The following is a 101683-nucleotide window of genomic DNA, read 5'->3' as shown; positions in this document are numbered from 1 at the left end:
TATCAAAAGTTTACTGATAATTCCCAGGTGTGTTGAAGTATGTGCTAACTTTTCAAAACCACACAGTTATCAATCTATATACTTACCTTTCAGCGATCCCATCAACCACTAATACAACTCAATACACATTAGCATAATTAGGCACATCTTCATGGTGAATGATTTGTCCGAGTAGTAACTTATCATGCTTACTGTGTCTACAAGGAAAGTACAACTGCCTTTCCTAAACAATTCCCACACATCATTTGTATACAAACTTTTATTTTTAAGTGTTCATGTATATATTCAAAAACAGACATGTCACCGTTCCAAACCCTTGCTCCTAAAGAAAGGGATAACCAGTTTGTCTGTGAGTATCGGTTGTTGACTGGTACCTACAATTATAATTGGGAAGTGTTCGTGAAGTGCAAACACTGCAACTGAGCTTGAGTTCTGGCATCTTATCAAGAATTTCTGCTCAAAAGTTGCATGTTTTTCCTATCCTAATGGTCATATGAATATCCCCATGTCACATATTTTTTTAGCTTAACCTCTTTTCAAGCCTCTAAGCAATAGATAATCACATGCTTAAAAGTGTAATCAAGGTAGATGTTTCAAAACCCACTGAAGACATCAAAGTGTTTGCTACTTATCGCTGAAGTTATGTTAGGAATTAAGCTACACGAGGTAAGATATTCAATAAGTAGTGAAACATATCTCACCACTTGCTTTTTCACGAATGCACATTCTAATGAAACTTTGATCTGATGATAATTTTGCTTCGGAAAATTTGTATGTACTGATTATGTATCGGATATCGTACACTTTCTGTCTGTAATGTCATGTGACATATCATGTTGTGCAGCTATTTTTAACTTCACTGTAATGGAGGGGCTCGAAATGATGTGATTGTAGCAAGATGGCACCTGATGGACTCGTCTCGCTTAGCATTATCAAGATAAAATTAACAAGACATGGTCATTTGACCATCCAGGTGTTAACAGAAACAAATGTCTCAAGGTTAGACATAATTTTAGTGTATTGATATTGCTATTAGACACGTAATCAGAAATTACTTCTCACGACACGAGGACATTCCATTTTGAGACATTATTTCATTACAAACAGTTGTCAATGGATTTCTCATTGATTAAAAAACATTTCTAATGATGCAGATGACAGGAGCAGATTTGGCCAAAATATGATGTCACCGCAACAAGTTGGTGATTGCCTCCTTATTCCTCCTCTTCTCTTAGAACATGTAAAATTTAGATGGCACTGGGAAATTTCATTTCTAGATTTACTTAACCATGGGAGGACTAATCGTGTTAAAATACCATGAAATTCTTAGTCACTGACTGCATTCACCAGCAAATATATAAAATGTATAAACATTTTCTACCCAGTCCTGGACAGGTTAAGTACTGCTTTACTTCCCACTTCTCGTATATAGTATAGGCCTATTTCTTTGTTTCTTTCTTTTCATCCTGTCATTCGGCTGAACAAATGGCACGATATTACTGAGCTTCATGCGTTAACATGAATTCGTTTGAAATACTAGTTAGTTGTGTAATGTGCCTAAACCGATCACCAAATCAGAGATACGAGAAATAGCTGGCCAGTTATTTTCTTTGCGAGAGTGAAATCTGAGGCAAGTGAACGCTTTGCAAGGAACGGATGCGCCGATAAATGTCGAAGAATGAAAACAAACGTTTGTCGATTGGATATATTATTCTTAATCTACAACATTATACGAATTTGTCTACGTGCTTATAATGACTGGTACTTCCTGAAATAACGTGTTATTCCATTATGATCTTACCCAAAATTATCTTCATGATTAGGTCAACGTGAAGCCATGCGTCAAAGCGCCCTCTACACGGAAGAAAGTTCGACAACTCTTCTCCCACAACCTATCACATCTTTGCCCATGCAGTCTCACCAGCGTGTTGCAACAATTGTTCGAATTCACAGGTTAGCTGAATACTCCCCGGAGATGCATGTAAACAAATGTGATTGACCAACAAATATATTGAAAAGATATTCTATCGTTCAGAAATCGTAGAGCTGTATAAATAAAATACATGAGTACACGATGATTAATACTAAAACGTTTAGCGGCACACTTCATATGTATTTTGTTCCGAAGTATACCAGTTAACACAGACAGATTCAATTGTCCATATGATTAACCAACAAAACTCTAAACTTGTGTGCAGTAATGTACAACCAAATTCAGTTACACATGAGAAGATATAATTTTCAATTTCCCATGTTGTTGATTGTTCGAACAATATGCACAAAACATTTCTGAGACCAGTATCAAACAATATATACTACTCAAAATTTGATAAGGATCACTAGGTGATATGTGTGTAAGTTACCACAAACATAACAAAAGACATGACTCTGACTCAGAAACGTGTTTAATCATGTTATGAATGAAAATTCATGAACGGCATGAACTTGTATCAATATGGAATGTTTGAAATCTGCAAACACCAAAAGGCATTTCATTAAAAAATGTTAACAGCAAACAAGATTTTGTTTTTTTATTAAGAAAAATATCTACGATCCTTATCAAATTTTAAGTAGTATATATTACACAATTTTAGCAGGAAAGGATAACAAGTAGCACAAAATTCATTTGACAAGAGCAGTGACGGCGCCAACAGTTCACAAGGAAACATAACCTCATATGACTTTCAACAACGGGATAGGAGCCTCACTTGATTAAACAGTATGTCTCCCTCGTTTACATATACACATGGAAAATAGTTAAGCAACACCCGTATATTCTCAACTTTAATGAACCAGTGCATGAAATGTGTAAAATATTTCCATACCAAATAAATTATCTAGTGAAAAGAAAGGATTGAGGAGGAACATAGCCAAGACTACCATGAAATAATGGGTTTTTTAAGATGTTACAGATTTGGAAAATGACTTAATTTCATCCAAAAATTTACGAATGTCGCTTTTTTTGCAGACTTAACTGTCAGTACCATGCACACTTCTGGTTCATGGAATTGAAGACTAATGTCCTGCAAGTCCAAATATTGACTTTCCATCAGTATCTTGTACCGAACAACTGCTTCAAGACGCCTCCACATTCTTTGGATCAATCTCTGGATTTGATTCTGAGGAATTCTGTCCCATTCTGTCCCATTTGTAGGCCGTCGTGTTCGACAAAGACACCCACCTGTCCATACGCTCAATGAATTGACTGCTGCTCTGCATGAGAAATGGGATAGGATTCCTCAGAATCAAATGTCTGGTTCGGAGTCACATTTAGATCCAAGCAGATTAGAATTTGTTTGTTTGTTTGTTGTTTTACGTCGCACTCAGCCATATGCCAGCTATATGACAGCGGTCTGTAAATAATTGAGTCTGGACCAGGCAATCCAGTGATTGACATCATGAGCATCGATCCACACAATTGGGATACAGTGACATGCATCAAGTCAGCGAGCCTGACCACCCGATCCCGTTAGCGTATCTTCAGACACAATTTTTCTGCTGATAGAGTGGGACGGCCTCCGTGGTCCAGTAGTAGAGCGTCTCCCCGGAGAGTGGGACACCCTCCGTGGCCTAGTGGTAGAGCGTCTGCCCGGAGAGTGGGACCGCCTCCGTGGTCTAGTGGTAGAGCGTCTGCCCGGAGAGTGGGACCGCCTCCGTGACCTAGTGGTTGAGCGTCTGCCCGCGGAGTGGGACCTCCTCCGTGGTCTAGTGGTAGAGCGTTTGCCCGGAGAGTGGGACCGCCTCCGTGACCTAGTGGTTGAGCGTCTGCCCGGAGAGTGGGACCGCCTCCGTGACCTAGTGGTAGAGCGTCTGCCCAGAGAGTGGAACCGCCTCCGTGGTCTGGTGGTAGAGCGTCTGCCTGAAGAGTGGGACCGCCTCCGTGGTCTGGTGGTAGAGCGTCCGCCCGGAGAGTGGGACCGTCTCCGTGATCTCGTACACGAGAACAATACATATTATCGAACATTTCCAAACTCTCTTACAATATGCAGCGCTTTTCTCACAGAGAGCATTTTCGATTGTCTAGCACTACGCAATATACGTGCAAGAATCTCAACACGACGTTAAACCCAATTTCATCATACCTCCTTCTGTCTAAGCACCCGCGATTATCCAGTGTATTTTATCTTCTTTCGATTATGATCATTATCCAGGACCCATTCTGTAGAATGGTGATATGACACACTGACAACCGAAAATGCTCTCTGTGAGAAAAGCGCTTTATATTGTGAGTGAGTTGGGTTGGTGCTGACAAACCTAGAAACACAATCGGGGCGAACCGGGATTCGAACCCAAAATCATAGGTCTCTGCACAGCGACGACTTGGCCACCCGTGCCCCCTTCATACTGTGAGAGAATTGGCAATGTTCGATTACTTGTGTTGTGTTGTCCAGGAGTAAATCAGTTCCATTCTATCACGATATGTATGTTTTTTTTGTTGTTTTTTTTAACACCACATTCAACAATATTCCAGTTATACGACGGCGGTCAGTAAATAATCGAGTCTGGACCAGGCAGTCCAGTGATTCACATCATGAGCATTGATTCACGTAGTTCGGGAACGATGACATGCATCAACCGTTTCAGCGAGTCTGATCCCGCCTCTTACGACAAGCGGGGCGGTCGGGTAGCCTAGAGGTTAAAGCGTTCGCTCATCACGCCGAAGACCCGGGTTCGATTCCCGATTTGTGTACAATGTGTGAAGCCCATTTCTGGTCTCCCCGGCCGTGATATTGCTGGAATATTGCTAAAAGCGGCGTAAAATCATACTCACTCACTCACTCTTACGACAAGCATGGGTTGCTGGAGACTTATTATATCCCGGATCTTCATGGGTTCTATCCTGATAAAGACAGACCCTGGACGCATTCACTCCCATTGCTTCGTTTTGATTCGGTGGCACAAAGCTGAAACTAGCTGTTTGTTTGTTTGTTTGTTTGTTTATCGCTGTACTCATCACTATTCTGGATGTGAATAATCAAAACTTAACCGGACAATTGTGTGACTGACATGGTGAGCATCGATCTACGCAACCGGGACACAAGGACATATAGCCAAGTCAGCCAGCCTGATCACCTGCTGGTCCTCTCTTACAAGAAAAGGATGCTGAATTAACTCGGATATTCAGGGGAAAAATTGAGTGAGTGAGTGAGTTGGATTTAACGCCGCTTTTAACATTATTCCAGTTATATCACGGTGTGTCAGCTTAATGTGGGAGGAAAGCCCGAAGTGATGCAGGTCTAAGACGTTTACCACTTCGGTGAAACCCACGAGCACGGGTGCTGACAAACCTAGAAACATAATTGGGGCGAACCGGGATTCGAACCCACAATCATAGGTTTCTGGTGTGCCCAAGGGACGCAACTCTGCACAGCGAATCGCGGCGCCTTAGACGACTGGGCCACCTGGGGTAAAAACATTAATAGCTGTCCAATCAAATTACTGAGCGAGAGAAATTCTGTGCTAAGTGAGAGATAGGAACAAGGAAGACGACTGTGACGTCACATGCGAAATAAAGGTATTGTGGAGAATGGGTCCAGGGCATTAATCGTAATAGAACTGTGATATCATACCATTGATAAACGAGGATGGTCATGCATACGACTCTACGTGACTGGTCATTCCTTTCATTTCAAAGCAGACATATTCAGAGATGTCTACCTGCTACCAGTCAGATGGGATTGGCATCTAAGTTTAGTAATTATCATTGTCATCTATGATTTTGATGAAAATAAGTGATCTTTTGCATTATATTTCATAAACCAACCTCCTCAAAATATGTAAAACCCAACGAAAGCTAAAATAAATTATTAGTAACCAATTATTAATTGGTTGTTCATGTAGCAAAGTCAATATCTAGTTGAAACAGCAGGTGATGTTTTAAAGACAAAATGTGTAAAATATTTCACCTAATTTTATTTCAGATTTCAAAATATTGTAAAACGATTCTGCCCAAATAGTAATGGTAGTCATCTCTGCATATTGCTGGTGTACAAAAGAAACACTGCAGAAACAACAGCACACTGACCAGTGGTCGAAGGTGTGAACAACAACCCGGGCTGTTGGCATGGCGACACGATTAGCTAGGTCAGGACTGCCAGCTGTTTGTTGTCCAGCAGTGTGAAGGCAATCTGTAAGTAATTGAGTACAATAGCTCGATTATCCCGTGTATTGCATCTCCCTCATTGCATCTTCTATGATGATCCATACCCTGAGACCATCCTCTAGAATGGAGGTCAGGTGAAATTGGGAATAACTTCGCGTTCAAGATTATTGTACTTATATAGCGGTGTGTGTGTGTGTGTGTGTGTGTGTGTGTGTGTGTGTGTGTGTGTGTGCCTTGTACCTGTCTGGACTAACGCTGAGTTTATTGTGCTAGCCCACTGAGATACCATGCCGCAGTTTAACATGAATACCCCACTCAGACACAGTATACTGACTCCGAGCTGACCAGTCCTTGTTTAAGCCCCTTAATGCAGAGCAACATAGGAGGGGGGGGGGGGGTTGGGTTAATAAAACATGACATCATCAATTCAAATTATTTGAGTGTTTGTTGTTAAACGCCAATCTCAGCAATATTCCATTATTTCAGCCAAAGTAAACAACCAACGATGCAGTGTCTAAAACATGAAGTTTTACTCAACAAAAATGCAGAAAGGACGATTACATTAAAGATTTTATTTCAGATTAAAGTTAATGTGATCATAAATTCATGACTAACGAGAATGTGTCTTCTGTACAACAACTGGAGCACAACAGCTAATACAATTCAAGAAGAAGTTACTCACAAAATAGGAAACAATATCAATGTAGAGATACACACAGAGACTCCATGCTCAGGTGAAACAGCTGTTGATGGTCCTTGCAAGATGGAATCCACTGCCAGCTCAAATCTGGATCAGCCATTGTATTATAGTTCCTTGTTTTTTCAGATATTTTTTCCACAAACCATAGTTTGGTTATATGAAATGTAAAACTTCGCAAACACATATTTTAAAGTGGTCAGCTGGTCGGTACAAAGAAATGTCAAAAGTAACATTTTAAGTTTAATCCCCTTCTAATTTTGGGGTCGGTGGTGTGACCTGTCCATCGGTGCCTAACTAGCTGGGCCTCACAATATCACAAGCATGAAGTACATGTACTCACAACTAGAACCAATTCTAACTTTGGATCCCGGCATAGCGAGGGAAGCAGTAAGATGATGAGAAGCTGCCACAGTTTCTTTAGGAACCAATTCTGTTAGCCGGCCCAATGGAGGTTTCAAATGTTAAATCTCCTGTCACATTCTTCAATTTCCATTATTAGCAGTCGTTATTGAGTATTTGATGACTGCAAATTTCATTGGAAGGATGTTATCCAGAGGTTTCAAATGTACAAATTTTGAAAAGCATGTACACAATAACCAAATCTGAAACAAAAGTATCTAGCCATATTGTGAATACAAAATGTTAGCAGCATCCTCGGTCTGCAAGACAGACACTGTGGAATGCTATGACGTCATGACACGATGGACAATATGATTGACGTCACAGGCTTCATGACTTTAACTGCTTGGTTATGCTGAGGGAAAACGACAAAAGCACAGATTTGTTTATAAATATGAATAGTATTATTCATGTCACCATACCAAATTACACATTTAAAAAGAAAGCGATTTATCAAGAAAGGTACTCTCACGCAGTACTTTGAATCCCAATTATGATCTCTTTTCAACCAGATCACAGCTCGCACTCATTCATTTCACAATAATCAGTAATCATGGTAACCAAGAAAAGACAATACACGTATAAAACTCGTCACCATGCTGCACAACACAACACAACCCAATGACAGGACATGGTGGCATTCTAGTCCTCCCAATCATACACTGTGAACCTAGCCATGTTGGCCGCCAACCATGCTAGCCCAGCGTTCTGGTCTGGAATCATTCAGGCTGGAAGTGTACTGGACTATGACAAGAAACAGCACTATGTACCCAGCAACAGAAACTAACTGTTTTAGTCCACTAGTCCTTATGATGATAACATACAGCAAAACCCTTGAAAGGATACCTTAACTAGTGGGCAGTTCGGCAAGGACTATAGGACGTGTGCCAATTTCTAACGCTTATATACCTACTGTAAGGCCAGACGTCTTACAATCTTGGTCTACATACTTAAAATTAAATGTCAGCCTGTAGCAGGGGATAAAATCAAATACACACGACATAGTTTTGTGTTCTTCAAACATTACTGAATATATTGTGGTTTTAAAGCTTGGCTTGTAGGCCTTGTAGTCTAAAGTAAAGATGTGATAGTCAGATTTTGTAAGCAGAAAGTACAAACCAGTCATTAAAAGGAACCGCCTTTCTGTAAAAACAGGTCATTGAAATATAGGGAACGCTAACTACATATGGAAAACAGTGTTCATCATGAACGAGGTTCTGGGGTCCTTGTTGAGCTATTACAGAATCTTGGAACGCCCAATACGTTCACCTTAAATATTAGGGTTACGACAAGAAACCCCAGACTTTCATGCCTCATGTTGAACACTGGTGAAAGAAGAACACGATCCCTCATCATGGGGTTTCTTCAGAAAATGAAAAAACAAAGCTGCCAAAGGTCTTGCGGTGCGCAGACATCAATGTAAAGAGCAGTCTACTCTTGTGATATCTCCAAAGGCCTTTATCAGATGTGCATTGGGCATTCTGACAACACAACGATGTCCACTGAAACTGGTTAGCATATGCATGAATTTGGTGATCATGATGTGTCAATCTCATCAAAATCAGATCTTATTTCTGGGTACTGTTAAACCGAGGACATCCTATTATGGGTCATGTCAGAACGACCTTTCATCCAACCGATCAGAACGTTGCTCACCCGATCAGCAGTGGGATAATCTTTAGAATGGGAGAGTGAGTATGGTTTTACCCCACTATTAGCAATATTCCAGCAATATCATGGCGGGAGACACCAGAAATGGGTTTCAAACATGGCACCCATTGAACCCAGGTCTTTGGCATGACGACCACTAGGCTACCACACCGCCACTTTAACGGACGAGGCTTTTCATAGCCCGTGGGAAGTACTGCCAAACAATCTAGGCCATCTATTAGATACTCTAGAACGTTCTTTAGTTTAGTTTTCAAATTGTGAATAGAGAACTTTGTCAAAATATATTTTTGAGCATAGTCTGGAATGAAAGTTGCCAGTTTGAAACTAGTGCTGTATAAGTCAAGAAAACTGCTTTCTGATTGGCTAATGTCATCTTCTTGTCAGTCATGTAATTGGTAGGTCCAAGATCACGGGACCTGTCATTGGATGTCCTCAGATATTTGTTTAGCGGTAGCGAAAACTCAGATCTGATGTTGATGAGATTGATGATGTGGCTGTATGGTAGGCATCTGTAATTGAATGCAAATAGGAGATGAATATTTGGAAAATATACAAAGTCATTTCTCATTTTTCAAGTAAGGTTGATTTTCCTGTTGTCACTTAAAATCAATGTTTAGTTCAAACTGCAACACTATCTGTGCAGTCGGGGACAAACAAGCCAATATGGAAACCAATGACACATGATGATTGAGTCTAAATGATGGCCTTTAAGCCTTTCCTAACACCAGCACACTCTCAATGTCGGCATGGGTTGGCAGCCCTTCCCGGGGCACAAGTTCGTATCTACCACTGGGCTCGCCCAGCTTGACAAGGATATCCACCATCTGATCTGGGGTGTTCTTCCTGTACAGCTTCAGGAACCGATCCTTGATCTTCTTCTGCATAATTTTCAGGCCAATTTTCTTAGCCAAATACTTGATCTGATCCCAGTCGCCCTGCTCAAACCCATACACAAAGCGCAGATCCCGAAGGGTGTCCATCTGCTTGTATTCCTGCATGACCTTCTCAATGGCGTCCCTATGCCACTTGTTGATACGGCATCTGTTAGGAAGCTCATCCTCTCCCTCCGCGCCACCATCTTCATCCTTGGCTTCTTCCTCCCCCTTACCAGCCTCTCCATCCTTACCGGCCTCCTCACCCTTACTTCCATCCCCATTGCTTTCTTTCTCCCCCTCCTTGCCTTCACCGCCATCTGAAGCAGCAGCACCACCAGCAGCTCCTGACACAGAAGCACCAGCAGCAGGATCTGACGAAGTCGATGACTTGACCTCACTCTCCTCCTTGACCTCACTTTCTTCCTTGACCACTTTCGGTGCAGCCTTTCGTGCAGCTTTTGGTGGAGGAGCGGGGACCTCCTCCTCCTCGTCATCTTCATCCGCATCGGGATCATCCCGGAAGTACCTCTTGCGGGTGATGATGATAAAGTCGTCTGTGCCAGTTTCTCCACTCTCAGCCTTCAGTTTGTCACCCTTCTCGGTGATCTCCTCCGCTGTCACCACAATGTCGTTGCACTCCTTGGTTGATCTCACCTTAAAGTGAAGAGGATACATTTATGTTGCATTTGCTGACTCCAGTGTTTCTGAGTGAGTGAGGGAGTATGTTTTTATGCCGCATTTAGCAATATTCCAGCAATATCACAGCGGGGGACACCAGAAATGGGCTTCACACATTGTACCCATGTCGGGAATCGAACCCGGGTCTTCGGCGTGACAAGCAAACGCTTTAACCACTAGGCTACCCGACCGCCCCTTCCAGTGTTTCTGATGCTACATCAGGGCTCAAAGGTCACTTTTTGACTTACTTGTTGATAGCTAAGTAAATATTAATCAGTAGCCAAAATGAAACGTTAGTCGCCATGCAACCTTACTCAAAACAATTGTGATAAATAGAATATTATGTTTATTTGAAGTTGTTTGTTATTTATTATAACTGATTACAGTATTAGACATCAAATTTGAACACAAGGTTGCACGTGTAACAATGTTAAATGTTTGAGCATTAATATATCTTTGCTACTACAAGTAATACACCATTTAAAAGGTCAAATCCAACTGTTCATACATATGAAAGCTATGTTTATTACGTTATTTAAATAATGCATAAATGATTTCTAGTCAGGTGATCATGTCATGAGAGATTCCAACAAACAGGATTAGAGTGAACCATTTGTATGGGTGGTGACCATGGTGATGCTGGGATGTCTTCGGGTGAATTGTTTAAAGAAGCTGGAAACCGTGTTCCACATAAGGATCGAAAGAAGACGGAAGAAAAGCATAGAGTGAGATAGGATGGGTTAAAAATTTATTTTTTCAAGAATCATCAGGGACAAATCCAAATATTAAGAATCTAGTAACTAAAATACATTTCACAGATACTTCAATTTTGACAGTTTCTGACATCTAAATATATAAAATCGAAGATCTCTGATGACATGATTTTACATAGATTTATGACATCTTGTCGAGAAACGTAACAGGAACATGTGCACATAATCTTGAAGTACCCACAGTTTGATGATGTCAAACCCAAGAGAGCATGACAAATTACACATAACAAGGGTTCAGTGATGTAGTATGGTACGCAAAGCCTAGAGGTAGTGACTGTGTTCCATGATTGTTGGTTTGAAAAGTAAGTCAATCAAACACAAACTGAATTTTATTTTACAATTTTTACATGCACTTGGAGCAAGAAGAGATATATATATTAGGTTGCACTTTTTAATAACGGTGTGCACTCGTGCAAGTCTTATACAGTTAAATCGAGCCTGAAATATTATGCCTTAACAATTACAAGCCTGTAACCTTTTGCAGATCACAACTTCATTACAATTAATACTAAGGAAAACGACAGCACACAAACCTTGAGAACTGTCTGAGACTCGTAGAACTTGAAGAGTGCATCTGCCGCTGCCAGCGTGCGAACTGTGTGTTGGTCCCCGGCAACAGCCTCTCCCACCTTCGTCTGCTGCAGGATCATCTCACATCTGGAACAAACATCGCCTACATTAACACACCAGCACACACCTCAGCATGTAATGATAAGCATATCTATATCAGTCTTGTTCCAGAGAGAATTTCATGTTGACATAGAATCGTCAAACAAAAACAAATATGACTTTTAACGAGTCAAAGTATGTCATTTATGATATATGTATCCATTCTCTGTCAACTAAAGTTCGTTTCAAGGCGTCAATAGCGGTATTCTGACCGTGGTTGCTGTTAATAACGGTGAGTTGTGCGATCTTCCGATCGCTTCACACACGATTTCGCAGAAATTAATAAAAACAATATTATAAGGAATTTTGAATAAAATTAATGAAGTAAGTTACAAACATAAGTCCAGAAATACAAAGAACACTTTTTATAGACAGACAGTGTAATTACATAAATATTTTGCGTACTTCAGTATGGATTTGTTGACATGGTATTTCCGGTGTTTCGTGCTCACGGTAATGTCTTTCCATGGGGGAAAAAAACACCCAAACTCATAATTCGTGTATAATGCGCACCCCCTTCTACACAGCTGTGTTTTTTCGAAAAAAAGTGCGCACTATACTCAAGAAAATACGGTACGTGTTGCTAGGACAAGCGACAAGCAAAATGTGACTTAGTTTGTTTGTGGAAGTCGTAGACACGGTATTGTGGCGACATACAACATTATTTGGGAATCTTGTACAGAGTTGTAGCACCTTCAAGAAGGACTACAATCTCATTAAAATCAGATCTTAGTTCTCGCTACCGTAAACAAAGATCTGAGGACATCCCATTACGGGTCACGTCAGACCGACCTTGCGCGAACTTTGACCGACCAATAGAATGACCAATCAGAAGGCAGCTTTCTCGTGCTTTGTGGCACTAATTTCAAATTGGCGACTACGCTTCGAAACATATTTTGACAAATTCTCGATTACACATTTGAAACCTGAACAAAAGAACATTCTGGAATGGCTAATAGATGGTCTAGATTGTATGGATACAGTTGTTAAACCCGTAACTATCGTTCAGAGTTAAAGTTTTCGAGGCTGCATGATCAGAAATCACATTCCTACTGTCACTTTCATAATCTGGTAAGCGATGCTCTGATTGTTTGATGAAAGGTCGTTCTGACGTGACCCGTAATGGGATGTCCTCAGATCTTTGTTTAGTGGTAGCGAGAATTGAGGTCTGATTTTAATGAGACTGAGAAGGACTAATGCTTCGCATTTTCAGGAATATATCAGGAATCAAAACTTGCAAGGACTGCCAGTTTGCCCGAATAAAATTTCCTTTCTGAGTTTGATCTAAGATTCCAAACAAAGTACCCTTGTCCACAGGAAACTGGGAAAAAATGTTATTTTGTTCAAAATGGGACTTTCAAATTTCATTTAATATCAATTTATTCTACCATTGCACGTCATTATATGACATCTATTTTGGAGTAATATCAATATGCTGATATCCAATATTCACTTATCAATTGCTTTGGATATTCAATTTTGAGGTTTAATTATATACAACATACAAATGCAAGTGGGGCATTTTTCTGCTTATTTTGAGCTTTATTGCCCCATTTTACACATAGTAACGCTTTAGCATACTGCCATATTACTTTAAAAGTAGCATCAAACAAACTCGGCGGATAGGTATCTGGTGTTCTGCAGGCAGTGCTCAAGATGGATGGTGTATCGCATTTTTGTACACGTGCAAACAAGCCAAAACCACAGAAAGGATTTCAAATTACAACAGTATCAACTCTGTGGGCAAACAAACCTACACGCTCTCATGATTGTTACCGTACGTAGTTGATATAATTATTGTCTGAAACGTTCTTCAAAACATTGCTTACCCTCTGCTTACAGTATTGGGCATTCCCTCCATTTAAACATGAATACATGTATGTTATTAATGTCAGCAGCAAATGGATTTCCTCCCAATCCTGCACTGTTATTGGCTAATAATAGCGCACTCAAATTTGACAACAAAAATCTGAATGGACAACACAAGGTTTTTGAAAGATGGCAGTGCAATATCAACATGATCATACCAATACCAGTCAATTCTAGAAATGAGCAGTATGGTACTTACTGGTTGGAAAAAATATGTCTGGTATTTGTCAGTTCTGAAACCGCCTCCCACAACCCATCCTTACAACCACGTCTCCTCCCACAACCCATCCATACAACCACGTCTCCTCCCACAACCCATCCTTACAACCACGTCTCCTCCCACAACCCATCCTTACAACCACGTCTCCTCCCACAACCCATCCATACAACCACGTCTCCTCCCACAACCCATCCTTACAACCACGTCGCCTCCCACAACCCATCCTTACAACCACGTCTCCTCCCACAACCCATCCACGTCTCCTCCCACAACCCATCCTCACAACGACGTCTCCTCCCACAACCCATCCTCACAACCACGTCTCCTCCCACAACAACGTCTCTTCCCACAACCCATCCTCACATCCAAGTCGCCTCCCACAACCCATCCTTACAACCATGTCGCCTCCCACAACCCATCCTTACAACCACGTCTCCTCCCACAACCCATCCTCACAACTACGTCTCCTCCCACAACCCATCCTTACAACAACGTCGCCTCCCACAACCCATCCTCACATCCACGTCGCCTCCCACAACCACGTCGCCTCCCACAACCCATCCTCACAACCACATCTCCTCCCACAACTTGTCACTACAACCACGTCTCCTCCCACAACCCATCCGACACAACCATATCTCCTCCCACAACCCATCCTCACAACCACGTCTCCTCCCACAACCCATCCTTACAACCACGTCTCCTCCCACAACCCATCACTACAACCAAGTCTCCTCCCACAACCCATCACTACAACCACGTCACCTCCCACAACCCATCCTCACATCCACGTCTCCTCCCACAACCCATCACTACAACCAAGTCTCCTCCCACAACCCATCCTCACAACCAAGTCTCCTCCCACAACCCATCTTCACAACCATGTCTCCTCCCACAACCCATCCTTACAACCACGTCTCCTCCCACAACCCATCTTCACAACCATGTCTCCTCCCACAACCCATCCTTACAACCACGTCTCCAACAACCCTTCCTCACAACCACGTCTCCTCCCACAACCCATCCTCACAACCACGTCTCCAACAACCCATCCTCACAACCACGTCTCCTCCCACAACCCATCCTTACAACCACGTCTCCTCCCACAACCCATCCTCACAACCATGTCTCCTCCCACAACCCATCCTCACAACCATGTCTCCCACAACCCATCCTTACAACCACGTCTCCTCCCACAACCCATCCTTACAACCACGTCTCCCACAACCCTTCCTCACAACCACGTCTCCTCCCACAACCCATCCTTACAACCACATCTCCTCCCACAACCCATCCTCACAACCACGTCTCCTCCCACAACCCATCCTTACAACCACGTCTCCTCCCACAACCCATCCTCACAACCACGTCTCCTCCCACAACCATGTCTCCTCCCACAACCCATCCTCACAACCACATCTCCTCCCACAACCATGTCTCCTCCCACAACCCTTCCTTACAACCACATCTCCTCCCACAACCCATCCTTACAACCACGTCTCCTCCCACAACCCATCCTCACAACCACATCTCCTCCCACAACCCGTCCTTACAACCACGTCTCCTCTCACACAACCACCTCTCCTCCCACAACCACGTCTCCTCCCACAACCCATCCTCACAACCACATCTCCCACAACCCATCCTTACAACCACGTCTCCTCCCACAACCCATCCTTACAACCACGTCTCCTCCCACAACCCGTCCTTCCAACCACGTCTCCTCGAACACAACCACATCTCCTCCCTCAACCCATCCTTACAACCGTGTCTCCTCCCACAACCCTTCCTTACAACCACATCTCCTCCCTCAACCCATCCCTACAACCGCGTCTCCTCCCACAACCCATCTGCACACATGGATGTAATGATCAATGTACCACACACTCTCCATCATCAGTACTTGCCTGTATCCCTTCTCATCTGGCTCAATCTTCCACTCCAGGAGCATCCCATTCCACATAGCGCTCATCATCAAGATACTGTATGCATTTTTTCTTCGATTGAACGACCAATCATGCGTCTCCACAATGACCATCTCATTCCACTCTTTATCTCTCTGTATGGGATCTCGCCTCAGGAGTTTTAAACGGCCAATGTTCGATTCGACACCCTCCGTTCTAGACTTTGCCCAGACTTCAGTTTTGGCCACCTTCAGCTCTTCCTCCTCTGAAGCCAGCTTGCCCGCATCAAACAGTTCCTCTCCTGTCATGGTGGTAAGTTTATCGTAGGCGTTTTCGTAGGCTTCGGCATGTGCGTTTGTCCGAGTCTCCCCCTTCCCTTTTCCGATCAGGACCTTCTGCAGGAAGTACTCACAAATAACGTTCTCCTCGGCTGGTCGATTCTCATCCGCTTCCAGGAACTTAACAATACATTTGGGCTCCAGGCCAATCCGGAACACGTTCCGATCCAGCAAGTGCATCAGTGAGGCATTAGGGTGGCGTGTCGTCTCCTTGCAGTACGCAACTACCGCTGCTAGCTTCTCCTTCACCTCGTCATCCGTCAGCTCCACTTTGAGCACCTGGTCTAAGGATGCTCCTTCGGGGATCTCGACCTCCATCTCTCCTTTCTCGATTGAAATGAACCTCTTCAGGGCGATGGCACCAGGGTCATCGTACTCTTCGTCTCTTTTAAAGAAGGCTTTGGCATCAAATTTCAGAATCTGTATGCCAACATCTTTCAGCCCCAGTATGTGCCTGATGGACTTGTTTCGGATGATGTTGATGGCCTTCCTGTAAGTCGACTGTTTGGTCCTCTGCTTGTCTCCCCCTACACTGCGGGCTATGAACACTTTATTGAGTTTGAGACATCCGGTGAATATGTACTTCTTGCCCACCTTGTGCACCACTTCGTGGCTGTAATCTGCTCGGAGGCCTGACTGGCTGGCAAGGACTCCCTTCTCGATCACCTGAACGTCGTTATTGCTGTGATATCTTCGGAGATATTCACCAAGCCTTTCCAGTCTTTCAGCCACTGTTAAAATAGCTGGTTCAGTTTCCTCGTTGTAGTTGGGCTGATAGGACTGGGAGCTGCCTGGGTGACTCCAGTAGCCGCCGTCCTGCTGGTACCCCTGCTGCCCCCCCCATCCCTCGCAGTGGTCGGGCCCGTACCCTGGGGGGCCACCTGCCGATCCCACCCACTGCATCCAGCCCTGGACTTGCTCTGTCAATTGGTCTTCAAAGAAAAATACAATTCAATGAACAAATCACATCAACCTCCCAGGGGAAAGGAAAACATCATTATGTCTAATAAGGCTCCGAAGCATTTTATTATGATTCACTTTTTAATCACATTCTTGATACTGAATAAATAGCTTATGTATCATTCAAGTAGTCAGTGCTAGAGATTCAGGTAAGTGCCATAGTTTGTTTGTTGTTTAACACTGCATTCAGGAATATTCCAGCTATATGACGTTTGTCTTAATAATCGAGTTCAGTGATTGACATCATTAGCATCCATGTACGCAATTGGGATACACGGACATGCATCAGTCAAGTCTGCGAGTCTCTTTCGACAAGCATAGTCGCCTTTGATGGCAAGAATGGGTTGCTGAAGACCAATTGTACACCGGAAACTTCACAGGTCGTCGGTGCTATAGATGAATGTTGAGTGCTAAAAAGGGAGGTCAGTGCTATAGATCAACCTCAATTCTATTATGATTTAAACTGTGAAAATATCCATCACAGTAGCTTCATTTTGGAAGTGATGGCCACTTTCAATTACTGACAAGTATATGAATAATGAGAACATCTACCGTTCTGAGAGTAGTAATCATTCCTCCTGCCCCCGTAGTAGCCTCTCCCTCGGTTCCGGTCAAACCGTCTCTTCTTGGACCGTGAGTGGTCACCCCAACCTTCGTTTGACCGGTTAAATGACATGACTCTGCACAGAAGAAAACACATAAAGTAACTCATGACAACCATTCGCTGTTTGTCAAGACAGATCTGGAAATATCTCAAGTGAGGGAGTTAGTAGGTTATAGCCACTTTTGCAATATTCCACATTTCACGAATCAAACCTGGGTCTTTGGCGCTATGAGCAAACACTTAAATTACTGCTAGTGGGGGGTGCGCATTAAACATGGGTGCGCACTATACTCAAGAAAATCGGCAATATACCAAAGCAGTGCTGTGTGAACTTGGATTGCTTACATTGACCATATGAATTGTATTCTCTAATATCAGAATGCTACAGAAGCCACTTGTTCAAATACCATCAAGTAATATTTCTTGTGGTTGACTACTGTGACATTCTTCATGTTTACAGGCTGGTAACAAGCAACCAAGTCCCAAGGTTTGTAACAAAGTCCATTATTGCACATGTTCCGAAGCCTTGTAAAAAGCAAGTTTAGATGGGGATTTGTATGCTGGAATGAAACTTTGAATGAAGAAGACATGAATCTGTTATCATTTTGTTAGTGTAGAAACAGGAAACAAATGGTTTGGGTCCACCATCCACAAATGATTTAAAGACTAGAGTAGTAATCACTTGACAACAGGAGTTTTCACACCTGCCTTCTCCCCTATGTAATAGGCCAGGGGCAGATCTGTCTCCAAACATGCTTCGATAATTCATGTCACATAAACAAACCTATATCTCATATTTCTTCTTTAAACTTCTGAAACTTTCAGGTATTTGTTTCCGCTGAAACCAGTACAGTCGACACTGTCTGTATTCAGTGTTGAATTTCTTCCCAAATTTACTCTTTCGTAACTTTACATAGCTTCATCAACCAAAATGCTGTATCCAAATGTTATTCCAAAACAAAGATTCTTACTTCAAAGAAACAATTATAACTGCTTACAATGTAACGCTAAACACTTCATGCCAACAATACACAAAATATTTATAGTTGATTGGTTACACAGGTCAGAGATTTTTTGCAGTTTATATCTATTATGTTTTTATGGATACTCCTGCTGTAAACATGGTTAACATGGTTAAGTAGCATACATACCATCAATAGTTCCCACATAATATCTACAAACTAGGTCGATATGTGCTTGTGAAATAGTTGCAGTGAAATATATATTCAAATATTACCACCTATATTTCAATATTTGCAAGTAAAGAACGGCCTACTTTCATTTTTTTTCAAACTGTTACACTACATACTGATCAATTTGGGTCTACAGAAGCCATTTCTCCTTTACTACTACCAAGCGCATTGAATAGATTATAGTACACATATGTGGAAAAGTGTCTGGGTATAATTGAATGAGATTAGTTCGTCTGAGAAATGTGTCAAATATCAAGAACAACAATAAATCACACCAGCAAACAATGACAAACCCGCTATTCCCAGAATTTCTGATCAGGAGGTGAAAATATATTGCTTCAAATCAATACATTAGTATTCTAAAATCGGACACGACACATTCTACAGTTCCCAAATGCATAATAAAATGGAGTATTTGTTGGAACACGGGTAGAAAGGGTTTCTGATCACCATTGGGAGCAGCTTCCGGGTCATTGCGGCCAATAACAACTCTTTCATTGCCTAGCACCGTAGATTTTTCTTTGAAATAAGATTAATATACCTTATTGTTAAAGAATACAAACCGCAATACCTACGTAGGTAGTCTTATATGCAGGGATATCGCATATACAACGGACAAACCGGTAGATTATTTCGTCGAGAGAATACACACGCTTCTCTTTATGGGGAGATAACTCTAAGTCACACATCCGGTTATGATGACTCGGAATGTAGAAGTCTTGAAGGTATAAGTTCTAAACTCAATAATAAGTAGTTGTTTGTTATAATATTAAAATTGACATACCCAAATATGTTTTTTTTATTTTTCATAACTACATATCCTTGTCAGATTCCTTGAATAAATTCACTGCATTTAGCGTATTTGATATATTTGATCTCTGTGTAAAAACTATTCAGTTTAATTATTTCCCCCCAGTAGGTTAGCAAATCAATATCACCTCGTAAAAAATGTACATATCGAAATTCTTTCATCTTAGATTGGTGAATAAGTAAATAGATTTGTTGATAGAAGAAAGATTGTAAATTTGTATGAAGCAATGTATACATATTTTTTAACAGTATTCCAGTTATCTTACGATGTGTCAGCTTCATGTGGGAGGAAAGCCCGAAGTGATGCAAGTCTCAGACGTTTACCACTTCGGTGAAACCCACGGACCCGGATATGGTGCTGACAAACCTAGAAACATAATCGGGGCGAACCGGGATTCGAACCCACAATCATAGGTTTCTGGCGTGCCAAAGGGACGCAACCCCGCACAGCGAATCGCGTCGCTTTTGACGACTGGGCCACCTGTGTACCCAGCTCGCTGTTCGTAGTTATGCATGGAACCTGTATAATATATACAACTGGAATTTCTCCGTACCCAGTATTCGTTTATCTGGACATTAGTTAATCCGGACGATTTCACTCATATAACAGGGTATCATAACTGTAGTTATTAATCGAGTGAAATATATATGGTTGTCATAGCGACCGATTTCTAACAACCTTTGTCTGAATGAATATTTAATTCCACAGGCTAATTACCATGCAGCCATGACGTGTGTATGACTGGAATGATTTAATTGCCATTTCTTCTAAGATGCTAATCCCTATCGTTAATCCCCATTGTAATGTACACTGATGGCGGCCGGGTCTCCTAACCTTGTCAGCACCTATTGTTCTGGATGACTTGAGCAGACAGGCATGCTAATCCTCAGACAATAGGAGACGGCGGGGGTCGTCTCAAGACATAGATATACATTAGGTAATACAGTGGAGAATGGCCTTGACATACGACACATACAAAATCATATACAAAAATAACATAATTTTCTATAATAGATAAAATATAACTACGGTTGATTTCAACATTTCAATATACATACGGTATTGACAACATTATTGATTTTTTAATATGTACATAATTTACTTAATTGATTTTTTAATACGTACATAATTTACTTAAAAAAATGTAACCAGAGAAATTCGTTGATGTCATTATGTCAGTCAACAATACCCGATACAAACAACATTTACATAATCTGATATTCATGTACATTCATAAATTCTTCAAGTTGCACTTGGTATTTGGTATGACAAGCTCCTCACAGCGATAGTACGTTCTCGGAGCTCTCTATACTATCGCTGCCACCAGTCAAAACTCCCCACTGTGAATAGGTGGCCACAACCATGCTTGGAGTTGAACTCGCAACCGAATGACCGTTATGTTTACAAACAAGTGACGACTGTCGTGACGCCGAATACACTTATCGCTGCTTAATTACTTTCTTCATTTGTCAATTTGAATTTCATTAAAACTATCATGTTATTGATATAGTAAGAATGTAAGGGAGAAGTTGGTTGATTTTCCGTTAGTCTGCAATCTCGAACCAATCTGATTATCAAAACAACAAAGTAAATTCATCTGGAAAACATGGTCAGTCGTAAACCTTTTCAAATTGAAATATGATGGCATTTCCAAAGACATAAACAAAAGTATAAACGTTACTACATACGGGGTTGGAGGGCAAATTTCAAGATTCTTGAAATGGCCGCGCCCACACTGGTGGCAGCGATGTTACCGAGAGCGTAACGAAGGTGTCACGCGCTGGGAAGGAGCTTGTTGGTATGATATACAAGGGAGATAGCTCTGTGGATATTGCCCTCTCTCAAAACGTGAGTTATCTGTCCTTGGCGGCCGCTATAAAATAACACGATGTGCATTTGGTCAATGGGTATCTTCTTCCTAAGCTGGTTCTCGGCTCCTTATGCGCGTCGTCAACTTGCGCCAAGCTAGGAGCCTGTACAGGCCAAAATTAAAAACACTCAGCGTGTTTATTTGACGTCACATCCGGTGACTTTCAAAAATGGCTACACTAATGCCGAAACATGGGAGGGACACACCTGTGAAAAGTATGTCATCTTGCGTTTGCTGTGGTAATCCAAAATCTGATGGCGGGCAATTTTATAGGGTGGAAACTAAACCAACAAAATCTCGACAACAATCTCGCTAATCTTTTTGAGCGCTACGGCGGATTAAAGTGTTGTTGTTGTTGCATTAAGTGTTACACAGGTCGCCTTCTGCTTAGGCAATTTCGGCTGACCTGTCCCTCTTTGGGACTCCTGTGTGTGAGAAGAATACACATACTCGTATCTATTGTGAGTTCGGTGTTCACATAATTTCTGTTTTTGTATTGATGTGATTTCCATTTACTTATATTGATATGATTTCATTTTTATCCTTGGCTGCTCTGTTTATATACGTTCGAGTAGCTGTCCATCTCTCAGAAATAGAGTTAGTTTGGCCTTCGCTATTGCATCTCTTGGCTTTAGGAGATCTATGACAGATAGCGGATCTAACTGCAATTCTTGTTTTAACCTAGCCCGGGCCGGGGCATGGTCTTGACATTCTAGTAACACGTGATCAATGGTTTCAGCCTGATTGCAAGATGAACAAACCTTGTCATAGTGCTTTTTGTGACCGAGTCTGAGGCGTGAGATAGCAATTTCAATTTTCCTTTCATTTGAGTATGAGTTTGGCTTTTGTTGGACCTTGGGTTGAATTTTGTATAGCCATCTGCCGATCTTACTTCCTTCCAATTGGGCTTGCCATCTTTCTGCTATGGAGGCTTTGATTTTGCTTTTTATATCTAGTTTACTAAAGGGAATAGGATGTATATCCGCTTTGTCTAGAGCTAGCTTCGCCAGTGAGTCTGCTTTTTCATTTCCATGGATATCTTTGTGAGAGGGGATCCAACACAGCTCCACCTGTTGCCCTTGGTCCGATAGTTTTGTATATTCGTATAGAATATTGTTGACTGTGTTTGGCCTGGAGTTTGATTTCTGCCACTGATGGCCTGAAGTGCACTAAGCGAGTCTGATAGGACGACTGCCTTTGCTTCCGGAAGTTCCGGTATGAGTTTGAGTGCATGATGAATTGCCTCCAATTCAGCCGTGAATACTGACTGACTGACCATCAGGCAAGCGAACTGAATGTGCTTGGGGTTTGGAGCTGTGGATATGGATCCCGTAACCAGCACTGTTGTTGAAAGGATTCTTGGATCCATCAGTGTATATATGGGCCCAGCTGTCCCAGAGTGACAGACATGTGAAGTAGGGGGGTTATATACATGTGATAACTGATGTTCATATAAGCTTGAATGATAGATTGATGTTTACACAAGAGATAAGGATGAAGTATAAAGCCTGACGATGTAGATATAAATAAAAAGAAGGCATGCTAGTAAAAACAAACAGTGACTGATATTTTAGCAATATTCCAGCAATATCACGGCGGGGGACACCAGAAATGGGTTTCACATATTGTACCCATTTCGGGAATCGAACCCGGGTCTTCAGCGTGACGAGCGAACGCTTTAACCACTAGGCTACTTGGCGTCCGTGGTGTAGAGAGCACGGGTGGCCCAGTCGTTTAAGGCGCCTCTATCCGCTGTACAAAGTTGCGTCCCTTGGGCACTCCAGAAACTTATGATTGTGGGTTCGAATCCCGGTTCGCCACGATTATGTTTCTAGGTTTGTCAGCACTATGCCCTTGCTCGGTGGTTTCACCGAAGTTTCACTCACTCACTCACTCACAGTGGTAAACAAACACCAGCTGGACTTGCAGTAGTCTAGGAAATATGCGATGGGTCCAGTGGTCCCAAACATTAGGGGATCACAAAGTAGACACAATTTATGGATAACAACTTCTTTATTGACTTTAAAGGCGACATTTCGGTATAGATCCATAAACCGTTGTCAAGTTAATGTTATGACATAAGAAAAACCCACGAAGTACAATGACATATAAACATTCACGCTTATAATTTATCATGTAACTTAAAAAACATAAAATATCATGTCAAACTTTAGGGAATTCAGCCATATGCTTTCCTAATGTCCACCATATAGGTAGTTCTGTGAACTAGATACTCTATATGGAGGGGTGTGTGGGGGTGATATGAAAAAAAATCTTATATGAATTGGAGGTTCACCCCCCCACCAACTGTATTTTTGACATATTTTTTATTTATGTTTAAAACTGCCAATGTATATATGTAACCATGGGGAGCGGTATTATTATAAACATTAATTGTTGTTTGTTTACCAATCCCCCTTTCAATCTACATGATGTGATGAAATAAAAAATATGTTTAACGCCCCTCCCCCAATAACAGCTGACCAGTCCTTTAACTTAAAAAACGAAGTTAATTTTTAGAAAAAATAAAATTATGTTTTTCTCAAATGCACTGATATCAATTTCTCGCTTACATTGAGTTCAACACAATTTAAAACTTCATTCAGCCTACAGGGTAAATGAAGGTTTTTTTCTCAGTTAAATGGCGACCCTGTTCTTTGTGCACAAGGCGAGTCAGTAGTTCCTGTGAAGATCTGGGAGAGAATAGATCTTCATCAACCCACGTTTGCCGTAAAAGGCGACTATGCCTGTCGTAAAAGGCGACTACGTTTGCCGTAAAAGGCGACTATGCTTGTCGTAAAAGGCGACTGTGCTTGTCGTAAAAGGCGACTATGTTTGCCGTAAAAGGCGACTATGCTTGTCGTAAAAGGCGACTATGCTTGTCGTAAATGGCGACTATGCCTGTCGTAAAAGGCGACTATGTTTGCCGTAAAAGGCGACTATGTTTGCCGTAAAAGGCGACTGATGGGATCGTGTGGTAAGACTCGCTGACTTGGTTGATGCATTGCATCGTATCGTGTCCCAATTTCGAGGATCGATGCTCATGATGTCAATCACTGGATTGTATGATCCAGACTCGATTATTCACAGACCACCGTCATATGGCTGGAGTATTGCTGAGTGCGGCGTAAAACAATAAACAGTAGGAGACCGGACACACTGATTGCACACGCGTGGCGGGGCTTACCTCCCTTGTATATGCCAACACTGAAACGAAAGTAACTTCTGTGAAACAACTCTTTGCTGACGTGTACACTTCAGACGTGTTTTCTGTGGAAGGTAGGTTAATATCGTAACGTATGTTCTGACGTGATAGTTTTAGTCATTTACAGAAATTAGATTTTACACTGTTCAGTACAGAACGTATTGTATAACTGCCAAGACCTGCAAGAAGATTTTAACAACCAGATCGGATGCTTTACACCAGGTGTTATAGATTATTCTCTTTTGTGAATTGCCTGGTACAGTCATATATATCGTGTGTAATATATGTGAAAGTATATTTCTGTAATATATGTGAAAGTATATTTCTGTAATATATGTGAAAGTATATATATATATGTATTTGTAATATATGTGAAAGTATATATATATATGTATGTATTATATGTGAAAGAATATATAGATATATATGCATGTAATATATGTGAAAGTATATATATAGATATATATGCATGTAATATATGTGAAAGTATATATATGTATGTAATATATGTGAAAGTATATATGTATATATGTAATATATGTAAAAGTATATATATATATATTTGTAATATATGTGAAAGTATATATATATGTATGTACTATATGTGAAAGTATATATAGATATATATGCATGTAATATATGTGAAAGTATATATATATATGTGAAAGTATATATGTATGTATGTAATATATGTTAAAGTATATATATATAAATGTAATATATGTGTGTGTGTGTGTGTGTGTGTGTGTGTGTGTGTGTGTGTGTGTGTGTGTGTGTGTGTGTATGCATTACTTTCACATGTTACAATGTTTTTCCCAATGTTAAATAGTCTCTTATAACTTTAAAGCGTGTGGGTTGTTACTACATAAATTCTTTTATACTAAGACATTTTTAAAGAGTGTATTCCGAATGTATTATATATGTAAGAGGTGACCCTCACATACAGTATCTGTCAAGTCGAAGAGGCGACGTGACTCAATATAGAGTCACGCTCGACTGCACGCCTTTCCCCGTCACTGTCTGATACTGCTTATAATGGTGCTTCTGTTTGTGTTTAATCTAAAAATACCCCTGAATATTCGGATATGCGTCAGAAGTTAAACTTTCGATTGTTGATATAAATACTTTGGAATTAATAATGCAACATTGAAAGCGTTATTTTAAACTGTTAATGCATTAAGAAAAAAAGGTAAAATGGCGGTCCCGTCAAGCATTAAAACACTTATTTACCTCCTAGTTGTGTGTCTATAACACGTGGCTGTCATGTCTCGTCGTTTCCTGGCAGACATTTTGCACTATTATTTCTGAGGTTGGATTTCATGCGTTCTATTTCAGATAGTGCCCTAAGTTCTCCTTGATTAACACTGGTTAACGCAGGTTGAAACTTGTTAACCCTGGTTGCCAGAAATGTGGCAACCTTGGTTGACTCAGGTCACTTAAAGTTTAATAGTAAAACGCGTCTAGTAACACCGCTTTGTTTAGTTAAGGGGAGCTTATTCACGGACTGCCGTCATTGTAATAAGTGAGTGAGTGAGTTCGGTTTTACGCCGCTTTTAGCAATATTCCAGCAATATCACGGCGGGGGACACCAGAAATGGGCTTCACACATTGAACCCATGTCGGGAATAGAACCCGGGTCTTTGGCGTGACGAGCGCAGGCTTTTAACCACTAGGCTACCCGACCGCCACCATTGTAATAACAATCTTATCAGCTGTGGTAAACACACGACGAAGTTTAGCACAAAGAATGTGTTGCATATAAACTACTACATATACAGATATGGCGTAGTTGGTATTTATTTGTGAGGGAATATTATAGTCAATCAGAGCTAATAAGCCAATAAATGTTATTAAATGGACAAATTAGTCTAAACAAAGTCAAATATATGTCACATTTTGGTAATTTAAAAACATTATATTTTTTACTTCAACAACCATTTCTGTAAATATTTGCCAAAGTCTCTTGGAGGTTTAGCTTAATGAAGATGTTTTGGGGCTATTTACCAAATGTAAACAAAGACACGTGTGGCTTGAATGCATCATCGCTCCTTCAAGTAACAACCTCATTTTATGCATCAAAATACTGTTATTCATATATTTTCCGGTGTAAAACTAACAATCTCCATTTTCACCATGTTTTTAAAAGCCTCATTTTGCCATATTTAAATAACAAAGATTATATTTATCAAAGTACATAAATCATGACGTGGGGGCACGGGTGGCCCAGTCGTCTAAGGCGCCGCGATATTCGATGTGCAGAGTTGCGTCCCATTGGGCACGCCAGAAACCTATGATTGTGGGTTCGAATCCCGGTTCGCCCCGATTATGTTTCTAGGTTTGTCAGCACCATACCCGTGCTCGTGGGTTTCACCGAAGTGGTAAACGTCTTAGACCTGCATCACTTCGGGCTTTCCTCCCACATTAAGCTGACACGCCGCGATAGAACTGGAGTACTGTTAAAAGCGGCGCTAAACCCAACTCACTCACTCACTCACTCAATCATGACGCACATTCTGATTGCCTTGCACTGTTTCGACTCGAGCCTCCTTGTAGGTTACGTTGCGAGTGTTGACCAATAGTGTCACCAAATATATAACCGCGATGTTATTGTTGTTTACAACTGATATATATCGTGCATCTGATTTCAGGTTATAGGTTCGCAGCCCATTTGTGAAGAAGAATATAACAACAATCCTTGTAACACTTTGCTGTCAGACGAACAGGAATTCATCGAAGGTAAATTTACTCCAATAATGTTGGCTTTTATTGAGGTATAGACTTACAGACCGGTGTGCACACTTAGCGCAAATTTAAACCATATTGAATAAAGTAATATATCAACAATAATAAATTCACAGACTGTTTATTTAATCATTAACAAAAAACAACAACACAGAATACAACACGAAATTAGTGACATCGTTCAGCGCAATAATGCAGCAAAATACCCGCTCATTTAAATATCAAACAAAGATGAAACAGTAGTCCGTTAGTGGGCGCGGTCTATTTCTGCTAAGCCAATCAAATGCCACAGAATGTATTTACTTTGGATTGAACCGAAAATATATAGAATCTATCTACGATTGAAGAAAATATGATATCAGAAATAGTTCGTAAAGCTCATAGTAGTAAGCTCAGATTTAGCTTCTTTGACAGGCATTTAGAAGTTGGAGTTCTAAGTAAGGATACGAATTGATGGATAAAGAAGTTGTTCATCCATAAATTCTTATCTTTACTCAGATTTAGCTGTTACGTCAAGCATGTCTTCTGTCCCTGAAATACAAAGTATCTAGTTATAATTGAGTGAGTGAGTGAGTTCGGTTTTACGCCGCTTTTAGCAATATCCCAGCAATATCACGGCCGGGGATACCAGAAATGGGCCTCACACATTGTACCCATGTCAGGAATCGAACCCGGGTCTTTGGCGTGACGAGCGAACGCTTTAACCACCAGGCTACCCGACCGCCCCATGTAGTTATAAGAATTTGAAGATGTAATGTTAACCTATATGTTATCTCCACGGCATAACGTCTTGTACACATGAAGGATGGCCCAACGGTCAAAGGCGTCCCTTTGCTGCAAAGATCGAATTGTATTCGAATCCAGTATTCCTATAATGCTCCTTGGATAGGCAACACCATACCCGGTCGTTGGTTTCCCGAAAGTGGCAAGTGTCTTCTACCTCCGCCACTGTAGGTTTTCCATTTCACTAAGATGACGTGAGACAGACTGACCCCAATCCTCTGTAAATGAATACCATGTTAAACCTAGGTGACTATGACAAGGAGTGTTTCTGGTAACAACTTCCATATTATGGCTCTACATCAGGTGAATGACATGGAGGATAAATTACGAGGGAATCGATGGACATAACACTTGTTATAGGGGAGGGGTACAAGGTAAAGTGTTTATACAATAAAATGAAATGGCCCATGCACTGGGGAAGGAAACTCCCTGATCACGATTGACTGATGTCTGGGCTCGTCTGATGAACATTTCGTCTTAATGCGTGTATGCTTGTGTTTCAGACCACCGCGTCAGAAGCAATGGCCGACATGGAAGTTGGAAATGATATTTATCAGGGACTCCTGATCCTGAAGTTCATGATAATAGTTCTGTTTACATTGGTAAATGCAATGTGCTATAAGAAGGAAACTGAATACTTCGGGCTGGTGCTGGCTGGTGTCAGTTTGTCCTTTGTTGGAGATTTGTTAATGGTGTGGAATCACAGTTATGTGGGGATGGGTTTGCTCATTGTTGCGCGGGTGTTCTACATGGTGGCAATTCAGTGGAAATGGCACCGTCCCTTGTTAGCTACCTTACCTTGCATCCTGTGCTGTCTCCTTGTGTTTGGCGCTCGACTTGAATTTAAAGGGGGTCTTTTTGTTGTTCATGTGATCGTAGCTACGGTAGTGGCATGCCAAGCAATTGCAGCATCACCAAAGAAACGTAATTTCTGTAACTGTACCGGCAGCATAGTGCTGATGGTAGCTAATATTTTATACTCTCTTTCCCATGACTTTGGCATACCTAATGTTAATATAGTGTCAGAAATTGTTTCTTTGATTGGGCATGTTGCTGTAATGCTGTCTACGCTTGGTGACGGCAATGACGCCCCAATCTTGCCATTTTAACACAGGAGGGATCTAATCAAAGTAGAATGACGTGTCTGTGTCAATTGTGTATTAACCTGATGCTCTACATATTCACCGTTAGCCTTGTGCTGCTGTACAGATTAACCGTTAGTCTTGTGCTGCTGTACACATTAACCGTTGGCCGTGTGCTGCTGTACACATTAACCGTTAGCCTTGTGCTGCTGTACACATTAACCGTTAGCCTTGTGCTGCTGTACACATTAACCGTTAGCCGTGTGCTGCTGTACACATTAACCGTTAGCCTTGTGCTGCTGTACACATTAACCGTTAGCCTTGTGCTGCTGTACGCATTAACCGTTAGCCGTGTGCTGCTGTACGCATTAACCGTTAGCCTTGTGCTGCTGTACACATTAACCGTTAGCCTTGTGCTGCTGTATACATTAACCGTTAGCCTTGTGCTGCTGTACAGATTAACCGTTAGCCTTGTGCTGCTGTACACATTAACCGTTAGCCTTTGCTGCTGTACACATTAACTGTTAGCCTTGTGCTGCTGTACACATTAACCGTTAGCCTTGTGCTGCTGTACACATTAACCGTTAGCCTTGTGCTGCTGTACACATTAACCGTTAGCCTTGTGCTGCTGTATACATTAACCGTTAGCCTTGTGCTGCTGTACAGATTAACCGTTAGCCTTGTGCTGCTGTACACATTAACCGTTAGCCTTTGCTGCTGTACACATTAACTGTTAGCCTTGTGCTGCTGTACACATTAACCGTTAGCCTTGTGCTGCTGTACACATTAACCGTTAGCCTTTGCTGCTGTACACATTAACTGTTAGCCTTGTGCTGCTGTACACATTAACCGTTAGCCTTGTGCTGCTGTACAGATTAACCGTTAGCCGTGTGCTGCTGTACACATTAACCGTTAGCCTTTGCTGCTGTACACATTAACTGTTAGCCTTGTGCTGCTGTACACATTAACCGTTAGCCGTGTGCTGCTGTACACATTAACCGTTAGCCTTGTGCTGCTGTACACATTAACCGTTAGCCTTTGCTGCTGTACACATTAACTGTTAGCCTTGTGCTGCTGTACACATTAACCGTTAGCCGTGTGCTGCTGTACACATTAACCGTTAGCCTTGTGCTGCTGTATACATTAACCGTTAGCCTTGTGCTGCTGTACAGATTAACCGTTAGCCTTGTGCTGCTGTACACATTAACCGTTAGCCTTGTGCTGCTGTACACATTAACCGTTAGCCTTGTGCTGCTGTATACATTAACCGTTAGCCTTGTGCTGCTGCACATATTAACCGTTAGCCTTTTCTGCTGTACACATTAACCGTTAGCCTTAAAAGTTGTGTTTGTGTACATATTATCCATTATCGCTCTACATGTTTTGCAGGTAGATATAAACGTACATTAATATTTGTAGGGCGTATTTACTGTTAATATGGTATAAAAAAACCACAAACCTAGCAACATAAGAATTGTGTTACTGTACATATAAACATATAAACATATCAACTGGTGGGATAGTGTTCAGTGTGTGACGTGGATGTGCCTGAAATTTGGCTTGTTTGTAGTACCGTGACAATGGACTGATTCATGAACGCGTACTCATGGTAAAGTCCATCCTCCCGAGGCAAATGAGTTAACTGACTATAAAAGTTCAGTTTCCACCCTTGCCGAACTAGGCTGGTATTATGGAGTTACATTTTGGCTGGACTAACGAGTCTATGCATAGTCCAATCAAAATCGCGCACCGAAATCGAAATCCGGTTCGTAAAGTGTCGTGGAGATTTCGGTCGATTGCAGGATTCGCAAAGCATGTGCACCGCTAACTCGTTGTCAACAGATATTTTCTAAATCTTTTCATGTTTTTAATCACGTGCTCACGTGATTTGATGCACTTCGCGTTGTAAGACTCGTTTTATCACAATATAGGTCTTCATTATCGATCATACCGTCTTGACTGGGCGCCACCGTTTTGTTTGAAGCAAATGCAAGTGATACGAGAGGTTGAATCTGATTGGTCAATAGGAGATGCGTAGAAAGGACATAACTCGTAACAGCCACTGGTGGCGCTACGATCGAACCCAGGAATTCAAGCCTAGTTCGGCAAGGGTGGAAACTGGACTTCTAAGGTCAGTTAACTCTCTTGCCTCGGGAAGATGGGTAAAGTTGGAATCGGAATATCGACTCTGATTGTGCAGAGGTTTCTTACAAATATGGAAATATTTTTTGTCTCTTTTATACATTATTATGTAAGGCATATCCTAGGACTATTGTGCCCGTCCCATAACAATGGTGGATGTTGTCTTGCTACAACTCTCACCCTGCCCTGTCAACTGTACAGTTTTGCTATCAGGTCAATGTGTGAACCTGGTTTTTGAAATTGGACTTATTATGTGACAATTGACAACTTTGTAATGTTATTGTGATATAGAAAATAGTTTTCTTGGTGATTATTTTGAAACTTGTGTCGTTTATTTGGTTTTATATTATTATATTACCAACCAGAAATAAATATGTTGCTAATACTCCGTTCAGAGTTGTGTTGTGTGGAAGCTTGATGCCTTGCAGCCACAAGAAATGTACGTGTCCAATATATACTCCGGGAGGATGGCTCGCCCTCTGGTTTCAGCGCAATGCTGTTATAACAGATCCTATATTTACAGTGCATTCACCTTGCAATCTTAGAATCTCACCTCTCAACAAATCAGGTTCTAGGTTCCTGGCTTTGGACATTATTGCGGGGTGAACTTGGCTCAACGTTGTTCCACAACTGGATACTGGTCACCCTTACTAGGGACACTGACATACAGGTACAGACAGAAGGTTATGGTCACACAGTGAGGGAGGATTGTGTGCAAGTCGTTTTTCTCCATGTCACCACTAGGTCACTATTGTGCAACTCGCTTGTCTCCATGTCACCACTTGGCCCACTATTGTGCAACTCGCTTGTCTCCATGTCACCACTAGGTCACTATTGTGCAACTTGCTTGTCTCCATGTCACCACTAGGCCACTATTGTGCAACTCGCTTGTCTCCATGTCACCACTAGGTCACTATTGTGCAACTCGCTTGTCTCCATGTCACCACTTGGCCCACTATTGTGCAACTCGCTTGTCTCCATGTCACCACTAGGCCACTATTGTGCAACTCGCTTGTCTCCATGTCACCACTTGGCCCACTATTGTGCAACTTGCTTGTCTCTATGTCACCACTAGGCCACTATTGTGCAACTCGCTTGTCTCCATGTCACCACTAGGCCACTATTGTGCAACTCGCTTGTCTCCATGTCACCACTTGGCCCACTATTGTGCAACTCAGGTGGTCAGTTTTGACAGACGGTGGTCAGATACTTGATGATGGTGCAGACACTTGATACACCTGTGTTAATTCAGTACAACAAAGCTAAACGAAAGTGATCGATGTATAAAATTCTATACTGACTTGTACACTGTTCTCCACTTGATTGTCTGGATCTTCACTTTATTGTCTGGTTTGTTTCCAGGCCGCCTTCGCATGGCAAGAATACTGCTGTGCGGTGCCAGGCAATAACAAGTTACTGTTTTAGTTACTGGTGGGTGCTACCGGTAGAGTAGGACATGCTTACCCATTTCGCGAACACCTGGTGTCATCACTAATCTTCAGTGGTCTATTCACATCATGTTTAGAGCCATTTTGACCTTTACCTCAAATGGTTGGTTGGTTTGTTGTTTAACGCCGCACTCAGCGATATTACAGCTATTTGGCGGCGGTCTGTAAATAATAGAGTCTGGACCAGACAATCCAGTGATTGACATCATGAGCATCGATCCACGTAATTGGAATCAATGACATGCATCAACCAAGTCAGCGAGCCTGACCACCCGATCCCGTTAGTCGCCTTTTACGGCAAGCATGGGTTGCTGAAGACCTATTCTACCCCGGAATCTTCACGGGTCTTACGCCAAATGGAATCTGTTTCGGCAGATAATCTAGAGTGGATATTCTCTTGCATTGACAATTTATATTCTCTTTCTTGTTTTCATTCTTTCTTGTTTTTTTCCATGTAACGTAAGTGGATTAACGTTTTATAGTAGGAAATAAACTGCTATGTCCAGTTACATCACGTTTACAATCGTTATTCTACCACCGCCGCAAATGCAGGTAAATACACAGTAAGTAAAAGGCCTCCGTCAAACACGCAACAGCTGAAAGGTTTAATGTTGACAAAGAACCAACCCTTAAACCTGTAATGTTGAAACCTAACAACACCAACAGCCTACAGAGGTATGCTTATGTCAGCTGACTCCTACCTCGCAATGATTATATGAAAGTAATAGAGCGACACATCGGTTTGTAGCTGAGTTTTGGGGTATGTCAAGGTGACATTTTCACTATGCCTATTTATACCGACACTGTTTATTTCGAGCATCACAAATATGACGAAGCTGTTTGACTTGAAATCTAAATACTAGAGAATTATATTTTGTCGGGTGGAAAACCTGCAGATCTCTCTGCCTTATGGAATTCGGATTTCTAATTGCCAATTTAATTTTGAAATGCTCCCTCACCTGGTTCTGTGTGAAAGCTTTTTCAGCATCCCTACACAACCCGGGTAAATGCATACACCCATGTTTGATGGCGGCAAATAATGAAACAACCAAAATAGCTGGGCAGATATGTCAAATAGATGTTCACTTCTGGAAGAAAGCATTAAAATTTGTACATAGGGGTTATGGAGTATGCAGAATCCGATTTTAATAGGATACACGCTGGCAAACCAATGGTTCCCACTCAAAATGGCCGCCATCCGTATTACAAATTTCGATATAGGGCCATAACTTTGGATCTATTTGCATACATCCATGTTTGATGGCGGCAAATAATGTAACAACCAAGACATGGCTATTCGATGGGGATGTATCGTAGGTGAAGGTAAGGTCACAAGCCGCCCCAAAGGGACAGGGCGAACGCAGTTTCACAGTGGACAGCAATGAGCAGAGTGAAGAAGGTATTGACGTGATCAGTTCGAGTTTGTTCCAAATACAAGACATTATCAAAAGCGAAAGCGAGAGCACCAATGCACACCCATGCTCGTCGTCAAATCAATGTCATGTGCACGTTGTTATATAAGTGTAACGATGCTGAACGTGACGTTAAACCCCATTGCATCTCACCCCCACCTCTGGCTTATCAACTGCGATGTTTGCAGTCAGGGGAATGTGTCGCAAATTCATTTTCCCCCCTGTTCTTACGTCTCTTCTTACACAGACTTTTGTTCCAATCAACACATATATCTCTACAGCCAGATTCGAGACAATGTCAACGGACAGCATCGATGTGAGAAGCCAGCACGTTGAGTTTGTTACTAATCAGCGTAGTTTTATTCCTGGAATGGTTTTGTTTGTTTGTTAGTTGTTTAACGCTGCACTCAGCAATATTCCATCTATATGACGGCGGTCTGTAAAATAATAGAGTCTGGACCAGACAATCCAGTGATTGACATCATGAGCATCGATCCACGCCATTTGGATTGATGACATGCATCAACCAAGTCAGCGAGCCTGACCACCCGATCCCGTTAGTCGCCTTTTACGACAAGCATAGTCACCTTTTACGGCAAGCATGGGTTGCATCAACAAATTTACTATTGTTCTGCCATTTCACACTACACTACAATTAGGGGAATGTTGGTAGAAGCGAAATAGTCTGTGTGCAGTTGTCGAAGTTGTTGGTTTGTTGTTTAACGCCGCACTCAGCAATATTTCAGCTATATGACGGCGGCCTGTAAAAATCACGTCTGGACCAGATAATCCATTGATTGACATCATGAGCATCGATCTACGCAATTGGGATCGATGACATACATCACTGATCCCGTTAGTCGCCTGCTATGACAAGCATGGTCCTGCTTGACAAGGGTATAATAATCTATACCGAAACGTCGCCTTTACACAATTAAAGAAGTTGTTATCCATAAATTGTGTCTACTTTATATGACGGCGGTCTGTAAATAATCAAGCCTGGACCAGACAATCCAGTGATTGACATCATGGTGCCCATTTTAAGCTTTTCAAATCTTTGGTTATTGACGTGAACATACCTGAATGTTATTCTTATTTCAATAGCACTGAATTCTTTAAAGCTGCTTTGAACAGAATTCCAATCATACCAAGGCGTGTCAGGTTGATGTGCGAGAAACGCCCTATTGTCGTAGTACCATAACAAGGCTCTGTCTGGGTGATCTAGACACATCTTATATTTAAGTTACACGCCCAAAACAAAATGTTTCGTAATATTGCCCTATATTGTCCCATCTGAATGGCATACATTAGAGCATTGAGGATAGAGCAATGGCTACATTAGGACAAAGCCTGAACACAAGTTTATCCATCAGATTATTGTATTGAATATAGGGTACGTGTGTATATTTTGTTGTTGTACAGGGTGTAGGCATAACAAAGGGGTATTGATTCTTGTACTCGACTTTACTTCATCTTTACTTCAATATTCATAGATCTAGTCGGTTCAACAATCATAGACCTAGTCGGTTCAATATTCATAGATCTAGTCGGTTCAACAATCATAGATCTAGTCGGTTCAATATTCATAGATCTAGTCGGTTCTATAGTCAAAGATCTAGTCGGTTCAACAATCATAGATCTAGTCGGTTCAATATTCATAGATCTAGTCGGATCAATATCCATAGATCTAGTCGGTTCAATAGTCATAGATCTAGTCGTTTCAAGCTACAACAAATAAAAGGTTTCTACTGAGTCTAGATATTAAAATATCACATAAAATATGCAAGATACTGAAACTTTATCTTGAATGTAATTAACTTAAATAATACTAATAATTTTACCCACAGTGAAATAACTGGACGACTGTTCAAAGCGTCGATACACCCAAACCACTCCCACACTGACCATTACAACTATGTACATTGCATTTAGGACTGACTGGGGATTTTGTCGGTTCATTCGTGTATAATTAGATTGAACTTGACCTCACTGAAATTCCTGCATTCTGATTAGCTAGATCGATCACGTGTTATTGCATTCATTTCCCGATGAATGTAAAACACTAAGCCACGCCCACCGAAGCGGACTGTATAATTATAAGCATTGACTGTGTATTTTCTTCGGTTCATTGAGGCATGAACCGAAAAACCGCTGTGCAAACTATTGTAAGAATCCACTACGTTGTTTCATTACTCCTCGGCCTTCGGTCTCAAAGGGTAGTTTGGACAATGAATATGCATGAGTTTCGCTATGTGCCGTGTGTATGACGATACACGTGAGCAGAAAGGGAATTCCCTCGACTGTGATATTGGGATTCCCCGACGCTGTTTAGTAATAAAAGTAGTCCACTTCGGTGGGCGTGGTCTAATTTTTTACATTCATTGGGGAATGAATGCAATAACACGTGACCAATTCAGCTAATCTGAATGCAGGTATTACAATGAACACAACGAAAATTTAATTTTTATGTTGTGACCACGATAAGAACGGACTGTTTATAAGGTAAAATCAGTATAGCAACGTACGTTGAATATGTAATGACTATTATAACAATGTTATGTTTATATGTTAAGATCACTAAAACAATGTGCATGTGTACTGGATGTGTTGGTTGGTTTGTTGTTTAACGCCGCACTTAGCAGTATTCCAGCTATATGACGGCGGTCTGTAAATAATCGAGTCTGGACCAGACAATCCAGTGATTAATATCATGAGCATCGACCCACACAATTGGGATCGATGACATGCATCAACCAAGTCAGCGAGCCTGACCACCCGATCCCGTTAGTCGCCTTTTACGACAAGCATAGTCACCTTTTACGGCAAGCATGGGTTGCTGAAGACCTATTCTACCCAGGAATCTTCACGGGTCTACTGGATGTGTAATGACCGACGGTGCGATGGAGAAATTAGGAAGTTGATAGCCCAGTCGTGAATTGGCCAAGAGCAGAAGAAAACACCATAATATATATTTTATTAAAAGAAAACAGCACAGCGATTAACTGTCAATGCTAATGGTAGCGGTGGCAAGGCTGAAGGAACTACTGATCAGACTTCCAGGATTCCAAAAAACGGGATGTGGAAAATAAATGCGTGAGGATTTTCGGCACTCTTGCTCTTCTTCTCTGCTTATATGTGCATCATGGACGATTGAGTGAGTTAAACTTTAACGTAGCATCGTCATTATTTCAGCCATATAGCAACGACCATCATGGACGAAACGTGTTCTATAGTTGTGCCTTCAAGGTTCAACCCAGTGTTAAATATCATTACCATCGGTTAGGACGTTCACAGTGAATACCATCAGCAACAAGAACTACACATTTTGCACAACAAAATAATCATCCTAAATATCAATCTTATTAAGACCATTCACTTTGTATAAAACAGGTTATTGTTAATACCAGTCTCATCCGGAACATTACATCATGCACAATAAAGCAATTATCATGTATCGGCATTAAGGTGACATTGCATCAATATAAATAGCATTGACGTGATTTCAACTCCTTTTATTCTTTCTTACGGGCATGCTTAAACAAAGTACTAGTAACAAACGTCGCTTTGATAGAATAAGTGAGTAAATATTGCTTGACGTTGCATTAGTGATATATTGCAGCTATTCACTGCGAGCTTTGTTAAGAACTGATAAATTGAATTTCATACTCACTATATACCATTCTGAAGACCATATAATTTGGTACACTTACAATAACGATTACGGTAACTACCAATCCAATTAAGAAAATCCACTTGGTCAATTAAACGAATATTTTGAATACCACTCTCACGGACCCAGAACATCCACTTGGTAAATAAAACGACTATTGTGAATACCACTCTCACGGACCCAGAACATCCGCTTGGTCAATAAAACGATTATTGTGAATGTCACTCATACCCAGAACATACACTTTTTTAAAGAAAAAGACAATCGTGAACACGAAGAACAGCAAAAAGCTTAATGAAAAATGATTCTTGCAGAACTAGAACATCACATTTTGTACAGTAAAACGATTATTTAAAAAAAGCTCTCGAATGCACAAGGTGACATTTTGAATGAATATTTGGTGATTACAATTAGCCCCATGGACTCATCTCAAACCAAGGATCTACTAATAACAGCTGTTCTAGAACGATGTCTTCAGTTGCGCCGTTCACGCTTCAATAGCGCCCTCTCCAGGCCCATCATCGGCGCTTCGAATACAAGGGAGACAACAAAGGATACACCGTAAGTTATAACGATGAAGCCGAGAAAGTTGTACACCTGAAATGGAAATAAATGTGAATGGGTTTGTATGTGACTATGTCACGATACGTCAGACAACAAACACTTTGTTTTTATGCAAAATGTGTGAGTGGCGGGTACTACAGATGGGGCAGCATATGTCTGACCTTGAACACCTGGTGTCATCACTGATTTTCATTGACCCTTTCACAAAATTTTCACAGCTATTTTCCTTTCACGCCCAATTGAATCTGTCTCGGCAGATACTTAAGTGAGATTTACTGTATAGAAATGTACAAATATGCATGTCGATAGTTAAAGATTACTAACAATGAACCCGTGAAGATCCGGGGAAGAATAGTCTTCAGCAACCCATGTTGTAAAAGGTGACTATGCTCGTCGTAAGAGCGGCTAACGGAATCGGGTGGTCAAGATTGCTGACTTGGTTGATGCATGTCATCGTATCCCAATTGCGTGGATCGATTCTCATGATGTCAATCACTTGATTGTCTGGTCCAGACTCGATTATTTACAGACCAACGTCATATAGCTGGAATATTGCTGAGTGGGGCAAACAAACAAACAAACAAACAAACAAACAAACAAACAAACAAACACAACTTACAATGTTGACGTCGGATATGAAGAAGGGGCTCCGGTGTGTCATGTACTGGTACATTATCACCATCGGGTGAGTGAGGTAGGCGCAGTACGTCAGGCGACTCAGAGTCACAAAACCATTCCAGGACATTAACTTGTTTACAAAACCTGAAAGATGGTCAAATATGGGATAATGTACTGAATGGTTGTTCTTATAATCATTTTGTAGAAACACATTACCCTGTCTTTTAAGATTCCAAAAGCACTGGTGTTTAATTATGCTTAATCTTGCCCAAATGGCCTTCTGAGGATTTCAGTCTTCTTTATTTAAAACTTATATTGTATCTTTGCTTTTGGGTTAGGCTTCCTGTTTCAGCACCATTGACGGTGTGTTGTGTGGTCACTTTCACAAAGGCTCAAAGTGGATGGAATGTTGTACTCTGCCAGGGTATGAAACTGTCAAAAATTTCAGCCAGACCACAGGACTGGCTAGCTGAAATACTTTCCAGCCCTGACCAAAACTGCCTGCCCACTATGATCATATGTTTCTCAGGATAAGCTAACGGGATTTCTTTTTGGTTACATTTTATCATTCATCTTTACATGTGAATTAATGCTTATCATCGGGAACTATTTAGAATATGAAATGTAACCCGACCGTCGGGCAGGGGGATTTAAGAATCTGGCAGCCCGAGTTGAAATCAACCCGTCTCGGACGGTCGGCCAGGCAGGTATTTCGAACACTGACTCTACATAGAGGGCAAAGGTGTCCAAGCAATATCAGACAACACGAGACACAAATGACCTTTTAGCGTTGCCACGGGGGCAACATTTGTTCAGTTTGTAACGATGTGGGCGATCACTGGGAATAAGTACCAGTTTAGCCCTCTTACAGAAAAGTATTTGCGAGGATACAGTAACAGGTAGCAGTTAAGTAACATAGAGAACATATTCACTTACTGAAAGTTAATCTTGCCATAAGGCGTTCATTAAGGCAGGATATGCCCTTTGCAACACAGCCTATCTGTGACTTTGAAACCAAATGTTTTCCTATTGACATCTAGTGTAACTTTATACATGTATAAGACAAAATTAGTTTTCAACTGCCAATCCGGGTAGATGTGTACATAGCCTGGCCTTATAATTGCAGTAAAATCAATGTGGGTAGCTTTCCCAGTTCCATTTCTGAGTACAGGAAGCTACTAAACACACCAACCGCAGTTCTGCATCAAATGACACTTACTTGAAAATATCTGTGACCACACCTTCAGCATGAGTGATAATGCTAAAACAGGACTGAATATTGAAAAATAGTTGAAGTTTTAATTACTTGATGAAATCTTACACAATATTATCAAATCACAACTGCTAGCTTTTTCAATGCACGCTCAATCTACGAAAGCGTCTTGCCGCAGAACTAACTCTAACTGACTGTGTTGTAACTGTAGGCCTACCTCCGTTCCCTGTTGCACACGCCACCACGACCCAGCACACGGCAGCTCCCCACACCGTCCTGTGAGCAGAGTTGTAAAATGCTGCCACGTCACTCGGCATCGGCGTCCCATTGGCTGCTTCGTACGGCCCATAAAGCACCGCGAGAGCGGAAGCAGCAGCCAGAACCCAACCACACAGTACTGCTTTCTAAAGTAAGAATTACTTGTCAAGTAATAGAACATCTCACAAACATTATATTTTTTACTCATGTTATGTGTGGGAAATAACACCTGTTAAACATATGAACTGCAAACAATGATGTTCTTCACAGTTTCTTGGAAATACAGACGTTTAATTGTTTAGCTTTTTAGGTACATTTCAACCGTTTGTTAGGTGACAAGATAATGACAGCTTATGATTTCTCTATTGAAAAAGAGAAAATGTCTCAGGTTCTTTTTAGGCACTAATTATAACATCTGGACCTGGGCACCAAACCCTTCAGCACAGCCCCTTTTTAACTTCACAACTACTGTCTTAATATTAACATCACTTCGTGAAATTAGGCCCTGTTGACAAAAATAAAAAAATAGAGATTTTCCAGAAAACAGAAACAAGACATATATTGCCCTTTGGTTTTCCTCAAAGTATTCGAAGGACGTGCTAAAAACGACCTATTCTAGAAATCAGAGGTAAAAATACATTTACCCCAGAATTGTACCCCAAAAACGTTTAAGTACATGCTGAAAAGCTTTTTTTCAGAAAGCCTAGAAATATTTTTTTTGCCCAAGGATTTTATGCAAAAATGTTCGATGTACATGCCAAATAAGACATTTCTCAGAAAACACAGGAAAAACATATTTTGCCCAAAAGATTTAACAAAAAAATGTTCGCTGTACATGCTGAAAACGACCTTTTCCAGGAAAAAAACAAGAAAAACATATTTTGCCCAAAGATTTAACCAAACATTTTTCGATGTACATGCTAAAAAAGACATATTTTGCCTAAAGATTTAACCAAAAAATGTTCGCTGTACATGCTGAAAACGACCTTTTCCAGGATATAACCAAGAAAAACATCTTTTGCCCCGGGATCCTACCCAAATAATGTTCGCTGCAAATGCTGTAGACATAGATATGTTTATAGTTGTGACCGAAACAATATTCTGTCCAAAACAAAATCATTCTGGAAAGTAGTTTCTAACGTACCTTGTTTAGGTGGAGCTTACAGTTGGTTTTGTACAGAAAGTACCCGGCGACCATGCCGATTAGGTATGGGCCCATCCGACAGTAGGGAGTCATGTAGTAGGCGCCATAATCATCAGGGCCCCTGGAAATAGAACTGTTTTGTTACACTGGCAAATACCTAGAATGGTTAGGGATCGACCATTTGATATTCTAGGGAGGGGAGGGGGGTGTGGGTGGATGGTGTTGGGTTGGTATCGACATTAGATATGTTTTCAGCTATAACTACAAATCCAGGTATTTTTTTTTCATTTAGGCTTTGAGCCTGAATTATTTTAAAGAAATGTTTTGTTTGTTTGGATTTCAGCAAGATGACCTCGTGACCTTGTCGCAAATAATTGAAAAGTCAAATTAGTATATGTCGTTGTTCCAACGATTAACCACTGACTTATGTCTTTTCTTAGGGTTAGGAACACACGTTTTTCTACATTTTTAAGAAAAAGAATATGGTTGAAATACAGGATACCAACTCGGAAACCAATGGTAGATATTATGAATAACATCCTACGTTTGCACAGGGGTACACGTGCACGAACAAACACAGCTTAAAGTTCTGTTATTGTCTTGTATTCTTGCCGCATGAACAGTTTTATGGCATCCTAAACTACTACACATTTGCACAGGACCACGCCTTTGACTGAATATGACTATTTTGGTCCTCAGCAGTCTATAAATAAGAGTGAAAGTCAGCCATCTCCTACGACAGCACATGATTCCACAGACATTAGAGATTCCATCGCTTTGTCACAAAGATCAAGGGTGAAAGGGTCACAAGTCACATGAGTCATCACTCATAAGGGTCGCAAGTCACAAGGGTCGCAAGAATCTTAAGTCACAAGTGGCTCGCAAGGGTCACAAGAATCTCAAGTCACAAGTGACTCACAAGCGTCACAAGTCACAAGGGTCGCAAGAATCTCAAGTCACAAGTGGCTCGCAAGGGTCACAAGAATCTCAAGTCACAAGTGACTCACAAACGTCACAAGTCACAAGAGACACAAGAATCTCAAGTCACAAGTGGCTCGCAACGGTCACAAGTCACATGTGACTCTAGAATCTCAAGTCACAAGTGGCTCGCAAGGGTCACAAGAATCTCATGTCACAAGTGACTCACAAGCGTCACAAGTCACAAGAGACACAAGAATCTCAAGTCACAAGTGACTCACAAGCGTCACAAGTCACAAGAGACACAAGAATCTCAAGTCACAAGTGACTCACAGGCGTCACAAGTCACAAGAGTTACATGAATCTCAAGTCACAAGTGACTCATAAGCGTCACAAGTCACAAGAGTCACAAGAATTTCAAGTCACAAGTGACTCACAAGCGTCACAAGTCAAAAGAATCTCAAGTCACAAATGACTCACAAGCGACTCACAAGTCACAAAAGTCACAAGTGACTCACAAGGGTCACATGAGTCACAATTTCAAAAGATAAAAGGTTTATGAAATATGATTAACCGTGTCAATACAGAATGCATTTTCACTACTATGCATCAATACAACGACAACTAGATAGCTACTAGATAGAAATCACTTCAAGCTAAACCTACGGTGTTCCCTCCGTCTGGTATAATATACCCGTCGTCATGTTGTTCAGCCTTGATATCAAACCAGCAGTCGTGAGAGTAGCAGCCATGAAGACACCGATCACAACCATACCCAGGATCTCCGAACTGGAATTAAAGGATACAATTGGTTGGTTGGTTGGTTTGTTGTTTAACACCGCCCTCAGCAATGTTCCAGCTATATGATGGCGGTCTGTAAATAATCGAGTCTGGACCAGACAATCCAGTGATTAATATCATGAGCATCGATCCACGCAATTGGGATCGGTGACATGCATCAACCAAGTCAGCGAGCCTGACCATACGATCCAGTTAGTCGCCTCTTACGACAAGCATGGGTTGCTGAAGACCTATTCTACCCCGGATCTTAACTGATGACATACATATGTAACTGTACATTACCTAGCGTATATATATTGAAGAGATCTGAATCATTATAATACAGTCAGAAATCGTCCTCAAAGAAGTGTTCATTCACAAAATAAGAGACAATAGCGCTATTTGGAAAAAAAAATCAATCCAGAATTAAATAAAGTTGTATCTGCCACCATAATAAATAGTTGGTCCCTGAGACATGTTATACACACAACATCGCATTTTAAAAGGTATAACAAGCATATATACCTCTTAACTTTTCACAGGTATAATGGGGACTGAATTTGACTACTAACTCCAATCTGTTGTCAAACAAATAGTGTTCGATGTTGCCATGGAACGGATGCACTGTCATCTTCATTTAAAGTTCAGTGCTCGTAACAGTGTGACTCACTATCCCTAACCTTACTTACTAGAAGAGTGGAATAAGGATGAGCGGGCTCAAGACGTAGAACTGCATGTCGTTTGCCAGATACCAGGCCCATGTGAAACACTGTAAAGTTAGAGTGGTCAGCTAGCATAAACATCCATGTCGATGCCACAACAATGAGTTGAGTTTCAAGTAAGACTTACCTATTAGGCTAAATAATCATAAGATTTAACACACATATATATATATATATATATAACCACACGTGCAATTAACATGGGATTTAAATAGAGTATAGAGTATGGTCATACGCCACTTTTAGCAATATGCCAAAAATTTCACGCAGAGGACCCCTTTATCAACTTCCCGAGGCAAGAGAATTAACTGACTTTAAAAGTCCAGTTTCCACCCTTGCCGAACTAGGCTTGAATTCCTGGGCTCGACCGTAACGCCACCGGTGGTTATTAAGAGTTATGTCCCTTCTAGACGGAGGACACCCTTATGGACTTCACCCACTGTAACCAATCGGGCCTTCTGCGTGCCGAACGGACGCTTTAACCCGGTTAGGTTTTACAATATAAAACTAAAAAAATGATCACATGACGTAATGAAAACATGAACTGTAGGATCCAAAAATATGTTTGGGTGTTCCTTTCAAAGAATAAGTTGTATCACAGAAGGATAAACAAAATCTCAGGGGCAGGTCATTTCTCACAGGGGGGAGGTGGGTGTCGGGGGCATGATTCACTCCAGCCTCCAGGAATCCAGCCTGTCAATTGACCCGCGTGTTGCACCAAGCATTAACAATTAATTGGTACATTTTTTAGACTTCAAACCCTCTTAAGCGTTTATTGAGTATACATGTATGTATATCAAATACATGTACTAATCTTCGTCAATAAAGAAAACCATAAAACAGTTCTACCACATGTGACGCGAAAAATAGAAGGACAACATAAGCTTCGCTCTGGCATTAAACGGCCTCGTTCTGGCTTGGAAAAGAGCGCTCAGTACCTACCATTGAGTAAACGGGGAACATTCTAAATGATCACTTTATGGGCTATCACAGAAACATTGGCCATATTTATGCAGGCGCCTTGTGTTTTATGCTAACTACCATGTCGTTTCTGTTGACGAGGTTGTTGATGTAAAGGAGGTTGGTCCACCAGTTGTCTCTGCACTGCTGTTTCTGAACACCTGTTTGAGGCCAAATAGGTCCATCTCCGAGATAATGCAGCAGGCACGTGTAAAACATCAGCATCATCATGTAAACTGGAGTCAACCTATAATAATAACAACAACAACAACAACAACAACAACAACAACAATAATAATTAACAGGATGTCTTACAGATATTGTGTCATCATACTGCGCATCCAATGACATTATTTACATGGAGCAGAAAGGAGCCAGAAAGGAATGTTGGGGTTGTAAGGATCAACTACTAGTTCAGAAAATGATCCTTGAAGATGCTAAAACTTACCACCATAACCTCTCAATGTGTTGGATAGACTACAGAAAAGCTTATGATTCTGTACCTCACGAATGGATTTTGAGGTCACTGGAATGTATTGACTTCCCCGAGCGACTACTTGTTTTACTCAAGTCTTTAATGAATTGCTTGTCAACTCAACTTGAGATGTAATCGCAGGGGCAGGTGGTGAATTTGGAACCCATTTCTACCAGAAGAGGAATATTTCAGGGCGATTCTTTTAGTCCTTTGCTTTTCTGTGTGTCACTAAATCCTTTAAGGTTTTTTGCTCAGCAAAGAGGAAGGTTATCACCAGGGACCTCCTTAGCACAGATCCCCATCACCCCTTACTCACCTCCTTTACATGGATGACCTTGAACTTATTGCCAATGGAGGATCTACACTAAAACAGATTCTGCTTGTTGAGTCCTTTTCTAATGATATCGGCATGTCCTTGGGACTTGACAAATGCAACATTCTTCATTTGAAACGTGGCAAGGTAGAAGAGTTATTGACCATCTTGTGGAAGGTCAGGCCTATACGTACTTAGGGATGCAGATTAGGGACAAACTCCAGAATGCCCATGTCAAGGGCAAACTTCGGGCAGAGTACAAATGTAGACTACAGAAAATCTGGAGTTCAGAGCTGTACGCTCGCAACAAAGTCAAAGACACAAATACTAATGCTGTGCCCGTCCTTTCGTATTCTTTTGGTTTTGTTGATTGGACAAAACAAGAAATTCAGGGTATTGACACCCTCTCACGAAGAATCATGTCATACAATAGATCCCACCATCCTCGCTCTTCCTTCAATCACATATATTTACCAATTATGCAGGGAGGGCGATGTTTGATTAATGTGGATGCTCTTCATGAATTGTTTTGTGCACTTTTGCACACATTTATTTGTCTGATGATCCTCTTTTGAAGCATGTCAAGACTCATGATGAAAACAAGGCATTCCACAGTTTTCTAAAACGAGCCAAGGATGTGGGACATAATCTCAATGCCAGTGTTGATTTTGTTGATGGTTCTGTACTGCTGGACGGTACAGAAATGAGTGTCAACCAAGCGAAGTGCCATATCAAATCGGCCCAGACTCAGTTGTTCAAGGAGAGGTCTGAACGACCACTGCTGTCTGGGCTGCGTGTAGAGGGGGCAAGGGCCCTGAGCTGATGATGAGCCTAACCAGCCTGACTGTGACAGGACCACCCAAACCATCTTTGCTGCATTTTCTATTTTAATCTGTACATAATAATAATATTCAGAGTATATTCATAATGAGCTTGGTTTCACACATCGTGACGGGTGCTGGGTGATCAGAGGCACATTTCAAACAAAGCCACGTGCCTAAGGATGGATCAATAGTCTCAGGCGCCTGAATTCTATGTTCAGATTGCGTCCATTCGGCGTGCTATAGACTTTATGCTAGTGGCTTCGAATCCCATATTCGCCCTGATAATGTTTATAGATGTGTCAGCACTTTCTCTAAATAGGTAAACGTCTACGACTTGTATAATTTCGGTCTTTTGAAGGTTGAGTTAGGATTGAGGCTCGTTCTGGCCCCCTGGAAATGTCAAAATGGTTTGAAAATTATCAGACAGTTCAAATGGCTTCTTTGCTTTTCGAACTTGCAAATCTTATACTTCTGACCTGATCAAATGATGAATATGACTACAATGAGTTCAACAGGCCGATATTTCGAACTTCAAGTAAAAATCTAAGTATCTGTATCTTCTACGAAAATCAGCTTTGGTCAAAGACTTGCTCTTTCAAATATTTGAAACCCGCTTTCCTCTACAACCAGGCGTTTGGACACAGTTTATTCTCACCTGTGCATGTAGTGTTGTCACGAGTCACAAACATCCAACTGGTGTTAGAACACAGACTAATTCTCATTCATATGAACACATCTGATAACTTTCAAAAACAATTTCTAAAAGTTTTCTCAGCACAAATCATGTGGACCAAAATAGGACCTCATAATTATAGTGGGACTTTTTCTTAGTACGTTGATGTGATTTGAAGAAACATATGACGTTGCAGGCAACAAGACGGCTATTAATACATTCTTTTAGACGTCAGACTTATCTAAGAGCTTTCATTTAAGTCACTTACATGGGTGAGTGAGTATTGCTTTACGCCGCCTTTAGCAATATTCCACCAATATCAGAGCGGGGGACACCAGAAATGGGCATCACACATTGTACCCTTGTGGGGAATAGAACTCGGGTCTTCAGCGTAACGAGCGAACGTTTTAACCACTAGGCTACCCCACCTCTCCTCACTTAATGAAGCATACTTAAATTTTCTTTTTCTTAAACATAAACGTCAATGTCAGAGAATAACCATTATTTGACTTAACAGATTCCATTGAGCTAAAGGGTGCTGCTAATTATATACATGGGGTATTGAAAGTCAGTGATGACACGAGGTGTTTGCGAAAAGGGTAAGCATGTCCTGCCTTAACGGTAGCTGAAGTTACAGAGTAGGGCTGGGACGAGTCCAAATTAACTACCCGGGTACCCACCCCCCTATTACCCTACCCTACCCGGGTACCCACTCAAGGTCTCAGGAGATGTCTCAAAATGTCCTATTGGGAACTTTTTTTAGCATAGCCCTGACAAAACGTATTTAGATACATGTATTAAACAATCTGGTCATGCATACACTGAAGTTGACTTAAGTTATATGTTTATTCAACCATATGAAAAGTCAGAATGAATGGGAGCATGGTCAGAAAGAAAAGCGAACATTAATGACTTGTAGTGTAACCATAGAGTTCCAGACAATTTTAGTCATTAGACAATATATCACGGGTCCGGGTAGACCCGAGTTACGCACCCCAACCCTAACACACACACACATGATTATGATGAACCGAACGCGTGGGCTCATACTATTCGTCTATGAAAGTGAGCTCGGGGTTGTGGAGACCTATTGGGTTCCTCACAGGGGTGTACAACAGTTGTTTAAAGCCTACCTCCAAAATCTGTGGAAGTAGAACATGGCCCAGTTTAGTTTCCCCCGTCCTTTCTTCAGCTCCTTCATGGCCAGATAGGCAACAAGCAGTCCACTGGAAGTTCAATAAAATATTGGTGAAAAGTTCTGTTTTTAGATTATTGTTTAAAGCCGCAATCTTTCAACTCTATGACGGCGACCGCCTCAGTGGTCTAATAGTAGAGCGTCCGCCCGGCGAGCGGAAGGTCCGGGGTTCGATCCCCTACCGCGTCATACCAAAAGACGTTACAAGATGGTACTTGTTGTTACCCTGTCTGGCGCTCCGCATTAAGGGGCTAAAACAAGGACTGGTCGGCTCGGAGTCAGTAAACTGTGTCTGAATGGGGTATTCATGTTAAACTGCGGTATGGTATCTCAGTGAGCTGGCACTATAAATCGGCATCAGTCCGGACTAGTACAAGCAGCCACACAAACACACACACGTACATGCACGTCGCTATATAAGTGCAATAATCTTGGACGCGACGTTAAACCCCATTTCACCTCACCTCACCTGTAACGGTGACCTGTAAATTATTACAGTCCAGACCAAACAGTGATTGATATCTTGGTGAAATGTATGTCATGGTGGGATTACATGAGCAGATGAACATAAACTTGAACGAAGAAATGTGAAGTCGAGATCAACTTCAGTGAAAAGTGTGTTTTGTTTAAGTATACTTTTTTCCTTTACGCTGCACTTTTTCAACGCCATCGAGGTACCAAGACACACTATCATTAACCAACTCAGCGATCCTGACTACCAGCATAGGATGCTGGGGAGCAATTCTAACACGAAACCCTAGCGCCACAGTACTCTACAATATACGTCTGGCGTGTAAGTGGGCCTAGGCAAACCAATGGGTGACATCATATCGAATAACAATGACATGCAACCAGCCAAGTCACATAGTGCTTGACCACTCGACCCCCCTTTATGTTGGTTCTGAAGGACCCATGTTTATTATCCGGGCGAATTAGATCCACGTTCAGCAAAACTCACTCACTATGAACCCGTGAAGATTCGGGATAGAATAGGTCTTCAGCAACCCATGCTTGCCGTAAAAGGCGACTATGCTTGGTAAGAGGCGACTAACGGGATCGGGTGGTCAGGCTCGCTGACTTGGTTGATGCATGTCATCGTATCCTAACTGAGTAGATCGATGCTCGTGATATCAATCATGGACTGTCTGGCCCAGATTCGATTATTTACAGACCTCCGTCATAAAACTGGAATATTGCTGAGTGCGGCGTTAAACAACAAACGAACAAACACTTACTATGAAAGAAACAGCGATAATTCGAATGTTGCTAATATATGTTATTTAATGATTGCTTGAGCCGCATCACCTTAATGTGAAGAATGTGTCGACAGATACGAGAGCATTGAGGATTCCATGGAATGTCCACCTGCTGACATTCTCCTGGATGAAGGGGGCACGATTTGCTGAAAGATATCTCCGTGTTTTATAGAAACGAACAGTTAACAGAAATTCATTAAGAATATAGGACGATGCAAGTTGATACGATAAGTACAGAAATATCATCAAAACTGACGTCCGACTGAAATCGTCCGGATTACCAAAAGGACGAGGGGTGACTTGCATTTTGTTAAGCACACAAACATGTCTGAAAAAAGCTAAAAAGGCCGATTTTGCCATCTTCAAGAGAAAATTTTACGTCTCTGGGCCAAGGTAACTGTTTACCATACATTTGTTCTGTCTTTATATCCTTAGACAGTTAACTTCGGTTAACAACTTAAAAAGGAAACAAAGCCTAATCCTCTGTCACACACAATTCTTTTCCGTTTCAAGACTTTTTGACTCTGAAAAGAGGAGCCGTACAAATTGTTTTTTACAACAGTAAAAACACAAGGCACTTACAGCCCATGGTCATAAGAGTTGAGAAGGCATGTCCCAGAATGACCCAGGTCATGCTGAGGAACCGGATCCCATGGACAGCTGTCAGGCTCCCCTCTGCTTGCTTCGTATCCAGGATCTTTGCTCCATTTGTGTAGGCAGAGAATGACACCAACATTTTAATCCCCAGTCTTTGGGATGGCTCTGCAGAAAGAGAATGGGAACAACCGAGTTCACGGGAGATGGTTCTGTAGATAGATAATGTTTGTTTGTTTGTTATATTCCAGTCATATGACGGCGGTCAGTAAATAATTGAGTCTGGACCAGACAATTCAATGAGTGACGTCATTAGCATCCCAAAAGCCGCTTACACCCAAACCCACGAAGTGGTTCTGTAGACAGGGAATGCTAACAGAAGCTTACACCCAAACCCAGGGAATGCTAACAGCAGCTTACACCCAAACCCACGAGGTGGTTCTGTAGACAAGGAATGATAACAGCAGCTTACACCCAAACCCAGGGAATACTAACAGCAGCTTACACCCAAACCCAGGGAATGCTAACAGCAGCTTACACCCAAACCCACGAGGTGGTTCTGTAGACAGGGAATGCTAACAGCAGCTTACGCCCAAACCCAGGGAATACTAAAAGCAGCTTATCCCCACACCCACAAGGTGGTTCTGTAGACAGAGAATGCTAACAGCAGCTTACGACGTGGTTCTGTAGACAGGGAATGCTAACAGCAGCTTACGAAGTGGTTCTGTAGACAGAGAATGCTAACAGCAGCTTACGCCCAAACCCACGAGGTGGTTCTGTAGACAGGGAATGCTAACAGCAGCTTACGAGGCGGTTCTGTAGACAGGGAATGCTAACAGCAGCTTACGAGGTGGTTCTGTAGACAGGGAATGCTAACAGCAGCTTACGAGGCGGTTCTGTAGACAGGGAATGCTAACAGCAGCTTACGAGGTGGTTCTGTAGACAGAGAATGCTAACAGCAGCTTACGCCCAAACCCACGAGGCGGTTCTGTAGACAGGGAATGCTAACAGCAGCTTACGAGGTGGTTCTGTAGACAGAGAATGCTAACAGCAGCTTACGCCCAAACCCACGAGGCGGTTCTGTAGACAGGGAATGCTAACAGCAGCTTACGAGGCGGTTCTGTAGACAGGGAATGCTAACAGCAGCTTACGAGGTGGTTCTGTAGACAGAGAATGCTAACAGCAGCTTACGCCCAAACCCACGAGGCGGTTCTGTAGACAGGGAATGCTAACAGCAGCTTACGAGGTGGTTCTGTAGACAGAGAATGCTAACAGCAGCTTACGCCCAAACCCACGAGGCGGTTCTGAAGACAGGGAATGCTAACAGCAGCTTACGAGGTGGTTCTGTAGACAGAGAATGCTAACAGCAGCTAACACCCAAACCCACGAGGATTTTCTGTAGACAGGGAATGCTAACAGCAGCTTACGAGGTGGTTCTGTAGACAGAGAATGCTAACAGCAGCTAACACCCAAACCCACGAGGATTTTCTGTAGACAGGGAATGCTAACAGCAGCTTACGAGGTGGTTCTGTAGACAGAGAATGCGAACAGCAGCTAACACCCAAACCCACGAGGATTTTCTGTAGACAGGGAATGCTAACAACAGCTTACACCAAAAAACACAGCTGGGTATGTAGACATCCTTTTGAATATCAACACATTCAGCCACTTAACGAAAAATGCCATCAGCATTTATCTGCAAATATTTTCTGCTGATATACTGAGAACAAGGGACTAACACTACAAGCTTTATGATTTGAAGAAAAAGATCATCAAGAGAAGAAACAGACATGACAACATTTACCTTCCTCAGTCTTGCAATTTCTGAGTTAACATTGCGAAATATACATTATGAGAGAATTTAATAAAGCGTATATGTGTTGAGTCCCACTACTAAGTTTACATAAACCAAGTTTTTAACATAAATGATTTAAGACCATGATAATGTTTTTTTCAATATGGATGCCGTGGCGGCCATATTAAACCTCGGATTGAATTGAACCTTTTGAACAAATTGGTGTGTCATCATTGGAGGGAACAAATATGTGCAGTTTCAGCGTCATGGGTCCAGTGCTTTCTGACATGTTTACGACTGTGGAAAAACAGGTCATGACATAAGCACACTAAATTTCAGTCAGCTAAGCTAAACAATTAAAACGGGTCGCATTTGTCTTATTCTGTCTGTTATTTAGGCCTATGAGGGAACATACTTCCTGTACTAATTAAGAATTATCTTTCTAGAAAATCGTTCTACAACCTATGACTTCAGTACAAGTTGATCATATCACTTGCCTTGCATACTATCGCAAACGAAATCTACCTGTAGGATAGTACGCTTGTCAAAGTCCATAAATTATCATTAACACACAGTACACAGTTTGTCAACAATTTGTATATACGGTTTCCTGGGCCGTGTGTTTCTCAACTATGCACAATGTCACTTCACACTTAGAATTTTTATAATGCAGTTCTAGATTTTACTTTGTTTTGCGTATGGTGTTTTAGCGTGTCCCATTTACCTACATGTATATCTAACAGAAAATACGAAATAGTGTCAAGCTGACATGCATGCAATGTTTATTTTGCAGCATAGTCTGTTATGATGTGTTGTCGATGACACGCGAAGAAACCCAGATTCATACAAAGCACACGCGTGAAGAAGGCTCATTTGCTTATTTGATTGTGTCTTCGTATCCCGGGGGCGTTGAACGCTGCTCATACTATCAATCACTGGTTTGTCTGGTCCAGACTCTATTACGTATGTGAAATTTTGTCGAGTCAAGCAACAAACAAACCCAATGAAGAATGAAGATTTCACATGTACGGTTTAGTCTCAAAATATTACCCGATGCTTTGTCTTGTGGTTTATAGATGGTTTCTCGGCCGACGGTTTTACGACTTCTTTCATCTTCCTGTATGGCCTCAGCATCTTCAACGCTCACAGAAGTTGATTCCGACAGCAAAGGAACTTTTTCTGAGTCAACCGTTTGTCTGCGATTAGCGGTTGTCGACGCACCTGCGTGTTTATAACTTGATTTCGAAATTCCATCTTTGCGCATTTGAATGAAAATGACGTCATATCCGGTTCCAAGTACGACCAGCAACGCAAATATTGAACAGATGACACTGGAACGAACCAATATCATCGTGAAGAGATAAAGATAAGTCAAGTTTTAAATGTCTGCTATTTGATACTCATGTAAATCCTGATCCAGAATCTCCGATGTGGTCAATGAATACAATGCATGGTATGTGTATTGTTCCTTATAATGTATGGTGTGATATTGTTCTTTATAATGCAGAGTTTGGATATTGTTTCTCATAATACATGGCGTGAATATTGTTCTTTATAATACATGGCGTGAATAGTGTACACCAAAAACCTGTCTCAAAGATTAACCACAATTTTCAGTACAATGAATGAGGTACTTCTCTAAAACTCAAAGGATTTGCTGACGTTTTACATCAGAAAGAACCAAGTTCTATGTTGTCAAAACGTTTGATGTTTCAACTTTGTACACCACTATCCCACATGGCAAACTTAATGAAACACTTCATTCCTTGATCCATGACCTTATGGTTACAAAACGTGGCGAACACAGATACAGTTACATATCTTTCTTCTGACGTTCAGGGATTTGCCAAAAACAAAAGCAAATGCCATCAGAGGTTTACTGAGAAAACAATATGCGAAAAGCATCAGGTATATCTATGATCTGATATAGTTCAATAGCTATCAAATAGCCAATTCCCTTCCACTGATTTACCCACCTAAACTACAAATAAAGGAGACCAGTGAGACCGCCTCATCTGTTTCATACTTAGATCTATGCAAAAAGAATCAGAGTGACAAAACACTTTCCACAAGAATGTATGACAAGAGGGTTAACTTTAACTTTCCAAAAATCAACTTTCCCTTCATGTCGACCAATATTCCTTCAGCTCCAGCCTTTGGTGTTTAGGCTTCATAGCTTTCTACCAAGATTTCAAAGAGCGTTGATATCCGATACTATTCCCTATTTTGACTTGTACCATATCTTTATGGGTTTTTTTTTTAGGTGAACGATTTACTTGCCTTTGCATGTGTTTGTGACGGTGCCAACGATAGGGTAGGATAAGTTCACCTTTTCTCGAACACCTGGTATTATCACTATTTGATAGCCATTCATTAACACACGCTCATGATATGGTCGGATTAGTACAAACGATTCTGCTTTTGGAAGAGATTTCTTTGCATGTGTTTGTGCCACAGATGGGGCAGGATACGCTCACCTTTTCACGAAACTTAGTATCATTACTGTCTGATAGTGATTCATAAACACATGCTCATGATTAAGTCGGAATCGACTCTGCTTAATGCAGAGATTTCTATTGCATGTGAAAAGGGTTTTGTCGCATTTATTTATTGATCTTCATATTCGGGATTGTCTAGTCCAAGAGACAGCCTTCATAAACCAGTAATATAGTTGATAGCAGATTTAAACAGCATGCAAAGAAAACTTTTTTGTGAATGTTTACTAAAGAATATGCAAAAAGACAACTTGATTTTCGTAACACCTAACATCGACAATCTTGAAGAATATGTTTATGAACTACATCTTCAAATGGTAGGTTTCTTAATTTAGTTAGTATATGATGAAATATTTTGTAAACCTGCATTGAGAAACCCGAAGTATACATGGACACTTTGCTTGTTCATATTATGTATCAACTTGTCCTATGGTGGGGTTTTCTGCGTCAAGATGTGACAAATCTTCCATTGCGTCAAGTGAACCCCGGGCGAACTTTGACCGCCTGATCTGAATAAAGGATGCATTGGTTCTTGAGCCAATCATCTTCCCGAGGCAAGGGAGTCAACAGACTATAAAAGTTTTCTTTCCACCCTTGCCGAAATTTCTGTTCAGCCAAAAACTCCATAATTTCAGCCGAGTTTGGCAAGGGCCGAAACTGGACTTTAAAAGTCAGTTCTTCCTTGCCTTGGGAAGATGGAGCCAATCAACTATCAGCTTTCTAACACGATTCGGCTTTATTTCTACACCACTTCGATCTTAACAAAAGTAAAAACACACAGAAGACAAATATTACTCAGATAGTACACTCTTGTCAATGTAGGCCACAGAAATGACAGGATCCACAACAATACAGCTGCATGACTTTTAATGTATTCCATTCCTTATTCGGAACTGCCCGTATATATTTGTTTTCGAGATGCAGAAATCAGATATTTTGCTCTAAATGATTGGCTCGTTTGTGCAGAGTATATAGAATCCTCGACGCGGACTGGTTGATTAGAAAGCTCACCCGACACCACCTCCAATGTAAAGGTTGTCAGATCTTCACACAAAGGTATCGTATTGGAGTAAAATAGTTAAGTTTAAGGAGATTGAAAGATATTTGTTACTTACATGGCAACAATGGCGTCAGTGTCAAGGGGCTTGTCCTTTTCATAACAGGTAACACTTGCCAGAAGGGATATGTTCTGAGACATCAGTACTGATAACAAAGAAAGGTCCAGTTAATAAATAACCGAAACGGAGATAATTTAGGGGCCATTCGGCATATTTCATTATCATGTATTATCTTCGTTATCAAACCCTGGAAGCAATGGAAGAGGGATATTACTGTAATCCTTGGAGTGCTAGATCGGGGAGTGGGAAAGCCTAGTGGTTAAAGAGTTCGCTCGTCACACCCAAGGCAAGAGTCCGATTTCAGTGCCGTAGATTTTTTGTTATAGAAAACAGTTTTATTTGAATCAAGTTGGGGACAAATGACACTTATACAAATATTTGCCCCCCACCCCCGTCAAAAAAAGTTAACAACAGCCTTGGATTCCCATCATGGATACGATGTGTGAAGCCCTTTTCTGGTGTCCCCGCCGTGATATTGCTGGAATATTGCTAAAAGCGGCGCAAAACTAGATCCGCTAGATCCGACTGCATAAAGTTTGACAGGGGAAATTAAGAAAAAAAATGTCTTATGGTTCATAGCATAGGTATACAATTAGATACCCAGCAAGTGCTGCATGAACTTAAGGGTGACGAGTCGTTCCTGGCATGTGAACCAGCGAAAGTAGTTCCCATATGGATCCTCATAATGCTGCCCGAGTTTACCTATATGATTGCAGTGAACCAAGGTGAGAATGCATGCATGGAAGGATGAAGCAGTCTATGTTGAAGTATAGAAGAAGTTACGACAGTTTTGTAAAACAGCCTTTCGTGCCTTAAAGCATGGAGTAAGAAAAGGTGATAGTTTACGGCCGTTAGCGATGGCTGTGACGTCTTGCCCAGAGCAGGAATCTGGCATGCACATCCCGAGGGTGATGTATGTCGGGGTGGGATTCATCGGGTTCGTCTGAAGTAAAACAAAAGTCAAGAGCGTCACTGCGTGTCGAGAATTAATCACTAGAGTATCAATACATTTCTTATTGCAACTACTAAACTTTGCTCCTTGATCAAAACAGGTTTTCGGGAACGACCATTGGATATTCAGCTGTGGTGTTGGTAAGTGGGACGGAATTGTGGTTTGAGATTAGCATTTGTGTTTCTATAGTTTAGGCAATCAAATATTTAACCTGACATAAACAGGTCCTTTGTATTATACACTTCTTCTGAACAGGGTGGTCATGTCTTTTTAATTTTCTTTATTCGTTGGCATCCGTCAATCTCAGGAGGCCATAGTTCTGCACCCGGTTCGAAAGAAAGTCATTGCATTTTGGCCTCGCCTCTCTACAGTCCTCTGCTGAGCTCCTGCTTCCACCGCCTGTGATCGGCGGCGAGTCCTACCATATTTGAACGTCCAGTGACCCTGAAGTTTTTTGTAGGGTGGCCAGGCAAGTGAAATCGCCAATGTTGGAGCAGAGAGAAGAGACTCAGGTCTGCGGCGTGGGAAAGAACTCCAGCTTTTTGTGACTTGGTCACTGTAGCTAATTCCGAGGATGCGTCTCATGATGCGCACGTGGAAGGTATTGTGTATCTTTTCATATCTTGACGAGAGGGTCTAATATGCTCGGGATGCAGGATCAGCAGAAAACAACCTGGACCGGGTCTCGGACTTTACACACTTTAGATTTAGCCTACAGGCAAGCCAGATTGAAGAACTACTCATCACATTTTCGGTGGGCGGTCGAGGGTTCAAAGGCGTGTTTCAGCATCACTGAGAAGTTTACAAACAGGGTAGGGGCAAGTTCACAGCCCTCCCTTACTCCACTGTTGGTGTTGGAAGCCCGAGTGCATGAACCGTCAAATTGCATGGTGCCTTTTATTATGCAATGACTGGAACATGCTGAAGAGCCAATCACGGCTCACAAGGCTGAAAGCTATTGTGAGGTTGATGAAGGAGACTGCTCTCTGCACTTTTCCTGCAACAGTCGGAGTGTGAAGACCATGTCAGCCGTGGGTCATTCTGCCATGAATCCACACTGTGGTTTGGGATACATATTCTCAGCAAGTTTCAGTAATCTGTTCAAGGCCACACAAGCGATGAGCTTTCCGGTGATGCTCAGGACAGAGTTCCTGAGGCAGTTGTTACAATTGCTTCTATCATCCTTCTACAAGGTGACGATGTTGCATAGTCTCTCAAGTCCTGTGACACAGCTCCCTCTTCCCCAAACTGGCAGAGAAGTTCATACAGGTGGATAAGCATTAGCAGGAGCCCCTTTCTGCAGTTGAAGCAATGGAGGGATCAATTCTGAGTGCTTACTCTCAAAACAGCTACTCTTGTTCAGCTCCTCAAACGAGGAGTCTTTATCCAGCTCCTCCATTACTCTCTTCATCTGCTTGCCTGTCACTGATCGTTTCGCCTATTAGTGTCAGTTTCTGCATATTAGCTTTGCAAGACAATTTCCAAATTTAGAGATATTAAGTATATTCAGATATTTTTCTGAACCAAATTATGTGCTCAGTACGCACTCTTGCATTAAAATCGCCAAAGATTAGCAGCTATTCTTGAGTGGCGATTCTCTTCATATCAATGTGGAGCAGGACGTAGAACTGGAACTCATCCTTCACCTCGTGTTTTGAGCAGAAGTCAGGAACGTACACACTGATGAGGGTTAGAGGCATATCGGATGTGAGGAGTCGGAGGGACAATAGTCTCTCTGTTCCATTGTTGCCAAGCTCTATCGTTCTGATCAGTGAGTTGACAGCAAAGCTGACGCCATGCTCACTTGTATGTTCAGGAGAACGTGTAGTATATCTCACACAGAGTGCCAGGCGTTTCCTGAAGCATGATGTATACTTGTAGTTTTCTAAGCTTGAACCATCGAAAGCAGCCCCTGTCACCATATTCTAAGACAATCAAGACAGACTAATCACTGGTAGACTCAGTGCGAGTTCCTGTTCCAGGGCGCAGGCTGTCGAGGGCCAGCTGTTACAATATTTTGTTCAATTTCTGGGGCTCCCTAACCGTGATATACCTGGAATATTGCAGCGTAAACCAATACCCACTCACTAACCCTTTTCTGCTATGATTTTCAACCATATGGAACGAAAATATTTGTACCTAAAATAGCAAAAGAATGTATCAAACTGATTTCCTTTCTTCATTTATTTGAAATCGTTTTCCCTGTGCATTTGAAACAATAAATCAACCTTGTCATGTGGAATTAATGATTTATTGAATTTATTTCACATGTAATGTCCATGAAGTAGTGGGACATACATTAACAAAGTGTTGGTATTTTGACACGTCTCTCAAGTATTAAACAGTATATCTCCTACCTGATTCGGGGGCATCAGGAGAGCTCTACAATACGTGGCACCGAAATCCACCTCAGTCCTGTTGGTTGTGACACCAAGACATTCATCAAATGATCCCAGCCAGGTGAGCTCTCCCTTGAGAATGGCACTGCCAGGCTTACCAAAAGCATCCAACACTGTGAATATACCAGTGGTCAAATATCAGAGTGCGTTGAAGCCGGGTTTGAGTCCAATACTGCCAACATCATGAATACGAATCTTTTGTGCGTGAGAAACGTATGCATACCTTGCAGATACGATATTATTAACCAGTGCTCGAATGATTGATTGATCAATTCTTGTTTAACGCCGCACTCAGCAATATTTCAGCGATATGACGGCGGTCTGTAAATAATCGAGTCTGGACCAGACAATGCAGTGCTTAACATCATGAGAATTGATCCATGCAATTGGGATACGATGACATACATCAACCAAGTCAGCGAGCGTTGCCAGCCGATTCCGTTAGTCGCCTCTTTACGATAAGCATGGCTTGCTGATGACCAATTCTAACCTGGATCTTCACAGTCGTGTGCTGATGATATCCATCACTGACCTGCCTGGTTCAGATTCGATTTCTTCTCCATACCTGGAATATTGCTCAGTGCGGTGTTAACAGCAAACAAACTGTCAAACACAGAAATTCTTAACCAGAAGCTGCTCTGGAAAATATAACAATCAAAGTTAGCTAAGGATCACCATAAGCATCTGCTGAAATAGCCCGAGACAATACTGCGTGACATGTTTAATGAAATATCAAGATCCCTGAAACACACACTGGTGTCATCGTGCCCCGCTGTAGGACATGGACATCGGTTCTTCCAGCTCTACTGATCCAATCCCATGTCACGATTGTGCCCCTTCCATAGTGGACATGTTCGGCTACGTTGGAATCCTGAAATCTCCTTGTCTACACCACACGAGGGTAAGACGACCAGTGAAGTCTAGACAGTATCTAGTATTTCATCAGTGAAAAAGTACTGGAACCCAGACCTGGTCTTTCCAAGCGACGTGATCTTCAGCCCAATCCAAATGTGCCTGCCTGTGATGTCGCCCGGAGGTGACTGGATACCAGCTTCAATGAGATGACCTCATGGCGTTCCTCTGAGTGAGGTGGCAGTCACGAAGTGATGATGACGTGCTGCAATGAGGAGAAACCTGTCTTCCCGCTGTGTGGTTGAAGATCGCCTGCATGCCCTGCCGATCACACTTTGGCTGACACCAAAGCAGTTTGCAACATGACGTTGTGTTGACCCAGTTTCAAGCATTCCCATGCATGTGCCTAATTCTTCCATCCTCATACGTCTTTGACGCTGAGGGAGCACGGGTGGCCCAGTCATCTAAGGCGCCGCGATTCGCTGTGTAGAGTTGCGTCGCTTGGTCACGCCAGAAACCTATGATTGTGGGTTCGAATCCCGGTACGCCCCAATTATGTTTCTAGGCTTGTCAGCACCATACTGAGGTCATGGGTTTCACCGAAGTGGTAAACATCTGAGACCTGCATCTCTTCGGGCTTTCCTCTCACATTAAGCTGACACGCCGTGATATAACTGGAATACTCTTAAAAGCGGCATTAAACCCACTTTGACTCTGAGGGGACATAAATACATTCTCTTGCAATCCTCAGAAGCAAATGCTGTTGTGATCTATGATATTGAGCAACGATTCCGTCACGATACACCCAGACACAGGTTTTCAAGCCCCTTGTGCCCATGACAGCATGCATCTGTCCGTTCATCATGAAATTCAGGTCCTATAGGGGTTACCCAATCATTGTTTACCGGGATATTTCAATCTTAACATGTTGGGGGATTTTGTTGTTAGATCAAAACTTGATTATTAGCAAACGTTGAGTTGTATCGATGATTAGAATGTGTCGTCTTTGCTTCGTTGTATGTATCATCACGACGTCGTCTGTGTATCAGGCCATGTTTGGGCCTATTCTAACGCGGAATCCTGACGGGTCACATCCATGCTTTGCATTTAGCGATTCCGCATTAGTGATAAATGGCGATAACCGTGGATATGAGTAGTGCAGTTATCGCTTAAGCTTGGGTGCGATAATCACCCGATAGTACAGCATATTTGTATTCACTGTAAATATGTTTCTTTGTTGTTTCACATGACACTCTGGGAGCAACACGCTAGGTCAAAAGCTAAGATTAACGATTGAATATGGTTACTATGAGTTTTTTCTTAATGAAATGCACATTTCCAGCTGCCATAGTTTGTCCGTAATTAAAATTTGTCACATGTACTAGTATATGTAATGTACTTACTCTGCAGAGCCCATTCTTTATTTTCCATAATACCAGTGATCACATTCTGGGTATGGTTCATACAGACATCTTGTGTGTCCTGAAGACTCCCTAGCATCTGGCGGAGATTAGCAACTTCCTGGGGATTTTCTTCCACTGGAGCATTCGCAGCCTCTTCCTCAAACTCTCCCCTGAGAATGGTCTTGCTTTCTTTGTTCACATTTTGTTCGTCACGAACACTAAACAATTTCTTAAATGCTATATCTCTGACTAGATTAATAATACTTTGAGACTCGAAATTCTCTTTTAATAGTCCATGGTTTCCTTCCATGTCAAGATAGGCATTCTCTTGACCCAATGACGAACTTACGCAGCCAAGTAAGGTGAATAGAAACAGCCTCTTAAACATGGCGGTCCAAAATGACTGTGGCCTACTAATAGAGTGACTGATCCTCACGTTAGACGGAAATCAAACGCTTGGCGCAAACTCACGGCGCGCAAACATGTTACCTTTACGTGATTCTCAAGCTGAGACACAACCAACTTCAACGCACACCCTTTAACTGTGACAGCTATTGTGTCTGTGCGATATTGTCATACGTGTATGAATCATAGTGCCATACCCGTGGTATATGATAACAATATCTCCAAGCAGGGACACATGTAGTTGATAAGCTGAGTACGTGCACTCGACAACCAGTTCGTGTGAACAGCAATGACGCATGCCATGTTTGTGTGGCTGTTATCTCGGTCAACTAAGGAAGGCATGTTTACACAACTTGACTGGGACAGAGACCATATATGGTCTCTGACTGGGAGTAGAATGTTGTAACCGATGCGTAGTCTGACTGTAACAGAAGTAGGTGTTTTGTGTCCTCCCCCACATTTGTCCGACGAATGGTTATGTCTGATAACTTTTTATATTTTTAACTTAACTAGTGAATATTGTTTTAACGAAAACATATTCCAGTAATTTCACGGCGGCGGAAACCAAAAATGGTTTCACAAATTGATGAAGACGATATGCAGATATATGTGTACATGTACTTAGTTATATATAGAAATGACGAGGGGACTGTTTACTGTTATCTGGGAAGGAATGATCTGCATGTACCATGTGTACCGACACACGTATGGGAGCAGTTTATTTTCAGGTTAAAAAACATTCTACTTCGAATGAAGGTCGAAATGAAACATCGCCGAAAACGTTTCCTCACATAGAGTGCTTAATATCTATATTTTGACGTATTTGTTTTGAATATTTGTGTTTTCACAAAGTTTCTTTATTTTCAAAATAGCTTCTCCTTGCTTTTGTTATCGTTTTAAAAATCATGAGGTCAGCGAGAACGTGTTTAAACTGGGACGTGGAGCTTAATATCTGTGAATATGGCTTTCATGATTGCATTTGTTGTGGTATTTTTATCAAGCTACTTCTCGATGTGTTTGTGGCTGTGTGTGTGTGTGTGTGTGTGTGTGTGTGTGTGTGTGGATGGATGGATGGATGGATAACATCAACTCAAGGCACTGATTCGCTACAAGTCATGATTAATAATTGACAATTGATCCCAAAATAGAATGCCAATAACAAATATATAACTGTACATGTATAACACTGACTGCTGCAAGTAGGCTTAGGGCAACACAAAGAAGCTTTAATTCCAAATTGGGCATGGGTGGCCCAGTCATCTAAGGCACCATAATTAGCTGTGCAGAGTTGCCTCCCATGGTCACGTCTGAAAAACTATCATTGTGGCTTTGAATATCCGGTTCGACCAATTAATGTTTCCAGGTTTGACAGCATCATACCTATACTTGAGGGTTTCAGCAAAGTGGTAAACGCTCAGACCTGCATCACTGGGGGTTTCCTCCCACAATAAGCTGACACAGTGACATAACTAGAATACTGTTCCAAGCAGTGTTAAACCTAACTCACTCACTTTAATCATGAGGCCTCCCCAATGTCTTAACTGCAAAATGAGTGAATAAATGTTTCACGATATCATGAGCAACATATCATATTAAAAATCAGCAATAATACAATTATATCAGGGTGGACTGTGTGTATTTATGTCTGGACCAGACCAATCTGCAACTGAAAGCAAGGGCAAACAATCAATGCCATCTTGGCACGCTAGTACACAGTTGTAGGTTAAGTCACTGAGCCTGACCACACAATTCTCTGTATTACCAGCATTAGAAACTGGTTTACCTGCAATCCCATCAGAGCTCTTAGAATGTTGTGAGTGAATGATATTTTACTTATTCTTCCAGCTAATATCACAGCAACCTGGACCAATCAATGACCAGTACAATGCCACATGATCAGCCAAATCCCAGATCTGAGGCTTAAACCTATTTTGAGTACAATAAGGCAATATCTAGCGATGAAATGAGAGCATAATTTCAAAATGCAGTAAACACATTGCAAATATACTGATTCACACTACAGCATACCAAATGGAACTTCGTTTTTCTAAAAAATATGAGTTTTCAATACATTTCAAAACAAGAACAATATATTGAACTCTCCAACTACAAGCTACAAGCTACTATTTCTTTTTCATGTTTTCAGAAACAGCTGACTAAAGGCATCACCTGGTTTTTCAACATGACAAACATAGTTGCCATATTATAACATGCTGGACAGGTTAGTCTTGTTAGTCCAGTGACTTTAGAGAAGTTGATAATCCATTTGGAGACAAACAAGGGTGTTTGGTAAAAATAACAAACACAAATAAATGGAATTATGTAACAGGTTGTGTGAGCACAAGCCAAAGGCCATTTAAACCATTGATGATATACATGGTCCTGTGAAATGAACAAGTCTGTATTTCAAAATACACTGTATGGCAAAACAATAGATAAGTATATTTGTATATATTTCAAATGTGGAAATGTTTCACATAAGCAACCTTTTTTGCAATATTCCAGTAATATCACGTCGGGGGACACCAGAAACGGGCTTCACACAATATACCCATGTGTGGAATCGAACCTGAGTCCTCGGCGTAAAGAGCAATGCTTTAACCACTAGGCTATCCTACCGCCCATAACACATCGTAAGTAGTGGTAAAACAACTGCGTCAAAACTTCCGGTGTTCCTGAAAGGATTGTCCAGTGACTCTATTCTGTACACATGACTGAGGTTGTCTTTTTCTTCTGGCTGTCTCAATCTCTCGTTTTGTGCGCAGTACAAGTTTGCTGAAATGAAAAGAAACAAGCCATTGAAGAGAGGACCACATGTTGAACAACAGATGCTTTATATTCATTTCAGCTGTTGAATAATATTTATAAAGATTCGTTTTGATAAATCAATACCATTAAGTGGCATTATCATTTCACTAAATGTTTGAACAGTTGTCTAAGGTGCCACAATTCATCGATGTGTTTCTTTGGCAAGCAAGAATCTTTTGATTGTGATTTGCCCTGATTATGATGCTTGGTTTGTCAGCACCATACCCTCACACTTGTGGGTTTCACCAGTGTTAAACATTCAAGAGGGATGGGTAATGGAGGTTTAAAGCATCACAATATTTTATGATGCACAAGACTGTATTGCAATATATATCACAATATATTGTATAATTCTAAATTTTGAATTCAGAAGCAATTTAAAACACCAGTGAATGAAATGAATTTCATAAATTTATCATGGAACTGTTCTAGGTGAACAATACCTTCCAAATGACGTGCTGGTTTTCTTGGGGAATTAGTCAGCAAAGAGCCAGAGTCACAGGAGACTAATCACAATTTTATTTACAAGAACAATTAACAATTTACAATATACTTAGAAAATAACTGAGGGTGCCACAGAGAGTCGGTACACACTCTGGGCTGTGGGAGAGAGGTCTGCTTTGTAAGAGAGTCAAACCCCTTCTCTGCTAGAACTTGGCTACAGTATGTATTTAATGAAAGTTTGAACAATAGAAAGGAATGTGATTGGTTGATACACGATTGGTTGTGTCCTATGCTAAATGGATGGCTGGACAGAGGGGAATACTAAATCCTGTTAATCCTGTTGGACTGGCACTAATCTTGTTGACATATTTACTGGATGCTTGAAAGAGATTAGGGTGTCACTATAGATGAGCTTGTGTGGGGCTAATCCTTAATGCCCTATAGACGAGCTTGTATGGGGGCTAATCCTTAACGCACTATAGACGAGCTTGTATGGGGGCTAATCCTTAATGAGTCTTAATTGAAGTAATGTTATTCTAATATACCCCGGTAGGTGATGACAGATATACTTAAATAAATATCCTTTGTCTGGGAGATGGGATCTTGATACCTTAGGCTAGCAACCATCTAAAAAGCTATAACTGAAACTACTGATATTTTATATATGCATTTTACCTAATGATAATTATTACTTGCTAAACTATAATTATATGAAATGATGAATAAATATTACACCATGATAACTCATAAAAGCACTTGATGTAGATCTAATTATTATAAGATAACTTAGTATAAATGTTAACCATGATAACTTCCCCTCCGTCTGAAAAAGTTTGGACCCCAAACGTGTAAAATAAAAATGATTAAGGCTTAGATGGACAATGTATAAAGTTAAACTGGTAGTAGTGAATAATAATTATTATAGAGTCTCTTTGTTATAATGAAACATGATGTAAATGATCTTTCTGCTGTCATCAGGGAATCAGGATGTGGAGCTGGCTTGTCTTGGCACTCTGTACTTGTGGTTTTATCGGTGATGTATGAGGCCTTGAGTTCCACATCCTGGATTGGGGTTTGAGGATAGTTGGCTGTGTCCATTAGAGGTTTTACATGGAAACAAAGAAAAGAGAGTTAGCATGTTAAAAAAAATATGTCATATATAAATACTTCCTCCGTTTGTCTGTAATAACTAGAAAATAAAACAAATTTGATAATTACGATGTAAAAGATCAGTACATAAGTATTACTAAATGGTGTCATGACCAGGACGAATGTATTGGTGGCAGAAAAAAGTGTATCATGGAAAAATATCCTATTTTCGGATACTATCATTAGATGCTTTATACATATATGTGCATGTGCATATAACAAGTGCATTTGATTTATTACTCTAATAAGGTATACAAAAGGTGTTAGAACCTTTGTATATCCTTTTTAGAATTATTTGTTAGTTTTGTTGGTTTGCTTTTTCTTTGTTTTGGTTCATCTCAGTTGTTAGGTTGGGTTTATTTCAATTTGGTTTGTTTCACTTCGCTTCGTTTTGCTTCGATTTCCGTTTGGTTCAATTCTGTTCAATGCGATACGGTTCGGTTTCATTCGGTTTGCTATATAGTTTGATTTGCTTCGGTACGATTCGCAGTATAGGTTGCTTTGGTTTGGTTCATTTCATTTCAATTCGCGATACGGTTCGGTTTCATTTCGGTTCGATTCAATTTTAGTTTTCATTTCGATTCGCGATAAGGTTCGGTTTCGTTTCGATTCACGATATGGTTTGGTTTGGTTCACTTCATTTCGATTCCCGATATGGTTCGTTTCAATTCGGTTTGATTCGCTTTTAGTTTTCATTTTGATTCGCGATAAGGTTTTCTTTGGTTTGGTTCGTTTCACTTCGCTTTTGAGATTGGTTGATCAGGTCAATGCTCAAAGTTTGTTGTGATACAAATAACTCAGATGATCAGGCTGATGCCATTTGTTCTCAACTGGCGACCCATAGTGAAAAGACTGGACACAAGTAAACATAACAAGATACAGCTAATAGCTGTTTAGTGATTTGCACCGTTTATTTAGGAGATTTTGTATTTTGCACAAGAATATTTTCAACTGGCATTCACAGACATATATGGATAGTTGATCCTGAAATGGTTGATCGCGTCTATAGTGTATGTTTGTAGCACGGTAGTGAAACCTGTCGATGTCATGTGGAAAAATAACCCTTTTGGATTTATAGATTGGTAGTTGAGCTGGATCATATGGACAACTATCTACATTAACGGGCCAATCAGAAAGATCCTTCCAGCTATCATCAAGGTAGCGCTGTATGAGGTGGGGAGGAACATTTTCAAAATAGTGTGTAAGGTAATGATTAGTTTTGTTGTTGATATGTAAGGTCTTGACATAGCAATCTCCTTGAATAATTTCAATGCCCATAACTTTCGTTATTCCATAATCTACTTTTCGTTGGTGTTTTGGAAAAAGCGGATATGGTTTGACGTCTAATTCTATGCATGGTTTGGTTTTCTCTTGCTGGACATTCTCTGACATTGAATTACCTGACAGAACATTGACTGATTTATTGTCTTGTGCTGATTCCTTTTGGTCAAAAAACTTATGATTTTTCAGTGGACGTTTTCGTCGTTTTCCTGACATGCTTCTTTTGAGGTGAAATTCTCTCCGAATGGAGTCTGGAATGCTGCTGCCATACTCCCATGTGTTTCCTCTTTCTGGATCCTTCCATTTTACTCTGTAGTACATTTTGCCATTTGCTCTCTTAGAACTAACAATTGAGTGGATGTCCTCTGGATTGAAAACCTGAGGGATATCCTTGGTTTGATTACCTGATGTTGGACTTGGAGGTTGTACCTGGCTGTCGTCGGGTTGTTTTCTGGATTTGGGCTGGTGATGCTTACTATTCACTCCTCTTTTCCCTTTGTTTACCTTTTCATTTACCTTGGTTGGAGGAATAGGACCTGGTGTGGCATGATTTTCCTCCATTGTTGTCGTTCTGGAACCTGCAGGTTTTGCTGTTGTATTTGGAGCAGGGTTTTTCTTCTTTGTTGGGGTCTTTTGCTTCGAACTCTTGTTGCTGGAAGTGCCTGCCTTCGTTTTGGAATTGACCTTCTTACCTTTCTGTTGTGGAGGTGATTGATCAGCGGTTTGGTAAGTTGAACTTGTTGATGGGGAATTGTTGCTGTCAGGCTGTGAATCACTGACTGGTTCCTCATTGTCATCCATGACTCCTGAATCTATGTTACTGGTGTCATTGAGGTATGGTTCTGGAGGATACTGTGGACGATCAGCAGGATCAAAATATGGCTTCAGACGGTTGGCATGGACCAGTGGTTTGTGTATTTTGTCGTCAGAACTTCGGCGTAGTTTGTAGGTATAATTTGGACCTGTATGGACGATATAATAGCTACCATACCACTTTTTGGTTAATTTGTTGGAAAGGCCTTTTTCAACTTTTTGACAGTAAAGCCAAACTCTTTGACCTGGGGCGAATTCTGGTTCTTTAGCCTTTCTATTATATTGTTCTGAATACACCTCCTTAGCCCGAGCAGTGTTTTCAGCTGCGATTGTTCTAGTGATTTCAAGCTCCTCAAGCAAATTGGAAAGATAACTTTTGTTATTGTGGCCTAAATTTTCTTTTGGAATTAATGCTACATCTTGTGGAGCTCTCATTTCTCGGCCGAAAAGCATAACATATGGGGATTTTTGAGTTGATGAATTTGGAGCCATCCGATAGGCCATCATGATGCCAGGAATAAAACGGGGCCAATCATTTTGAGACTTGTTACAATAGGCTCTTAGTGACTGATTGATATATGAATTGAGCCTTTCTACACAGCTGTTTGTTTGAGGATGGTATGGGCTGGTATGGGTAAATTTAATTGCCAAAAGTTCACAAATTGCTTTGATGAGTTTGGACATGAAGTTCTGACCTCTGTCTGAAATTAAGGTCCGTGGTGCGCCATACCGACAAAATATTTCTCTAACGAGAACATCTGCTACTTCTTTGGCTTCTTGGGTCCGAAGTGGAAAAGCTTCACACCATCTAGATGATGCATCTGTGATGACCAAAATGTACTTGTACTTATCTGGTGTTGTTGGCAGGGGACCGAGAATGTCAACGTGCCATCGGGTGAAGACCTCTTCTACAGGTAGTGGACGAAGTGGTGCCTTCTTGCCATGGTAGTGCCTCTTGGTCTGTTGACATACCTCACATGTCTGGACATAAGTAGCAATATCGCTGTACATTTTGGGCCAGTAGTACTTAGGTCTCATGGTGTTGTGCATCCTTTCTTTCCCATGGTGGCAACCGCCAAACTCTGAGTCATGATAGGATTGCAGGACTTGATTTCTGAGGGTTCTTGGGACTGCCAGCTGTTTAATGAACTTGTCTGCATGGCCTTTCTGTCTTTGTGGAACAAATCTGTATAGGATGCCTTCATCAATTTCAAAAGTATTGGCTTCAATAAGAATCTTTTGACGATCCTTTTCATTTTGTGGAAGGACATCATCCTCTTTGTAGTCAAAGATTTGGATGAAATCTGGACAAATCCTTTGTAGGTGACGTAAATTTGGATGTTCTTTTATACTTACTTCAACCAATGTGTCTTGGGTAACATCAGCATTTGTAGCATGTAATGCTGCAACAACATTAACTGGTACTGACTGATAATCCTCTTCATATTCAAAGGTGACTGACCAATGTGTTGTCTGTGTGTCTGATTCTAAGTGATTGACAATAGGTGTGCATATATCCTCAGTCTGAGTTGTCTGTGTGACCCGTGTGGATGAATGTGTGTTTGGCAAGATTGTGGTATTGCTAGTTGATTTGCTTTGCTGAGTTGAAGTTACTGAGAAGACTGTTTTCTCAGCATCTTCTTCTGTCTGATCATTACAGTTAATATTTTCCTCATATTCCCTACGTGAGAGAGCATCGGCATTCCCATTGGCTTTGCCGCTGCGATGAACAATGTCAAAAGTGTAGGTAGAAAGTTCCAAAGACCATCGCCCTAACCTACCTGTGGCATCCTTGATGGATTTCAGCCATTTCAATGCTATATGATCAGTGTAGACTGTGAATTTGGAATTTGCAAGGTATGGACGAAAGGATCTAATGGCTTCAACTAGAGCTAAGCCTTCCTTTTCTGTAATGCTCCAGTTCTTTTCGCTGCCATGAAGAGCTCTACCACCAAAAGCTATTGGATGTTCATTATTTTTCTCGTCTTTTTGACTCAAAACAAAACCTATGCTCATATCACTGGCATCAGTTGCGAGAAGAAATTCTTTGTCAAAATTTGGATAAGCCAGAACAGGTGTATTACTCATAGCATGTTTGAGGGTGTTGAATGCCTGATCACACTCAAGTGACCATTGGAAGTTTGGTTTCTTTCCTACTTCTGCCTCCGAATGCTTCTTTAGCAAGGCATTCAGTGGAAGCGCTATGTGAGCGTAATTTTTCACATACTTCCTGTAGAAGTTCGTGAGACCTAAGAAGGAGCGGATCTGCTTTTGTGATTTGGGCACTGGAAAGGTTCTAATTGCTTCAATCTTTTTGTCATCAACTTGAACACCTCCACATGATAAAACATGACCCAGAAACGAAACTTTGTCCGTTGCAAAATTGCATTTGGATGGCTTTAGTGTCAATTTTGCCTGTTTCAGATAGTAAAATACTTGCTCCAAATGTTGGAGATGCTCTTCAAAGTTTTTGCTGTAAATTATCAAATCATCAATGTAAATCAGCGCAACCTTAAAAAGCAATTTTCTTAGCACTTTGCTCATGAGCTGTTGAAAACAAAGTGGAGAATTTGTCAAACCTTGGGGCAAACGTTTGAATTGATAAAGGCCTTGATGGGTGACGAAAGCAGTTTTATGCTTTGAATCTTCATGTAATGGCACTTGGAAGAAGCCATTAGCAAGGTCTAAAGTTGAGAAGATCTTAGCTTGTGCATTGGCTATGTTATCAACAACATCATCAAAAACTGGAAGAGGCCATGACATTGGTAAAGTGACAGAATTCAACTTTCTGTAGTCACAAACAAATCTATATGAGCTATCACGTTTCTTGACTAGGATAATGGGAGCTGAATACATAGAAGTAGACTCCTCGATCAAATCATACTTCAGGAAATCATCTATAAGCTCTTCAGTGACTTTTTGGAGATGAGGGGATTGGCGATATGGTCTACACTTAACGGGTGGGTGGTCGCCAGTGTCAATGATATGCTGGTGCATGTCAGTCTTTCCTAAATCTGCAAGACTCGTTGAAAACATGTCTCTATTTTGTCCCAAGAATCTAAGTAGTCTGTGTCGTTGGTCCGAAGTCAGTTGTGTATTGGTCAAATCAAATCCTAATTCTTGTGCAATTTTAACATAATCCCTGGTGTCATTGTCTCTCTTCTCATTGTCGGTGTTAACGGTACTGATGAATGGTTGGTCAGAGCCGATTTCAAAAACAGAGTCTTTGTCAATGTAACTAAATTTGCCTACAACTGTACCCTTGTCAAGAACTTTTTCTTCTTGGGAGGGATTCATAAGCCTAAAGGTAGCAGTTTGGCTTTTCACTTTGGAAAGAGTTCTACCACCTGCTACTTCAGAATGAGCAGTGAGGGAAGCAATGGGTTCAATCAGGATGAGGGAATCCTCTTTGACCTCTGATAGTCTAACCTTGAAATGAATTTCACTCTGAGGGGGGATGTAAATCTGATCTATTGTTTTTGCTAATCCACTAATCTCTTGCACTGAATTGGCTATGAAATTGATATATTGCCTATCTGAGGTGCTGTTGTTAAGTATCAAGGAATGACAGCTATAATCTAAGACTGCATCATTGTCATCAAGGAAGTTTTCACCTAGTATCACTGCCTCTGGAAGTGTAGGCAGAATATGGAATCTTTGAGAAAATTCCTGATCCTCAATGACAAAATCTAACACAACTGAACCTAACACTTTGTGCAATTCGCCGCCAACACCTTTAACCTGTGGAAAGGGTGAGTTTCCAAGAGTAAGGTTTTCAAAAGCTGTGCTCAGAAAAGCAGACGAAATACAACAAATGGATGCCCCTGTATCTACTAAACAATTTGTTGTTTTTGTGCCAAATTTTGCCTGAATTACACTGTTGGCAAGGGGCGTAACTAAAGACACTGTTGGAATTTCACTTTCAAAGTTACTTTCCATACCAGACTCCATTTTTGCCATGACACCTATTAGTATGTACCGAACTAAATTAAAGAAAGACAAGTAATCAACAATGTAGTACTTACAATATTTGAAGACTTTTTCTTCCTTTGTTGGTGTCTTTGCAGGAGTTGGTTGTCTTTAATCCAGTGTTGAGGTCAGAGGTAGATGCAGCTTGCTTGTTATTCCATCAGATGATCACGGTTGGACATGTCCTCCAATGGGTTCTTGTAGTTGGTTGTAGTTAGTTCCTGGACTCCGTGGTTCCGAAAACGATGATTCTCCGCCAAATTATCATGGAACTGTTCTAGGTGAACAATACCTTCCAAATGACGTGCTGGTTTTCTTGGGGAATTAGTCAGCAAAGAGCCAGAGTCACAGGAGACTAATCACAATTTTATTTACAAGAACAATTAACAATTTACAATATACTTAGAAAATAACTGAGGGTGCCACAGAGAGTCGGTACACACTCTGGGCTGTGGGAGAGAGGTCTGCTTTGTAAGAGAGTCAAACCCCTTCTCTGCTAGAACTTGGCTACAGTATGTATTTAATGAAAGTTTGAACAATAGAAAGGAATGTGATTGGTTGATACACGATTGGTTGTGTCCTATGCTAAATGGATGGCTGGACAGAGGGGAATACTAAATCCTGTTAATCCTGTTGGACTGGCACTAATCTTGTTGACATATTTACTGGATGCTTGAAAGAGATTAGGGTGTCACTATAGATGAGCTTGTGTGGGGCTAATCCTTAATGCCCTATAGACGAGCTTGTATGGGGGCTAATCCTTAACGCACTATAGACGAGCTTGTATGGGGGCTAATCCTTAATGAGTCTTAATTGAAGTAATGTTATTCTAATATACCCCGGTAGGTGATGACAGATATACTTAAATAAATATCCTTTGTCTGGGAGATGGGATCTTGATACCTTAGGCTAGCAACCATCTAAAAAGCTATAACTGAAACTACTGATATTTTATATATGCATTTTACCTAATGATAATTATTACTTGCTAAACTATAATTATATGAAATGATGAATAAATATTACACCATGATAACTCATAAAAGCACTTGATGTAGATCTAATTATTATAAGATAACTTAGTATAAATGTTAACCATGATAAATTGAAGAAAACAATATGCTGGTACAACACAATGTTTACTCATTCAATAAATATGCATGGATGCAGGCTCTGGATGCACGCTCCTGGTATTTGACAAGTGTATAACATTCAACACATGATAAATATCGCTATTTGAAATCACCTGGAATAGCAAGCATTGAAAAATGATATTGTGATATGTATCGTGGACAGAACGATTCTCAATTTACCAATATGCTACTAATGTTAATCTGTACTATGGTGACACTGTAAACATTTTACACCAACAAATAAAGTCCTTTGGCGTTTCTGTGCTCTCACATTTATATTTCCGCCATTGCTCATTTTCATACATCACCGGAAGTATTTCAAACGATCAGACGATCAACCGTACTGACCCAGGATATAAACAAAACCAAATAGTTAACAGGTAATAGCATGCACCCTTGAGACCTGCATATCTTCATGCTTTCAGCTCACTGAAATACTGTTCCACCCTCAGTCAAACACAGACATTGACAATGACGAGTATTGTCCAAATTAGGTTTCATAAGTTCAAAACAACCTGAGCTGGTATTTATGGTGCTTATACAGTGTACAGTACCCATGCAAAATCCAAAACTACCAAAGGCACGAGCCTACTCTCTTCGCCCATCTGACATCAAAGCTGAAAATGGTAGCAACAGCAAGAAAGTGAATGTTGTTGAGGGTCAGACAAAAAATCAGATAGGTGAAAGCAAAATAAATTCCCAGAGGTCTTGTGCATAGATATTGCATTGCAAGGTTTAGATGTTACTTTCTAGTTGCGATGTGGTCGATGCAACAGTCGTATCCTTAATCAGAGTAGGGCTGCAATTCATCCCCAAACAGCATTGTAGTCACATATTGATTTTGCTACAGTATAGTCAAAGTTCACACATGAAGCATTTTATGCTAGAAGCTGCATGTGTTATTTCATATTCTTACCTATAACAGGAAATCTACCTGGCAAATGTCATATCATTGAAAGGAAACATATCTCACTGAAGATACTTACCCCCTATTCCTGGGAGTATAAATCCAATTATAAAATCACTTTACATATTGAATAATCATAAATTGAAAAAATTACGTATTTCGTGTCCGAAGATGAGTAGAATTTAACCAATACTGACTACACCTGTTAAAACATATCAACTGAACAGGCCTTACTTCAGATATGACAGATCTACAATGAGATCATGGATGATCTTCCTTCCTTCCATCCGTTGCTTCTGAACTTCTTGCAGCACCATCAGTTGACTGTAATAGTTAGAAGTGATCTCCATCTTGTTATGTGATGTCACGAAACTTAAGGGCAAACTCAAAGATATCATGTCCGAGGAGAAAACAAGTCACAAATAATAAAAATACTTCAAAATGACATGTGTAAGCATATTTGTCTGTGTCTTTATTATGCCACACTCAGCAATATTCAATATTCCAGCTATATGTTTATATAATGGTGAGTTCATTCTCCTTGTAGGTTCATCAAACAGACACCTGGTGGTCTCCGGTTAATATATCAGGGAGACTATTTTCCACTGCCTGGCTGGGTAAAGATATTGTCATCTGAGCCTTTTGTGAAACTTAGACTGTAATTTAATAAATTTATTAACTGCTACATTGATATACACTCAAATTGTTTGCCAATTCAAATTCGCCTCTGCCCAGAGCAGCAAGTGTAAGGGAGGTAACTCCAATGCCTTTATCAATATGAATGTACAGTATCAATATTCGAATATATTTATGATGTTTATCATGCACTCAGTAAACTATACTCTCACTGATAATAACCTACCTGTACTTCAATCTCATACTTTTAAAAGTGAATTAAAATGGAAAATCACTCTCAGAATATTTCACACTGAAATGTTCATTCACAGATCAGTTTAAAGCAATCATGTGTGTTCAGTACTGTTTACTTACTTTGCTGATTCCTCCATACTGACTGCCTCACACAGTTGGGAGTCTGTGAAGTCCATGTCAGCATCTACATCCTTTCCTGGTGCTGTACATCATCAACACACAAGAGTGAGTGAGTGAGTCAGTTAAGTTTTATTTCACTACTACTACTACTACTACTGCTACTGCTACTGCTACTGCTACTACTACTACTACTACTACTACTACTACTACTCAGGGTTAGAAACTAACAGTTTTTGTCCACTAGTCCTTATAATGCTAACATATAGCAAACCTCTTAAAATGGGCCAATTTCTACTAGTCCTTAAGATACCTTTACTATTGGGGAGTTTGGTAAGGACTACAGGACTAGTGCCAGTTTCTAAGGCTGCTACTGCTACTACTACTACTACTACTACTACTACTACTACTACTACTACTAATGTGCATATTTATAACGCACCAAATCCACATCCTAAAGCATGGTTAAAGAGCTACATATAACCCAGGCTGAGGGATCAGCGTGCACTTGATTTTCATTCTCATCTCCCTGGGGAGTATACTACCCAAGCTGCTTGTGAGGTGTTAGAAGGATAACAGTTCCTATGCCATCTCATCCAACCTGGTACCCATTCACTGCTAGGTGAACAGAGGCATATTTCGTTTACCTCAGGAGACGACACATGCACTACATTTGCTTCAGTGTGGGGCAGGACTGAAGTCATAGACACTCTCTGGGGACCAGTGATGCTTAACTTCAGGCCACACCTTCTTTCACTAGCTTTACAGATTTTTATAGGAAAATACCCGTCGGTAGGTGAAAAAGAAAAGAAATTGCAATTCAATTTTTTCTCTCCTCTACTACAGGTCGTCTGGTATAAATAAATAATGCTTTAATGTGGGAGAAGAGCCTGAAACACAGCTGTTACTTCAGCAATGCAAACCAGACAAATAAAGAGGGAACACTGTTTAGACTTCGGAGAGTTCTTGTCTTGCACTGTCAGTACAATCATAAATAGGGTCACAGATAAGATCTCTCACAAACCAAAACGTCTTGAATGTGTACATTGTTTTGTTAAAAACATAGGACATTGATAGGACATTGATAAAACTACCAATTGAAGTGCCTTATTCCTCTGCCAGTTCTTTGAAAGTTAGATTCCGTTTCGAAAAAACAAGTCACCTCAACCTGGGAAAACATATTTGTCATAAGAGTGGCCAACACCTTGGATCGGCAAAATGATTTGGAGTAACCTCCCTTCCCTCTCATGCAATATTATATATGACAGTTCATCATTTATACCGGTAGATGTCAGGTTCAGGGAGTCAGATCGCAAGTTTAAATAATCCTTGCAAACACATAGAGCTTCTCTACGTTTCTAACAAAAATCTTGTTTGTTTATAACATTTCAACAAAATTTACCATCATTAAATTTGTAAAGCAAGTAAAAAAAGATCTGGCCTCACCTGATTTGTGACATGTGCGCAGCACCACATGAGGCATCAAGTATCCCGATACCAAGTCAGCGAGCCTGACCACCCGATCTCGTTAGTCGCCTCTTAAGACAAGCAAAGTCGCCTTTTACAACAGGAAGACATATTCTAACTTGGATCTTCATGGGTTTCTAATACTGAGTGTTATTCCATATTCAATAGATTCCACTGACCATAGTAAGTCGCAATTTCATTTAAGGAATTTATGGGCATAACAGAATTAAGTACAAAATTATAAAAATCCCAAAGTGAAGACATTTGGGTACCAAGGCCAGTTGCTGCTGCAGTGTTTCCTGGTAGTTGTGTAGCAGGGTACTGTTTCAAGTCTACAATGTGTTTTACATGGAGGATGTTGAGAATGAATTCTCATAATGATTCTCTTTCATTTGATTGTTAATCATTGATACTTTAATCAATCATTGATTCTTACTTAATCAATGACTGCATATTTTAAACCTAGTAACAATCTATCTTCAAATTTTAAGCAGTTTCAAACAAAACCTGACATACAGCATATGAACAAGAATCGGTACTCTGTATTACAATTGTATTGAATGTAATGTTAAATACAATGTTAAAATACCTCTGAATTTAAGAAGATGGGAACTTTAGAAAAATCTCAAAATATTAAAAAAAAGAATTTGCACGTCAAGGACACATAGTTCCTTAATAAATTCCTGCCAAACCAACATCTTTCAGTAAATCCTCATTTAAGTAGAGAGAGGGGCTGTCGGTTGCCTAGTGGTGAAAGTGTTTGCTTGTCACACCAAAGACCCGGGTTTGATTCCCGACATGGGTACAATGTGTGAAGCCCATTTCTGGTGTCACCCGCCATGATATTGCTAAAAGCGGTGTAAAACCATACTCGCTCACTCATTTAAGTAGAGGATGCACAGGCATCACTTTTGTGTGCAAGTATATCAGACTCACATACCTGCAAGTATGTCAGCTTCCTTGTTCTTCACTGCTGCAGGTCTCTCCTCAGCAATACCAATATCCATCTCAGGAGGAATGATCTCATCTGCACTAACTTCACCCTGTTCACTGGTTACCCCTGACAGGCCCTGCAGTATCTCTGTTGAATTCTTCTTGGTCTCAGTACGTTGATCTACCAATATATCTTTGTACACTTCTTTATTTTTTGTAATGCTTTTGTCCATTGATGAAGAATCAGATGTCTTATCCGACTCTTCAGCACAGCCTGATACATGCATTGGATCATTTGGGCTTTCTTCATGTGTAGTCAGCGAGAAACACTTTCTACCCTTCCTGTTCTCTTCATTTTGATTGATGTCTGCTCCCATTGTTTCTGTCAGCTTCATATCTTGCACTTTTATTAGAGAAATTACCTGTTCAGACATACAACCTTGGTCTGTATGACCTTGATCAGCCTCCTCCATTTCTCCATGAGCTTGAATATCCTCCAGCTTTGCTACTGACGCCATATTTGGCTTCAAAATGTCACCATCTGTTTCAGCTGACTTACCATCTTCAATGCACTGCTCTAAACTTTTCAGTATATTTTTGGAAGGAATCAAGGAAATATTCTCTGCTTCATCAGTTAATGCTGGCCCTGGCATTACATCATTCACATGACCCCATCTCTCCACACTGACAGGCATACTTCCACATGATACACCAGTGGGCTTCATGACCTTCGTTGTGTCAGCAGCTACCTTGGCCACATTAGCAAAAGAAATTATATTTTCTAATACATGTGCTGTTTTATCAGTCTTGTTTGGGAAACCCTCCATAACCTGAGGATTTGTTATACATCCAGCTGGATCACTACCTGTTTCATTTAACAAAGTTTTAGGAGTAAGACCAGAGCCTGGGTGTTGATCCTCCTGTTCTGGCAGTTCTTCCTTGGGGAAAATGGAAACTTCAGTATTGACTGTGTACGTGGCGTCTTGTGTTCTGTGTTTTGTTTCCAGATGTCCATGTGACACCTCTGCTTCTGTTTCTGTTTCTGTGTGAAGAGGTGATTTATCAAAGGCTAAAGTGTCACATCCTTCAATTTCTTCTTGTCTCTTATTATTAGACCCATTGTTGTTGCATTCTGTCCTACAACACCAAAATTTCTTTATCAGAGTTGAAAATTAGTAAATACTAAAAACTGTTTACACTTGTATGCTAATTTTTTACGGAAATATAATTGAAGCTGTGTAAGGTCCAACTGAAGAACAAGTTGTTCCAACTAGTTGAGAGGCTAATCCCATCACACAGTGCCCACTTGATCACGGAAATGATGACATCACATATCTTCACATTACTGCTTTATCATAACATCTGAAGACATCGTGGGGATTTCACTCTTCCAAAATGGTACGGACATGATATAAATTCAGCTGATAGATCAAGGAAACCGAACCATTTTGATTGCACAGCCGGGACACTGGCAGTGAGAGTGACCGACTGATGGTCCGATATGTGATTTTTCAAATTTTCTTATAGGTGTCCTGCGTACTAACTACATGGGGCTTGAATTACCATAAGTTGAAGAAATTCTTCCAAAAGGATCTTGAGCAATGGTGCTGTTATGTTTGCAAACACAACTGCAGCTTACAAGAAGAATGGCGAAGGATACCAAGGGCAACAATCCAGCATTTGATATACAGTATGCTCAGATGTTGTGCCTGTATCGACGCTCACAGGGAATGGACCAGATATTGACTTCACTATGAAGATTGAATTGAACAACAACATTTCTTTATAATTAATTTCTGAATAAATATTGGAGTTCCCTTTTAATATTGTTCCCAGTATACCTTGTATGTAATCAGTTTCACTCTACAACTTTAGACACAAGCCTGAAGCCCAAGTCTAGTAAACTCTTTTCGATCTAATAAAAATATGACAGCAGTCTACAAATAATCCAGTCTGGATCACATATTTCAGTGATTCTGGGAATGACATGCCTGGTTTGACAAACTATCGACCAAGTCACCAAGCCTGACTATCCCATTCATAAAGTCACCTCCAGGTTGCTGCCTAACCTGAAATCCCCACATGCGTCTTGAGCAATGAATGCATCTGATTCAATGGCTGTCAACTAAAACATCCACTGAGATAGTTGCTGTCCAGATACTGTGAAGATACCCGACTAGAGACTAGGGCCAGTGAAAAAACATTGCCATTAGCCCAGACTTTAGTGTACTAGCATGAAATGGCTCATCATTTACAGACTTGTTTCCATATATCTCAAGTTAAACACGTCAAAGGGGCACTGATCTAACGCAATTCCCCGGACTGGTTGTTGCCTTTGTTATTGTTTTCTTCCCCGTAAGTACCCGGATGATACGCAACGCAACTGAGCGTGACCAGAGACTGGGCTACCGTCTGCAAGGACAGCTAAATACACTTGGAGGCCGGAGGCAATATTTGTTTTACGAATTTTTGCATTAACACTGATTGGTTAACTGTGATCTATAAAGATTTCGACAAAGGGCGCATGTAAATTAATTTCTTCAGCCTAAACAAACAGACAAAAAGAAAGGCGGAGCTCATAGGATTTGGAAATACCCCAGATGGTTATAGTTTAATACTAAAAAAAAGTATCTGTGCAGTGAAAGCATTTTTGGATTTCGGATTGCATCGATAATACGACTACTCCTCCATTGTTGTCATCCACGTTTTCTGGTATAACCCTACACTTGTGTATTTGTCATCATTCACTTGATGCTCAGTTAATGAATTTATTACAGGTACAATTAGTGGTAGCACCACTTAGATTACCTGACAAAGGTTCCCATTTGGCATTTATTGTGTCTGGGGTAATTATTCAATTTAAATCCAGGTTTGAAGTGAGGTGAAATGTGTGTTATGTAATATGCACGTGGCAGACCAGCAAGAGGTGAATGATCAATTGATTTACTTTTTTTTTCGTAAATCAACGGATCGTTCCAAGTCATCAAAGGATTAAGAAAATACGTTGATTGATTAATTACTGTTATCTTGCACAGTGGATATGTCAAAAGTGAGTGTTTACATGTCTAGGTTTACTAAAACAAAGGGAATACACTCATATCATGGCGGGAAGTGCCGATGTAAAAACAACATACTTTGTTCAAAGGGTTAACTGATAATACGTTGATTGATTGATCATTGTTACCTATCACTCAATGGATTTTTTAGGAACCGTGGATGTTATGAAAATAGTTGTCACGTGGGCTTTCTCAGCCGACCCTTGAGACTTGACACCTATGTGAACGCCTGAAACAATCCAAGTGATCAGTTGAGAAACGAACACGGGTTATAATATCCCGAAACGATATATATCTTTTAAAATATTTGATTGTTACAGAGACACGTGACATCGAATAAGTTTCTTTGTACAGCTGCAGACGAGTGGGATATTGTTCCTTTGTGTGGATATTCACGGATACATTCCTCGAACAAGGAAGCTCCTAAAATTTATACACATAAATTTGGTAGGTTGCAACTATGGTATTTGCATTTTGTTTTCCTTCATTTGAACCGATTCGTTCTTGTTTCTCAACGTCTTGGTTGGGAAATTCTACAATGCACGATAGACGTTGTTTTCACAGGTCTTTTCCTTTTTAAGCGTGTATATATTACCGTCAATTTGTTAAATGTGATTCTCTCAGGCAATTTATAAAATGTGTAAATATTTCAGTCATTTGGACTAAAAAATCTGTCCAGATTGATTAAGATGATCAAAAGGGCCTACAAACATCACAACAGACTATTATGTAGGATTAGAAGCCAAATAACATAGAAATGTACTTTTCAACGTAACATTTTCAGTCTCTTGGTGGTGACATTAAACATCAAAATGTTTGGAATTCGTTAACATAATAATACAAATGGAAATGTTTTTTAGTCACTTTTAATAAATTTGAAAATGTTACACATTTTGACAGTAAAAATTATACACACTATAAAAAAGCAATGCTCAGGTGAAATATTTACTTTGTGTTGCTAGTCAAATAGTGTAAACGAAAATCGCAAAATTACCAAGCAAGTGACTTATCAAAACGTCGTCACCATTACCGATGCTACACACAAATATACCTACATTTCCTTATTATCTCGAAAACTGTATTTCATTTTGTTGATCAATGTGACCATACACCCTTATTACTACCCATCAAAGTGACTGATGCGCTTACGAATTGCGCAGCAGAGGTCGCGAACTAGTCTAGATTTCTGCTATACATCCGGGTACTCACTGGGAAAAAACAATAACAAAGGCAACAACCAGTCCCGGGGAATTGCCTTAGATCAGTGCCCCTTTAAACACGCATTAAATAACAAACATTAATTTCCATTTCAGTGATGAGTTTAATGACATTATGTGTGGTGCAGCAAATGCTGAATGTTGCCAAGAATGTATTATGCATATTCTCTGTAATAGTTTCAACTGATTACATTTTCGTGTGAGAAAAACCTTACTAGACTGATTGGGTGGGCAACCACAAAATATGCTCCACTAGTCTTGTACTAGACACAGGCTTCAGACTAGTGGCTTACATTGTAGACTGTACAATGCCTTTCATTCCTGTATTGTTTAAAAAATAATTCTTATGAAAAAAATAACCTGCCTTACTCAGGTTGGCATAACCTTACTACGTCTCAAGAAACAAAAGACTAATCTAAAATATGAGCAGACACTACTATTAAAATTAGCTTAAATTAGCCAACTGTGTGAATTAAACACTAACTACTTGCAAGGCATAACCTCTTGTAAGCTTGTAAGAGTGGAAATTAAGTATCATGACTCAAGTATCATATGTATCTAAACATGACATACCGGTATGCATTTTGACATCCCTACCCCATATCATCACCATAATTACAAATCAACAAAATTTAAATTCCAACGGTGGCTTACTGTTCAGGTGCAGGCTCAGTTACTTTCTTCCTCTTGGCAAATGTAGGCACAACCCTGGATTGCGAATCAGTCTGTCTGAAATACAAGTTTTATCCACATGAAATCATACCAGTGTTTTTTGCAATTTTGAAGGTTGTGAAGGTAAACGGAAGGTGCTAAATCGAACAGTAGTTGATCCTTTGGCTTGTCTTTTCACTATAAGTCAAGCAGCCTCTTAGTTAACTTGTTTTTGTATAACAGACGAAAACATCTTCAAAACTTTGAATAAATGTATGTGGACATACTTAAGTTATTTCCATTTTGAAAATCTGTAAAGTGAAAGTCAGGTTCTTGACATTACAATTTACTATCCAGACCATTAATGTTCATCATTGTTCAAGGTTTGTACATCTATGTCCAATGTCCATGCATGTATCTAACGATGTAAGTATTCCAAATAAGGAAAGAATGTTGTATTATCATTAAAAAAAGATGTATCAAAATTGTTGATTTGTTTGTAGATTTTGCAAATGGACAGATAGTACTGGTACTTGCTCGTGTTGTTTACTGTTTTTATGAATGTACAGTAAACTATGGTTATAACAAACTCAAAGGGACACCTAATTTTAGTTTGTAATAACAGTAGTTCATTATAAGCATATATTCAGCATATATACAATAAATGTCCGGGATTAAAAAATAAGTTTGTTATATCGGTAAGTTCACTAGCGTGTTCATTATAAACATAGTTTACTGAACTTACTTCAATTCATCATTGTTGGTAACACCTTTCTCCTGGGAGCACTGGTTTTCTTGCTCTGCAGAAAATGAAGAGAAAAACTACTACAACATTAAATTTACGGAAACTAAATGAACATATATAAGATGCAAGATGGAGGTTTCAAGTTTGGTAAACATTGGTAAACAAAACCAACCTGAGTTATGTTATTGGCCGAAATCACAATATGACCAGTTGCAATGTGCAAACATTCTAAGGACCAGTCTGAATAAGAAGAGCTTCTCATACGTGGCCGGTTGCCTTGAGTGACATATGCTAATATCCATTAGATGACAAATTTAAATGACATAAATGTGTTTTAAGGATGTTGGCTCTGACACCCCTTAAACCATTGAAGGATTTTTATATTTCCAGTCTTTTCCAACTAGTTGACCATACTCTGCAAAATATAATTTTTTTTTTATCCCTGTCACATATTACCCACGTTTTGTACTTTGGAAGAGGCCAATTACTGGGAATGCCATGTGCTGATTTATGTTTAAATAATTTTGGCTTTGGTTCACCAGTTTCAGTCATGTCTGCATTTAGAATATTTTAAAACAAACAAAATCATATTCAATATTGAACATGTATTTGTTCGTTATTATCTGAATATTTCTCTTAATCTTGTCTCAGAATTATACAAAAGCAGACGCATAGAAAGCTCCTTTTGGTATAGAGTGAGTGAGTTAAAATTTAACGGTGCATCAGCATTATTTCAGCCGTATAGCATCTGGTATAGAATTATCAAGGATAATCACATATGATTCGACACATTGGTTACATGGCATGCTTTATATTTTTAATATTTTTTAACAGTTCTTGGAGAAATAAAGTTTAATATCCTGTGATCACAATATTTAAAAAGGCTGAACTCATTATATAATACACAATGAGAGGAATAATTTGTATATCATTTGTAGCTTCACCGTTCTGTATATCATACGACATAAAGTCCGATTATTTACAGTAATAGATTCAGTTTTAGTTTCAAAATAAAATGAAATGGCTTTTCAGTAACCTGTTTTTATGAAATTACAATATTGAGTATTACACTATTTCATTTCATCTTTTAACACTTGTCTAAATGAAAAAAATATCGCATTCAACGGTATCAATTTCTTGTTCAAATGTTCAAAGAAATAGGAGATTAACACAGGTTCATACATTTTGTGGCCTATATTTACGTATGATATGAAATGAACATTGATAAATTTTCATAGTGGAATTATTATATTATGTGAAAAAATTGTATAAAATATATCCAGAATCTGAATCATTGAAACTGTAAACAGCATGATACAATGATCATGTGTGCTTTCATTCAAGGATCTTCACCTCAAAGAAATGATCAAATATGTACAAACAACGTTGATGTATGACACCAGTCACACCTCTAGCGATGACCAACTTTTACAAAATGGCGTGTTCGCTGACAACAGCATGCGGGGCTTTACAAGGGGACTTTCGTTGGTTCTGGGATCGTATGTACATAAAATGTGACATGTAAGTAATCAGAAACATTCTGACAATCTGTGTACTGTTATTTGTTGTTTTATTTTTCATTGAAAGCAAGAGAAATAGTAAAACATTCTGATAAATACCGCTGGGGTTGTGCATGATTTTGTTTCAGTCATCGCGTCACGCTGGACGAAAACTTTTACAATTTCTGTTGAATTTAACAAATGATTGCAATGTAGTTTTTTTATTTCCCTAATTTTTCGTACACTCAGTTTTCCGAGCACAGGGTTTGTTTTCACACTGAATCTTTTTTGCTTGATTTCATCTTGACACTTGGTATTGGTGACAAAGACCCATTAACATTTGAATCTAAAATGTATGAGGAATTTAAGGATGTATGTACCACATCTGAGTTTGAAATATATGTGATGTTATTGGCGTCTTTAATACCAGTATGCGTGAAACAAGATTTTTTGTAATTTTATTATATGGCAGAAAATTCACTTTGGCGTTTGTGTCTGCATATTTTCCAAAACATTTTAAACACTTCTAGGGTTATCAACGACGTTTTAGAATGAACATTGGATATTTGATAAAACACAGATACCCGTGATCACTAATATGCTATTTTTGAAATTCATTTCTTCGAATAAATATTCGAAATTTAGATTAAAAAAATATGCTGTAAATAACACTGAGAATGGTGATATATTAATGTGTAAAAAATGGCAACATTTACGATGTACCTAATTTCAGAGGTCATTTTCAGTAATTTAGCTTTGCCTTAAATGACATTTGATGATATCACAGAACAGGGAATTTCCCATAGAATTCAAAACTGTGAAGTGTATTTGTTTGTATTTTAAATTTTATTCTACTTCAAAGTGAGGGTTGAAGAGGAGGGACATATATATCCCTCTGGCATCCTGGGGGTAAAGAAACACTTGTAGTTCTTTCTTTAACCACGTTCTATGAACAACTGCAAAACATCACATTCACTTATAAAAGACACCTTTCTCTTAAAAACAAGCCATCATCTGAGTATGAACAATGTCTGTGTTATGCAACGGCCCCTAGTATAGCGCAAGCTATCTAGATAAAAATGGCCATCTGAAAATGTTATAATGATGTCCGAAAACCTATGATTCAACTATATAAATCCAAACACACTTTTGCTAGGAAACTTCAGTGCTGACCATCCACTGTGGGGCACAAACACATATACAAAGAAATTTGGCAAACTCATCACAGACTGGCTTGACAGCAATAATTTAAGAACTTTAAATGATAATGAACCAAGTTATCCTACTGATGATCTTCAAAATCCAACAGCAGTGAGTAACTACAGCGAACCTTTGAAATAAAAAAAAGCTGTGAAGTTCTAAAAGACACCTGGGGCAATGCCCACTGCCCCATAAAAATATCGCTTACCATCTCCAAACCACTACAAGACCCATCTTTAGATCAAAATACCCAGCGAATACATTTCAACTTCAATAATGAAAACTGGCAGCTGTTTATAGAACTCTGCAATCAAATAGACAGAACACAAATAAAAAACACAAACATAGAAAGTATTATAAACCTCATGTACAAACTTTACAAATAAAATCAACAAAAATCCAATAAAATTGCCACTAAATCTATACCAATCTCTAAAACCAACCACTCACATAACCCAGTCCCCTGGTGGAGCAATGAAGTAATAAATGCTAGAAAACAGAAAAAAGTAATAAAACATAACTCCAATAAAAGCAAAACCTTTATTTAACAAACATCAAATACCTTACCACAAACAAAAATGCAAATATAATTGCTGCCCACTTTTCAACAACAAGCAGCTCCACAAACCACACCCTTAAATTACAAAATACCATAAAAATTATGACTTCACACACTTACCATTCAACCAAATAATAAATATATAAGAATTACAAACTGCAATCACTACATATCCCAGTTGCCTGCAGGGAGTCACATTTGACCAACACCTAACACGGATACCTCATATTCCTAACCTGATAACCTCATGTCAAAAAGACTTGGACCTTATGCATCAGTGGCAACGATTAGGGGCCGGAGAAATCAACCATATAAACATATATACAAAACACTTATACAGTCAAAACTGGATTATGCTGCTTTAGTATTAAATTCCCTTTCAAATATCAACAATGATAAAGTTAATTCTATCCAACACAAAGCACTCAAAATAGCCCTGGCAGTGCTACAACTAAACACTCGCCCGCTAACCCTTTTTATTATATTTTAAAACTATATTTATTCAACAATTATTTTCAGTAAAAAAGGTTCCTTTCAGAACCTTTTCTATATCAACTGTATCAAAGTTAACTCCAACTAGGCCATACCTCATAACATGATATGTGAGCTGAAGGCCTTAATGTTTATTGGCATTCTGTTGCGGAAACCACGCGACTGGAGCTCGAGGGCTACCTCGACCATTACACAAACAGTTAACTGTTCTATCTGCAAACTGGTAAGTAAATATAGTTTTCTTCTTGCCACAGAACCAGAAAAACCTGCCATTCTAACATTTGACTGTCACAGGTCCAACATGATCTACCTTATCTATTGCAAACAATGCAACAAGCAATAAACTGGCGAAACAAAATGCAGAGTTGACAAACAATTAAGGAGTTTTGGCCTTTTGGGCATATCATCGTATAAAATATTCTAGAGATATGACAGTTATTAACTTAATAAGCACTTCAAATTTTTAAGAAAGATTCAAGTAGGGACCTTATGTTCCTGGTTGCATACATCCTAAATCCGCACTAAGCCCTGTTCAACATAGACGAGGCATCAAATCGAAAGATCTTTGATGAACAAACTTAACTGTACTTTTCCGGATTATCAGTGCTCCAAATTAAGAGGGATCCTGGGTTTCTTGAAATCTTCTCCAGTGGTAATTGAATCCTGCCAAATCTTTAACATGTTCAACAATAGGGTAAACTTATGACATAGATCTTGTGACTTAACTTTGTCTACATTATGATGTAGCCTTTGTGATAATATGGTAAAGCCTTGTATGTGTAAATTTGAAAAATATGTTGACGAAGTTCTTGATTCAACATTTGAACTGAACAAAAAACATTCTTGAATGTCTGTATATGGTCGAGATTGTATGTGATTTCTTTCCAATGACTATGTAACATCTCTTCCATTCAAATGTTTATCCCATTAAAACGAGACATAGACAGAATCAGTATCATCTGAAAATTTTCTACATTTTTCCATTCATATGTCAGCACATGAGAGCTAGCTAATAACTCATATGAAGTCAAAAAGTTGAGGATAGAAATAAAATACACAAAGGTACACAATCACGTTTTTCGGTTATCAGTGGCCCAGTAAATTTGTATTACCTGGCTTATAATGTTGGATAGGATTTCAAGATGTAATATTTATTCAGTGTCTCATTCAGTGTCAACCTGATGGCTTATAATTTCAATGTTTCTTGTGCATACACTTTTCAATACTGACAACCTGTTATTCAGCAGTAGAAACTGACAGTTTGTCCACTGGTCCTTATAAAGATAACATATAGCAAAACCCTTAAAAAAGGGTAAATTTCTACTAGTCCTTAGGATACCTTAACTATTGGGAAGTTTGGCAAGGACAATAGGACTAGTGCCAATTTCTAACACAGTTATTTGAAACAAGTAGGGATAGACGACATTGGCCATATCCATCTAGCCTGCAGCTCATTTTGGACTGGTGGTTTCTGTGAAATATCTACATTTTGGAGAATACCACTAGGCCCTCCAAATTTTCACTAGTCTCAGACCAATGAACAAATGGATGTGTCTATATCTGACAAGTTTTGTATCTTAACATTTTTAGCAGAAAACTCCCTGCTAGAAGAAACCTGTTGGCAGAATTAGGCAAACTGTTCATCAAATAATGACTTGAAAGTTCCTAACTCAGTTACAGCAAAAAAGAAATTTGTGGTACATGTGTATTTACCTTTCGATGGAGCTTTCCTTTTCTTCCCTCTTCCTTTTGCCTTGTTGTTCATGATGACTAGTTCTACAAAAAGAAAATAGGAACCATTTACTTCTTTGTCTAGACAAGTGACATTTTGGTATCATGAAAGACTAATCATAACTCTTAGAGAACATTTGCCTAAAAGCTGTAAACGGAGCCTTTGTGGTAAGCAAAGTAGTGCACAATTCTCATTAATAAATTTATGCTTATTAATTGTATTTCTTACTCAAACTTATACTAGGCATTATAAAGAGACAAGCCAGTGCTCCAATTCATAAACACAAACAATCAGTATTTTATAAATGTGCAGACAATATTGCATTTGTTACACTGCTCTGTGTGTTAAATAGAAGGGTAAACAACCCAATATGTCCCTAAATAAATCAGTTTCTAGTGTGATTTGTCTTATCCTTCCTGGATGAATAACTGCCATTTGTAGTAATTGTCACATTCTATGCAGGGGTCAAAATTAACATAAATTTGCTAGTGCAAGACATAATCATTAATCAAAATTGATTTTTCAGAAAAATGCCATCTGTCATAAATAATTTTATAAAACATGTTTTTCCCTTCCCAAAACTGAAATTTGTAAGTAATAAGATACAAAAACACATGCAACCATTCAAGTATTTTCATTTATGGAATAAGTTTCTTACTTTCAGACCAAATCTTTAACATACAATTCCTTGACAAAATAGAGATGATACTATTGTTTGGAAAAAAGCAATTATTAGCAACAAAAACATCAAACAAAGCTTACACAATGTGTTTGATGCAAATAATATACTAGGTGCATCGTGAGCTATGTCAAAACTACCTTGTCAAAAATGTGGCTTTGTACTTTAGTTTCATGTTTCCCATAATAATTGTCTGTGTGATGTGGTCAGTTTTATGGAGGACAGTACAGCATCTTTGTAACATTCTTTTATTGTAAAAAATACGACAACCATTTGTCCTGTAGTTACTGAAATGTAACATTTGATTTTTCTGCAACCTCACAATGGCCACTTGGGAGCAGATGGTGATGTTTAGGATGAGGTAGATAACCAAATGAAAATTAACTTTTCAGTATCCATTAGATCTTACACACTGTGTCTCCTCAGTGTGACTTGTGGCTTCTGAGAAGTATACTAAGGACAATTTCCTTTTAATTTTCTTTTCAATATTAGCAAAATATATCTTTTTTTATAAATGGCAAAATTTATATTAATACAAATGACAAAACCCTTTCAATTTTTACAGGTGACTGGGTCTTATGTGTTTGATACCTTTATCATGGGCATTAACTATGAACAGAAGTTTGGTAATAATGCTTAATGTTTAAAACTAAAATAACTGTCAGAAGCTGGTAGTTATTTATTGAATATACATAAAGCAGCATTAGAAATTGGCACTAGTCCTGTAATCCTTACCAAACTGCCCAATTGTACAGGTATCATAAGGACTAGTAGAAATTGGCCCATTTTAAGGATTTTGCTATATGTTATTATCATTAGGACAAGTGGACAAAAACTGTTAGTTTCTAATTCTGTAAAGAATTAAAATAAAACGCATGGTCATATTTAATGCCCATGATGCCTGTATGTCAGCCCAAGTCAGTTTGTCTGACGTTTAAGGAATCGTGATGGTTAGTAGAGCTTCATTCTTTAAGTGGTCTTTCTCATATATGTTATCACTATTCTGGTTAGTAAACATTTCATGTCCTGCTGCTTTGCTGACTTGGATTCTGAAAAAATGTGCAAATCAGAAAGAAGTAACTTACACACATTATGAAAGCAGAAATATCTTGAAAACAATTGGCAATGTAGGTCTCCGGCCACAACAATCACCTCAAGGATGAAAACAAACCCTAAATACAGATGTAAATACCGTATTCGAACACCAGACCATAGGGCATAGTTAATAGCTACATTTCAACTGAAATAGTTTGAGATCAAGTTTCTCCAAAGAAGCATGTGTTCATTGTCTACCTGCTTATTCAACCCGTCTGAAACGGAGTTTTGTTTTTGTCGTCTGCTTGAACCGGAAGTTTGCTGCCGTAAACCTATACAATATCTGTTACGACATTTCATTATTAAAGTACTTGTTTATTTTTATTAGATCTATATGATTTGCCCCCCCCCCCCCCCCCCCCCCATCACGTTTAATGCTAAGCTTTGCATGCTTTCTTAACATGGATAAATACAGAATATATTTACGACATACTGCAGTCGAGAATCCCGAAGCACCCAAGTTTAAATCTCATTAAAATCAGGTCTTTGTTCTCGCTATCGCTATCTGTCTTCAGATCTTTGTTTAGCGGTAGCGAAAACTAAGATCTGATTTTAATGAGATTGAACAAGTTTTAACAGGACAAATACCTTCGCTTTCGTGAGGTACAATAGTCGATATTATCATCTTTACAATTTGTTAGCACTTTTATTTGTCGTAGATCTACAACTGAATCCAAACACGTTCAGCTAGGTTTTATCCATTTATGCATGAACATTTCGCCATTGCGAAATGGAAGTATTGTAACCTGTAGTAATCTTACACTACTAGTGTCAGGATTCGCTTTTGTTTGTTCGAATCTGAGATTCTCCCAGGGGCAAAACTACCATTAGCTAGGCCTACAGCAGAAAAGCAATTGCTTACAACGAAAAATGCACATTTTTACATCTAACAAAGCACAATTTTTTTTTTCAAAATACGAAACCCACAATTGACCATCTATGCAGTAAATTATTAGATCTAATTTAAACTCTGCACGGTCGAACTTGATATTTATTGTCTGACTTGAAAACCGGAATCTTACGCACTTTAGGATTTTAGTGGTAGATGGTTTATCACGTTGTGAGAGTGGTGTCCCTTTGTTGACACGATGCACGTTTTTAATATATATATATATATATATATATATACATCGTCAACATGGTCAAGGAAGAAAGAAAGGCTGTTTTAGATCATCATGACATCCCCATGCGTATTTATGACAATCTAATAACCTTTTAGTAGACTACTAGTAACTTTTGTCTGTTTAATATGTTATTCTGAAGTGCAATATCCTAAAATGAGCAAGACATTGAAATTCAGGGGTGGATTATAGGACAATTGTTTCCTTTTTCAAGGTCAAATGTGTGTTGAATTGAAAAAAATATCAAAAACTAGTCCTGCACCCTGACTGTGGAATATATTATTTTATGAAAAATAAGCACAATCTAGAAACGCATACAAAAGCAGCCAGCTCTAGCGAGCTCTATTAGCATAGGTGAAAAAGTTTGTTTTATTTTTAGAGTCAAGAAGGATATTGTGTAATATAAGATTTCATAGACTTAGTCTAGTATTTCACACAGGCTAGCAGAGAGCCCTTTAAAGTAAGTGTTTCACAAATATACGTACTTTGTGATGTAAGCAAACCGCTCTCTCACAATTATCCAATTTTCTTTATGATGACCATCTTCCCGAGGCAAGAGCGTCCACTAGCCTTTTTATCAAGGTCTTAGACCGCCTCCGTGGTCTAGTGGTAGAGCGTCCGCCCAGAGAGCGGAAGGTCCGGGGTTCGATCCCCGACCGCGTCATACCAAAAGACGTTAAAAGATGGTACTTGTTGTTACCCTGTCTGTCGCTCGGCATTAAGGGGCTAAAACAAGGACTGGTTGGCTCGGAGTCAGTATACTGTGTCTGAGTGGGGTATTCATGTTAAACTGGGGCATGGTATCTCAGTGAGCTAGCACTATAAATCGGCATCAGTCCGGACTAGTACAAGCAGCCACACAAACACACACACACGTACATGCACGTCGCTATATAAGTGCAATAATCTGGGACGCGACGTTAAACCCCATTTCACCTCACCTCACATCAAAGTCTTGTTTCCACTTTGAGACAGGCTAAGGGACACGATTGCCTCGGGAAGATGTATAATGACAGACCGGCTCGCGTTTAAATATGAAAAGCAACAACCATCACATACTAGGAATTAACATGTGAAAATACATAAACGTAATATTATCGATTCGTTTTTATGTTCAAATTTCATTTGTCATCATAGATGCTTCTTGAATGAACTCGAAGATGTGCTTGTAAAACACGTATATATATATGTATATACAGATTAGTTCATATATAAATATATGTATATATAAAACTAATAAGAAAATCTATTTAATAAATTACCAGTATTTGTTACAAATACTATTTAACATAAACGGTCCCAAAATACAGCAAATAGCTTTTAAAAGCATCTGTTTTTTAAAACCCTTGGAGGGCTTCGATGCTTTGCCCTCTCGTAAAATTGGGTTGCTTACATTTAAAATTAGCCTTGTTGCGCCCCTGTCTCTCCGACGAACCTAACTGAGAGTAAGTGAGTTAGTTTGGTTTAATGTCGTTTCGAACAGTATTTAACATCACTCGCCTGATGTGGAAGTATTAGATGTCATGTGACAGAAACATAAATGTTCGTGGGTTCGAATCCCGGTTCGCCCCGATTGTGTTTCAAGGTTTATCAGCACCATACCCGCGTACGTGGGTTTCACCGAAGTGGTGAACGTCTGAGACCTGCATCACTTCGGGCTTTCCTCCCGCATTAAGCTGACACGCCGTGATATAACTGGAATACTGTTAAAAGCAGGGTTCACCGTGTGGCTACAATGTGAAATAGGGCGGATTGGAAAGGTAAAGTCAGGTTTTGTCTATAAGGTTTTCCCGTACATTCGAAATCTGAAAGAACAGATTTTCGAGATATAATTGCAGGTCAGAGAGGAGAGGTGAAGTGAAATGGAGTTTACGTCGCGTCCAAGATTATTGCACTTATATTGCGACGTACAGGGTAACAACAAGTACCGTCTGTATGTCTGGTATGACGCGGCCGGGGACGCTCTAGCACGAGGCCAGGGAGGCGGACCCAGGTCAGAGAATACACAGTACACGCACGTCCTTACAAGACACGTATTTCTTAATATCAATGACTGACACTCCGGGAATACACGTGTTTAAGCCCAGGGCCTAATAACGGGTTGTATCACCTTTTACGACCGAATATTTTATTGAAAACTCAAATTGCCCTTCATGTAATTTTAACGAATCAATTTTTGTCAACTTTAAAGGTACATTGAAAGACTTAAACACAAAGACATGAAATACAATTGAATTGATGCCAATATATGGAAGCCCCTCGGAGCGCTGAGTCTGAACAAGTCCAAAATGCCCCTGTAATACGCCGCTTTGGTGGATTGCTCCAAATTTGTTTTTTTCTCACGAGCTATCCTTTAAACCGGTATAGTGAGTGACTGAGTTTGGTTTAACGCCGCTTTTAACAGTATTCCAGTTATATTACGGCGTGTCAGCTTAATGTGAGAGGAAAGCCCGAAGTGATGCAGGTCTCAGACGTTTACCACCTTGGTGAAACCAACAAGCACGGGATGGTGCTGACAAACCTAGAAACATAATTGGGGCGAACCGGGATTCGAATCCACAATCATAGGTTTCTGGCGTGTCCAATGGACGCAACTCTACATAGCGAATCGCGGCGCCTTAGACGACTTGGCCACCCGTGTTCCCTAGTACCGGTGTAATTATGTAAACAATATGTTAAGTTCCTTTGAATATCCTGATGAGAATAGATGCAGGCCCCCAGCAACGTACATATATATATATATATATATATATATATATATATATATATATATATATATATATATATATATATATATATATATATATGCTGGACGTAAGCGGCGACTAAATGGATTGATCGGGTGGTCGGGCTCTGTGATTTGGGGTGATTACATGTCGGCGTTACCCGAGTGCATGGGACATTGCTTATACTATTAAGCACTTGTTTGTCTGGTCTAGACTTCATTATTTACAGACCGCCGTCGTATAGCTGGAATATAGTGAGTGAGTGAGGTGGGTTTAACGCCGCTTTTAACATTATTCCAGTTATGTCACGGCGTGTCAGCTTAATGTGGGAGGAAAGCCCGAAGTGATGCAGGTCTCAGACGTTTACCACTTCGGTGAAACCCACGAGCACGGGTATGGTGCTGACAAACCTAGAATCATAATTTGGGCGAACCGGGATTTGAATCCACAATCATATAGGTTTCTGGCGTGCCCAAGGGACGCAACTCTGCACAGCGCATCGCGGCGCCTTAGACGACTGGGCCACCCGTGCCCCCAGCTTGAATATAGAAGAGAGCGCCGTTAAGCATCAAACACACTTGTTCTAACTCAGCTTCGATGTAGCCTCAGCTGAAAGTTTCTTCCGATCTAGTTTACCCGTACTGGTAAGTGGGAATGCTTCGAAGAATACTACATATTTGGGGACAACATTGAGAGTTGAAGTCTGAGCAAGTGCAAGCTCCTTCCTACAGAACATGATGACGTCCTCTGTCGTTGTTTCAGCGCCGGCTTGAGGCTGCACGCACGCACAGATCTCATGATGCATGACCTGGTGGGGAACTGGAACAATGGCCACCTGCTGCACCCCGGGACACGCCATCAGCACCTTCTCCATCCACGTCGGGTAGAGGACGTAGGAGCCGTGCATGATGGCGTCGGAACTTCTCCCTTCCACTGCCACACTGCCATCTTTGTTCATATATCCAATATCACCGGTGCGGAACCAGCCGTCGGTAATAGGAATGGGTTCATCACCCGCGTAACCCATACAAAGAGTTGGAGACTTGACCAGGACTTCTCCACGACTCTCGTTGTGCAGAGCTGTCGTGGACTCGCAGTCTACTTTCAGCTGTACACCTGGGAGAGGGTACCCAACGGTGAAGTCTCTGAAGACAGCAACACTGTCGATGCCCACATTCAGGGATGCAATATACCCTAACTCTGTGGCACCGTAGACTATCTGAAGTGAGTCTGCAAGGAACCCAAGTGCACAAAGGTTCGCTCGTTTGATCGGCTGGCCTCCAGTGATGATTTTCTTGAATGGTGGTCTATCAAACCCCTTCTTCTTAGCTTGTTGGTACAGCAGTTCCACATGAATTGGCACAGCGTTAAATACACTGACGTCCTCTTCATTAACAGCATTCCATATCAGAGAAGCGAAATCCGTTATTGGTCCAGCTCCAGCGTCAACCAAAATGCGAGTGCAGCCAGTGTACAGGAAGTGTGCTGGGTACCCGCCAGCCCACCCTAGAGGCGACGAGTGATATATCTTGTCGGGTGCACTGAGGTGAGTACATATACTGAACATGTACCCACTGTTCAGGATATTTCTATGTGATTGTTTCACCAGTTTCGTGTAACCCGAACTACCAGATGTTGTAAATATTGTGGCAAGGTCCGTTGGCTTTGTGCGATCATAGACGAATAACTGTTCTGATCTCAAACCTGCCAAGAAGCCTTCGCTGTGCCTTTGAATTCGGCATAGTTGAACAATTTCCAAATCTTTGACAAAATCCGACGTAACCTTTAAGAGGTCCTTTCCTGATTCCAGAATAGTAAAATGTTTCTGTAAGAGGCCCCAAGCGCTGTCCGATCTTTCAATATCGGAAATTAAGATCTTACACCTTACACTGTTGATGCTTTCTGCTAGATCACACCCATCTTCCCGTAGAATCTGCCCATTCATAGACACCCCTCCTGCCAGATGGACTCCGAACTCCACAACTATTCTCTCAGGAGTATTTGGGAGGGCAATACAGACGACCTCACCAGGCTTCAACCCTCCCTTGGTCAGTCTTGACGCAAACCTACTGGACAAATCCAACACGTCCCCCCTTGAGAGGGTGAACCTGCCATTTGAACTCCTGAAGATGAATGCAGGCTCGTGGGAATCAGTCTGTCTCCAATACTGGATTCTGTCGACTATTGTTTTATCTGTAAACCATTGGTGGTCAGTGTGTGCCATATTAGCTTGTAGCTGAAACAAAGTATACACTTTTGTATATCGAATATAGTTTGTTTAGTTTGTTTGTAGTTGTTTAACGCCTCACTCAGCAAATTCCAGTTATATTACGGTCTGAAAATAATTGAGTCTGGACCAGACAATCCAGTGATTTACATCATCAGCATCGATCCATGCAATTGGGATACGATGACATGCGTCAACTAAGTCAGCGAGCCTGACCACCCGATCCCGTTAGTCGCCTCTTACGACAAGCATAGTTGGCTGTAGCCAACCGTGAAGCGGCCGCAACCGTGATAAGTCCCCATGGCAGCCAGTTAGCTGGGTCACGGTTTGACCTGGACCGCCTCCGTGGTCTAATGGTAGAGCGTTCGCTCGGAGAACGGAAGGTTCGGGGTTTGATCCCCAGCCGCGTCATACCAAAAGACGTTAAAAGATGGTACTTGTTGTAACCCTGTCTGGCACTCGGCATAAAGGGGCTAAAACAAGGACTGGTCGGCTCGGAGTCAGTATACTGTGTCTGAGTGGGGTATTCATGTTGAGCTGCGGCATGGTATCTCAGTGTGCTAGCACTATAAATCGGCATCAGTCCGGACTAGTACAAGCAGCCACACAAACACACACACGTACATGCACGTCGCTATATAAGTGCAATAATCTGGGACGCGACGTTAAACCCCATTTCACCTCACCTCACCACAGTTTGACCTGCGTTTACTGTTGCGAAAATAACAGCGTGACCTTGACCTGTTATTGGCACAGACGGTTCCGCCCTTGATTGGGACAGCTAATCTATATCAAACATACGAACAGTAAGCCACTTAAAGTACATATGAAAACTATATACATATATATCACACTGTTTTACCTCCATCAACACCCGATAGTCATTGTGGGCTTCTCAGGACGGGCATAGGTACAATCGGCAAACCTCGCCCCTTTCCACAAAGAAGACTCGCGTTTAAACGTGGGAAAGAGAGTCACTATTCGTTACCAACTCGTGTTGTTACGGAAAGGGGCGAGTGGTAACGAATGATGGGGTCACATGTCCCCATACAGCAAACAGGCCTCTGCCCAAACACGATCACGGATGCACAGTATTGCGTCTCTGTGTTTAGTTGTCGTTAGTCATAAATATACGTAGATTACTTATTCAGTTTTTATCCGAAATATATTCAAAATATACTTGTATACACCGTTTTGAAAATAGTTCCAACCTGTTGACTGCAAACAGTTATTTACATTCCTAAAACATATATTAGTGATTTATCGTCGTCACACATCGCTACCAGATTACCAGCTTTATGCATGGGTTTTTCCCGAATGACAAGGCGTTCATGGTCGCCGACAGCAAGCTAGGATGTTTTCATCACGTGACGGTCATATGCTGGCGAGGTCGACGGGTCAAATTTAGTCAAGGCTTACAATGTTACGAGTCACCACGGCGGTAACTGTGTGCAGAAATGTCGGGTCGTTTTGAGACGGGACGTATTATACCATGAAATTTCCACGGGCTGTAATGGTAAAATGTTCAAACGGATCAAAAGTGGGACAATATAGTTACCTGTGTCGTACACCTGCCGTCCAAATGAATTCAGCTTTCCCTTAGTGCAGCCAACCTTGTTTGTTATCTCTTTTCCCTTTGACGGTATTAGGTCACAGAAAAAAAATAGTATTTTATCAGCACTTGATAAAAATATACACAAAAGTTAATGTGACACATTGCCAGCCTTGGATCGAGGCAAGCTCACACAGTCAACAGAGCATTGAGTAAGTGAGTATGTTTTTTACGCCGATTTTAGCAATATTTCAGCAATATCACGGCGGGGACCCCGGAAAATGGGCTTCACAACCATAATGCCATTTACAGTACATATTTCTTTTCTTTTTTGTTGTTGTATCTGCATAAGGCACAGTCATCAAACTTGTTAGTTAATGCAGAACAGGTTTGGTTTTATCTATTGCACTTTCATATCAACACAAGTTATAATGGTAGCCTAAACATGTTAAGGGAGAATCACCAAGTTCTATTTAGTTGACGATCTATTATCAGTGATAATGACAGAAACAAGCAATATCTCTCTTGACAGTATTTGACAAATCATCTCAAGTGTATAAGGGGCATAATCTATGGCTCTACAAAATCTTTGTGTATCGGCATAGTATTCTTATCTTTGCACAACTAGAATATATTGAACCTACACAATCGTAGTTATTGTCTCTCTCTCTCTCTCAATAGAGAGAATGGTTTCTGTGAGGCCACAGGATGTTCATTATGTAATTTCCAGTGTTGGAATGGCATTATTACATACTTGTTAGAAGTGCTGCTCAATAAACAGTGATGTTGAATATATATAGTTGTTTGTTTTGATGTCCACGTTGGTATTTCTGCTATCCAAAATGTGAAGTGAGGCTGTCTTATTGTTTATGGTCATTTTCAGATATAAATGCAATGTTCTATCAATGTGAGCAAAGACCACTCACATTTTAGCATTTAAATTCACATTTGCATTAATTTCCATACATCCTCATCAATATTAACTAATGTACCTAATCATCAAAATGTAATGGTGCTTATTCACAACTTTTGCAAAACATGATTTTTGGTCAGTTCTGTAAAACTAGATTTAATCTCATCTTCTGATAATTTCGCTTATGTAAGCTTATGTATTGATCAAGTTGACCTGTGTATGACATATTTATTGATATTCACAGTTGTCACAAGATTATTGTCAGACCTTAGAATTATTTGCTTATGAAATGTGTAATGTTTTGACATTACATCATGTATTGTAGGACCCTCCTTGCAGAACCATCTAATACGCTTCCAAGACGATGGGAAAATAAAACATGGATCTCCAATAAATCTCAATGGAATCCCATTTGTTGTCGTTGGATCCCGGCTCATGGAATGCCATCAGGGTCCAAATCACCGAAAAACAAGCCCAGTGTAAGTTTTATTTGTAGTCACCTGGAAACCCAACTTCCTTATACATGTCCCTGAAAGTTTTTATATCTAAATTGGTAGTTTTATAAAAAATAATAAAACTAAGTAATTAAACATGCAAGATTTACACAATTTACAATAAAATTATTGTGCTGGTCCTGGTTTCTGACACATCTCTCTCTCCTTCCTCCCTCGCACCCCACCCCCCCCCCCCCCCCCACACCCCCACCCCCCGAAGTCCCAGGGTAAAAAAGCATGTTCCTACAAAAAGTGTATACAATCACATATTACAAGTGTAACATCTTGTATTTAGGACCACCATGAATATGACCACGGATATTCACAAAATATTCCGGCAAAGAAAATTACTGGAAGCAAAAAGAGAGGTTGTTCTGCTGCAATTTACCTTCAGGAGGTGATCACCTTTCCCGATTACAAGGTAATAAGTGGTTAAATGTGTTATAATGCTGAAAATCACAACCTGAAAACTACACTTTATACTGCATGGGCTAATGGACACTCACCATATATGAACATAAATATTTAGGGCCATTTTTGTGACAATGGATATCCTGGTATTTGATTTTAATACAAAAAACACCATAGAATCCGAAAGAAAAACTTGAAAAACATCAACATAAGATGTGGACAAATAAACATGTTTACTCAGAATTCATATCATAACCTGTTGTCACTCAAAATCCCAAACAATGATTAAACTGGTAGTAAATACACAAATATGTTGTTTGTGCAGCTAATGAGTGAATCTCATCACCACAAGCAACTGAAGTCCCAAGAGCTCAGAACTGTATTAGAATCACCTGTGTATGACGATGTCAGAAGGGAAAAGCTCATTTATATTGACCTACCATCTGAGGACCTTCATTCCAACCATATCATGGGACAGGTAATACATACAAAAGATGAATCATACCCCACCTGTTGTTATCCCCTATATGACAACACATGGGGTATGAATACACACCAGTACTACATATAAGAGATGAATCATACCCCACCTGTTGCTATCCCCTATCTGACAACACATGGGGTATGAATACACACCAGTACTACATATAAGAGATGAATCATACCCCACCTGTTGTTATCCCCTGTATGACAACACATGGGGTATGAATACACACCAGTACTACATATAAGTGATGTATCATACCCCACCTGTTGTTATCCCCTGTATGACAACACATGGGGTATGAATACACACCAGTACTACATATAAGTGATGAATCATACCCCACCTGTTGTTATCCTCTGTATGACAACACATGGGGTATGAATACACACCAGTACTACATATAAGTGATGAATCATACCCCACCTGTTGTTATCCCCTGTATGACACCACATGGGGTATGAATACACACCAGTACTACATATAAGTGGTGTATCATACCCCACCTGTTGTTATCCTCTGTATGACAACACATGGGATATGAATACACACCAGTACTACATATAAGCGATGAATCATACCCCACCTGTTGTTATCCCCTGTATGACAACACGTGGGGTATGAATACACACCAGTACTACATATAAGAGATGAATCATACCCCACCTGTTGTTATCCTCTGTATGACAACACATGGGGTATGAATACACACCAGTACTACATATAAGTGATGTATCATACCCCACCTGTTGTTATCCCCTATCTGACAACACATGGGGTATGAATACACACCAGTACTACATATAAGTGGTGTATCATACCCCACCTGTTGTTATCCTCTGTATGACAACACATGGGGTATGAATACACACCAGTACTACATATAAGTGAT

General features: G+C 40.3%; 3 protein-coding genes and 1 long non-coding RNA gene across 11 annotated transcripts; 1 reads left to right on the top strand and 3 right to left on the bottom strand.

Annotated features, from left to right (window-relative positions):
• Positions 1–6616: 6616 nt before the first annotated feature.
• Positions 6617–19618, bottom strand: LOC139476988 (uncharacterized). 3 transcript variants are annotated; one of them, XM_071259541.1, is made up of 5 exons: positions 19520–19618; positions 17712–17839; positions 15865–17131; positions 11733–11856; positions 6617–10402 (listed from the first exon to the last, which is right to left on the bottom strand). In XM_071259541.1, exons 2-5 carry the CDS (start codon positions 17833–17835, stop codon positions 9581–9583), a joined length of 2337 nt encoding a protein of 778 aa, XP_071115642.1. In that variant the 5' UTR covers positions 17836–17839; positions 19520–19618; the 3' UTR covers positions 6617–9580. The 3 variants fall into 3 exon arrangements, with proteins under 3 accessions (XP_071115642.1, XP_071115641.1, XP_071115640.1); XM_071259540.1 differs by having other exon boundaries at positions 19528–19618; XM_071259539.1 differs by having other exon boundaries at positions 19532–19618.
• A 5237-nt stretch (positions 19619–24855) lies between these two features.
• On the top strand, positions 24856–29587 carry LOC139477059 (uncharacterized). Its single transcript, XR_011654134.1, has 3 exons — positions 24856–24916; positions 27491–27578; positions 28871–29587. It is a non-coding gene; the product is annotated as an uncharacterized lncRNA (long non-coding RNA).
• A 7821-nt stretch (positions 29588–37408) lies between these two features.
• On the bottom strand, positions 37409–62257 carry LOC139476926 (nose resistant to fluoxetine protein 6-like). 2 transcript variants are annotated; one of them, XM_071259489.1, is made up of 15 exons: positions 61643–62257; positions 59346–59500; positions 56883–56979; positions 56034–56121; positions 53474–53754; positions 50617–50796; positions 50084–50180; positions 48717–48809; positions 45380–45545; positions 44306–44385; positions 43503–43625; positions 41919–42039; positions 40734–40920; positions 39305–39447; positions 37409–38718 (listed from the first exon to the last, which is right to left on the bottom strand). In XM_071259489.1, exons 1-15 carry the CDS (start codon positions 62028–62030, stop codon positions 38596–38598), a joined length of 2322 nt encoding a protein of 773 aa, XP_071115590.1. In that variant the 5' UTR covers positions 62031–62257; the 3' UTR covers positions 37409–38595. The 2 variants fall into 2 exon arrangements, with proteins under 2 accessions (XP_071115590.1, XP_071115591.1); XM_071259490.1 differs by lacking the exon at positions 59346–59500 and having other exon boundaries at positions 61643–61732.
• Positions 62258–64436: 2179 nt separating this feature from the next.
• On the bottom strand, positions 64437–98534 carry LOC139476996 (3-[(3aS,4S,7aS)-7a-methyl-1,5-dioxo-octahydro-1H-inden-4-yl]propanoyl:CoA ligase-like). 5 transcript variants are annotated; one of them, XM_071259554.1, is made up of 8 exons: positions 98496–98534; positions 89071–89133; positions 83608–83662; positions 82866–82940; positions 77946–79075; positions 75542–75623; positions 74786–74875; positions 64437–64822 (listed from the first exon to the last, which is right to left on the bottom strand). In XM_071259554.1, the coding sequence occupies exons 2-8, from the start codon at positions 89120–89122 to the stop codon at positions 64705–64707; spliced, it is 1602 nt and encodes a 533-aa protein (XP_071115655.1). In that variant the 5' UTR covers positions 89123–89133; positions 98496–98534; the 3' UTR covers positions 64437–64704. The 5 variants fall into 5 exon arrangements, with proteins under 5 accessions (XP_071115655.1, XP_071115656.1, XP_071115653.1 ...); XM_071259555.1 differs by lacking the exon at positions 98496–98534 and adding an exon at positions 97800–97837; XM_071259552.1 differs by lacking the exons at positions 64437–64822; positions 74786–74875; positions 75542–75623; ... (2 more) ...; positions 83608–83662; positions 89071–89133 and adding an exon at positions 95071–96946 and having other exon boundaries at positions 98496–98524.
• Between the last annotated feature and the right edge of the window lie 3149 nt (positions 98535–101683).

This window comes from Haliotis cracherodii, unplaced genomic scaffold (assembly GCF_022045235.1).
Source record: "Haliotis cracherodii isolate W230 unplaced genomic scaffold, xgHalCrac1.p SCAF_30, whole genome shotgun sequence".
NCBI lineage: Eukaryota > Metazoa > Mollusca > Gastropoda > Lepetellida > Haliotidae > Haliotis > Haliotis cracherodii.
The sequence above is the reverse complement of the archived record's forward strand: the minus strand, read 5'-3'. Positions and strand labels throughout refer to the sequence as shown.

What these genes read in the sequence shown, in the direction of transcription:
- LOC139476988 (XM_071259541.1), bottom strand. Translation starts at nt 17,835, where the DNA reads ATGTCATTTAACCGGTCAAACGAAGGTTGGGGTGACCACTCACGGTCC. An exon ending in TGATTACTACTCTCAGAACG is followed by an intron (nt 17,132 to 17,711) that starts GTAGATGTTCTC and finishes TTTTCTTTGAAG; the next exon opens with ACCAATTGACAGAGCAAGTC. An exon ending in CCAGATGAGAAGGGATACAG is followed by an intron (nt 11,857 to 15,864) that starts GCAAGTACTGAT and finishes TGTTTGTTCCAG; the next exon opens with ATGTGAGATGATCCTGCAGC.
- LOC139476926 (XM_071259489.1), bottom strand. Translation starts at nt 62,030, where the DNA reads ATGTTTAAGAGGCTGTTTCTATTCACCTTACTTGGCTGCGTAAGTTCG. An exon ending in TCCTGATGCCCCCGAATCAG is followed by an intron (nt 56,980 to 59,345) that starts GTAGGAGATATA and finishes GTTTTACTTCAG; the next exon opens with ACGAACCCGATGAATCCCAC. An exon ending in GACACATTCTTCACATTAAG is followed by an intron (nt 48,810 to 50,083) that starts GTGATGCGGCTC and finishes TTGAACTTCCAG; the next exon opens with TGGACTGCTTGTTGCCTATC.